General features: G+C 62.7%; 4 protein-coding genes across 13 annotated transcripts; 3 read left to right on the top strand and 1 right to left on the bottom strand.

Annotated features, from left to right (window-relative positions):
* Window positions 1–16,369: 16,369 nt before the first annotated feature.
* On the top strand, window positions 16,370–34,927 carry FSTL3 (follistatin like 3). Of its 3 annotated transcripts, none has more exons than XM_075902597.2 (6): window positions 16,370–16,702; window positions 24,465–24,650; window positions 27,639–27,827; window positions 30,251–30,466; window positions 32,244–32,471; window positions 32,761–34,927. In XM_075902597.2, the coding sequence occupies exons 1-6, from the start codon at window positions 16,621–16,623 to the stop codon at window positions 32,811–32,813; spliced, it is 954 nt and encodes a 317-aa protein (XP_075758712.1). In that variant the 5' UTR covers window positions 16,370–16,620; the 3' UTR covers window positions 32,814–34,927. The 3 variants fall into 3 exon arrangements, with proteins under 3 accessions (XP_075758712.1, XP_075758714.1, XP_075758713.1); XM_075902598.2 differs by lacking the exon at window positions 16,370–16,702 and adding an exon at window positions 24,257–24,391; XM_075902599.2 differs by lacking the exon at window positions 27,639–27,827 and having other exon boundaries at window positions 16,385–16,702.
* Window positions 34,928–43,741: 8,814 nt separating this feature from the next.
* PRSS57 (serine protease 57) lies at window positions 43,742–49,882 on the bottom strand. Its single transcript, XM_075902600.2, has 5 exons — window positions 49,664–49,882; window positions 48,908–49,061; window positions 48,554–48,698; window positions 47,564–47,824; window positions 43,742–47,131 (listed from the first exon to the last, which is right to left on the bottom strand). The coding sequence occupies exons 1-5, from the start codon at window positions 49,725–49,727 to the stop codon at window positions 46,979–46,981; spliced, it is 777 nt and encodes a 258-aa protein (XP_075758715.2). The 5' UTR covers window positions 49,728–49,882; the 3' UTR covers window positions 43,742–46,978.
* Window positions 49,883–53,902: 4,020 nt separating this feature from the next.
* Window positions 53,903–103,911, top strand: PALM (paralemmin). 4 transcript variants are annotated; one of them, XM_075902610.2, is made up of 9 exons: window positions 53,903–54,127; window positions 78,818–78,866; window positions 85,382–85,462; window positions 86,793–86,923; window positions 92,795–92,903; window positions 93,604–93,625; window positions 94,847–94,909; window positions 97,547–97,678; window positions 102,455–103,911. In XM_075902610.2, the coding sequence occupies exons 1-9, from the start codon at window positions 54,123–54,125 to the stop codon at window positions 103,051–103,053; spliced, it is 1,191 nt and encodes a 396-aa protein (XP_075758725.1). In that variant the 5' UTR covers window positions 53,903–54,122; the 3' UTR covers window positions 103,054–103,911. The 4 variants fall into 4 exon arrangements, with proteins under 4 accessions (XP_075758725.1, XP_075758723.2, XP_075758724.2 ...); XM_075902608.2 differs by lacking the exon at window positions 53,903–54,127 and adding an exon at window positions 72,635–73,437; XM_075902612.2 differs by lacking the exon at window positions 53,903–54,127 and adding an exon at window positions 75,827–76,333.
* Window positions 103,912–111,389: 7,478 nt separating this feature from the next.
* On the top strand, window positions 111,390–132,841 carry MISP (mitotic spindle positioning). 5 transcript variants are annotated; one of them, XM_075902602.2, is made up of 7 exons: window positions 118,710–119,257; window positions 120,816–120,961; window positions 124,238–126,272; window positions 127,945–128,159; window positions 129,173–129,211; window positions 129,576–129,696; window positions 132,170–132,841. In XM_075902602.2, the coding sequence occupies exons 3-7, from the start codon at window positions 124,370–124,372 to the stop codon at window positions 132,244–132,246; spliced, it is 2,355 nt and encodes a 784-aa protein (XP_075758717.2). In that variant the 5' UTR covers window positions 118,710–119,257; window positions 120,816–120,961; window positions 124,238–124,369; the 3' UTR covers window positions 132,247–132,841. The 5 variants fall into 5 exon arrangements, with proteins under 5 accessions (XP_014428480.3, XP_006121976.3, XP_075758721.2 ...); XM_014572994.4 differs by lacking the exons at window positions 118,710–119,257; window positions 120,816–120,961 and adding an exon at window positions 111,390–115,540; XM_075902606.2 differs by lacking the exons at window positions 118,710–119,257; window positions 120,816–120,961 and adding an exon at window positions 118,010–118,569.
* The last annotated feature ends 2,999 nt before the right edge of the window (window positions 132,842–135,840 follow it).

Genomic DNA, 135,840 nt, shown 5'->3' with positions numbered 1-135,840 from the left:
AGTGGTGCCCCAGATTTTCAGGTGCCCTACGCTGCTGCGTACTCTGCATGTGGGAAAGGATGGCCCTGGGTCCATGGCCTGATGCACAAGAGCAAATGTGTCCTGCGGTGCTGCTGCTTCTCATCTTACGTGAGAGGGGATGAGCGGACAGGGACAGAGACCGGTCGAGGCAATCCGAGAGACCCAGAGCAGAAAATACACTTCTGTGGGCAGATTAACAATGGGGGTAGCTGCACACCAAGCAGCAGGCATCGCAATGCCTTTGGGCAGATGGGGAGAGCTGGGTAGTTAGCAGAGGCCGAGCCCGGCGTTTCTGGGCTGGGATAGGAGAGTGGATTGGCAGCCCCTTTGCTGCCCCGAATGACAGATGGGGTGAGGGACATTCCAAAGCAGCTGTGCTTCAGAAGGCCTCCTGGCAGGGCTGCCAAATGTTTTCAACAAACATACCAGACACACTGGCCATGACATCACAATCCACATCTCATCTGATTTGGAAAACAAGGGACAGTTCTATTGTCTCCGTTCTATTGTCTCCGTGTGTTTCCCGAACAGAAAGCTCCAACTCTGGCCTGTCCGGTTCCAAACCGGACACCTGGCGCCCTACTCCTGGACACCAAGGAGGGGCCTGTCCCAGTGGACGCCACAGACACACAGCGTCCTCCAAGGGAGGGGCCAGCCCCCCAAGAGGGGGAGAATCTCTCCAGAACTGGGATTCACCCCAGATGAGGACGCTTCCCTGCTCGGTGCCCAGAGTCTGATCTGGCACGGGATGCCACGCAGGGCTCGGCCGACCCATCGATACGCCCCAGCTGCTGTTCTGGCCACCCCGCCTGTGTGCTCCAAGCACTGGGGTTCCAGGTGATGCATTTGCATATGTGCGGGTGTTAAGGCCACTCACTGCCCACGGGCTGGTCCCTTCTGCACTTCCAGTCCAGGACCAGCTGAAGCCCTTCCCAGCTCTTCCCTCCTGTGGGGCCTACGTCACACGGGCGGTCTCCTCTAGGGATGTAAACAGGTCACCAGGGCCTGGGAGCCGCCCTGGGCCCACCACGCTGCAGGCCGGAGCAGGTGGAACCAGCAGCTGGCAGCCTCATGGGGCTGGCAGCCAGGAGCCGGCAGCCCCACAGGGCTAGTGGAGCCACAGGCTCAGGAGCAGCAGCTCTGCAGGGCTATCAGTCCTGTGGGGCCAGGGGCCAGGAGCCAGCAGCCCGATGGGGCTGGTGGTGCCAGAAGCTCTATGGGGCTGGCAGGGAGGGTGGAGCTGGGAGCCCCTCAGGCTGGGAGCTGTTTCAGCCGCTCTGGAGCCGCCCCCCTGCCTGCAGGATCCTGCTGAATCAGTTAACCGGTTAATTGCTGAAGGGGATTTCACATCATAGACTCATAGACTTTAAGGTCAGAAGGGACCATTATGATAATCTAGTCTGACCCCCTGCACAGTGCAGGCCACAGAATCTCACCCACCCCTCCCAGAATAATCCTCACACCTATGTCTCAGATATTGAAGCCTTCAAATACTTTGAAGACCCCAAGATGCAGAGAATCCTCCGGCTGTGATCTGTACCCCATGCTACAGAGGAAGGCGAAAAACCTCCAGGGCCTCTGCCAATCTACCCTGGAGGAAAATTCCTTCCCGACCCCAAATATGGCGATCAGCTGAACCCTGAGCATGTGGGCAAGACTCATCAGCCAGACATCCAAAAAGTTCTCTAGTAATTCCTATCATCCCTCCATTGACCTATTTCCCACTGATAATGAAAGGTCAATTAGTTACCAAGATCATGTTATCTCATCAAACCATCCCCTTCATAAACCCATCTAGTTTAATCTTGACGCCAGATAGATCTTTTGCCCCCACTACTTCCCTTGGAAGGCCGTTCCAGAACCTCACTCCTCTGATGGTTAGAAACCTTCGTCTAATCTCAAGTCTAAACTTCCTACTAGCCAGCTTATATCCATTTGTTCTTGTGTCCACATTGGTATCAAGCTTAAATAATTCCTCTCCCTCCCTGGTATTTATCCCTCTAATATATTTAAAGAGAGCAATCATGTCCCCCCTCAGCCTTCTTTTGGTTAAGGTAAACAAGCCAAGCTCCTTGAGTCTCCTTTCATAAGACAGGTTTTCCATTCCTCGGATCATCCTAGTGGCCCTTCTTTGTACCTGTTCCAGTCTGAATTCTCCTTCTTAAACATGGGAGACCAGAACTGCACACAGTATTCCAAATGGGGTCTCACCAATGCCTTGTATAATGGCACTAACACCTCCTTATCCCTACTGGAAATACCTCGCCTAATGCATCCCAAGATCGTATTAGCCTTTTTCACGGCCATGTCACAATGGCGGCTCATAGTCATTCTATAATCAACCAGGACTCCGAGGTCCTTCTCCTCCTCCATTACTTCCAACTGATGTGTCCCCAGCTTATAACTAAAATGCTTGTTATTAATCCCTAAATGCATAACCTTACACTTCTCACCATTAAATTTCATCCTATTGCTATCACTCCAATTTACAAGATCATCCAGATCTTCCTGTATGATCTCCCGATCCTTTTCTGAATTGGCAATAGCTCCCAACTTTGTGTCATCTGCAAATTTTATTAGGACACTTCCACTTTTGGTGCCAAGATCAGCAACAAAAAGATTAAATAAAATTGGCCCCAAAACTGATCCCTGAGGAACTCCGCTAGTAACCTTCCTCCAACCTGACAGTTCACCTTTCAGTATGACCCGCTGTAGTCTCCCCTTTAACCAGTTGCTTATCCACTTCTCAACTTTCATATTAATCCCTATCTTTTCCAATTTAACCAATAATTTCCCATGTGGTACTATATCAAATGCCTTACTAAAGTCGAGGTAGATTAGATCCACTGCATTTCCTTTATCTAAAAACTCTGTTACTGTCTCAAAAAAGGAGATCAGGTTGGTTTGGCACGATCTACCTTTTGTAAAACCATGTTGTAATTTGTCCCAGTTGCCATTAGCCTCAATGTCTCTAACTACTTTCTCCTTCAAAATCTTTTCCAGGATCTTACATACTACAGATGTGAAACTAACAGGCCTACAGTTACCCGGGTCGCTTTTTTTCCCTTTCTTAAAAATAGGAACTATATTAGCAATTCTCCAGTCAAATGGTACAACCCCTGAGTTTAGAGATTTATTAAAAATTTTTGTTAATGGACTTGCAATTTCATGTGCCAGTTCCTTTAATATTCTTGGATGAAGATTATCTGGGCCCCCCCGATTTACTCCCATTAAGCTGTTCAAGTTTGGCTTTTACCTCGGATATGGTAATATCTACCTCCATATCGTTTGTCCCATTTATTAAGTTACCATTATCCCTAAGCTCTTCATTAGCCTCATTAAAGACTGAAGCAAAGTATTTGTTCAAATATTGGGCCATTCCTAGATTATCCTTAACCTCCACTCCATCCTTAGTAATTAGTGTTCCTACTTCTTTTTTTTGTTTGTTTTTTTCCTATTTATATGGCTATAAAACCTTTTACTATTGGTTTTAATTCCCTGGGTGAAGACTCCCCGTGACTAGGCAGGACCAGCGGGAGCTGGCAGAAAGGTTTGCTGCAAACCTCTGGGCATTTAAATGGGCCTGCCGGGCAGAGTCCACGCCCCGCGCTAGCACACAGGGGGGGCTTGCAGAAACCTCGGTGTGAAGCACAGAGGGTGAGTGTTGTCGGGAAAGAGTCGTTGGGTGCAGAGTGACTCCTGTGGGCAATGCTAAGTGTTCTCCTCGGGGGGCGGGTCCAATCACACCAGGCTCGGTTCTGAAGATTTGCAAGTGGGATTTACCAGTCGGCCCGTTTGCTAGCAATGCCCTTGAACAGCACGTCTGAGAAACCGGCAGCGGGTCTGCAGGAGCGTGGCCAGGAGGCAGATGTGTTGGATCTGTTTTCCTGGGTGAATTAGCTGTTCAGCACTAAGTTACCCCAACACATCACCTGCCGTTCCCCAGATACCCTTCTACCACTTTCTGGGATGCAGCCGTGGGCGCTCAGGGAAGAGGGAGAACTCTGGGTCAGGGCCGCGGAAGATAGCACAAACACCGAAATGTCGGCAAGGAGGAGCCGGGCCTGAAAAGACACCTCGGAGAGACACTCAGCCAGTGGCAAAGGCTGGCAGGGTTGGAGACCTCCTTTGTGATTCTGTCCCTGGAACATGCAGGGAAAGGGGGAGTGTAATCTAGGACCAGTGCAAAGCAGTAGCCTCTATGACGGGCTGTATCACAGAGATCCCTTGAGACTGTCACCTGATGGGCAGGTCATACCACTGACCCGCTTATCTGCCCTCTGGGGCGCCCTAACCCTGTGTCCTGCTGGACCAGAAGCTCTGGTCTCCCTCAGCCAAACCACCGAGTTGGGGTAACAGCCCCCCAGCAGAGTAACACAGACACTGATAATGGCTCAGTTACAGGAACTTGACAGCACCCAGGACCAAATCTTACCCCCATAAATCCGCTTTACTCTGTATACAAGTTTTAAACAGAGAAAGTGCCTGCGTTCACTCCCTTTATCAATGAGAGACAGAGAAATGCACAGCTGTTGGCCTTCCCTCCCCTTACACCAGGTTTGATAATAAAGGGGATTGAAGTGGTTGCAAGTGATGGCAGACAGATCAAAGTAAGCTACTAAGCTAAAATAAACAAAACACGCCAGCTGAGTCTAATACACTAAGGCAATGTCTACACTTGCGGGTTCTTGTGCTAGAACATCTTGCACAAGGGTTCTTGTGCAAAAAGTCTTGCGCTAGAACATGTCCACACTGCCATGTGTGAGATGTGCTTTTGCGCAAGAGCATCCATGGCAGTGTGGACACTGTCTAGCGCAATAAAGCTCTGATGGCTGTTTTAGCCATAGGGCTTTCTTGCGCAAGAGCCCCCTGCCACATGTCCACACTGCCCTCTTGCACAAGAACTCTTGCGCAAGAGAGCTTACACCTGGTAGAAAAGAGCGTAGCTCTTGCGCATGAAGCCTTCTCTTACCATGCTTTACTGTAAATCTTCTTGTGCAAGAGCAGGTGGGCAGTGTGGACGCTCTGCGGAAGAACTGCCGTTCTTGCACAATAACCCACCAGTGTAGACATAGCCTAAGAGAAATTATTTCTTACCCTGCTTCTTTTTTCAGGGAAACTGTTTCAGGCCAAAGTTGACCTTTTTCCTGACTTGGGCCCTTTGCTCCCTGCCTCCAACTCTTGTTTCCTGGTCTCTTTATGTGCCTCTTGTGATGGGGAGCAGCCGGTGAAACCAGCTACAGACCACCATTGTTTGCTTCTCATTCTTTATATAGAATTTCCTCAGGGTGGGAATCCTTTGTTCCATTCTCCCCTTCCCTCCCCCCGGTAGAAGAGTCCAAAATTCAAGGTGGATTCCAGCACTAGATGGTCTAGTCACATGTCTTTGTAGCACCAACAGTAATCCAGGCTTACAGGGAAAACAACACTATTCACAGATCACTGCCTTGAGCACCAGGCCATTAAGTTCCTTAAATACCACTAATGATTTTTACTGGAAGAGACAGATTAATAAGCAGATTTATACTTCATATTTCTAATCTCACATACAAGAAAGATACGTGCTCACATTCTGGGGGATCCGAGCTCTTGAACGATACGTTACTTGCCCATTTTTGCATAAGGCATATTCAAGTCATGCTCATTCATAATCAAACACTCATGCTCATAAAACATATGGGGGCACCATGTCACAGACCCTTCTCTGTCCAGCTCCTTGCAGGGAGCAGCCCAGCCCCAAGCAAACGAGGTCTCTGTTCCGTCTGGCTCATGCACACGAGAAGCGGCGTTCCCAGGAAGGCCAGAGGAATTGAATGAGGGTATCACTTGTTCCAGTCACATGACACGGCCACTTGCATTCCATCCCAGGGCTTGTGGGCGTTGGCCATGAGCTCACAGCCCGAGACGTTACTTCATTCAGAGAATGCCATGCAGTGTGGCTACTGGCGAGCGGGGAGAGGAGTCTCAGACGGTGGGACTCTGCGTGGACTCCAGCAGGCACGTGTGACCTGTGTCATGGCCCACACGAGCTCCCATTCTGCACTGTCCGACCAGGCGCATCTTGTAGCACTAGCCCCGCCTGTCGGCACAGTGTGTGCCAGCCGTGTGGGGTCCAGTTTACATCACGCCAAGGTGCTTAGTGAGGAGAGGAGCCCCTGCCCCCCGGGCCTTCTCTACAGGGACGTGCCCTGCAGGATGTAACAAAGCTCTGGGTAAATCCATCTGCCTCCTGGATTTGCTGACACGAGCTCTGCAGTGTTTATGTAAGTCCCAGACTCCCAGATGTTGTTCCACATAGACGTCACCGTGCACGGATGTGTTCCCGAGGCATCTCTCCATCACCCTTCCTCCCCCGGCCCGTACCCAGCCCGCATCACGCTGCTGCAGCGAGGGGCCCCCAGGTCCTGGATGTTTCTTGCACAAAGAAGCCGAGAGGTCATAACATCCACAAGCTACAGCCGAGCTAATGCCTCCCATCTCCCCAAACCATACCTGTCCCGCTTCTGAGGTGAAACCCGATTCCAAACTGTCCCACATTTCAGACCCAAGCTCTGTGGGGCAGACCCAGAACCGGTTAGCTCCAGCATGGCAGCCCCAATTCTCTCCTGCTAAGCACAGAACCAGCCTCAGCTTCTGCCTTAGAAAGAACCAAGAAAAACGCAAAGCAGCCAGGCGGAGCTCCGTGTTGTTTTTCTGGGCAGCTGAGAATAAATAGCTGGGCTTCTGGCTTTCCCCTACCCCAATGATATATAATTGCATCTGGTAATTAATAAACTGGAGCCCATTCAAAGCAAAGCCACAAAGTTTGTTATAAACACTGCGGGGACTTGTCTGCCAGCGCCGAGCCAGTCACTCGCGTCACGCTGCACTGGAATCGGCCTCCCTTTGAATTCATGTCCAGGAAGATCATGAGAATGACGTTTCCATCCCCAGCTCCGTCCAACGCGCCTGTCCCCCTGGCTCACCGGTTCAAATCCAGCCCCAGCTGGAAGAACCAAATGGTACCGGTGGGCTGGTGGAAAGGAGCTTGATGGGCCTCAATCCACTTTCCACCAAATCCTGCATGCCCAGCTGCCTAAATCCGCCCACCTGGGTGTGATTCTGGGCAAGTCACAGAGGCCTAAAACTCACCTCTGCCGTGCCACATTGCTCCGGGCTGGGAAACGTGTCACGTCCTGTGTGATGTAGCTAGGCAGTCCTCCCTCCTAGCCAGGGTTCTTTGGTCATCGGGCAACCACCTCTCCAAGGCTGGAGGACCTAGGCTGGTGGAAAAGCCCCTTCCATTGCCGTCACAAGTGTCCACGGGACCACGGCACAGCCACAGCTGTTGCTCAGCCATGTGGTGTGCACATGTTCTGTGACTGAGGAGTGTGAACTGCACGTTGGCGATAAACGTCCCCCCGCTCCCCAGGAAGGGTGTGAGGATAAACCCACTTAAGACTGGGAGGAGCGGTGATGGAGGCTGGATACGTTGTTGGGACAGATGGCGTGCATGCAGTCCCCAGCCCTGCCACTGACCTGCTTGGGTAACCTTGAGCAAGTCTCTTTTCCACTCTCTGTCTGTCCACTTTAGATTCTCAACCCTTTGGGGCAGGGACTGGCTTTTGGTTTGTGTTTATATAGTGCCCGGCTCAGCAGGCCTTCTGTCCAGGTGCAGGGCTCCTAAGCTCTCCTGGCGTGCGGATAATAATCATTCATTCCTCTCTGTGCCTCGTTGGAGAGGTGGATTTAGAGGAGCAGCCCGTGGTGGGAGAACCCATCTGCCTTTTGGGGGTTCATGAAATCTCTGTAACTTTTTAACAAAAAGTCTGGCGTTTCATTAAACTTTTTTGAGTTTCACGAAAGTGTTTTCTCTTTTCCCTCCCCCTCCGCTTTTTGGCCCTTAATTTAAACCTTTGTTTTGCAAGGAAAATGTGATGTGAACAACATGTTTTGCTTTTACACTAACTGGAAGCCTGTACTATGCAAACAATCAAGATTCTTCTGTGTCAGTCACTCTGGCCTCGCTGCAGAGGCGGGCGGGACGGAGCCAAGAATGGAAGCGCAGGACTCACGTTTCACCAGAACCTTCACGCCACCGAGAACCAAAAACTCTGATTTTGAACAGGCCTCAAGCTGGGCGAAGCTGGATTCCTCCCCGCTGGCTTGCAGCTCGCCGAGCCCATGTGCTGTTGGCATTGCGGTTAGCTGAGCAATGCTTCTCCTTCCACAACCGAGCTATGTCAGCGAGGGTCGCACCAGCCCTGCCAGGAGGGTGTAGATCCAACTTCTGACTAAGGGCCCGATCCTGGGAGAAGCTGTGCACCTTCAGCCGGCACTGATTACCCTCCACAGCCATAGAGGCCTGAGGGCGCAGAGTGTTCTCCGGACTTTACGGCCTCAGATGCGGGTTTGCAGCTTCCTTTGTTTCCCTGTGACTCAGTGGGGATGGGGACTTCGGCGGGAGACGCTGACGTCTAAACACGTCGTTCTTACTCAGTGTCTCTGCGCCCCATGTGTCGGGCGGCGAGTAACAGCTGCTTGCCTGGCTTCAGAAGTCTGCTTTCGCTTCCCTGGGCACTGACCGCGGGACAGGCTGGCTTCCATTCGGCTCCCCCGTCTCCCTGCCAGCTGAGATCCGGTGACAGGACCTCTGTCCTGGGGGATGACGTGCAAGGGTCAGGACAAAGGCAGCTGGCTCTTCAGTCCCTCCACGCGGAGCTTGCAAAGCCGGGCCCAGAATCACTTACTGAGCAACTGGGACCCACTGGGGTGAGCTAGATGCCAAGTGTTGGGTGCCAGAGCCAGCAGACAGTAGGCTGGGTTGGGACACGGGGGGGGGGGGGGGGGGGCACCAGGAGGCACTAGTGCTCCGTCATTGCATGGGGGGGGGCAGGGGAGCATGTTTTCGCTCCTACTCCTGGCAGAAATAGCACAGCCGTTGGGCCTTGGGGGACCTGCCAGATGACAGCGCCAGCTTTGGGGAACCTCTGCTCCTCACACCTCTCTGCCCCCGGCTCTCTGGAAGGTGCCACTGGGCCCCTCGCTCACTTGGGAGCAGATTCCCTGTGGGGACGGTAGCAGGAGGGGCAAGGCAGTGCCCCCCAGGCTCCTCCCTGCCACCTCTCTCCCCACACGCAGAGCCCACTTCCCTGACTCCACGCTCGCTGCCATGAACTCTTGTCGCCGTTCCAGCTTGCTCGCCCTCCGGCCCCGCTCACGCCCATCACTCGTGCAAGGAGCACCAGGGTTTGTGAAATGACGCAGCCCATGACACTCTTCTACGTCAGTTCCGCAGGCCTGCGCTGCAGTGGAGACAGAGCTATGAGTCAGCGCACAAGCAGGCTGGGTGGGTTCCCAGGGCTAAGGGCCCTTGTCCTTGCCAACGTCACTGAGCCTGGTTGTGCAAAAGGCTGCAGCTCTGGTCACGGCAGTGGACTTGCACCTGGCTTGAATTTGCTCCCGAGGAGCCGAAACAAAGCCCTGGCACAGGCGGATCATTGTGGGGGCTGGGGGGAGGGGTTGTTGGCAGGGAGATATTTCCGTGACGTTTTGGACACAGATCTCTGGGCACCATGTCACGTGGGGGAGGTGACTGCTGCGCCGGTGTTTGGCCAGTGCCTTGGCGCACCTATTTTTGGGGCAACTGCTCCTGAATTCGAAGTCTCGGACCAAACCGAGCTCCGTGTTCTATCTCGCACCCGTTCCAGTGGGAGGTGATGATCAGATTCCTTTCACTTGCCTGTCCTGGGAGGGAGCAATCGTGGACGCTTCTGGACGTGCTCCCGCAGGACTCTTCCTGTGACCCCTGAGCTAGGCTGCCTGGCTTCAGATAGCCCCAGGCAAGTGACTTGGGCAGGGCGTCTGGGGCATTAGAAGCACCACCCCATTGGGGACGACCGAAGCCTCGCTCTCCGTTCTCCCCCCCTTGTGTAGCCTGGCCCTTCTGCTCCAGCCCCCGGCCTAGTGATCGTGCGGAACTCGATCATTTCATAAGGATCCAATCAAGGCAGCTATAAATCTCTGAGTGTCCGCTGCCTGGAGGGGTCGAATACAGAGCCAAGTGAGCGACATGCTAGAGGCATCTGGTCCTTTCCTCAGATGGGAAACAGCTTCTTCAGTAACTAACTGCTTCTCTTTGGGAGTCACTGGACTCTTCTGACTTCGGTCCCGCTCTCCATCCCCAGGGCGCTGGCTGCGTTTTCCTCTTTTCTGCTTCCCAGTGCTCTGCCCCACGGCTCCTGCCCTGTTTTAATGCTTTTCCTTTTGGGCAGTCGGGGCCATAAACGTTATGTAAAGGAGCGCACGTACATTGACTTCATTCCCTCTGCTTCTGCCAGGGCTCAGTGTGCTCCTCCTCCACGTTCCATAGCCCAGAGGGCCTCATTAGAGGTCAAAAGCCAAATCTGCAGCCACCGAACAGTTAATGGGACCCTGAGCACTAAACAGCCGGGTGCCTAGAGAGCCAAGCCTGCCAGACAAACTCAATAGCTTTTCTGAGCGCGTTCCAGACGGAGCCCACGGAACGGGATGCAGGCAGCAGAGATCAGAACTGTCATTACGCATTTGACACAGCGCCTTGTGAAATCTTCCCCAAATAATGAATCGGAATGGATGCCACATGCGCTGACATCTGAGATCACACAAATGGCCAAGCGTCAAGTCGGGATGCAGTTGCTGCAAGTTCGGGCTTTAGGCTGTGGATCATGTAACCCCCTTATTGGTAATAATCTGGAAGATGGGGTACATGGGGAATTAAATAAAAAGTTGATGCTACAGTGGGACATGGTGGAGCCATCAGCTTTCCTGGAGAGGGAAACGGCAGTCAGGCAAAGCACTTAAACGTCTAAATAGGGGAACTAGGTATTTTTAAAGCGTGAATATCTTGCATTCCCTACAGATGCTTTCTTTGAAGAAGCCAGTGTGAGTATTGATCAAGACCAAATCAGATTTGGAGGATTTGGTCTTTGAAAGAAAACTTCTCTCCCCACTTTGCAGAAATGGAAATGTGGCAGGAAGAGATTTCTTGGGTCGGAGAATACAGCTCAGTAATTCTTGGCATTTATTCAGGGCTTTTCATCTTCAAAGATTTTTGTGAATATTAACGAATTAATCCTCAGCAACTTCCCCGCAAGGTACCGTAGGATGGAGCAAGCAACATTATCTCGGTGTGACAGACGGAGAAACTGAGGCAAGATGGAGCTGCGAAGGACTTTGCCCCAGGGGAACAGAGACAGCTGGTGTCAGAACTGGGATTAAAGCACTGTGGAGTGGGCTCAGGCCCAGTGTCTGCACCTTTCTCTCCCCAGCTCTGTTGATAAGACCATGGTCTACAAGCCACAGTCTTACCAAACTACAAGCAGCATTAACACGGGGAGAGGCGGCAATGGGGCAAGCACACTGAAATGGCATCACTCTGAATCAGAGGCCAAACCCTCAGCTGGTGAAATCAGCGCAGCTCCATTCGAGTTGCTGGACCTGCACTAGTTTACACTACAGGTCGGATCTCACTGATTGGGCACCTGCGGAACCCGACCAATCCTGAATGAGGGAATTTTCCACATCAGAGACGGTCCCCTGGCTTCCTCGCACACTACCTGCCCCTGTGGCTGGCTCTGCCCCAGCCCCTCTGCAACTGGGCTCCAGCCCCACTTGGGCTTGGGCCCCACTTCTGCCCCGCCTGGCCGGGGCTCCCCAGCCCTCGCTGCTGCCAGTCCAGGCTGGGGCTCCCAGCTGCTGGACTCCTGGACTCCCAGTGGGCTCGCACTCCCGCCCCGGCGCTCTCTGGGCCAGCAACAGCCGTGGTCCTTTCAGAGAGAGCTGGATTTCGGAGGTGCAGCCGGTAGCAGGGGACCTGGCCATTTGCCTCCCTGTTGCTCAGCACTTTTCACCAGTAGGTCTCGAAGCCCAGGCAGTATCATTATTCCCATTTTGCAGACGGGGAAATGAGTAGGCAGCGACTTGCCTTAAGAGCAGTGGCTTAAAAAAGGGATAAGAAATAAAACAGAGAATATCTTATTGCCTCTCTAACTCCAGGGCTGCTCAGTCTGGAGAATAACTGAACCTGCTATCAGAGTCTCCCTTTCCCTTTGATGAGAAACAGTCGGATTCCAGGCACTCCCATTGTCCCGGCACAACCAAACCCTGACCTTCCTTTCAGTTATGAGAAGAGGAAGCTGCCTACCAAATTTGGAAGTCCTAGCTCTTACCATTAGGAGGCGTTCTTGAACAGACTCACAGACGGCTGGACGGACAGACACACATGCACTATACATGTGTATACATATACAAGATGTGCCCATCTTGCTATTGTGCAACACAGTATTGACGAAATTCACCCTAAGAAAGCTCTGTCCAGAGCAAAGCTACCTCCGTGTTCTGAGAGCATCAGAACGGCCACCCTGGGCCAGAGCAAAAGTCCATTTAGCCCAGGTTCTGCCTCTGCAATCACCTCTCCGGGTGAGTAAACGTCTAAGCAAATAGACTGTTCTTCTATTACACCCTGAAGGTCAGTGAGCTGGGGCTCTGGGCAGTCCCACAGTAAATTCCCACACGGACACCTCCCAGCTGCTGCCTGGTCTCCCATGTGTGTTTGTAGGTTTTTCCATGGCACCCCAGCCGTACCCCCAGTTGTATCAGAGAAGCTCATGAGTGTTAGTGGATTACATCCAGGGTGGGGGGACCCATCAACGCCATTTTACTGGGGGGGTTGAGGCAGAGAGTGAGATTAAATGATTTGCCCAGGGCCCTGCAGTAAATCGGTGGCTGGGCCCTGATGGAAACCCCGTTCTCCATCCTGTGCTCCTGCCGTGGGATCTTTAAGAAGCACTTAACTCAATGCCACTCACAAATGCAACGTCTTGTCGCAAATGGGAGCCGTAATTCACGGAGCCGCGTTTAATTAGCCTGAACAAAGGAGGGAAGGAAGATTCTCTGCGAGGGTCATCGCTGGTTCAGGGATTATGGCATAAGATTAAAGACAGTTGCTTCTTTAATATACATATAATTTTCAAATGCCACGGCAGCGCAAAATACCGCGGGGAGCCGCCTGACCCGGACAATGCCAGACAGAGACCACGCGCCAGCCCGAGTCACTTGAAGACGGGAACATAAGCAGACAGGGCAGGTCAAGCGCACGGTCACGGTTCTTTGTGTTTGTAAAGAATCGCTTTGCCCTGCCCACCCAATGTGGCAAAGCCTGTTGGAAAGGCAGCAGACGGTGCCCCTCTCCGGCGGGGCTGACCCAGGACAGAGGCAAGTTTCATTGCTGAGCTGGTCAGGCCAGGCTGCCGTGTGTTTGCGACGTGTGTTCAAGGCCCCTGGGACCTTTTCCCCGCTTTCCCTCTGACAGGAGCAGCTGCTATGGGCTTCCTATACGCCAGCCGTTCCTTGTTGTTTGTTTTGATTGTAGGCTGACAGTCACAAGCGTCCGCCCTCCTGCATGACCTAAGCACGCCGTGCTTGACCTTTTCCTGCCTACCACAATGCCACAGGGCAGTGGTCTCAGACTCAGTTTACCTTCGGCCCAGTGCCAGTCCGCAAACCCGCCTAGTGGGCCAATAACGTCACTGAAGATGGTAAAACGTCTCAGCAGGGTAGCTGTGTCAGTCTGTGACTTTAAACACAACAAGTAGTCCTGTAGCACCTAAGGGTATGTCTAGACGACTACGTTTTTCTTTCAAAAGAAGATATGCAAATTCAGCTGTAATTTGCATATCTTCTTCCGATTGCTTTTTCAAAAGAGTTTTTTTCGAAAAAGCAAGCAGCTTAGACGTGGTTCTTTAAAAAAACAACAACCCTTTTTTCGAAAGAACCTTCTTCCTCAAAAATTTAGGTTTACAGGTTCTTTCGAAAAAAGGTTTGATCTGAGGAAGTGGGTCTGGCCCACGAAAGCTCATCACCTAATAAACCATCTTGTTAGTCTTTAAAGTGCTACATCGTTCTGTTTTTTGTTTCGAAAAAAGTTTTTTTTTAAGAACCGCATCTAAACTGCTTGCTTTTTTTTAAAAAAAACCTCTTTTGAAGATCGGAAGAAGATATGCAAATTCTGAGCAAAGCAACCTCCCCCGTAATGTCAAGCCCCGGGAGAATCCCCCTGGGTCACAGCAAGGGGAGGGTGCCGGGAAGCGGGGGAGCTGCCTGGCCCGGCTGCGTTGCTGCCTACTGGCGCACACCCAGTTAAGCCGGCCACAGGCCTTGTCGCTGCGGCCCTCTGCCCTTCCGGGGGCAGCTGCACAGCGAGGACACAGCAAATGTCCAAGCGCCGCACGGCGCCGGGCAGGCCGGAGCTCAGCTGCTGCCCCTGAGTGGCTGTTTGCAGCCAGAGTCTCTGCGCCGCAGCTGGAGCACTGGCCTTGGTAGCCCGGCTGCCCACAGGGCAGGGGAACGGAGACTCTGTCCTTCCTTGTCATTCTAGCTCTCTGAGAGCCTGGCTCCCTCCATGGGTCCCTGAGCCCTGGGCTGGCTCCGAACTCATCCCCCGCGGGACTCGGATTCGGGGCCGAGGGCGACAGCGTCCTCCGCTCGGAGATGATGCACCTGGGTCACTGGCCCGTCAGGCAGAACTTCAGCGAGAGGGCAGGTCCCCTGTGTCACCTGGAAGGGGCCTCCCTCCTGAAAGGCCTGGCTCCGTGGGAAGAGCAGTGACATCAGCAGGGGCCAGCGTCAAGGGGCTGACGTGCCCCTCAGAGGGACAAAAAAGGGAGGTGACGTGTGGGTTAGGAAACATCTCCAACAGCTGCAGGCAGGGGCAGAGACACAGTCTGCACCGGCTCCACCTAACCTTGGGGCGGCTGGGCCAGCCTGGCAGGGCGGGGGTGCCAGTCCTGTGGCTGCAGAATGAGAGTCACAGGGGAGCTGTTCCAGCCCCAGTTGCATTCGCTTCTCTCCACTTCTGCGCGCTGGGGTTGTGCAGACCTGGGCCGAGGGACCAGTGACCCCAGGGAGTGATGCTAACAGAGGAAAGGGGGCCAGGCAGAGCCACTGAGCAGCTCGCACGCCACGTCCCTGTGTTTTCTGTGGATTGTGGAAGCCACAGCCCTTCCTCCCCCCCCATCCATTGAAAACCTGGTGGTGTTTACTTTGCAGACTCTCCCAGGCCTCACAGACATGGCCCCAAGCACAAAAGATTAAGCACAGGACTCAGTGCCAGGATTTCTAACCCGTGCCTCAGTTTCCCCCGTACAAAATGTGGATCACGCTGTTCTACCCAGGAGGCTGAGAGCTTTAACTAATTAAAGGTTTGCAAAGTGCTGTGAAGATGAAAAAGGCTGCACTACAGCCAAGTGATGGTCATGTTATCGGAATCACTAGGCACTGGACTGCACAGCTCACCAGATAGTTAGATACAATTAGCCTGATGGCAAATCCCAGACCTCAAAACTTCAGTGAAGTTCAAACCCCAGGTCTGGATTATTCTGGTGCAGACAGACAGTTACACTAGCGCCAACTCTGCCACCTGGTCCCATCCTTCCATCACACAAATCACTTGCCCTCCTCTGCATTAGTTATTTGATTTACACACACACCCCTCCCTCCCTCTTAGGCTCCAGGAAAAATCCCTGCGGAATAACACCAGAGCTGGCCCTCCCAACAAACCAGTCCTTGCAGACCAACAACTTCAGCAACCAAAACATCCCGCGGTTTCATACTTATTCATAGTCATTCCCCCTACGTTTTTGAACCAACTGTAGTGAATAAATAGCTATAACGACGCCCCACCGCTAAGCAGCAAATACAAACCTAGGCCATTTGCCGCCCTGCCTGAAAGCAGGAGTGACAGGCTGGAGCAGGGAGGACCCATTCCGCATACCAGAGACGGTTTAGAGGGTCAGGCAGGGAGTGTTATTGTGGCGGAAAAGAGGGAGTGGAGATGAAAAGAAACCCAGGAGAAGTTTGCAGGGAGCCTCCCTGTAGAATTTTCCTTCCTCCTGTCTCCTTGTGTGTATGTTATTGAGGAGTGTGTTTGTGCGGGGGGGGGGGGGGGGGGGGAGGCTTGTACTCAATCAAGCGAACACACACATTCCTCCCAGACACACACACAGCCAGACACAAATACACAGACTCACATACACAGCCAGACACACACTCAGACACACAGCCTCACACAGACACACACACAGATTCGCTCACACACACAGCCAGACACACTCAGGCAGACACACACACTCACACAAACACACACAGAGATTCACTTACACAGCCAGACACACACCGAGACACACTCACACACTCAGCCACACACACACAGCCAGACACACACACAGATTCACTCACACACTCAGCCAGACACACACACAGATTCACTCACACACTCAGCCAGACACACACACACTCACACAGACACACACACAGCCAGCCAGACACACACACACTCACACACTCACACAGACACACACACAGCCAGCCAGACACACGCTCCCCCTCGCACACAGACAGACACAGACCGACTCACGGACACACCCCGCACCCCGCTTCCCGGCACTTCACTGGCTGCTGCTCGGGCACCGCCCAGCCCCGCCGCTGGTCCCGCCGCGCTCGCAGCCCCGCTCCAGAGCCCGCGGGTCAGACCGGGCCAGGCAGGCGGAGGGCTCGGCTCGGCTCGGCTCGGCGCGGCGCGGCATGGAGCCCTGGCGGGTGCTGCTGCTGGCGGTGGCTTGGGGGCACCTCGCTGGCGGGGACGGGGACGGGGTCGCTGCTCAGGGTGAGTGACTCTGCCGGGCTGCTCCAGGGGCAGCTCTGAAAAACACCGACCCCCGGGCAGCCCCCCCCCGGGGCAACTACCCCCGGGCAGCCCCTGCCCTCCCCCACGTGGGGCAACTACCCCCGGGCAGCCCCCCCCGGGGCAACTACCCCCGGGCAGCCCCTGCCCTCCCCCACGTGGGGCAACTACCCCCGGGCAGCCCCTGTCCCCCCCGGGGCAACTACCCCCGGGCAGCCCCTGCCCTCCCCCACGTGGGGCAACTACCCCCGGGCAGCCCCTGTCCCCCCCGGGGCAACTACCCCCGGGCAGCCCCTGCCCTCCCCCACGTGGGGCAACTACCCCCGGGCAGCCCCTGTCCCCCCCGGGGCAACTACCCCCGGGCAGCCCCTGTCCACCCCGGGGCAACTACCCCCGGGCAGCCCCTGCCCTCCCCCACGTGGGGCAACTACCCCCGGGCAGACCCTGCCCTCCCCCCACGTGGGGCAACCAATTGTCCCCCCGACCCAGGATGCCCCTTCACTCTCCCCCTGACAACTATCCCCCTCCCCGGGCAGCCCCTGCCTCCCCCCCCCGGGGCAACCAACAACCCCTTTCCCCCCCAGCACTTGCCTTCCCCTGGGGCAAGCTGCCCAGTCTGGGGAAGGGCAGGCAGCTGCAGAGTCCTGGGGGGCAGGCATTGGAGATGGGGGGGAAGGACCCTAATTTGCCAGTTCCCGGGCTCAGCGCCTCGCCCGGTGCACCTGCGTGTCTGCCCGTGGCGGTCCGAGGGGAGCCCTGTGAGCCACGAGCGTCCTGCGGCACCTCGGGGACCCCCCGCTCTGTCTCGGCTCCCGCGCTTTCGTGGGCACAAGCCACCGCCGAGGCGAGCGGGGGGCCCGTGGGCGGCCGGGCCCCATGGCCTCTGCAGAGCTCTGAGGCTGGGGGCTGAGCGCTCAGCCCCTTTGCACTTGGAGTCTGGGAACCTCTCGAAGGAACCAACGTGCTCAAGGCCTGTTGCCCTGGGCAGCTGGGGCGAGTCCTGAGTAGCCCGGACATCCGCCTTGGGGCAGGCCTGCCCATTTACCTGCCCCGTGGGTCTGACCTCCCCCCCGGCTGGGGGCTGCGGAAGAGCCTGCCCCCCCGTGTTATAACTGGGCAGGTGTCTTAGCCTCAGGGGGGTGCTCCCTCACGGGTGTGTGGCCGGGGCTGGGTCCGCTTTCCCCTAGGGGGTTCCAGGCTAGCTGGGCGAGAGACCCAGCCCCATACAGGAAAGGCTGAGAATCAGGTTTCTACCCACAAAAGCTTGTGCCCTAACGATGGGTCAGTCTCTAAGGTGCCCCGGTCGCCTCGGTTTTGCGGCTACAGGCCGACATGGCTCCCCTCAGACCTGTCTGGCGTGGGGGTGGCTCGCCCGGCTGCTACCAGAGCCCAGCTAAACGAACTGGCGCCGTGCCCCCGGTGCGCTGCTGGGCTTGCGTTTGGTCTCGGCCGGCTTGCTACGGGCCCTGCCCCGGGTGGTACCAGCCCCGCCCCCGAGCTGTGCCCCTTCCCCCATTTGGTCCGGTGGGGAGGCCTCCGGGTGAAGCCCCATTGATCCTGGCCCCATGAGGGCCGTGGTTTCACCTGGAAGGCCTGTGCTGCGGGGGAGAACGCCGGTAGCTACAGTGAAAGCAAAGCGGCCGCCAGCAAGTCCCCGTCTCTCTCCAGCTCTGTGGCGGGCCTGCCTCAGATCCGTGTCGGTACGAAGGTCGCCCATTGGTGTCTGTTGCTAAGAGGTGCTGGGTCCCCGGGGGCCTCGGGCACAGGAAACGCACACGCTCCCTAGAGGGCGCAGCGCTGAGTTCGAGTTGTTACAAGCCCCCCTGCCCGGCTCTAAATATCCCTAACCCATGGGCACTGAGAAACCAGAGCTGGGGGCCCACCTGAATTTAGCAGCCTGCCTGCCTACGGGACTGATTTTTCCATTGCCTTGTGGGGTCCGTTACCCCCGGCCACGGGAGGGCAAGGTGGCGTTTTACAACCGCTGCAAGTTGCTGCTAGAGATGGGAGGTCATGGAGAATGAGGCCCCTTGGCTTTGCAACGGGGCCACCCCCGAACCTCAAATCCATTTGACTCCGAACCAAGGGCGTCCCTGCGGCGGCAGCTGGAGCCTTGTTCTGCTAAGAACTTTGTTAAGGTAAAACAGCACGAGGTGTGGGTTTGCCTGCGGGACCGCAGGAAGGGCTGTCTGCCGTGCAGCTCGTCCGAGACGCCAGCCAGCCGACAACCCCCCTCGCACAAGAACATTTGGAAGCAGCCACGCTGCGCCTGCCACTGCGCCAGCCCGGGTGCAAAGCTTGACTCCTGCGGGGCAGTCGGCTTTTGCTTCTTCCTGGCGCGATCCACCGCGGTCCCTCCTCCACGAAGCGTTCTGAAGTAAGGTCCCCGTGGCATCCTCTGGGCGAGCTGCAAATATTCCTGGTGTTTATGCTGGCCCCAGCCTCGGGAGGCATCCGACAGGCCCCCAGGTTCATCTTCATCTGCCCTGTGGCACCTTAGCGACGAACCGATGTATTAGGGCATCCGCTTTTGTGGGTGCGCCTCTGCCGAAGTGGCTTTACCCAGGAAAGCTTGTGCCCCAAAAAATCTGTTCGTCTCTAAGGTGCCCCAGCCCCCCGGGACGTAGGGTTCCTGCTTTGCATTGACGTCTGGGTTTGTAATGTACCCAGGCGCCACTGGGCAGAGCTGGGAACTGAGCCTAGATCTCAGCCTGGTGCCTGTGCCGCAAGACAGATCTGTGACGTGGCCTTTGCTGCTCTGACCCTCACTGCACCTCTGAGCCTGGTGTGACACGAATAAAACGACTCCTGCTTGTGCGTTGTGCGGGGTCCCCGGCGGAGCTGGCAAAGGGAGCACGGGTCACTGGGACCCTGGCTGCAAAGGGAGCACGGGTCACTGGGACCCTGGCTGCAAAGGGAGCACGGGCCACTGGGACCCTGGCTGCAAAGGGAGCACGGGCCACTGGGACCCTGGCTGCAAAGGGAGCACGGGCCACTGGGACCCTGGCTGCAAAGGGAGCACGGGTCACTGGGACCCTGGCTGCAAAGGGAGCCCGGGTCACTGGGACCCTGGCTGCAAAGGGAGCACGGGTCACTGGGACCCTGGCTGCAAAGGGAGCACGGGTCACTCGGACCCTGGCTGGAGTCAACTCTCCGCCCAGACCCAGGGAAATCGTGGGGACCAGCTGCCCTAACAGTGTCAGCCCCCGGAACCCTGTTCTCCTAGAGAAACGATGATCAGCTGGTTCTGCCCCAGCCTGGGGTTTCAGAGACCTGGATTCAGTCCTTGCCCCTCCACCGTGGCCTTGGACCACTCACCAAGGCTGTGTGGCCAATATCCTCTGAGGTATTGGGTGACTCGTTCCCACTGAGTTCAGTGGAGTTAAGAGCCTTCGTACCTTGGAGGGGCTGAGCCGCTGAGCCCAACTTCCCCTTTCACAGCAATCTCCCCCCCGCACAGGGGTGTGGTGAGCATGTGCCCTCTAACTTTTCCCATCCCAGCGCAGAATAAATTTTGTTCTGGGCACTGAGGCGTGTGCAGATGTGCACCACCAATAGAAACACCTGCTGTGGGCGCTCTGCCAGTCAGCTGGACGGCGTTTGGCTCTTTCTGCGGTGACCACCCAAGCGGTCAGGTCGCGGGGAGCGCTGGTCGTGACCCTAACTGCATTGAAGCAGGGGAGCTGCCCAGCTGCTGCAGCCGTGGGGCTAGGGAAGCGCCGTTGATTTGGATTCAGTCCCTACTGAGCCACAGCTCAAAGGGTGAAATCCTGACCCACTAAAATCGGTGATGTTCGGCGCTCGCCCTAGCAGTCTCCAGGACCTTTGCCCCAGTAGCCTGGGGAATTCGCTCCTTCCCAGGGATTGCGAACCCAGGCTTGTGACCTCGTTAAAGAGCCCCAGAGAAGCAGGCAAAGGTTTGCCCCGAGGTCCAGGCCAGGTTGCATCCTGCACCTTGCAATTCTCCCCTGCAGCTTGTATGTGACAGGGCAAACCAGAATCCCCTTTCTCCCCTGGGTTGCTACTTGGCTTGTGTGGCCCTCCCTGCGGTAGCTACCGTGCTACTGCCGTAGAAGTGCTCCTGACGGCTCCGTTTGCAGGGTTTCGGGGGTCCATCGCGCTGACAGGCACTGAATATTGAGGGACCCTGAAGAGGGATGAGGCCCACTTGGAAATGCAAGAGGCTGGGTGTGTGTGTGTGTGTGTGTGTGTGTGAGAAAAGGTGATGGCCAGGTGAATGCTCATGGGGAAGCCTTAGACCAGTGTCTGTCTCAGTCTCCGACCCGTCCTGCTCTTCATCTGCAAGTTACGCCAACTAAGCCGTTTGGAACTCGTCCGAGATTCCCGAAAGCCTGGTTCGGTTGTGTCCTAATGCAGAGGTTTTGCCCTCCACAGTGTCAGCACCTATGATCAGGGGTTTCCAAACGAGGTGGGAACAGCCGGGCACGCTGCAAGTCGGGAAGCAGGCGGGTTGGCAGAGCCACGAGGGGGTAGAGAGCCATGAGGCAGGTCTTAGTACCCGCCACTCAGTGAACGATGCTTGGAGGAGGCAGCAGCTTCGGCAGCAAGCGATAAGGTCTCGTGTGGGGCCGAGGCGGGGGAGCAAATAGGCCCGAGAGGAGAAACGCCTCAAAGGCAGTTAGGTGCCTTAAGGCACCTTTGGAGATTTTGGCCTTGGCACCTGCCACTCCATTTATTTTGCTGGGAGCTCAGCGCGTCTTGGGATCAGGCCCGGAATTAGCGTCTGAACTTGGAGACGGGGAAACCTCGGGGATCCCCAGGTTTTCCGATTTTGGAGGGGGCATTTTAAAAGCTGAACCTGCATTTTGCTCCAGATCCCTTAGCCTGGGCTCCGCTCCACCCTGTTCCTTCACCGGGGTAGGAAAGTGACGTAGCGAGGCTGACCTAGCCCCTGGGGTAGACCGAGCTGTGCCGAGGGCTGGGACTCTCCACTTGATATAGCTGCTGCCTCTGGGGGAAGTGGAGTCCCGGCAGTCCATGAGTATGGACAAACCCGCGGATACTGGTTGGAACTGACGGCTGTGTGAAAATGGGGGACTCCAGAGCAGACGTCACTGAGCCTTGCCTCGCCCAATTCATATCCTTAACAGATGACGAACAGGTAATTCGGGGCCAAGTTCCAGGCTTGACCACCAGGTAATCACAACGTCCAGTTCTGAAGGAGGGAGTGTTGTCTAGTGGTTAGATCAAACATTGGGCCTCCGCCTTCTAGGCCTGCCTCTAGGAGAGTGTGGTCTGCAAGCGGAGGCAGTGGCCTGGGACTCCCATGTTCTGTTCTGCTGTAGCACGGAGTTGTTCCTGACGTAGGCAAGTTTTGTAGCGGGGCTTGTCTCACGGGACTCTTACACCAGTGTACGGGGTGAACAGGAGCCAGTCGTTGGTGCTTGCATGAGCACTAGGGTTTGTCCGCACGGGGAAGCTGTTGTGGATAAAGGTGGGTGCAAAGTGGAAGTGGAACAGCCGTGTCTGGATAACGCCGCATGGGGACACCTGCACAGCGCCATTGGCAAGTAGATAAAGCTAACCCAGAGCCAGGCACTCGGGCTGCACACGCGGAGTGACGCGGGAACAGCTGCGTGTAAAGTACCTGTTTCCTGTTTAGTTTATTGTGCTTGGGAAGGGGTTGAAGACACTCAAACTCCTTTCTTGCTGGAATAGGAGTTTCCACAGGGGGCATTCCACTCATCTGGGCAACCCATTTAAAAAAAAAAAATCACTCTGTGCCTCAGTTTCCCCACCAGGAACCTGATTCCCCCAGCAGGGGGCGCTGGGAGGATTAACTCTGATGCATGTGGTGCTATGTACAAAGGGCCATGGCAGTTCTCAGGGCTGAATCCTGCTCGGGTTTACAGGCTGCCTGGAACACGGGTGTGATTAAGAGCAGAATCCAAACTCCTGGCTTGTGTGCCAAGAAGCGCTGCTGGCCGGGGAGGGGGCAGCCCCTGTCTGCAGCTGGAGGGGGGCTCCACAGGGTCAGATGCTCCAGGGTCATCCGTGTGGGTTGACCCAAGCCTGCAGCATGGGGAGGGGGAGGGGGGGAACCAGGCAGAAGGATTTGAACTCAGTGGCTGGGTTTGTTCAGGATTGACCCTGCGTGAGGCCAGGGTGGGAGACGTGGGCTCCCTCTCCCCAGGGCGCAGCTCAGACCCCCCCCCCACCCGTCTAACTAGTGACTGGGGCGGGACTAGGAACATTGTTCCTGGGTGGCCTGCGCTGTCCATCCGAGGGCCCAGGTACGGAGCCTGCTAAAGGAGAACGGAGGGGCCAGGCTGCAGTGGGGAAACCCTCCCTCGGGCGGGCCGCCAGTCTGGCGCGTCTTGGGCTGGGACCAGCCTCTCCTCTCTGCGCCGGCTCCGCCCCTCGAGCTGTGCCCCTGCCTGGCAGGGGGTGAAAACTGGCCCCCACGTCTCACTCAGTCCAGATGGAGCGACTGGGAAAACAAAGCAAGCAGCCGGCTCACAAGGGCGGAAATGGCAGAGGACTCGCTCACAAAGAGGGAGAGAAGAGAAATGATTCGCTCGGGAGAGGGAGAAACAAACAGGCTTTTGACTCAGGGAGATCCGATGCCAACGGGCTGGCTGGTTCCCAGGGCACTGTCTGCAGCGCCCGGTGGTCAAGCCGCGGCCACATACTCCAGCGATTGGTCATAAGGCATTGACGTCCCACACGCCTGCTCCTCCGGGGCAGCCGGGAACGTTGCAGTGCTGCACGCGGACGTAGGGCAGCCTGCCCCACTGGGGTCACAGCACCCGGGCATCCCTGGCATGGCCCGCTGGTGGCCAGGGAGGCGCAAAGTCTTCCCAGCCTCTACTCGTCTGGCTGGGGTGCTCTGTGCCTTTTCGGAATGGCTGTAAAGGGTGAAAACCTAGGAAAGGGGGAAGTAAACTGGGGCAGGGCTGGGAATCCCCAGAGCCTGGACTCTTATCCCAGATTGAAACCCACAGATCCGGAGCTCGGACTGAGCTGGGACGGGATGGCTGTTCAGTGCCTGCAGGACGTCCCACAGCCTGGCTCCCTGGGAATGCGAACAGACGCCTGCTAAACTGAACTAAAGAAGCGCCCAGCCCTGGTGGCTGCTGAGCCGCTTGAGAACCTGCCTCGCCGGGGGCGGTGGCACGGGGGCAAACGAAACGCCTCCCAAGTTGCTGTGTTCGAAACGCCTCTTGGTTTTCAAGCCCGTCTGAACGGCTGGAGTGCCAGGAAGGCCGGTCTCGGGCCGGCTGTGGGACCGGCGGTTCTTGGAGTCTCCAGTTGAGACGCGCGGTGCCGTTCTCCTCACTGACTCTCCCCCGCGTCCATTTCCCAGAACCTGGTGGCGGAGGGTCAGTCGGGTCTGGCTCAGCGGGGGTGCAGAGACTGCCTCCTCACACCCAGACGTTTGCAGGCAGCTTGCCAGCTGCTGCCCCAGGCTTTGCAGGCCGTGCTGCTCCAGAGCGCCCTGTATTGGCGCACGCGATGGCAATGCCCACGCCCACCTTTTCCAGATCCAGCGTATGGCCCCGGGGCTGAGCACTGTGGCGCCTTGGCCGGCGGACGGGCGGGCTGCAGGCCTCCAGAAGCCCCGGCGGGCGGGGACGGACTCCCGCGCTCGGCGCTGTTGAAGTGGTGCCGAGGCTCCGGGCTGGCTCTCCCAGGGGCGAGCGTTACCCGGTACGTGCAGTGGCTCCAGTGGGGAGACACGGCCTCCCACGTGCGGGTCTCACGGGCTCCTCTCTCCGGACAGGTGGGATCTGCTGGCTGCAGCAGGGGAAGGAAGCCAAATGCACCATGATCCTCAAGACGGGCGTGACCTGGGAGGAGTGCTGCAGCAACAGCAACGTGGACGTCGCTTGGTCCAACTACACCCAGCCAGGCAACAAGATCAGCCTTCTGGGCTTCCTGGGACTGGTGACCTGCCATCCGTGCAAAGGTAGCCGTGCGCAGCCGTGCGCAGCCGTGCTGGTCTGGGAGGTGCCCGGGGCGGGGGGCATGAGGCCGTTGTGCTGTACGATAAATATGTCCTTGTGTGGGGGGCCGCTGGAGCCCTCAGCTGAGGTCAGGGTCCCGTTGTGCGGGGTGCGGTGCAGACGCAGGACGTCTACGCTGCCAAGAACATCCCGGTGCCGCCCGCCCAGCCTTGCAAGAGGAGCTGTGCAGCGGTTCCCACCGTGGCTCTGAGCCCCACCCCCTCTGGGTCCCGCACTCCACACCCCCTCTGGGTCCCGCACTCCAATTCCTGCTCTGACTGTGCAGGAACCTCCACGCTGCTGTCTGTAGCCCCTCAGCCTGAGCCCAAGTCAGCTGGGCTGTGAGATCAGCCTCGCCCCTGGCCACAGGCAGCGAAAAGCACCGAGCCTGGGACCGCGGAGCTCAGTGCTAGCAGCCAGCTGGCTCTCAGCTGAGGAGTAGGCTCCAGGTTCTCGCTGGTCGTGGTCTCAGTGCCACACGCTGGGTGCGTGAGCTGCACCTCGTGCTGCCTAGCCAGGTCGAGCTCCCCCAGGGGTAGACCGGCAAGGCCGAGAGGTGGATTAACAATGTGGATGGAAAATCCCTCCTGTCTTATCATATTATGGAGCTAGACCTACCTCATAGAGCTGGAGGGGACCTTGCGAGGTCATTGAGTCCAGTCCCCTGCGACCCCTGCTTTGCTCCAGATCCCTAAACAGCCCCCTTGAGGATTGAACTCACAACCCTGGGGTTAACAGGCCAGCGCTCAAACCACTGAGCTATCCTGCCCCTGTCTGCCAGGCAGTGTCTATGCCGGGGGTGGGGAACCTCAGGCCTTGGGGGGTTCGTTACAGCAGGGACAGGAGCTGCTGGGGTAATTCCCTGGCCTCTCACCCCAGAGCAACAGGAGCAGATGCCTTGGGTGGGTACCCGGGCGCCTGCAGGAAAATCAGTGTCACAAGGTGTGTTCCACCTAGCAGCAAGGTCCCCGCCGAGGGGCTGCGGTTGGCGTTGTGCCCGCAGAATTCGGGGGGGCACCGCGGGCTGGCACAGCCCCTGCCTCAGGCAGCAGAATGCCAGGCGTGCGCCGGGTTACGCGTGCAGGAGCCTCGTGCATCCCTGGTGCACTCTGCGGAGACGCCTCCTCCCACTGCTGCCCACCCTGTGCAGGGGGCAGCGCAGGACAATTCCCCCCCCCCCCCCCCCCGGGCGGTTGGAATGAACTCCCAGGCCCGGGAGCAGCGGAGCCCAAGTGCGCGACGCCAGCTCGTGGCTGCTCGTTTCCCGTGAACTAGCAGCTTCCCCCTGCTGGCGCCTCCCCTTCCAGCTTCCCTGAGGCTGGTTTGTTTATTTCCCGCTCTCCCCTCCGGCATCTCCCCAGGCCTCCCTGTCCCAGGCTCCTTGCAAAGCGGGCCGCGCTCCAGCTGTGTGCTCCAAGCCAGCCAGCCGCTTTGGGGCGAGCCGGAGGCCGGGTGAGGACGGGCCGGGGGACTTGCTGGCCGGAGGCGCGAGTGGGCGGGCTGGGAAGGTCGCGGGGTTCAGAGTCTTGTTTGACAAAGGTCGCCACGGGACAGCCCCGGCCCAGTGCCCCCCTCGTGCCTGGGCAGACCCGGCTGCCCCCGCCCTGCATTAGCCAGGAGGGGTCCCCAGAAGGGAACAGCGCGACCCGTGGTGAGAGGCTGGGGGGAGCAAACCCTCCCTCCTGGTCCTTGATTCCTTAGAGACCAGCCCCAGGTGGCAGGAGTCAACTTGGAAACTTCCCCCAATTCAGGATTCTTAGGATCAGGTTGGCATCTGATGTCTGGCGTTGCATGGCCCGTGTCACGTGCCCCCCCCCCCCGCCGCCCCCCCCGCCCCGTGGCCCGTGTCACATGCCCCCCCCGCCCCGTGGCCCGTGTCGCCCCCCCCGCCCCGTGGCCCGTGTCGCCCCCCCCGCCCCGTGGCCCGTGTCGCCCCCCCCGCCCCGTGGCCCGTGTCGCCCCCCCCGCCCCGTGGCCCGTGTCGCCCCCCCCCCGCCCCGTGGCCCGTGTCGCCCCCCCCCCCCGTGGCCCCCCCCCCCGTGGCCCGTGTCGGGCGACTCTTCCCCGTGTCGCGTGGAAGTGGAGTGATGTGCCCACAACCTGTTCCACTCCCCCAGCTGCAAGCCACGTGGCTCTGCTTCCTGCAGGGGAGTGTGCCGAGAGCCACGGCACTCTGCTTCCCCCCCTGCTGCTGGGCCCAGGCCACCCAGAAGCTCTGGCCCCTTGCCCCTCCCACCCATGGCATTTGGGGGGACACATGCCCCTTCTCCCCCCCCCCCCCCCCCCAGCTAAGCAGCTTGTTTAAGGTCACGTGGCGAAGTCTGAAATGAAGTACAGCTCTCCTGAGTCATGCGCCCCCCCCCCCCCCCTGGTCTGCCCGGCCACCCCGAGAGCTTCCCCCAGCAAGTCCCGCCCAGGCCCCGCACCAGAGGGAGGCTTGGGAAGGGCAGGAGGGAGGCCCTGGGCCTGTGCCTGCCAGGCCGGCTGGGGCAGGCTCAGAGGCAGCTGGGAGTGGGGCGGTGGCCGACCGGCTGCCCCCGGGCCCTGCTGTGCCTGCACCAGCCCTGCCCGCTGCAAGGGGCCCGCGTGTGCCCGGCTCGCCCCGTGGGCGCGTTCGGCCGAGGCTGGCGCCGGTCAGAGCTGCTGCCCCGCGGGGGCCAGCCCCACCCGCCCCAGGACCCAGGCCCTGCAGCTCGAGGGGCTCGCAAGCCCGGCCCAGCTCCGGGCAGTGGCCACAGCTTGGCTGGGGGCTCCGGGCCGAGCAGGAAAAGCAGCTCGGCCCCCCGCCAGGGCTTTTTCCCTCCACAAAATGGGGACAAGCTCCCCAGGGAATTCCCCCCTCCCCCCCTCCCCCGGTGATCTTCCTGGGTAACCGCCCCATACCTCCTGCCTCGCCCCCCTGTGAAATCCCCCCCCCCCCGCCCCGGGTAAATCTCCCTTCCCTTCCACAGGCTCTTCCTGCATCTGTGCCTCCTGTTCCAGCCCCCTCCCACGGGCAGGTTCCCGGCCCCACCCCCTCCAAGGGAAACCGAGGAAGCACCAAAGAGCCGCAAGTCAGATAATACCCCGGCGGGGGTCGAGCGCCCCGGACCAGAGCAGGGCAGCAAGACCCCCAGCCGGGCGATGCCGACAGGGCGGAGGTAGGGAGCGGTCCTGTGAAGCAGAGACGCTGGGCCAGAGTTGCTTGTGCAATGTGGTGCGAACGCTCCTACCGGGGCACCCCGATTCCCCCGGCCGCATCGCCCACTGCCGGAGCCGTGCTAACTAGCCCCTCGCGGGGGCCATGTGGCCCCCGTCAGCGCTGCGCACCCCCACATGCCTCCCGCGTGCGGGGAAACTCCGCCGCTCGCCACGTGCACGGGAGTTCAAGGGCCCCTTTGAGCCCGGGCAGACGGTTTTCGCTAGGAGGCGACCCGGGGTGACAATGCAGCCGTCTGTTCCTTCCTCCCCCGCCTGGAGGGAGAGAGGCGCCCCAGACAGACCCCCCTCGCTCGGCCCATTCTTGTTTTCAAGTCACGGAGGCCGGCCGCGAGACAGGGCTGGGCATTGTGTGGGGAAGGGAACTTGTTGATCACAGATGCCTGCATGGTCTGTGCTGCCTGGGGGTGCGGCGCACGACTGAGCAGGGCGCTCTGGTGCACGAGAGACCGAAATGGCTCTTGAAAACAGCTGGGCCAGCCTCTCGGCAGCTGGAAACCGGCACGGCTCCCTGGAGTAACTTGGCCGGGTGCCCCCAGCTGCTCCCTGTGGGTCTGGCTGGCACAGGCGCTAGGGTCATTCCCTGGTCCCAGCAGGGGCCCCCGGCATGCTCTGGAACCCAGCGATCGGTCCGGGGAGCTCGGCGGCCGGCGAGTAGCAGCCAGGCAAGAGGAGCGGTTGGGTTATGGCTCCACCTGCCCCCTTGCCCAGAGACGCCAACGGGTGTGTGGGTGACACCCCCACCTCCTCCGAGACTGCGCTGCAGTGAGCGCTCTCCAGGCCGAGGGCAGAGCGGGCCGGGGGGCTGACCCTCAGTGCCCCGGGTCTGTGGCCCAGCCGGGGGCTGTTTGGGGCTGCTGGCATGTCCAGGACACAGGACCTCCGCAAGAGGCGTCGCTGGTCGGACCCCACCCAGGACTGACACCGTGTGGTCTGAGCGCCCCCCCGGTGGTGTCACAGTGGCCCTGCTGCGTGCCATCCTCTCTCATAAGAGCGGCCAGACGGGGTCAGGCCGAAGGTCCGTCCAGCCTCGTGTCCTGTCGGCCCACAGCGCCCAGCGCCAGGTGCCCCAGAGGGAGTGAACAGAGCAGGGAACCGTCCAGTGAGCCCTCCCCTGTCGCCCATTCCCAGCCTCTGACAAACTGAGGCTAGGGACGCTCTCCCTGCCCATCCTGGCTAATAGCCATTGATGGGCCTAACCTCCATGAATCTAGCTAGCTCTTCTTTGAACCCGTTAAAGACCTGGTCTTCACCTCATCCTCCGGCGAGGAGTTCCACAGCTTCACTGTGCACTGAGTGAAGAAAAACTTCTTTTTGTTTGTTTTAAGCCTGCTGCCTGTTCATTTCATTTGATGATCCCTAGTTCTTCTATTGTGGGAACAAGTCAATAACTTTTCCTTATTCACTTTCTCCACACCACTCCTGATTGTATAGACCTCGATCCTCTCCCCCCTTAATCTCTTTTCTAAGTTGAAAAGTCCAATCTCTCTTCATATGGGACCCGTTCCAAACCCCTCAGCATTTTTGTTGCCCTTTTCTGAACCTTTTCCAATGCCAATATAACTGTTTTTGAGATGAGGTTACCACTTCTGTCCGCAGTATTCCAGATGTGGGCGTCCCATGGTTTTATACAGAAGCAATAAGACTATTCTCTATCCCCTTAATGATTCCCAACACTGTTTGCTTTCTTGCCTGCCGCTGCGCACTGCGTGGATGTTTTTGGAGAACTACCCACAACGACTCCTAGATCCCTCTCTTGAGCCGTTGTAACTAAATTAGTCCCCGTCGTATTGTTTGTGTAGTTGGGTTATTTTTCCAAGGTGCAGCATGTTACATTTATCCACATTCCATTTCATTTGCCATTTTGTTGCCCAGTCACTTAGCTGGGTGAGACCTTTCGAAGCTCGTCACAGTCTGCTTTGGTCTGAACTATCTGAGCAGTTTGGGATCATCTGCCGTTTTGCCTCCTCACTGTTTCCCCCTTATCCAGACCATTTCTAAATAAGTTGAATAGGACGGATCCCAGGACGGATCCTTGGGGAACCCCATTAGTTACCTCTCTCCACTCGGAAAACTGACCATTTCTTCCTCCCCTTTGTTCCCTGTCTTTTAACCAGTTGTCGGTCCACGAAAGGACCTTCCCGCTTATCCCATGGCAACCTATCAGGAGGTGCCGTGGGGGAGCCTGGATTCCGATCCCCTGGGCGATGGGGGGTTCCCTCAGCCTTGCTTTTCCCCGGGAGGATGGGGGGCCAGATTTGAACCAGGCTGGTTCTTGGTCTGCTCCTGGGCCGTGGCCTCGGCTCACGTTGCAGAGGGACGGTGCAAACCGAGGGGTAACTCCTCTCTCCTCTCCTCTCCCCAGAGACCTGTGAGGGGGTGCAGTGCGGGCCTGGCAAGGTCTGCAGGATGAAACATGGCCGCCCCCACTGCACCTGCGCCCCGGACTGCTCCAGCCTGCCCAAGAAGCTGCAGGTGTGCGGCTCAGACGGCTACACCTACCGCGACGAGTGCGAGCTGCTGACCGCCAAGTGCCGGGACCACCCCGACCTGGAAGTGATGTACCAAGGCAAATGCAAAAGTATGTTTCTCCCCCCCCCCCGCCCCCTCAGCCTGCACGCGATGGGAGAGTAGCAGCCGCCGGGGAAGCCCCCAAAGCGCCTGAGCGGGAGTTCCCAGGGGAACCGGAGCCAAGGGCGCGATGTTTGCCGATGGCCCTCGCTTCTCCGGCGTTTCGGGCACTGGAGCCCTGCTCGTCCTGCACCTTTTTTAAGGCCCCAGGATTTTTCAGCCCCAGTGCTCCCTGAAGTGCGCTGCGCCGTGTCGCGTGCATTGCGCATCTTGCACCGGAGCCAGGGATGGGCGAGGTTACCCACGTCCTCACCCGGTAACTAGTTAACTGGCGGGTCGGGGGGACCAACCAGCGGCCTGGGCCACAGGACCCCACCTGGCTGAGGCAGCCCCCACCGGGGAGGGCTGGGCCCCGTCACCGCCTGACCCCGCTGCGTAAGCCCCGTGCGAGCGCGTTTCCGCGCGGCAGGGAGCAATGGCGCAGGCTCGCCGGGGGGCGCGGCAGGGAGCAATGGCGCAGGCTCGCCGGGGGGCGCGGCAGGGAGCAATGGCGCAGGCTGGCCGGGGGGCGCGGCAGGGAGCAATGGCGCAGGCTGGCCGGGGGGCGCGGCAGGGAGCAATGGCGCAGGCTGGCCGGGGGGCGCGGCAGGGAGCAATGGCGCAGGCTCGCCGGGGGGCGCGGCAGGGAGCAATGGCGCAGGCTGGCCGGGGGGCGCGGCAGGGAGCAATGGCGCAGGCTGGCCGGGGGGCGCGGCAGGGAGCAATGGCGCAGGCTGGCCGGGGGGCGCGGCAGGGAGCAATGGCGCAGGCTCGCCGGGGGGCGCGGCAGGGAGCAATGGCGCAGGCTCGCCGGGGGGCGCGGCAGGGAGCAATGGCGCAGGCTCGCCGGGGGGCGCGGCAGGGCGGGAGGCAGGTGGCTGGCGGAGTGGATCTGGGCTGCTGCTCTGTGGGCTCTGGCAGGCTCCGCTCCGGCGGGGCTGCGCAGCGGGCTGAGCGCCCGGCGGTTGGCCAGTTTCCTTTGGCTCTGGCTGGGCCGCGCCTCGGTGGGGCACAGCTGCTGTTGGCGTCCCACTTCCATTGGGAGGGAATCGTGGTGCCCAGGGACGGGGGCGTGGCCGGGATCGAATCCCTGGGCGGCCGACGGGCTTGCCAGGCAAGATGGGGGGGGGGGTCTGCACCCCCCAAATGGGGCAAGGCCTTAGGCGGGGGCGGGGGCCCTCTTCCCCCAGCCCTTCAGCACCACCTGGAGATCGCTGCCCGGGGCTCCCATGGGGATTTAAAGGACCCCGGGCTCTGGCTGGGAGCTCCAGTCCCTTTCACATCACCTGGCCCTGGGGCAGCTGGACCCCCCTGCAGGTGTCTAGCCCGGGCTGCGTGGGCTGCACCGTGGGGAGGGGCCAGAGGGGTTGGCAGCGGCTGACGCTGGCAGGCGTGCGAGTGTCGCGCCGGCAGCAGCTGAGGCCGTGAGAGTCATTGCACTTGTGAGCGGAGTCGCGCCCGAGCTAGCGCCACGCCGGCGTCCCCCCCTCGGCCGCTGCAGGAAGCAAGCGAGAGCCGGGAGGGGAGTGTCTGGCTTGGTGCCGAATGAGTCGGGGATGCACGTTTTCCAAGGGGCTCCGCTTGCCTCGGTGCAGGACTGGGGCCTCCCCCCTCCCGTGGGGTTATTTCACGTGGTGAAACGGGGGAGCAGGATCCGGTCCGTGCTCCGTGACCCTTCGCGGGCTCCAGAACTCCCTGCGGGGGGCTCGCACCGCGCCCTGACGCTGCCTTGCCCCCGCTCTCCGCAGAGTCCTGCTCCAGCGTGGTGTGCCCCGGGACCCACACCTGCGTGGTGGACCAGACGGGCAGCGCCCACTGTGTGATGTGCAGGACGGCCCCCTGCCCGGACCCCTCCACCCTGGACCAGGTGCTCTGCGGCAACAACAACATCACCTACCTGTCTGCCTGCCAGCTCCGGCGGGCCACCTGCTTCCTGGGTCGCTCCATCGGGGTGCGGCACTACGGGAGCTGCCTGGGTACGTGGCACTGGGGAGGGGGGCGGTTAACCCGTTAACTAGCTGGCCTGGACGTCTCCCCCTTGGGTTAAGGTGGACGGGCAGGGCTGCTCCGGCTCGGCTGGACTAGCCCCTGCCTGCCATGGGCAGGGGTGTCTGAGAAGGGGGGGCGCTTTGGCCATGCTGCTGGTGGCCACGTCCTGGTGACTAGAGGCAGACTTTCCGTGGCCCAGGCCGGTACCCTGAGCCATCCGGGCGGGGGGGTTGGTATTTCCCGGCAGCTCATTCTCTTTGATGGCTCCGTTTCCAGCTGCGGCCAGGCCCCTCCCGGACGTGGGCGATGCCGAAGAAAACTACGTGTGAGGCGCTCCTCCTCGGCGGCGCGGCCGAGGCCAGGAGACGGGCATTACGTGCGCTGTACAAACCGTGTACCGGATATTTATTATGGAGACCCAAGAGCCTTATTTATAGCTGTCGACGTACCGCAGGGGCCCGGTTCCCGCTCCTCTGGCCCTGCCTCGGGGCACCGGGGGGGACGAGGGCGGCTTTACGCCACCTTGCTGCGCCTCATGGGGCAGGGCCCGGCGAGTCTCGGGGGGGCACCCCGCTTAAGGCCCCCCATGCTGCCAGAGGGCCTGGGTGTCCCTGGGCACGGGGCCCATGCTGCCCCCGAGGCAGCGCTCCCAAGGGGTCGTTTCCGTGTCTTAACTCTTGGTGCCCCCGGCTGCCCGCGCAGCCAGAGTCTTCCCGCGAGGGGTCTGGGCAGCTCCCAGTGCCGGGCCGCTGGCTTCAGAGCCGGTCGCCGCATCTTTGGTTTCCCTCTCGCCCAGCCCAGGCTGCCTCACGCGGCGCGGCGTCCGCAGGGACGTGGGGGCGGGTCTTCGGCAAGGGGTCCTGGACCTGCGACCGCTGGAGCGAAACACCTCCGTGCCGTGGCAGGCTCACGGGCCTGTGGACCCCCCTCCCGGCCAGGGCACCGGGCTCCAGGTGCGAGGTCTGGCTTTGGAGCCGCCTTCTCCCAGAGGAGCCGGGGGCCCCTTTCTCCTGGCCGTGCTCCTGTGCGGAGCCGCGGCGGCACTTTGCCGTCGGGCAGGGCCTGGGCTAAGAGCAGGACACCTCAGAACGGGCCCTGTGCCAGAGCGAGGGGCCTTTTTGCCCAACTAGCCCCACCCCCTTTTACCTGCAGCCAATGCCAGGCCTGGGGGGAGGATAAGAGGGGCGCCCGGCTCAGTTAGGGGCTGACCAGTGGCGAGGGAGGAGCTGGATCTGCTGCCTGTAGGAACAGGGCTGGCCACGGGAGCCTGCAAGCCTCCCACCCCTCCCCCGGCGCAAAGGGGGAGACCCTACGAGAAACCACGTTGAGGAGGGGGAAATTGGACTCTTGGGGCCACGCCCCAAACTTAGGAACCAGACTTAGAAAAGAGGCTGGAATTCCTGGGCCCAGGGCCCGAGCGGCAGGGGCCTACATCCCTTTGCCACCAGCTAACTCCAGGACCTAACCACTAGGCCACCCCACTGCCCGGGAAACCAGGCCCCAGGGAGATGAGTTAGAGACCAGCAGGCAGGTTGGGTCCCAGCTCTGACCCCTGATGTCCCCTCTGTCGGCTTTGCACCGTCCGTGTGAGTGAGAGGAGAACCCGGCCCAGTGCCTTTTGGGGGTGAAACATCGTCCCAGGGGGTTTCAGGTCAGCCCCTCCCTAGTTAAACCCCCGGGCGCCAGCTGGCCCCCACTGAAGGCTGCTGCTACAGAGCATGCTGCGGGTTTCCCTGCAAACTCTCTCCCCCGGCTGGGCACCGTCCCAGGCAGCTCCCCCAGGTCCCCCTCTGGGACCCAGAGCGGCAGCCGGGGAGAAGGGGGCGCAGTGAGGCTGCGCCTATGCTGCAGCGCTTTTCTGGGACACCTAAGGTCCAAGGAATACGTCCGCTGTTCAGGAACGCGGGTGCGCGCTCTCCCCGTCCCTGCGAGCCTCGTGCTGCGAGGCAGAAGGGCTGTGTCGGAAGAGCAGCTTGTCCTGGGATCTGGCCCCACGGAGACGCGCTGAGTTTCGGAAAAGAACAGCGGGCCCAGAGACACAAACTGCCGCCCGTGGGCTCTGCAGTCCAGGCGCAGCGGGAGGGGCCGGGGGTCGAGGCGCTGGCCTGAGGGCTGGGTGGTGCCTCCTCTCTTGGTCTGGTCTCGTGAGCGCCCCCGGTCCCCAAGTCCCGCCTCTCACCCCCCGCGTGTTAGCGGAGCCCAGCTGCTGTTACACTGGGGTGTCCGGGGAGTGGTGCCTGGCCCCTTCTCAGCCCCTCATGGGCACGTTCACGCTGCCCCCGCCGCTTCCTCCGACTGCCCCCCCCCCGGTATTTATTTTTCACACCCTCGGCGACATCGTGTGTGCTCCAGCCTGTGTAAATAGCGTAGCGTCTCCCGCACCGGGGACCCGGAAGCCCCTGCCTTTCTATTGTTCTATGTATTAAAGCCACCCTCTCTTCTACCTGTGCGGCTCTCGCAGTCCTTCCTGCGGCCGGGTCCGAGGTGCTGTCCCTGTGCTGGGTGGGGCACTCGCTGCTCTGCTGCGTTGGGGGCGAAGCCAGGCCCCTGTCCTTGTTTTCTTCCCGTAGGCTGCAAAGCGGAGGCCATGCCGGATTCAGAGGTTAAGGCCGTCAGGGGCCATGTGGCTGAACTGGCCCGACGTCTGCGGGACCCGGCATTCGTGGCTGAGCAAGAGCCTGTCTTAAGCAAAGAGCCGTTTCCCCGGATCGGAGGGTGGCAAAGGCGGAACCGTTCCGGGCACTTCTCTGTTCCAAGGGGCCTGAGTGACAGCTTGGAGGCGAGTCGCCCGCGGGCTCTGGGTAGCACTAGCGCTGTGGCCAGGCAGCACCTCTGAGCTGCAACGGGCCGTGGTGTTTTCATGGCCTCTGGTCTCTGGGCAGGGGTGGATTGAGACCTGCCAGACTCATTTCACACAGGCTGCCAAACAGCCAGCGAGCCCTAAGGCCTGCAGCGCCAGTAGCCTCGTTCCACAGGGGGGCAACTGAGGCACAGAGCAGTTAGATGACTAGATCAAGGGCACCCGGGGAGTCTGTAGCAGAGCATTCGCTCTGTCTCCTGAGTCCCAGGCTTGCCCCCTCACCACTGGGCTGCCCTTCCTGCCCATGAACAGGCTTTGATCAGACCCCGGCGTGGAAACGTTCCAGGCTCCACCCAGTCCGCTCGCTTCTTACAGTCGGTCGTTACTGGTGCTGGGCGCTACGGCGGGGTCAGGAGGAAAGTGCCTGGGAGATCCTGGCGGGGGAGAAACCTGCCCCTCCGGAGGGGCTTGTCGTGCATTGGCCCAGCAGGGGCAGCCCATCAGGCCTGCGTGACGGCAGCTATTGGCCCAGCCCGTTTTCAAGGCCGCTCGGACTTGTCGACTGGGCTCTGCCTGCCGTGAGGCTTTGGGCAAGTCACTTGCCCGCCCCCCACCAAGCTCTTGGAGCTCACCCGGTGCGACGGGCGTGGGAGCAAACGCCAGTGGCACCTTGGACTGTGCGCAGCTTCCCGCGGGGCAGCTCCCGGGCCCTGCGCAGTGTGACCCGCTCCAGCCATGCTGCTGCAGCCCAGCCGCGTTACCGCCCCGTAAAACCGGCTGAGACGCCTCCAGCTTGGGGCATCCTGGGGGAGGCCCAGCTGGGAAAGGCACGCTCCAGCCCCGCCCCTTTTGCCTCAGGCCCCGCCCCTTCAGCAGCCTTCCCCTGCCCCATGGAGCCGTGCCCCCGCCCAACTCCAGGCTGATCTTTCCTGGCCACCTGGAGGGCCCTGGCCCCGGCCCCGGCCTTCCCTGGTGGCCGGGCAGTGCAGGCAGTTTTGGGAAAGCAAAGCCTTCCCTTGCCTCCATCACCCACTGCCCATGGGGGCGTATCATGTTTGCCCCTCTGGGGACACATTAGATCCTGCCTCCGGTTTTCCCTGGCGCCCCTTGCTGAATTCGCTGACTGGGGCCAGGCCCTGGGCTCGCTTACAAGGGAGGATGCTTTGGAGAGAGAATAACTGAGCTGCAGGAAGCTCTTTCTCAGTTTCTGCTTTTTCACGAGAACCGTCTGCTCCCCGGGCTGGGACTGGCGCACAGATTAGTGCAAAACAACAGCAGCACACAACGCGGCCTGAACGAGCGGGACAGAAAAGCAAATTCCTAGAGGCTTTGCCCAGGCATCAGTCTGGCTGCTGCGGGCCGAGCCAGCGGGTGTGTTTCTGTGCATGCGTGTGAGCACAAGTGTGAAAGCAGGTCCCCGTGCAAGTGTGTCTGAGCATGCACAAGTCTCTGCGTGTGCATGTGTGTCCCTGAGTGTGCACGCAGTGTCCCTGTGCCATATGCAGGTATTGGAGTCTACATACGAGTCTCTACTAAGTGCAGGGGTGGGCACCTGTGTTTGCACGGGTCGCAGTGTACGTGTGCACAAACGTTCTTACACGCGCAGGTCTGCATTCTGTGAATGGCCCGAACGTTCCCTTTCCTTGAGTGGCCTGTTACGTGTGCAGGGCCGCGGGCTGTGCTGGGCTGGGTGCGTTCTAGACCAAGAGGCAGGCTCGCACGCTCCCCAGTGTCCAGACGTCCCTCTGCCAAGCTGGAAAAGGGCCCACGCAGGCCTGGCACCACCACGTGTCAGCGGGGCAGGCTGGCATCCACTCACAGCCCCTTGTCCTGGCACGGAGCTTCCCTCCTCAAGCGAGCACACGTCCCGGCCTGGCACCGCGTTTAGGGCCATGGTGAGAAGCCGCGACGCTGCCCCTGCTGCGGACGTGGCCTCGGCCAGGGCGCGAGGGCCCGGCGGGGGAGCAGGTGAGGAACGTGCCAGTTCCCGTGGTGTCGCGAGAACGAGCCAGGCCCCCGGGCAGCATCTGGTTCCACTTTGGTTTTCTCCGCGGAGCCAAGTTTGCTCCGTGTGCAGCAGCGCGAAGGGAAACGCCATCGAGGCTGCTCCCGAGATCAGCCTGGGCCACAAAGTTTGGGCCTTTCGCCACGCGGCTCCCGCGGTGAACGACTCGCCCGACGCCCCCACACGGCTTGTCAGGCACGTCACCATGGCCCCTGTGGGGGGGAGGGAGACGTGAGTCCACACAAAGAGTTTGCTGGGGGGGGGGGGGCTGCCCGACACTGGCCGGAAAGGGTCAAAGCAGACTTGGGGGAGCCTGTGCAGAGCCCTGGCCAATCAGGGAGAGGCTTTTAAGGAGCCAATCGGGGTGCAGTTTTCTGGGGCAGCCCAGTATAAAAGGACCTGCCCAGCAGCAGGGTGGCAGTCTGGCCCTGGCCAGGGAAGGGGCAGGACCTGGCTCCCATAGAAGCCCCTTTGGGCGAGCCGGGCTGGGCTAGCGAAGGAGGCTCCTGCCTGATCCCTGCCAGGCTGTGGCCTGGCCAGGAGGGTGCAGGGGTCCCAGGGGAAGTGGCCGAGGCAGGGAAGGGGAGGAGGGGGGGGGCTGGACCAGGCTGCCACCAGAGAGACCCTGGGCTAGGACCCAGAGCAGTGGGCAGGCCTGAGTCCCCCCCTTCCCCTTTGCACGGTGTCTGGCCACCACGGCGTGGCCCACGCAGACTGGTGGCCCGAGACAGAGGGGCTGGGCTTGGAGGCCACAGCAGAGCACGGGGCTGCCGATACGTCCCTAGCGGGGGAGAGACCGTGGGAGCGGGCGCTGCTGGAGGGCCGTGGCCCCAAGAGGACACCGTGGTCGGAGCGAGAGCGTGGACAGGGAGACGCCTGCTGCACGGAGGTGCCTGGCTGATGAGGACTAATCCCCTGGTGCTACCAGCAGGAGGCGCCGCAGCGTTGAGCCCTGCCCCGTGACAAGGGGTGAGAACTGACTCTAGTGCAGGGACCTAGGACAGGGTCTAGGCACAGGCCTGGCATGTGCCCTGCCCCCAGGGAAACTTTTGGGGAGACAGGACCAGTTTTGATGCATTTTCCATTACAAAAATATTGGAAATTGGGGCGGGGAAAAAAAATTGGAAATGGTCAGTGTCCCATGTACAGGAAACGCTGTTTTCAGTTCAGAACCATTTTGTTTAAGTTAATTTATAGTCAGTGGGTCATTTTAATAAAAAATATCAACCTTGAAACAAGCATTTTAAACATCTAAACGGAACCACTTCAATTGACACCCCCCCCATCCCACCGCCATGGGAATATTTTTTCGGAGTTTTGCTTTGCCAGGGTGTTTGAGGTTTCTACTTTTCAACCTGATTTGGGACAGGAAAGGTTTTTGGTGCGTGTGGGTGTTTTGTTTTGTTTGTTTTTTAAATCTTGAAACTTTTTGCCTGACAGGAAATAGATTTCCTGCCCAGTTCTCCTTAGCCTCAGGGGTCTCCAAACTAGAAGGTGACCAGAGTGTAACTGTTATTAATATTCCTGTAGAACAAATCATAAGAATGGCCACACTGGGCCAGACCAAAGGTCCCTCTAGCCCAGCGGCCTGACAGCAGCTACTGCCAGGTGCCCCAGAAGGAATGAACAGAACAGGGAACCGTCTAGTTATTCCCTCCTGTCGCCCATTCCCAGCCTAGACACACCATGCCTGCCCATCCGGGCTAATAGCCAGTGCTTGACCTGTCCTCCATGACTCTATCTAATTCTTTCTTGAGCCCTGTTAGCGTCCCAGCCTTCACAACATCCTCTGGCAAGGAGTTCCACAGGTTGACTGTGTCTTGTGTGAAGAAATCCTGCCTTTTGTTTTTGTTTTAAACCTGCTGCCTATTCATTTCATTTGGTGACCCCTAGTTCTTGAGTTGTGGGAAGGAGTAAATAACATCTTTAGTCACTTTCTCCACACCAGTCTTGATTTTATAGACCTCTGTCATATCCCCTGTAGCTGTCTCTCTTCCAGGGGCTATGTCTTGACTGCCGCTTTTTATCTGAAAAAGGCACGTAAATTGCACTCTGCAATTCACGTACCTTTTTCTGATCCTTTTGTCTAAGAGGCTTTTCTGAAATTTGGCCCGTCTACACTGGGCCAAATTTCAGAAAAACCTCCTCTTTCGGAAGAGCCCTTCTTTCCCGTGGCGTGAGGAAGACAGGGCTTCCGAAAGAGTGCATCTACTCGTCCACAAAAATGTGGGAAGAGCAGACATCTTCCCTGGATGCAGCGGAGTTTTTCCGGGAAACTTCTGGGCTAAGTCTATGCTCCTGGCTTCTTGCGCAAGTATAGCCGTTCTTGTGCAAGAATCCACGGAGCATCCACACTGCCCGCTGCTCTTGTACAAGGACATTTACAGTGCGGCGTGGGAAGAGAGGGCTCCTTGTGCAAGAATCCACAGAGCATCCACACTGCCCGCTGCTCTTGCACAAGGACATTTACAGTACGGTGTGGGAAGAGAGGGCTTCTTGTGCAAGAATCCACGGAGCATCCACACTGCCCGCCGCTCTTGTGCAAGGACATTTACAGTGCGGCGTGGGAAGAGAGGGCTCCTTGTGCAAGAATCCACAGAGCATCCACACTGCCCGCTGCTCTTGCACAAGGACATTTACAGTACGGTGTGGGAAGAGAGGGCTTCTTGTGCAAGAATCCACGGAGCATCCACACTGCCCGCCGCTCTTGTGCAAGGACATTTACAGTGCGACGTGGGAAGAGAGGGCTTCTTGTGCAAGAATCCACGGAGCATCCACACTGCCCGCCGCTCTTGTGCAAGGACATTTACAGTGCGGCGTGGGAAGAGAGGGCTTCTTGTGCAAGAATCCACAGAGCATCCACACTGCCCGCCGCTCTTGTGCAAGGACATTTACAGTACGGCGTGGGAAGAGAGGGCTTCTTGTGCAAGAATCCACGGAGCATCCACACTGCCCGCCGCTCTTGTGCAAGGACATTTACAGTGCGGCGTGGGAAGAGAGGGCTTCTTGTGCAAGAATCCACGGAGCATCCACGCTGCCCGCTGCTCTTGTGCAAGGACATTTACAGTGCGGCGTGGGAAGAGAGGGCTTCTTGTGCAAGAATCCACGGAGCATCCACACTGCCCGCTGCTCTTGTGCAAGGACATTCACAGTGCGGCGTGGGAAGAGAGGGCTTCTTGTGCAAGAATCCACAGAGCATCCACACTGCCCGCTGCTCTTGTGCAAGGACATTTACAGTGCGGCGTGGGAAGAGAGGGCTTCTTGTGCAAGAATCCACGGAGCATCCACACTGCCCGCTGCTCTTGCACAAGGACATTTACAGTGCGGCGTGGGAAGAGAGGGCTTCTTGTGCAAGAATCCACGGAGCATCCACACTGCCCGCTGCTCTTGTGCAAGGACATTCACAGTGCGGCGTGGGAAGAGAGGGCTTCTTGTGCAAGAATCCACAGAGCATCCACACTGCCCGCTGCTCTTGTGCAAGGACATTTACAGTGCGGCGTGGGAAGAGAGGGCTTCTTGTGCAAGAATCCACGGAGCATCCACACTGCCCGCTGCTCTTGCACAAGGACATTTACAGTGCGGTGTGGGAAGAGAGGGCTTCTTGTGCAAGAGCTACGCTCTTTTAACAGGTGTAAGCCCTCTCGTGCAGGGGCTCTTGCGCAAGAGGGCACTGTGGATGCTTGGCAGGGGTTTCTTGGGCAAGAAAGCCCTATGGCTAAAATGGCCAGCAGAGTGTCCACACTGCCATGGGAGCCCTTGCTCAAAAGCACATGGCCGTGTGGACGTTTTCTTGCGCAATAACCCGCCAGTGTAGACAGAGCCCTGGTACCCTGGACAAACACCGTAGTCTAGACATAGCCAAGCCGAACCATCTCAGTTTTATTGCTCTCTCCATGGCACCGTTCCAAACCCTCATCACTTTTGTTGCCCTTTGTGAATTTTGGCCGAAGCCAAGAGAGCTTGTTGGAGAGGAGGCGACCACCTTCGCACCCAGGATTCGAGCTGGGGGCGTCCCCTGGATTTATACAGAGGCAATAAGATTTCCTGCGTCTTATTCTCGATCCCTGTTTGAAGGATCCCTAGCACTCTGCTGGCCTTTTCAGCTGCTGCGCGTTGGGTGGATGTTTTCAGAGAACTCTCCACAGCGACTCCAAGATCTGAGTGGGAACAGCTGATCGCTCCCCATCCTTGTGTACGCAGAGTTGACTCTCTGGGAGCCGGAGGGAGCCGGGGGTTGGTGGCTTGTTTTGCCGTTGTTATTGTTGTTCTCTCTGATTAAATCCAAATGTTTCCAGCTCACCAGGGCTGTGCATCCGCCTGTGTCTGGCAGTATTGTGTGGGGCTGCGAGATTCGTTCCCTTGTACGCGAGCACCGGGGGCGTGTCACACACCAGCCCCGCTCCCTGCCCCAGAGCCCTGGCAAAGCGAGCGTGGCCAGGCCCGGCGTGGTCCAGGGACACATCCCCGCCGAGGCAGACATGCAGCGAGTGGAGCACACTCGCCCGTGTCCTGTGGGCGTCAGGCAGAGGGGATTCTGGAGGACCATGAAGCCGTGGGCCCGGCTACGTGGGCGTCCGACTCCCTGTGAGGTAGTGGGGGGGCTGTCTAGTCTAGTGGCCCTGGGCCCGTGCTGTGTGGGCTGTGGGTGACCCCTACTGGCCTCTGGCTGTAGCGCTGCCCAGTGGGGGTTGCCCCAGCACCAGCACGTAGGCAATGGCCAGCCAAGGTTTCTCACCTGGCCAGGGGAAGGGGGGTGGCTACCGGGGGATGGTTTTGGGAAGAGGTGGGCTTGGCTGGGGAACAGACTGAGCCGAGTGCCGGGGGGCCAGGGGCCTGTGTCCCCTGCCCCTAGGGGTCTGAGGCTGCCTGGCCCTGACTCCTATCTCCACAGCACGTCTGGGCTGTACCCTGGAGAAGCAATAAACCCCCGTCCTACGACTGGCGGAGTCTCGGCGAGCTGCAGGGCCGGGGTCCCCGACGGGCCGTCACACGCGCTTACCCCTGGGGGGCTGGGCCGTTAGCCGAACTCCTCTCAGGCAGACATGCCAGCGTCAGCCTGCACCCGGGCCTGTCCTGCTGGCCCCTGCCAGCTTGGCCCCAGGGCAGAGGGGCGGCTGCGGTGCAGGCCAAGCACGTGACGGGCCCAAGAACCCCCGGGCCAGACCCTCCCAGCCTCTTACCTCGCTGCCGCTCGCGGGGCGGGGCCGGACCGGCTGCCCCAGGCTCTCCGGTGCTGTCGCTCACCCCAGCTCATGGGCAGCTGCCTGCCAACCCCGGGGGGGCCTGGGCAGGATTTCATGGCAAATGAAACCACACGAGCCCCCGCAGGAAGGGAGGGGCCTGCTCCCGCCTTTGGCTATGGGGTGAGGCCTCCTCTGCACACCCCACGGGTGGGATGCACAAGCAAAGGGGTTGTGGGACTTGGCAGCTGGCCAAGAACCCGGGTTTGCCCCTGGGCTTTGGGGAGGCAGTGTTGTCTAGTGGCGAGGGCTCTGCCGCTGATCTGCAGCATGACCTGGGGAAGCAGTTTCCCCCTCTCCTAAAGGCGGACCGGGACGCGGAAAGCGCGCTGAGGCCTGGAGCGGAAAGAGCTCCGTGTGCAGGCCGTGGGAGATGTGCACAAGTGACTTAGGCGCCTCCGTGGTAGGATTCATGCTCCTCAGTCCCTTGGGCCTTGGAAAGCCTCCCTGTCCGCCCCGGGGAGGGTGGGGCGCCGCCGGCTGGCGCAGGGCAGGAGGTACGAGGGCTCCCCCGCCCACCTGCGTGGATGCGCTTGTCCCGCTGTGCCCGTCTCTGCTGGGGGCCGGGCTGCGGTGTCACAAGAGGGGCCTTTGTTCTTCCCCTTGAGGCCGGCTCCAGATGTCTGTTCCGTTTCTGGGCTGGCTCGCCCGCAGCAGAGACGTAGCGGGGCCCAGCGGGGGAGGAGAGGGCTTCCCAGCCCCACTCATCCTGGGTAAGTGCTACATGCAGCTCGGGCCAGAGCCCAGCCCTGGCTAGAGGACTTGTGGCTGAGACCTGCCAGACTCGTGCCACCTCGGAAGGCCCCAGGAGGCTGCCAGCGGGGGCTGCTCGGCCCCTCCCAGTCACCCAGGTTGCCCCGCTCACTCGCCGGGGGTTACGCAGTGGCACCGTCACACGGCGGGGCCCAGGGGTGCTGTGGCCGGCCCAAGGAGCCAATCGCCAGGCACAGGAGGGTTGCAGGCCCCCCCACGTCCCGGCAGGTGCCCCAGAACAGGGAATCAAGAGATCCCTCCCGTCACCCATTCCCAGCTTCCGGCAAACAGCAGCTAGGGACACCCTCCCTGCCCATCCTGGCCATCAGCCATTGCGAGACCTGTCCTCCATATGTGTATCCAGCTCTTTTTGGAGCCCTGTTACGGTCCTGGTCTTCCCAACACCCTCTGGCAAGGAGTTCCACAGGTTGGCTCTGCGGTACATGAAAAAACACTTCCTTTTGTTTGTTTCTTACAGTGACAGTTTAATGGCTGATTGGGTGCAATTGTGATGGTGTGTTAAGATGAGCAAATTGGGGTGGTCCCAGGGGGGGCCCGAAGGAGGGGGTTGCAATATTCGGCTCCGGATCTCAAAGCTGGAAGGAGGATGCTGGGGGTTGGCCCCACAGTTTGGGTCCCCAGTTGGATCCAGACCCAATCTAGGGGGCTCCGGAAAGGGGTTGGGGCTTGAACCCAATTCAGCTTTCCTGGCCTCGCTCCCCTCCCGGCTGCTCTAATTCCAGCCCTGGGGAAATCGGCAAGACCTGCCTGGGGGTTGGGGCAGGGATCTTAGGACACTGTGGGGGGGGTGCTGACCCAGTGGCTGGGGTTCAAGAATGAGCCTCCAGGGGTTTCTTCTGTGTGCACCTCAAGAAACTGCAGCCATGGCCCAGCCACATGCCCCCAGCAGCTCCCTTTCCCCCCCCCCCCCGGTCTATGCCTGTGACCACCCAGGCCCCTGAGGGGTGTTCGGCTCCGTTCCATTGGTGCCTGTTTGGGGGGCTGGGGACAGGACACGGGGAACCAGCGCCCAGGGGGCAGCGCCAAAGCCCCTCCCAGCACACGCCCCGCCCGCCCCCAAGGCAGCACCAGCCGGCCCCAGGGAATAGCAGAGGTGGGGCCGCTGGATCCGGACCAGCAGGGACCAAGGGCTTCTGGAGGAGCATTGGCTCTGAGCCTCATTTGGCCCACCCTGGTGTAATCAGGAGCAGCCCCGGTGCAAAGCCCTGGGCCACGTCTACACTGGCAGCTTCTTGTGCAAGAACTGTTTTGCGGAAGAGTTCTTGTGCGAAACGGCTTCACAAGAGCACGTCTACGCAGCCATGAGCTTTTGCACAAGAGCATCCATGGCCGTGTGGACATTCCCTTGCACAAGAAAGCTCCGATGGCCATTTTAACCAGAGGGGCCTCTTGTGCAAGAAATTCATGTTGCCTGTCTACACCGCCCTCTTGTGCAAGAGCTCTTGTGCAAGACGGCTTCTTCCTCGTGAGGAGAGGAATAACTTCTGGAAGAAGCCCTGGTTTACAACGCGACACTGTAAATTTACTTGCACAAGAACGCGCGTGCGCAGTGTAGACAGCCGCCAGTGTAGCTGTAGCCCTGGTGTCTGATGGTAACACCCAGAGTGGGGCTGCAGCATGGCTGGGGGCACCAGAACCGGGCCCGGGGCAAGAACACAACCTGGAGTCCTGGGTTCTGTGCCCAGCTCTGGCCCCAACTCACTGTGAGATCTGACATCTCAGCCCTTGGTTTCCCCATCTGTAAAATGGGGAGGCCAAACCTTTTGGGAGCCTTAATTGAGTGGTGCCCCCAGAAATGCCCATAAATGCTGCATATGCTGTGATCCCTCGTGCAGCAGGGCCCTGGGCCGTGCCAGCGAGCCCCCCGCCTGCCCCCCAGGAAGGCAGCAGCATCAGTCGCTGCACAAGGGCCGGTCCCTTCCCCGCTCTTACTTTCCAAACCCTTTGCAGCCCAGGGCCCATCCACTCGCACCCCCCCCCAAGAGGTAAGACCCAGCCCGTGGTTTGGCCGCCACTGGGGGGCAAGGTGGCAGCTGTTAGCCCAGCCTTGTGGGACCCCCCCCCCCCGAGGGAAGGAGAGAGCCAGAGGGGCAGGAAGGGGGGTGGGACGGACGCCAAGCGTTTGACACCAATTTATCCTGCCTGGGCCCAGTAGCCACGCGGGGGAGGATCCTCGGGGCCTAACTGGCTGTTGCTCTCCACTCTCTGGTGCGGCTAGTTCTGGAGGAGGCAGTGAGCTCTAGTGGTTGCAGCGGGAGGGGGAGTCAGGATGGCTGGTTCTATACCTGGCTGTGGAAGGGGGGCAGGGCTCCCGTTAACCCAGCAGCTGCTTCTGGCCAGGGGCTCCCCCGCCCCTTTCTCCGTGGCGCAGCCGCGCTCTGGGACTCTCCTTGGCTTGGGGCGGTAACATGGGCGCACCCCAGTGCTCCGGCTGTTCCCGGGGTGGGACCTGCCCCATGGCCCCGGCCCCGCCAGTGCAGAGGGCTCGTGCCCGGAGAAGTGCCCGGCCCTGCTGGAGACGCTCCACGAATGCCAGGCCTGCCCTCCGGCGCACCTGGCTGGGGCGAGGGGCAGACGTTCCGTTTGTCCCTGCAGGGCTGGCTCCCGTCTGCCTGCCCAGAGGTAGCGGCTCCCCCCCCGCTGCACCCGGTGGCAACCCCCCAGGCAGCAGCCAAAGCAGCTGGGGCCGAGCGCACGGAGGAGCAGCCCCAAGAGGGAGCGAGCGGTGAGGATCGCCCCAGCTTCTCCCAGCCGCCTTTCTGTCCCTGCGGGGCAGTGAGAACCGGGGCAAGCGAGGGGGAACCTGGGGGGCCAGGGCGGCTCTCAGGGTTCCTGGGGTCCCGGGGGCGGAGGTTGTAGGTGGAACACTCGCAGCCCCACAGGGTGAGGGGTTGGGTTCCAGGCCATGGGACTGAGCTGCAGGGACAGGGGCCCTGTGGCTGCCCTGGGGCCATTGGAGCAGCGCCGGGAAATGGAGACAGGTAACTCCGCCCACAGTGCGGGTCTGTGGCGCCTCCTGGTGGCTGGACTCGAGAGCCGTGGCAGGCGGCCCGTAGCCTGTGGGGGCTCTGTGTGATCGTGCCCCACGCGCGGGGGTGCCCGATTCTGCTGGTTTCCATCCATGGCGGGTTTTCCCCATGGCCTGCACGTGGGGGGGGGGGGGTGCCGATGGTGCAGGACACTGGCTGTGAGCCATGCACTCCCCCTGCGCCCGGTCCCAGGCAGGTACAATAGCGCTGCAGAGCTAAGTGCCGGCGGTGAACAGGCATCGCCTCTGCCTGTCTCTCGCCTACGCCGCTCCAAACGCCCCAAATATTAATCCACGGAAGCCCCCAGCAGCCCTGGGCGGTGGGGCCCCTTCTCCCCTGGTGACCATTGGGGAAACTGAGGCACAGCGGGAGGCCGGGCCTGGGCCCAGGGCCATGGAAATAGAACACAGACGTCCTGACTGCTCATTCCCACAGGGCCCCGTGCCCTGCCCCCAGAGCTGGGCCTAGAGCCCAGGAGCCCTGATGCACTTTCCCCCGCCCCACGCATGCACCCCGGAGCCCATGGCCTTTATAACGAAAGCCACATGGACTGCCCCATAGAAAAGCTCCACCCCCCGTCGTCCCAGCTGCCCCCTCTGCAGAGTTCCTGTCGCAGAAGGAGCCCCCCGCATTCTCCGCTCCGGCCCTAAAAGCGCTTCACCACGTCCTGGAGCCAGGAGACGTACTTGGAGATCCGAGTGTAGATGTCTGGGAACCGGCGATACCCGCACTTCTGCCCCGAGAAGGAGACGACGCCGTGCACCCGGCCCCCACAGACGAGGGGGCCCCCGGAGTCGCCCTGCAGGCAAGAGAAGCCGGCTGTTAGCCCAGTACGGGACTGGCCAGCCCTGGACTGCGGTGACTACAAAGGGGGTGCTGTGCGGAGGCTGCTAGGCCCAGAATCTGGGCTTCTCTGGCTCCCTGTTCCCCGGCCGCCTGGCCTGGCCTCGAGGGCCACAGCGCAGCTCACTGCTCTGCAGGAGAGAGCCATGGCCGAGGGGGGCGTGTGTGGAGGTCGCCGTGCCTGGCAGTGCCGGGTGGGAATGGCTTGCTGCGGGGTCCCACGGGCATGGCCCTGCTGCACCACCGGGATGGCTGGGCCTGGGGCAGGAGGAAACTCGGAGCCCTGGAGATGTGGCCGGAGCCGGGAGAACTGCAGCGTGGGAATCGGAGTGCTGCAGCTGGCACGGCACTGCTGCGGGGAAGCTCGCAGCCCCACGCTGGCCCTCACCGAGCAGACGCCCTGGAGGGTGCTGTTCAGGCTGGCGGCGCACAGCATGTCCTGGTTGACGTGGCCCACCCAGAGCGCGTTGCAGACCGTCCTGTCCACGATGGTGGTCCGGGTCTCCCGCAGCTCGGCGGGGATGGTGCCGAAGTTGGAGGTGTCGCCCCAGCCCAGCACCCTGCAGATCAACCCGGCGCGGAGGTCGAGGCCGGGCGGGGGCAGCCTGATGCGCTTCACGAAGCGGTTCAAGACGGCGGAGGCGTTCAGCTGGGGAGCCGAGCCCAGGGGACCCCGTCAGCCCGGCTCACGCAAAGGGGCGACCCGCCTCCACTGGAGCTGGCCAAGCCCCGGCTTGCAGCTCCTCCGGCCACGGGTTCAAATCCTGCGGGGGACGCACAGGCCCCAGGGCCCCCTCCCCCACCCCGCCCGGCTGCAAAGCGAGGCCGCCCCAGCAAAGACCCCCCAGACCGGGCCGGGCTCTCTCCGGGCGGCAGCGCCCCCTCGTGGCGGGCTGGGTTGCTCCTTGCACGGGACGGGACTTTTCCAGGGCGGCTCGAGTCCCGTGCGCCGCGGGGGGGCTGCTGCGGAGCTCCCCGGGGCTCCCCCCCCCCGCAAGCGAGTGCCGGGGGGGCCGAGCAGCCTCAGGCCCAGGCAAGCGCCCCAGTTTCGGGGACCCCCCGGCGTGGGGCGGCTCTGAGCCGGGCCCCTACGACTACCCCCCCCTGCGCTGCAGGCTGCAGCCTCCCCACCAAACGTGCCCCGCCCCGCCGGGACCGTCCGTGTGCTCCCCCCCCCCAGGGACTCCCCCCCTCGAGGGACATTCGAGCCTGTTTTCCCAGCGGGGGGGGGGGGGTCTGCTCTCCGCAATAGAGGGTTTGAGCCCCCCCCCCCCCGACAAGAAAATTCTCCCTCAACTCCGGGGGGTTGCGCTGGGGGCCGTGAGCGTCCCCCCCCCCTTCCCAGATCTAGGGAAACTGAGTCCCGCCAGCGACTCACTTCCAGCAGGCGGATGTCGTTGTGGACGGTCCGGGCGTTGAAGTGGGGGTGCATGATGGATTCCCGGACGCTGAAGATCTGCTGCGAGGCCTCCTGCTGCTTCAGGGAGTGAGCCCCCAGCACGACGCGCACGGAGGGGGAATGCCTGCGGGGTACAGCCCCAGGGGTCACCGGCCGCCGGGCTGCCTCTGTCGGGATTTGAACCCGCAGCCCAAGAAGCTAGAGAGTTCAGCCAGGTGCTTGGGCGGGGGCAGGGCTCCGGGGAGGCGGCTGGGCTGGGCGGTGGGGCAGGAACTCGCAGGGGGATTTCTCGCCGGGGTGGGTCCCGGGGGTCCCAGGGCGCCCGTGTCTTACCTGGGGATCACACAGTGAGCCGCCGTCATCACCCACTTGCGCCAGACCAGGGCGCCCCCGCAGACGTGCTGCCCGTCCAGCTGGATGGAGGCGATGTAGGGCCGGGAATGGGGCTTGGCCTCCTTCCCCCCGATAATCCAGCTCCCCGCGGCACCTGTCCCGAACCAAACACCTCTTGGGGGAGGGGAAGGGAACCCGCCTCCCCTGTGCCTGGGCTGGGCTGGGGGGGGCTGGCCGGGGTGCCCAACGGGACAGCCAGCAGCCTGGCCACCCCGGGGCTATGGCAAAGCGGGGGGAGGTGCCGCCCTGACACGATGCAACCCCCTGGGCCCCAGACCTGACTCTCGCGCCCGTGGTGGCAGCCCCAGGCACCCCTGGGCCACAGCCCCTCTCCCCCCCCACAGGCAGGCCTCAGAGCTCGGCCACGCCTGGCTCCCAGACCCCGCTGCAGGCCCGGGCTCAGGCATCTCTGCGGCTATTGGAAGCAGAGGCGTCCTGGCCCCAGTGATGTCAAGGGCAAGTGTCAGAAGGAGCATTTCTCTTTGCACCCCCTGTTACAGAGGGGAAACTGAGGCACAGAGCTAAAGCAACTTTCCTGGAGTCCCCCCCCCCATGCTTCCACTCTCTGTCCATTGCCCCCCCAGGAGCCATTTCTCAGCATCCCCTCCCCCGCCCTGGAACCCCTGTGCCCAGACGCCCTCGCCTAATGCTTCCTCCCCACTGAGCCCCTCGGCCCCAACCCCCATCTTCCCCCACCTGCCGGGATGAGCGCCAGGAGCAGGGCCGGGGGCCCCAGCAGCAGCAGGCCGGTGCTCCACATGCCGGCTCTCTGTGCCAGGGACAGGGGGGCGGGAGTTAAATAGTCCAGGCAGAAAGGAGGGTCCGGCAGCTCCGCTTCGTTAGGTGCCACGGGGCACTCGGCCGGCCCCCGCACCGTTTGTGGCTTGCGCAATCCCCTCTGCCGGCCCCCGGGAGAAACCACAGAGGCCCTGCAGTGGGGGGGAGGGGTAGACACCGAAAGGGGAAGGGGCTTGGAGCCGTTGCAGGGAGCGGGGTGTAACCAGGCAGTGCGGAGCTACAATGGGGTGTGCAGGTGGGTTAGAGAGGAGCCAGCTGGCCTGGGAAGGCCTGAAAGCCCCAGGCGCCTTGGCCCGGGGTCCTGCCGCACAGTGAGGGACGGTCCCCGCCCCCAAGCACTTACAGTCTGGACAGGCGTCGGGTTCATAGCCACGTGGGGACTCCAGCCCAGCGTGGGCCTTTCCCAGGGTCCCCAGGAAAGTCTAGGGCAGACCCTGAGCCCTAGACCCCCCCCCAGCACTGGCTGCTAGACAGAGAGGGACGCTTTGGTCTGGTTTTCTAAGGGACAGAAGCAGGCCAGGCTGAGTTTCAGGACAGCCCTGGTTATGTTTCAACTCAGCCTGGGCCGTTATGTGGGCTTGGGCGGAAAACAGCCTCACTGAGAGACCCTCTTCTGTTCCTCCCTCTGCTACTTATCTGCTGTATGAACTTTGCAAGCCACTTCCCTTCTCCATGCCTCAGTTTCCCCATCTGTAAAATTAAGATCACGGGGCCAGTGCCCCAAGGCATTTAGCTCCCAGGGGGTGGGCGGCCAAATACTTTTCTCAGAAGGTGTCCATGCATGGCTGAGACGCTGTAACCCAGGGCTACTCAGCACGTGGCCCAGGGCTGCATGCGGCCCGTGGCCCATTTGTTTGCGGCCTGCGGTGCAGTTTGGGTTTACGTGGGGCTCAACACGCGGCCCACAGATGGGAGCCAAAACAAACAAATAGTCAATATGATGGTCTTCTGGTGATATGTGGGTTTAGTGGTTCCATTCCTGGACTGTCATTGCTCATTCAAAGTGCTGTCATGGGTGGAAATGGGGTAAATGTTGCATTTGATTAACATCAGCAGAACTGACGTCAATGGGGCCTGCGTGTTGTGTCGTCTTGCCTTCATCTTTGTATTCATGCGCGTCAGTGTGACAGTAGCTATGTGCATAGATTTGCATGTCTATGCAGCCACACTTGGGCCCGTGGCATGTGCTGTGAGTATCATTGTGGCCCCCAGGCCTTCCAAAGTGGAGTAGCCCTGCTGTAACAGGTAGAACAGCCCCCGAAGACTTTCCATAGCGCTTATCACTGTAGTTTGCTTTAAAAATAACCCCCCACGAGGTAGGAGCTGGGGTAAAAATGGGGAATAAAACCTCAGGATCCCGCGAGCCGTGCCACGGAGCCTCGCAGGGATCTAGCCGGCTGGCGACTTCTGCAAGTGTCACCTGGAAGCCGGCCATCAGCCTGCCCTCCACCGCCCCAAAGCGTCTGTGTGCAGAGCCCGGTGGACGCAGGCGGGAACCCGGCCGGCCGGTCTTACAGTGACGCTCTCCTGGCTCCGAGAATGGACGAATGCAACGTGCTTGGCCATGGGAAAACCTGAGCGCGACATTTCCAGTCTCCCTGGGAGGTTCAGGCCACGAGTTTTACTGGCCTTCGAGAGAGGGGACCCCTGGAAAATGCACCTGCCGCTCTGCCAGCTTGGTTTGGCCCATTCCAGAGGTCAGGGCAGCTGTGAAATGGGATCCCGATTCCAACCCCCCCCTTGAGGTCAGAGTTTGGTTTGGCCCATTCCAGAGGTCAGGCTCCGAGCCCTGATTCTGAACGCCGCCTGCAGCGCCAGGTTCTGGGCTCAGCCTGCTCCAGGGGCAGGAGTCCTGAGGCTGGGGGAGGGGTTTGCAGTGCAGAGAGCTGCCGACGGGAGGCACGTTCATCCGGTGCCTTTGGTCTGTACACGTGGAGCAATTCCGGCACCTGCCCCAGACTTAGGGCTTGAAGCTTCCACCGCTCGGATTTCCCAACCCTCCTGGCCGTTTTAGATTCACCCACTTTGCTTCCTGAGGCCGTTTGTGAGAGGAAACCGTTGTGCTGGTGGGGGAGGGGGAAACCCAGACTTTCCTGGCACCCAGAATTCTCTCCCCTCCCGCGTCTTTCCCTGGCTTCAGGCAGCATCCAGCCAGCAAGGTCATAAAAGAGCCACATGCCCCGAGGAACATCCTGGGTCCGGAGCATCTTCCTGGCCCAGCTCCCCACTGGCCAGGGCATGGCATGCGAGCTCCCTCTCCATCCCTTACAACTTCGGTCTCTAGGGAGCCACCATCACCTGCCGTGGGGCTGGCTGGCCTATGGGGAGGAAACTGACGAGCCTTCCTGCAGCCGTGGGTGGCTAATGGGAAGGGAGAATTGTCAGAGTGATGGATAGTGTTTGCTGACCACGTGGGCAGCCACCCAGCAGAGATTCATGTGCTGCCCAGCTGATTGGCAGAGCGCCCTCAGGTGGCAGCCTGTGTTCCTACTGGTGGTACACACCCACACATTAATGGGTGCATACAACAACATTTATTCTGCACTGGGATGGAAAACATGAGAGGAAGCACCGGCGTGGACAGATTTGTAGGGCTGCGGGGGAGAGGGGGGCATTAGCGCTGCAAGCCAGGGTGGCTGTGATTTGTAGCTGGGCACGGGAGAAGGTGCAGTCTGTCTAAATGTGCTTGGTGGGGGAGACAGTGGCCATTCGCCTGTTGTAGGGGTGCTAGGGACCCCTCGGGGCCTCCCTCCTCCCCCCTGTGGCATCCGCGGGAGAAAAGCTGCCAGGAACACCAGCTGGTTGGAGCAGAGGCAGGCCCAGCAGGGACCATGAGCTGCACTTTTGATGGGGCTTTTTGTTCTCTCTGCTGACTACGACTCAAAAGGCCCAAGCTTGTCTTATTGTAGACACCCTTGGGTGAACCCACCAGCCCTTGTGGCCAGTTTGGGGCCCTGACTCTGTTTGCAGCCACACTTCCCGCTCTTGGAACAGAGCCACGAGAAGGCCCGTACAATGGTCTAATTTTTCCACCCAGGTGCAGAATCAATTTTGTTCTGTGCACTAAGGCATGCAGGGATGTGCACCACCAGTAGACGCACACACTGCTAGCTGTGTGCGCTCTGCTAATCTGCTGGACAACACCTGATTCTCACCTGGGTGGCTGCCCAAGCACTCAGCATACAGGGAACCCTGGGTCTGGGTGGATACAGCGTTACCTGAACCAGCAAAACTGGTCTTCCAGCAGCAGGGCCCGTATGCACTGTCCCTGTGACAGCTCCAGCCCTTCCCACTCCCTTTAACATCACCTGTCTGGTCAAAGGCCTTTCTCCCTAGCCCACCTTGATGAGCCCGGGGGGCCACGTTCAGCTACAAGGCCTGCTGCTGCCTGGCCGGGAAAGGCGCCTGGCCAGGGGCATGCAGAGCCCTGTGCTCGCTGCAGGACTAAGGCGGGACAGGCCTGCAGAGCCGGGTACAACCCGAGAGCGATGGAAGGGGGGCACAAACCCAGGGAGGGCACCAGAACCAACCCAGGCCGCACCCCCAGCCTTGCTGCTTCTGTGCGGTGCCGCTGTGGCACTGGGGAGCCCCCCGCCCGCCCCCGCCAGGCCCGCAGGGCTGAACCCTGGCAGAGGCTCAAGGAGCGGAGAAGCAGAGGGCCCAGTTGGGGCTGGACTCGGTGCCACCTGAGGTCTCTGCCAGCCTGGGACTCTGAACAGCAAAGGGCCCCCGAGGTTCATCCCCCTCCTGCAGTGAGGGCCCGCCACGGCCTTGCCAAGGGCCCGGATCCGCCCTGGGGAAGGGGCGGGGGGGCAGGGGCTGCAGAGCTGGGCGCTGTGGCCGGGCGGGACGCGCCGGACTAAAGAGGCTCCGCGCAAGGGCCAGGCCGCCCCCGGCTCTGGGGGATTCGCAAATCGGGCGCAGTAGCTCAGTGACTCGGTCCCAGCCCCGGCAGCAGCGGGATGCGGGCAGCCGGCTCTGGCGCCGCTCACCTGCCGGCAGGCCCCTGGGGCGCACAGAGCGGGCTCGGGGGCGCACCGAGCCGCCTGCTCCGGCCCGCGGCAGTGGCAAGCGCCGCCCAGCAGACGGTGCTGTTCGGATGCTGGAGACAGGGAAGGGGGGAGGGAAAATCCCTTCCCATCCCCAGCGCCGCCAGCCGCACTCCGGACAATAACGCAGCGGGGGATGCGGAGCAGCCGCCCGCCGCTCGCCCGCTCTCCCGCCACCCGCTGCCCCTGAGCGGACTCAGCGCGGGGCTTCCCGGGCCGGCGGTGCCTCTCCCTGCAGCGCGGCGCCGGGCTCCGCGGGGCTGCGAGCCAGAGGGCGAGGCGGGCGGAGGACTGCGGCGGCTGGGAAAATGGAGTAAGTGCGGCGTCCCCGCGCTCCGGGCATGTGTCCGCGCCGTGGGGGGCCGGGCGCGTCTCCCCTCGCCCGCCGGCCGGCCCCGTCCAGCCAAGCCAGGCTGGGCTCGGGCTCCGGGCTCGTCGGCGGCTGCTGCCCCGGCCTTGTCTCGGGAGCTGGCCTCTCTGGCTCCTTCCCCCTCCGCCCGGTCCCCCCGGTGACAGCTGGGGGCTCCCGCAGGCAGGGGCCGGGCGCGCCGAGTCCTGCCCTGTGCCCGGCCCCGGGCGTTTGGGGTTGGCGAGGAGGGGCGGGGGGGCTCTTTGACGTGCTGGGGGGGTGGCGCATGCGAGGGTGCGGACGCCCCCTCCTCGCTGGGCTGCTCGTGCAGTGACTCAGCCGAGCGCCGCGCCCGAGCCGGGCCTTAGCCCTGGTGGCCTCATTGGGGTGCCTGGCGGGGCCCCGCGGAGCCGGCTCAGGATCGGGGCCGCGCAGGGCCGGGGCGGGGCGGCCCGGGGGCCGCTGCTGAGAGTTGCCTGTTTAGCAAGACAACAGGTGGGGGGTCGGGCCCCGGAGGGACGCGGCTTGGCGCCGACCTGCCCGAGCCGGAGCCGGCCGGGGAATTGCGCTTCCCCCGGGACTCCGGCAGCACCCGGCTTGGTGCCCGCGGAGCCGCTGGGGGGAGGCGGCTCGGGGCGCTCCGGGGCTGCGGTGTCCGGTGGAACTAGCACCCGACCCTGCCCCGGCGGCGGCTCCGGTCCCAGCCCTCGGCAGGGCAGGCGCGGGGTTTTCCCGGGGCAGGGGAGGACCAGAGACCCGGCCGCCGTGAGCCAGCGCCCGGCTCGGGGCAACCCGCGGGGAGCCTGGGGCCAGGTGCGCGGCAAGTCCCCGCATCTGCTCGTGGTCCGGGCTGCTCCCGCCAGGCTGCAGTGTGTGTGGGGGGGGTCCCAGGCTTCCTCTGGCCGCCCCCCTCCCCCGGCTGCCTGGGCTCTTCCCTCGGAGCCGGCCAAGGTGGGGAAAGGCTGGATCCCGCGGTGCATCTCGGATTCTCGGGGGCGGGGGCTGCATGGGGCTCCCAGCAGGAGGCGCTGTACGGGAGAGGGGCTGGGGGGGGGGGGCTCAGCCTCTCCAGCCTCCGCGCCTGCGAGGTGCTGTGGGGATCCGAGCATGTTACTTAGCTGGAGGGGGGGGGGGGGGGGGGGTTACAACGTCTCCAGGCCCAGCCGGCTCAGCAGGGGCCTGCAGGCAGCGGATGCCTCCCAGCTACATGCAGGGGGGCAGGAGGGGCCATTGCAGAGAGGGGTCAGCGCATGGGGGGGTAGGGACAGCTCAGTCCCCTCTGGGAGCGGGGGCTGCAGCTGGGGTGGGGACGGGCAGCCTGTAAAGTCAGCTCCCCCAGCAAGTGATGGGCCAGGAGCTGTTCCCAGGGTGGATACCGGCTACCCGGGGTCTCTGTCATGCCCCCACCTGGCTTGTCTTTCAGCAAGAACTCACCTGTGGGCTGCACAGCTCCCCCTCCCCCCTGCAGACAGTGCCAGGCCTAGGAGGGAGCATTGGCTTCTGGGCCGACAGCTGGCTAGGAACCAGCAGGCTCTGGGAAGGGAGTAGGGTTAGAGTGTGTGTGTGAAATCATGACTCCTGGCTTTTCTCCACAGCTCTGTAGGGTCTAAGGGTAAGAATAGGGAACCAGGGCTTTGGAGGCCAAGTTTCTGCCTCAGTTTCCCCTGTGAAATGGGGCTAATGCCGTCCTGCTCTGTGGCACAGCAATACAGCAATGCTTGTTCTGGGCTCTGAGACCCTGTGGTGCCAGAGAAGGACAACAGGGATTAGGACAATTAGGGACATTCAATTATTATTCACGTCAACCAGGCTGACTTAGTTGGGTCTCAAGTCAAGTTGAGCAGCATGTGCTTGGGTGTGGGGAGGAGTCTTCTCCAGGCACTCTCTGCACACGTGGGTGTGGATAGGTGCCTACACTGAGAGGGCCCGGTCCTGGTCTCTCACTGCGATAACTGAATGGCTGATGGGGGGGGGTTGCTTCTGCTTTGTGTTGCTGAGAGCGAGAGGGGAGTCGGGCCTGCAGCAGGAAGGGAGAGATCGCACTGCTTTTCCTGAGGCAGGAAGGATGGTGGAGTCATTAGTTCCCTGGCTGAGCTCATTTCCCAGCTCTGGCACAGGCACCCTGAGTGACCATGGGCAAGTCCCTTAGCCATTCCGTGACTCAGTTTCCCTAGATGTATAATTGCGGCAATAGCTTCACTCAAGCTCCCAAGGGTGCTGTGAGCATAAACATGCCACAGACTGTGAGGGTCTCAGATACCCTGAGAACAGGGGTCATGCAAAGCGCGTTGACACGTCCCTGCTTCTGTCTCAGTGGGAAAGTTTCAAGGAGCTGCCTGGAGCCTGCTCCGTCCCTCCTGGGGGCAGGAAAGAGCTGGGAGGGCGGCGCCAGGTGTCAGTGGTCCCACTGCTCAGTTACCAGCAGAGCCAACGCCTGGGACCCAGAGTTCAGGCCTGAGTGGTGACCTCTCTTGGCCAGTAGCCAGAGGAGGCTCTTCCCTCTGAGGGGTGGGGCAAGGGGCAAAAGGCGGCTTTGGCCGGACACCCGAAGGGCCTTCTAAAACCCTCCCCAAACTTGAGCCCGAGTCCAGAAGCCCTCGCTGTGCCACACTGACTCGGACTCTGAAGGGCACTGGGGCCTGAGCAGGCAGGATGGGACCCCCAGCAAAGAACACACCCCGGTCAGTTTCATTTATTCCCCCCCCCCCAGTGCCAAGTCAGTTTCGCTCTCTGGCTGCCTCCCTCCGATCCAGCGCTACCAGCCCGGGGCTACAGCGCGCAGGCGGGTGTGTTTGGGGCGTTTGCTTTGCCACTTACGTCCTCTGGGTTTTTCGTTTTTTAATTCCATGGACATGATTTGTTTCTGATCCTCGGTTTGAGCCGGTGCAGCCCCTCTCCCCCTCGGGGCGCCCACTAGCAAGGGCATGGAGAAGCCTGTTTCTAAATATTGGGCCCTTTCCCGGGTGGCGCACTGAAAGGCAAAGCCCCGCAAAGCACGGCAGTTTGGGGAGAGACTTTGGGCAAAGCCGGCGTTTGGCTCGGAGCCGGGGGGGTTCAGCCCCTCTTCAGCTTGAGGCTCCTTTTGAGTTTGAAGAAAGCCCCAAACGCGAAGGACGATTCCCTTGATACTCACAGGCCCGGCCTCCCTCGCAGCGAGGCCCAAGACTGTCGGGTTTCGTGAACCGGGGAGCACTCGCTCTTGGGGCCCTGCAGCAAGGAAGCGCTTCAGCATTTCAGTCCAAATTCAGCCTAGAACTATTGGTCAGGAAGGGACTTTCCCACGTGGCACGTCAAGAGGTCCAGGGCCGTGTTCTGCGCGGAGGCAGGGCCGCGAGCACCACGCCGCCTCGAGAGGCACTCGTCCGCCCGGTTCCGAAAAGCCCCTAACGACAGGGATTCCGGTGGCTGCGTGTCCCAGGGCTTAGCGAGCCTCAGAGCTGTTCTTACTCTCTCTGCCAGATCTCCCTTGCTCCGGACTTTCCAGCACCTGCTCTCGGGCTTGTTCCTGAGTTCGGGGGGGGTCTGGATTTGGGACTCGAGTGCGCTGGGGAGGGCTTTGGAGTGAAGGTTTCATGTGGTTTTTGCAAAGCCGTTTGGGATTTGGGTCTCTGAGTTGTTGGGCGGGGGGTGGCTCCAATGTTCCACCCCCACTGCAAGGCCTTCTGGCCGCCTGGCACCGTTTGTGCTGGTGGGTAAATGGAGAGTTTAATTTTCCATCTCTATGGCTCTGTCTTGGCCCGCACCCACGGGGAGCTGCCTCGGCCTCTCTCACCTCGTCTGGACCGAGGGGCCTCACTAGCCTCACGCTCCCTGGGCCTCCCCACTGGGGACTTCACCTCCGGGAGTCGTCTCTGATCGGGGAGGGGGGGGGATTTTGACTTCGCAGGCTTTAAAGTGAGGCCTTGGGGTGGTGGGTTTGCAAAGGCGCCTGGTTCCCTTTGGCCAGATTCCCGCGTAGCAGTGGAGCAACGAACCTTCCCCAGGGCTCTGGCTCCCCGTGGTGAGCCGGCCCCCCCGAGCTGCCGCTCACAGGCCCATGCAGGAGTTGTGGGGGGACAGAGGGGACAACCGGGGGGGACGGCTTTCCCGCTTGGCACGCAAGGGGCGGATGGAGGGGACTGCGAGGGCTGGATGGGGATCCGGAGCAGGTCAGGGCCAGTGTTCAGAGCCCCCGAGGGAAGGGGCCCAGTGGCAGATCAGCGCCTGCCCCCCCGCATAGACCCAGCGGAGTAGTTACTTGTCGCCCGTCTCCAACCTGTTTTTATGTAACTGTCCCCTGGGGGGGGAGGTATTTATTTAATTAATGAGCCCAGCTTGTAAGAAACTGCATGAAACTGGCCCCGTCCCTCTGGCGTATTGTTAGACACCCCTCTGGACACGGTCGGCCCCAAACACTCGACCCACAGAGGGAGGGAGGAGACGGAGAGGCACAGGAGCCGCACAAGGGCTGGAAAATCAGCCCCATGGGTTAGGCCGATGGTGGCATCTCCGGCAGCAGGTGTTCCCTGATGTTCCAAGGGAAGCTGTAAAGCCGCCGCCCTGCACACGTGGGTTTGCGGCTCGTGGCAGTGCGTGGCTCTCAGAGGGTTCACAGAGACTGGGTGTGTCTCCGAAGCTGACCGAGCAGCCCAAAGCTCACACAGCTGGAAGGAGCGCAGGCTCCTGGCCCCCTTTATGCAGATGGAAAACTGAGGCACGGAGCGGCTAAGTGACTTGCCCGAGGTCCCATGAGCAGGGGTGTGAACTCAGCAGCCCCGTCTCTGAGGCGAGTGCCCTACGCTGGGCCCTGCCTTGCTCTCGAATGAGGGGGTGAGAGGGTTAAGAGCTGGCTGCGGGTTGCAAACACTGTGGGTGTTTCCAGGCAGGGCCCATCCTGAGCCGGGCTCCTCTCACCGGAGGGCCGTGGCCACGGGGCTCCTTGGAAAAGAGCCGTAATTTTCCCATCGAACTGGCTCCTGGAGCCTCTCGCATCAAATATTCAGGGAATCCATTTTCTCCTGGCACGTCCTGCCTGCACTGGAGCTGGTGGATCAATCCGACAGCGCTGCTCCGGCCTCGTGCCGCCAGGCCCTGGGCCGTCTCCTCTCCCCAAGGGCAGGGGCTGAGCCCCTCGGCCGGGAAGGGAAATCCACGAAGCCGCGACTAGGAGAGGAAACCTGCCTGGCAGTAGCATCCTTCAACCCCCAGCGTCAAGACACGGAGCTGCCGGCCGGGCAGGGGGCAGCCCCAGATGTGGCTTTGGCCCTTCGTGTCCCTGCAGGGGGCCTGGGCAGCGGGGGTGTCCCGTAAGGAGCCAGCTGGCGGGAGGCTGAGTTACCCCTGCTGGGATTTGAACCCGGATACTTGGGTGGTGAGCGGTCGGGGCCGTTTTCTGGGGGCTCCTCTTGCCTCCTTCCAGCAGAGCTCAGCTGCCCAGTGGGCCCGGCTTTGGGCTCTTCAGAAGACCCAAGGGAATTAGGCACCTCCCTTCCCCACCCGGGGTGAGCTGCACCGAGATGCGTGTTGTCCCTTGCAAATCGCATCCGGAGAGCTCGGCCCCTGGCTGGCCCCAGCGTTGGCGGCAGGGGAGGGGCGCGAGCAGCAGAAGCAGGGGAGGGAGGGAGGGAGGAGAGAGGCCAGAGGAATCGGCCGCTCCAGGCCGGGTCTCCGGGCCGGGTTCTGTCCAGACTCCAGCCAGAGGAGTCGTTCTGGCAGCTCCGGATTGTGGATGCATCCGCCGACTGCTGCCTGGTGTAGCCGCTTACACGCCCCTCCCCCCACTCTGCCCTATGGAAGCCCCTCGCCTCCTTCGTCGCGCTGGGCACAGCAGCTCCCGTGCCCCGGGTCCGGAGGGGGCGTGGAGCGGGGCCCACGGTCGTACAGAGAGCGGGTCGGTGTCTCTCAGCTCGTGGCCAGACCACTGGCCCATGCCCCCGGCCCACTGGATTAGCTGCCCGCCAGACGACCCGGCTCTTCTCCGAACACTCGTCCCCCAGCAGGTTTTACTCATTTTGCTGCCTGCTGTAGAATGACGCTGGGTTTGGGAGTGTGATGGGCCAGGAGTGACGTCAGCTATGGCAGGGTCCTGGGCACAGGCCACGTGACAGAGCCACGGGGACCGAGACTGGGTGTTGGACACAGTGTGATGCCAGGCGCAGGCCATGTCACAGGGCCACGGAGATGGGGGTGGGCGCTGGATACAGTGTGATGCTGGGCAAAGGCCATGTCACAGGGCCACGGGGCCACGGGGGCAGGTGTTGGATACGGGGTGATGGCCACGGGGGCAGAGGGTGTTGGATACTGGGTGATGCTGGGCACACGTGACAAGGCCACGGGGACGGGGGAAGTTTGGGGGTCTCTGCATGGGGCCTGCGGGCCGGGAGGGGGACTTTGGCTGCGCACAGTGGGCAGTGCTAAGCGTCCCAGCGCCTCGGACCTGCTGAGCCCCAGGTTAGAGCTGCCACGCCCGGCCCCCTGGCCCTGCCCCTGGCCCCCTGCTCCCAGCCCTGCCTCCGGCCCGGCTCCCGGCCCTGCCTCCGGCCTGGCTCCTGGCCCGGCTCCCTGCCCTGCCTCCGGCCCGGCTCCCGGCCCTGTCCCTGGCCCCCTGCTCCCAGCCCTGCCTCCAGCCCGGCTCCTGGCCCGGCTCCCTGCCCAGCTCCCTGCCCTGCCTCCGGCCCGGCTTCCAACCCGGCTCCCAGCCCTGTCCCTGGCCCCCTGCTCCCAGCCCTGCCTCCAGCCCGGCTCCCGGCCCGGCTCCCAGCCCTGCCTCCGGCCCGGCTCCCGGCCCTGTCCCTGGCCCCCTGCTCCCTGCCCTGCCTCCGGCCCGGCTCCTGGCCCGGCTCCCTGCCCAGCTCCCTGCCCTGCCTCCGGCCCGGCTTCCAACCCGGCTCCCAGCCCTGTCCCTGGCCCCCTGCTCCCTGCCCTGCCTCCGGCCCGGCTCCCAGCCCGGCTCCCTGCCCTGCCTCCGGCCCGGCTCCTGGCCCGGCTCCCTGCCCAGCTCCCTGCCCTGCCTCCGGCCCGGCTTCCAACCCGGCTCCTGGCCCTGTCCCTGGCCCCCTGCTCCCTGCCCTGCCTCCGGCCCGGCTCCCGGCCTGGCTCCCTGCCCTGCCTCCGGCCCAGCTCCCGGCCCTGCCCTTGGCTGGCCTTTCCGGGAGGTCCTGCCTGGGCGCCTCGCGTACAACTGAGACACGGTTCCCGGATGGCAGCCTGGCCCTGCCCCACCCCCTGTGGGCGCTGCTTTTCCAGCCTCCCTCCTCCTTCCGCTGAGGGGCCGTGGGGGGGGCTTCAAACCCCAGTGACTTCTGCATGCAGCCCGGAGCCCACGGTGCCCCCGAGAGGGGCGTGGTCGGGAACCCTTCTGCAGCCCACGAAAGGCGTGTCCACGGGCTGCCAGGGTGGGGACGGTGCTGAGGGTCCCCGGTCCCCGATGGATCCGCATCACCTGAGTCCCAGGCCCTGTCCGCTGGTCCCCCTGCGATCCATTCTTGGTAGGCGCCCCAGCATGCTCCTGTCCAGGCCCCCTCCCCATGTTTTGCCCCCGCCTGCGACCCCGAGGACCCGTCTGTTCCCTGGCCCCATCCCCATTCAGCCTGGAGTGGAGGAAAGGACGATGGGAACTGGGATCCCCGCTTGGCCCCTCTGCTCCCCGCCCCACCCGCCGCGCGGCTGCACCTCGCCATGCGCGGGCCCCTCTCCTCCTGGGCGCGCCGCCTGGCCTTGCCGATTGCCAGCTTGTTTGCTCTTCTCATCGATTACTATCAGTTACGCACCTCTCTTCCCGCCCCACCCCGGCTGCCGATCAAGGCGCGTGGCCTTGCCCAGTGCATCGAACAGGCTCGCTCTGCAGACAGACCCCGGGTTGGCTCCACCCTAGCAGCAGATGGGGGAGCTCTGGGCAGAGTCGGCTGGCCTGGGTCCAGCTCCTCAGCGGATGAATGTTGGGGTCGCCGTCTCGATTTCCAGTTTGCTGCACTGGTTCCCACTGGCCTGGGAGCTGCTTTCCTGCATGGGAACCCCCAGCTGATGCCAGGGCCCGTCTACACTAGGACTTGCAATGCTGCAACGGCCAGTGGAGCCGAGCTGGAGTGAGGCCTTTTGGCTACGTTCCCCTCTGGGGGAGCACAGCTGGCTACCTGCTTTCTCCAGTCTGCCCCGGGGGTCGGGGAGTGATGGGGGGCCAGGGTGGGAATGCCGGGAAAGGGGCCGGGTTGTTGGGAGCGGGAGAGGCACTGGAAAGAGCTCTCGGCTCTTTGCACGTTTGGATGAGATAATGGGAAAAACCAGAGGCAGGCAAATAAACACGATTGTTCCATGTCAGGGGGGAAGGAGACAAAAGGTCATCGATTTTCCTTTGGCGCGCGGAAAAAGGCCCGGTCAGCACAGGCGAGAACGCCCGGGCAGTCAGCTGAGTGTGTGTGTGTGTGTAACCAGAGGGGAAGTGCTTTACAAAGGGGCAGTCAGCTGAGTGAGCTGTGTGTGTGTGTGTGTGTGTGTGTGTGTGATCGGAGGGGAAGTGCTTTATAAAGGGCAGTGAGCTGTGTGTGTGTGTGTGTGTCTGTGTGTGTGTGTGTGTGTGTGTGATCGGAGGGGAAGTGCTTTATAAAGGGCAGTGAGCTGTGTGTGTGTGTGTGTGTGTGTGTGTGTGTGTGATCGGAAGGGAAGTGCTTTATAAAGGGCAGTGAGCTGTGTGTGTGTGTGTGTGTGTGTGTGTGTGATCGGAAGGGAAGTGCTTTATAAAGGGCAGTGAGCTCTGTGTGTGTGTGTGTGTGTGTGTGATCGGAGGGGAAGTGCTTTATAAAGGGCAGTGAGCTCTGTGTGTGTGTGTGTGTGTGTGTGATCGGAGGGGAAGTGCTTTATAAAGGGCAGTGAGCTGTGTGTGTGTGTGTGTGTGTGTGTGTGTGTGTGTAACCGGAGGGGAAGTGCTTTCTGAACAGCAATGGGAAGGTGTTTGTGGCAGTGGAGGGGTGTCCGGGTGCGGGGCGGAGGGTGCGTGGACGGGTGCAGAGGAGACGGGGTGCCATGGGGGGCGGGTTATGCCGTGGGGTGCGACTCTCGGAGCTGGCTGGGTCTTGGTGGACACGTTCCCTGGGCCAGGGGCGGGGTGGGGCTGGGCCTCCAGCACCTCTGGGTATATTTGTTTCCGTAGCAGACTCATCACTCAGCTGCAAATCCACCTGCCTCCCCTTCTGTGCATCAGCTGGGTCCCTGGATGCCTGGTTAAGCTCCGTTACCATGACGATGTTGCCACGGCACCCGCCTCCCAGTGGTGTAAGCTATAAATCACCAATAAGTGACTTCCTAATGGGGGGAGCCAGACCCACTGAACCCCCCCCCCCGGCTCCCGCAGGGCCTGGCAGCCAGGACCCGGGCTGGGCCGGGCCGAGGGGAGAGCCCAGTCCGGGCCCCGCGGGCGCTTAGCGATTTGCCCGTTCCGATTTGCCATCGGTAGACGCCGGGAATCGGGCGCTCCCTGCGGGGGGGGGGCTGCTCCCACACGCACCTGAGCCAGCTCCCGGTGGTGCCACCGTCGTTCTGCCCCCCCAGTTCCTCCCCCCCATTCGGATGCCTCTCTCCTTCCTCGGCTCTCCCACCCACACCCAGCTCCTCCGTCTTGCCCATCCCACTTCCTCCCCGCCCCTCGTCTTCCTTCTCCCTTTCTCCACCTCCCTCCCCCCAGCGTCAGCCCCGGGCGGGAACGTTGCCCCAGGGCGTGTCCCGGCGCTCAGCTGCTGACAGGCCCCCATTGCCCCCCCGTGAGCCTGCCGCCGGGTCAGCCGTGGGCTGCGGATGGGACGTGGCGGTCGTGCCCCACCCCCGCCCCCGTCTCAGCGCTTCCCGGCACCCTCCTCTGGGTTCATAAACCCTTAATTCACTTGGCCAGACGGCAGCTGGCGGGAGGGCAGGGCCCAGCCTCCCTGCTCTGCAAATTGCTGCTCCTGCGCCGGTCGCTGCCCCTGGCCATGGGCCGAGGGACGGGGCCTCCTTGCTGTGTGTCCTGCCCAGTGGCTCCCTGCCCCCTGCTGAGGGTGGATGGGCCCCCCGGCGTCTGGGTGCTCACCCCGGGAGCCAAGGCCGGGGAGGAGACGGGGCCGCCCGACCGGCGGGTGGCTGGCTGGGCAGGGCGTTGGCTGCCCCGCTCCGCCCGTGTGCCCGCTGCTGGCCTCCCCTGCCACCCGGCCGCGCCTGCCGCAGGCCGAGACCTTCCAGGGGCCAGAGGCCGGGCTGCGGATCTCAGTGAACACAGAGGTGCCGGCCCTGCCTCCATCTCTGCCAGCCGCGCCCGCCAGCGGAAGGGCAGGCGAGAGCTTGGCAGTTTCGGCCAGCGGGCGCGGGATTCTGTTTGGCTGGAAACACGAGGGTCCAAATTACAGACCCGGCAGGGGAGGGGCTGGGGGCTGAACGGAAACCTTCAGCGCTCAAAGCAGGAGCGGCTACCGCTCAAAGTGTCTGAACTCGGCGGGGCCCCGTCACACAGTCACCCCGGGCTGCATTGGCCCCGTCCCTGAGCAGTAGAAAAGCTCCCGGGGTCTTTCTACACTACCCCGCTAGTTCGAACTAGGATTCCTATTCCGAGGTGTACCGGTAGTTCGGAGTAGGAACCTAGTCCGAACTACCTAGTTCAAGCCCCGTGTAGCCGCGCTGCACGGGGTTCGAAGCAGCGGGGATTTAAAAATGGCGGCTCCCCGCTTATGCAAATGAAGCCCGGGAAATTCAAATCCCGGGCTTCATTAGCAAGTGCGGTATGCCTACATTACCCTCCTAGTTCGAACTAGCGGGGTAGTGTAGACATACCCCCAGATTCCCTCTCGCTTCATTGAACGAAAATCCTCACTGCAGTCACTGCCCTGCACGGGGGAGAGAACCCAGCTCTCACACTACAGGCTCCCACTGGGCTGAACTAAAGGGGAATCTCCTGGAGGGGTGAGCAGTACGGAGCCTATGACACACACAGCTAAGCCGTCCTGGTTACATCTCCTAGACTAGAGGAGAGTGGTGTGCACACATACCTGGGAGCTTGCTACAGTTTATCCCATTGCTGGGTTCTGATGATTCAATTGGGGGTAAAAAAGCTCAGATGGCCAATATGTGAATTCCTAATGGGACCCAGACCCACGGAGCCCCCCCACCTGCTCCAGTGGGGCCAGGTAGCCAGGACCAACGCCAGTCCAATTCCAGGCCTGTCCAAGAGGGACTTTAATCCAGTGTTTAAAGGGAGGGTTTGCAGGACGGGTGTTTTTTGGCTGCTTTCTGCAGAAAAAAAGATCCCCCCGAAAAGTTTGTTTTTAGTTTTTTTCCTGCTTGTCTTTGTGTTGGTTTATTTTGACGTTCTCTTGCCTGAGCTTGTCCTGCCATTGGGGAAGTGACTCTTTGGTCTGTCCAGCGCCTAGCACGGGCAGGACCTGAGCCAGGACGTGGGCTCTGTGGATAGGCACAGTAATCTGCAGTGCTGTCAGCGGCCTGGCGTGGTACAACAGCCAGCCCAGGGCTGCCTTTCCACGGGGTGGCCTTGCTTTCTGCTCGCCGCCAGCCCTGCTGCCGGCCGCGTGGGCTGCGATGGGACGAAGCGGAGGGCTGCGTGGGGGGGAAGGCTGTCGGGGCCCAGAACCGCCCGCCGCTGGAAAGCGCTTGGCAATCCCAGGTGGAAAGGGCCGTGGATGGGCATGACCGGGGAGCGGGGCTCAGCTGTGAGTCTGGGTTTCCCCTGCCGGTTGGTAGCATTGGTGTTTTCTTAAAGCCACAGCGCGTGGGAGTCTTGAGCTGATGCAAAAGGTCTTGGCTGCCCTTTCCAAGGAGAAGGGGGGCAGGTCTCTCTCCCGTGGAGGTGAAGCAAAACCTGCACGGCCCCTTCCCCTGCCCGGGCGGTCTAAGCCCTGGCTTTAGCGTGCCTGGTGCTGGTTCGCCGGCTGCCCGGGCGTGACCTTCCGCTGTCTCGGCCACGCTGCAGAGTGCCAGGGTGTAGAGTCAGGTCACAGTGGCTATGTCCAGGGTACAAGCCTCTTTCGAAAGAGAGCGTCCAGACTACAAGGAGATTTTTCGAAAAGCAGAGTTTGCATTGAATCGCGCCTTTCCAAAACCGCCATTATTCCCCGGCAGAGGAGGTTTACCGCGATCGAAAAAACTGCCGCGTTCTGTCGATTTACTTTCGAAAGAGCGCGGCTGCACTCTAGGCGCAGGGGATGTTTTTTCAAAACCCCCCTGTAGTCTAGACACACCTAGTGGGCTGGGTCTGTGTGTGGACAGGACGGGGGTTGGGTTCCAACCCCGGGCAGAGGCCAGATGGGGAGACAAACACACAGAACCCAGCTTGGGTTCTGGTTTTAAAAAGCTCATGGGACCTTTGGGGGGGTGGCGTGTGGCTTCTCCACGCTCAGGCTGGAGCGTTGTGATTTCTGTGCCTGGGACCGCAGGAAACTTTCTCCCCTCGGCTCTGGGAATCCCGGCCAGGAGCTGCAGCGCTGACCTTTCTCCTGCTTTGTGCCAGACCACGGCTCCTCTCCAGGGAAGCGTTTATAAGGTTGCATCAGGATTTATGTGTGTCCAGGCCCCGCCAACTCTGCTGCCAGGGCGTGGAAGACGGGGGAGGGGGATGCAATCGGAAGTCCCCAAGCGGGGTGGGGGTAGGGCTCAGCTGTTCTCCACCCTGTTGTTTATGCTCTGTGTCTTCTACTCCCTTCCACAGCCGGGTGGCTGGGTCAGCCGCTCCCCTCCATGAGCTCAGCTGGCCAGAGCGCAGCAAGAAACGCCGGGAAAGGGAAGGGGATGGCCAGGGGCTCGGAGTCGGGGCTGGGGATTTTGGTTGGTTTTTGAAAGTGCGGAATTGTCCTAGCAGCATTGGAAGGAACTCTGATTGCCAGGCATGTGGAGCAGGACACACACGCGTGTGCATGCATGCACACACATGTGCACACACGCACGTGCACGCACACGTGCACACACGCACATGTGCGCACGCACACACACATACATACACAGCCTTTCCCCAACACAGTCACTGACTGCATTCTGCCCCCCTCCCCCAATTACTCGATGCAGAAACGAAACCTTCTGTGATTTTATTTTTGCGTTGATTTCACACCCTGTGAGACTCCGGCGCGGGGCGCGAGAGGAGCAGGAAGCAGGCGGCTGTAGGCACCGAGATAAGTCACCGGGTGGGTTTTTACACCTCGTTCTTTGCCCCTGTGGGCGAGGCTGGTGCCTTCCCTTCAACGCTCCCCTAGGCAGATGCCTCGCCAGTATCCCCTCCAGCCCCCCACAGGCAGGTACATCCCTCCAGTCGGTATTTCTCCTTCTTCTCACTCACCCACACGCCCCTTCCTCCTACTGCACATTTGTCATTCTCTTCCGCCCACGGGCAGCGTGGTGTGTGCGTGTGTGCGTGCGGGTGTGTGTGTGTGTGTGTATTTGCAAAACAAACGCTCACTCTCACACATTCTTTAATGAGAACTAGGAGGTTACTTCTCCCCACCCGTCAGCTAAGACCCGCCCTAACCCGAGTTTTTTAGCTCGCAGGCTGACAGACCAGGAAGGAGGTGTGATGGGGAACCAGGGAGCCAGCTGGAGCCCCCCCCAGTTCTACACAGGCACCTGGCAGTTCCCCCCAGACGCTGGGGGACCAGAGGCCTGGGGCTGGATGCCGTGGTGATGGGCACGTGGCGACTATCAGAGAGTCACGTTGTCCATGAGCCCCTGGGCTCTCGGGAACAGGCTGGGAGGGGGGAAGCTCCTTGCATAGAGAGGAGGGGAAACTGAGGTCCCAGGATGGGATGAGCAGCCAGCTGCAGGCTGGGAAGGGGGGCCCCAGGGGCGCTTGCATGCTTCCTGGCCCATTTCCTGCTCCATCTGGACACAGCCGCTCTGGCCCCTCTGGGTCCTGCTCTCATCTCCCTGGGAGTTCAAGGGGGGATCTGCCCCCTTATGTTTCCTGGGGAGCCGCTACCTCCCCACTTCCGTCGTCTCTGGCAGGCGGGGGAGGTGCTCAGCGCAGGATAGGGCCCCCCCCCCGCAGGGGCCGAGAGCGTTCCGAGCCCTCCAGGTGGGGCCCTTGGCAGCTCCCCCCCCCCGCAGCTCTTCCCGGCCCCTGCGCCGTGTGGCGCCGGCTAATTGGGGGGCCTTTAAGGGCCGTCCAGGCCCCTCCATACCCACTGTGCCACAGAGGCCGGGATGTGCCCAGAAGGGATTTTGCAGCCCTAGCGCCAGGCCAGGCGGGGATTACATTCCCCCCCAAGGATCAGAGAAGGGGGGAGCAGGCGGGCTGGTTCTGTGGGGAGCCAGGGGCCGTGGGATTGCCGGAGACGCAGGCTGGCCAGTTCAACCGCCGGTACCCAACACGGGCAGAGAGGAGACTGTGCAGCTAACAGGACCCCAGCATGCGGAGGGCACCTGCTGCGTTATCAGGGATGCGAGCCCTTTCAGACGGCACCTGTAACCCGGGCCCCTCATACCAAGCCTGGTTATTATGGTAACGAATGGGGCTCAGCCGAGATCAGAGCCCTGCTGTGCCGGGGCCCGGCACACACACGGCAGCAGCCGTGAGCCGACGAGCCGGCCTCTGGCACGGACAAGACACACAGGCTGCACCTAGACAGCGGGGCTGTTTGGGGACCCCGGGCGGATCCCGGCAGCAATTCCGCGCCCGTTATTTCGAAATGTATTTCGCTTTCCCAGCGTCCCTGCAACCCTCGGCCCATGAGGGCGACGGACTTGTCGGAACGGCCCTTTATCGAGGAATGACACAATTCGCACAGCTCCTTTCGAGGTCAGCGTGCTGTGTAGATGCCCCCACGGTGGAGGGGGGAAGGGATTGAACACGCCAGCCAAGGAATACGGGGCAGCGATCCATCACCATATCGGGGTGGGGAACCTTTTCCGGGTCGGGGCCACTGACCTCCAGAAAAATCAGTCAGGGGCCGCACACAAGTGAGAAGCAAAAAAACCCCCCAGCAAGCCCTCACTGACAAGGCCCCCAGCCGAGGAGAAAGCCCCCCCCCCCGCATTCTCCTCAATCAGCAGAGCCTGGGGGGGCAGGCTAGTAGATTTTGTGTGCTTCAGCTCCCCCCCCCCCGTGGACTCTCCCATACTGGTGGGGTGCCCTGAGCCTCGGGCTCTGAGGTTCCATGTGCCAAAGCGCAGGCGTATGGCCCCGTATCAGACCAAAGCCGGGCGGGGACCAGGCTGCAGATGCGATGGACGAGAGCGTAGCTGGGAGGCGACTGCGTCGAGGCCTCGGGCGAGCCGGGTGTGACCGAGCGCTGGCTGGAAACGAGCGATTTGTCGTGAGAATTTTCGAAAGAAAAGAAGTTGTGAGCTTAGCCCCGATTGCTCGTTTCTTTGTTGTTTGTCCGTCCGCTAACAACGGCTCCGGTTTCCTGACAACTGGGACCCAAAGCCAAACTATGTCCCGTGCTCAGTGCTGGGAAAGCGCGACGCGGTTTAGTTAGGAACCAGGAGAACGTGGGTTGCAAAGAACACGCTCGTGGACGTTCCTCCACACGTCTCAAGGGACCGTTTCCAACCCTGGGACAGGGCGCTTGCCCTGCACTGGCCCTTTAAGGGCCGACCCAGCCCCCAGTGAGAGCTGAGAGCCAAGACCCAGCTGAGGCTGTTCTGGCTAAGGAGGGCCCGGTGGGGGCTGTATAAGGAAGGGCTCCCGGAAGCTCATTCTTGCTCTGGCTGGCGAGCAGGAGGCACCTGATGGCCAGGGAAGCAGGAGGCTTCCTGGAGGTAGAGCAGTGCTAAGGGAGGGCTGGGGAAGCTCTGGCCAAGCAAGACACCAGGCTGCCTAAAGCTACTGGGGCTTCAGGGGGCAGCCAGGGCGGGCTGCAGTTTGCCCTGAGGCAGGGGCTGGGTGAAGACTGGCAGTGGGTCACTGAGGCAAGGTGGGGGCAGGGGACCTGGGGGTTCCCTGGGTGCCCCTGGGGAGGAGAGGACCCCAGGGTGCAAAGCTGGGTAAACACCTGGGCTACGTCTACACTGGTGCATCCGCACGGCCACGTGCTCTTGCACAAGAAAGCTCCGATGGTCGTTTTAGCCACAGAGGCTTCTTGCACCAGACATTCCTGTTGCCTGTCTACACTGGCCTCTTCGGGAAGAGCTCTTGCACAAGAGGGCTTCTTCCTGAGCGAGGCATCAGAGTTCTCGCGCAAGAAGCCCTGATTTTCTACAGTGCGAGGTCGGTTTACTTGCGCAGGAACGTGCCAGTGTAGACACAGCCCTAGGGTTACCAGGTAGGTTTAGAAAAAATACCGGACACACTTGAGAGTGGGGGGGGACTGGCTGGGAGAGGGGCAGTGTGCCTGGCCAGAGGAGATGGGGGGGGGGGGGCAGTGTGGCTGGCTGGGGGAGGGGGGCTGGTGGAAGATGGGGGAGGGGGCTGGGAGGTGGGGCTGGTGGGTGGGAGGTCAGGGGCAGCATGGCTGGCCAGAGGAGATGCGGGGGTTCGGGGCAGCATGGCTGGCCCAGGGAGATGGGGGAGGGGGTAGCTTGGCTGGCCGGAGATGTGGAGGGGAGCGGGGGGGGGCCGTTCTGTTCAGCTGCTCTGCTCCCCGACGCTGTCACGATCAGACCAGGCCGGCTGAGTTTGCAGGACGCGTGAGTCAGAGGCGCGAAGGGAAGTCGCCGAAGCAGGGATGGTTGCGGGGAGGTGGGACTCTGAGGGTGGCTGTTGGCGAGTGACCCTGTGCCCTGAGACTGTCCCCCGGTTACTCCTGTGCTGAGCCCAGGGCCGGCTTGGCGGGCGCACCCTGCGGCTGAGCTTGCTGGCGCCCGTAGCGTGGCCCAAGCTGCCAATGATGAAATCGCGGGATCAGTAGCCCCTCTGGAAAGGGGGTGGCTGGCTTTGAGCTGAGCTCCGTGGGGGAGCCGGCCGGCTGCACAGTCCTACCCAGGAGAGGGAGTCGCACGAGGCAGGCGCGGGTCTTGGCTTCCCTTGGCTCATTGCCTCCCCACCTCACTCCCCCGGGTCTAGCCAGCCCCCAAGCCTGGGAAACACGGAGCCCTACGCTCCACTGCCAGGGGGGCTTTTACTACTTGGAGGGTCCCTCCAGTCGGGTGCTGCACAGGCACAGCGCGCGGGCCCTGCCCCAACGAGCACCCAGCACAGGAAGGATTATCACCCCCCCCCCGTCTTACAGAAGGGAAACTGAGGCACAGAGCACCGGAGGGACTTCTCCAGAGGTACAAAGGGGGCTAGAGCAGGGCTGGGGGATGAGCCCACGTCCCCGGGGTCCCGCCCCAGGGCTGTGACCTCTGCCCCGTCTTTCCCCTCGGAGTATCCACGAGTCGAGATTTGAGGGGGGGCAGGTGCCGCATGGGCAGTGGCGGCAGAGTCTCCCTGCCCCTCCTACTGGCAGGATCCCCTCGGCAGGGTGTGGCCGGGGCCCCAGGTCAGACGGGGGGTTGAGCAGGGAGATGTCTGAGCAGCTGGGAAATCCCCCCCCAATTCCTGGGGGCTGCAGGACTTAACTCTTCTGGGGTAGGCGGCCGGGGGCCAGATCCACCCCTCAAGGCTCCCCCAGCATCAGGGAGCTGGTGCTCCAGCCTTGCAACCCCCACATCCCTAGCCTGCTGCTGCACCCTCCCCCACCCAGCCCTCACCCCCACCCTGCCCCTGCATCCCACCAGGCCCACTCCCTGGCAGCCCCCACTCACTGAGCCCCTCACTTTGGCCCCATCCCAGACCCTGGGGGGCTGTAGCATCTACTAGCCTGGCCCCCCGCTCTGGCCGGTGAGGGATGGGGCGAGTGTCTTTCCCCTTCCGTGGCTGAGGGCTTTTTGTGGCTTCTCGCGTGTGCGGCCCCCGACTGATGTTCCTGGGGGCCAGCGGCCTCCGACCCAGGTTCCCCCCACAGGCTGGCGCGGTCCACAGCCGCCTGTTCTCTGGGGCCTTTCTCCTCTCCCCGAGCTCTAAGGGGAGCAGCTGGCCGGCTGGGGGCTGGGCTCGTGGTGACTGGGCCCAAAGCCAGCCTGTCTCGCCACCCCCCTGCCCCGGGGAGGGGTCGGCAGGCAGGCAGCAGCCCCCGAGTCACTGTGGAAGGGCTATGGGGTGTGGGCGTCACATGATCCCCAGCCGGGCGCTGGACCAGGGCAGAGCTCCTGGGACTCGCGTTAATGGATTTACCCTTCACCAGTGGCATAAATTAAACCAACCCAAGCTGCCCCCCCCCCCCACGTGATCTCGCTCCCTCTGCCTGTTCTGGAGCTAGCCGGGCCCGGGGGCATCCGCCAGCCCATCCGTATGCAAGGGCATGATTTCAGAGCGGCCCCGTGCTCTCGCCAGGGGCGGTGGCTGCACGAGACTTGGGGAGAACCATGGGCCCCTTTTCCTGCTGCTTCCTACATCGCCACAGGCACGGGGGCAAGGCTGAGGTTCCCCCCCAGCCACAAGTTCTGGCCCAGCAGGACCCTCCCGCCACGGCCTGGCGGGACCCTGCAGCTGCCACAGGGCAAGGAAGGCAGGAAGCAGCCACTCTCAGGAGACATGGGGGGGGGGGGGGGTATCAATTCTTGGCTCCGCCACTGACTCCCTGTTTCCCCCTGAGCAAGTCACTTTCACTCTGGTTTTCCCCAGCTGCCCAAGGGAGGAGAAAAGCCAGAAGGATTTGTCTGTTTCCAGTGTAAGGTTGGTGGGGAGCGCGCCTGCCGGCCCAGCCGGGGAGCACAAGGGTGTTACGGTCTGGGATGGGGGGGCGCCCCCTTACCCAAGCTGCCAGCCCCATGTGCTCTGTGTGGCACTGCCAGTCCCGGCCCCGCTGCAAGCTTAGCCCCACGGACGTGCTAAATGGCCCTGCCCGCTGGGGCTGTTCCCTGGTTCGAAGGCGCTTTGGGGAGCTCGGTGAGCAAGTCGGACTTCCCCGCCCGCTGCGCAGCGCTGCCCAGGGACCCGTCAGCCAGCGGGGCCGGGGCCTCCCCACCAGCTGCGGCCCGGCTGCGCTGCGTCCGGGCCTCCCCCGTCAGCGAGGGCCGGGTTCGCGCACCAGCGAAGGAAGCTGCAGCCGCCTCCGAGGGGCCGTGAGATGCAGGCGAACGGCGCGTTCGTGGCTGCAGCCAGAGCCCTGGGTTCCTGCCGGCGCCACTGTCCTCTCGGAGTCCCCCCAGTTCGGGGCTAGGGGGGTCCCGGCGCCCCCCAGCCCGACCCCTCCTGCCCCGGGCAGCCCCGGGCTGCGGGAGACCCTTGTGGCGGCCAGAGGCGGGACAGGCCGGCAGGAGCCAGCGGGGGGGTCCGTCTACACTGCAGCAGGGAGGCGGCTTCCAGCCTGGGGGCGGGGGCGGCGTCTGGTGCTCGCAGCGGTTGCTTTGAGGTGAGGCTGGTCCCTGAGCTGCAGCATCTGCCCGGCCCCGCTCCGTGGCCGGCAGCCTCCGACTCCCCTGGGCCGGGCCGGTCCCTCCCCTGCGCCGGGCCGCAAAGCAAAGGGCCGCTCCCCGCAGAGGCCAGGCCGCGCGCTTGGCTCGGGGTCCCGGCCTTCCCGGAGCCCGTAACAGTCCCTGGGCGGCCCCGCCGCGGGGTCGGGGTCGGGGGCACCCGGGCGGCTTTGTACAGACGCAGGCGGAGCTTTTAAAAAGAGCCCAAAGCCCAGTGAGCCGCTGCCCCCGGCCCCTGAGTAACACCCAGCGAAGCCCCACGCTGGCCGGAGCGCGATGAATTCGTGCGGGGGGCTCCCTCCCCTCCCCTCCCCCAGCCGCACAGCCCCGGGGGGCTCCCTCCCCTCCCCTCCCCTCCCCCAGCCGCACAGCCCCGGGGGGGCTCCCTCCCCTCCCTTCCCCCAGCCGCACAGCCCCGGGGGGGCTCCCTCCCCTCCCCTCCCCTCCCCCAGCCGCACAGCCCCGGGGGGGCTCCCTCCCCTCCCCTCCCCTCCCCCAGCCGCACAGCCCCGGGGGGCTCCCTCCCCTTCCCTCCCCTCCCCCAGCCGCACAGCCCCGGGGGGGCTCCCTCCCCTCCCTTCCCCCAGCCGCACAGCCCCGGGGGGCTCCCTCCCCTTCCCTCCCCTCCCCCAGCCGCACAGCCCCGGGGGGCTCCCTCCCCTCCCTCCCCTCCCCCAGCCGCACAGCCCCGGGGGGCTCCCTCCCCTCCCCTCCCCCAGCCGCACAGCCCCGGGGGGCTCCCTCCCCTCCCCTCCCCCAGCCGCACAGCCCCGGGGGGCTCCCTCCCCTCCCCCAGCCGCACAGCCCCGGGGGGCTCCCTCCCCTCCCCTCCCCCAGCCGCACAGCCCCGGGGGGGCTCCCTCCCCTCCCCCAGCCGCACAGCCCCGGGGGGCTCCCTCCCCTCCCCTCCCCTCCCCCAGCCGCACAGCCCCGGGGGGGCTCCCTCCCCTCCCCCAGCCGCACAGCCCAGCAAACTCAAAACGCGTTTTGACCTAAATCTGCATTTCCCCTCCCCCCGCATAAAGTTTTTACCAAAAAAGTCCCTCCCGGGAACAAGGATCCTGCGCGGGGGGGGGGGCCCAGGAACAAGGATCCTGCGCGGGGGGGGGGGGCCGGGAACAAGGATCCTGCGCGGGGGGGGGGGCCAGGAACAAGGATCCTGCGCGGGGGGGGGGGCCAGGAACAAGGATCCTGCGCGGGGGGGGGCCCAGGAACAAGGATCTGCGCGGGGGGGGGGGCCAGGAACAGGAGGGGGGGGGGGCCAGGAACAAGGATCCTGTGCGGGGGGGGGGCCAGGAACAAGGATCCTGCGCGGGGGGGGGGGGGGGCCAGGAACAAGGATCTGCGCGGGGGGGGGGGCCAGGAACAAGGATCCTGCGCGGGGGGGGGGGGGCCAGGAACAAGGATCCTGCGCGGGGGGAGGGGCCCAGGAACAAGGATCCTGCGCGGGGGGGGGGGCCCAGGAACAAGGATCCTGCGCGGGGGGGGGCCAGGAACAAGGATCCTGCGCGGGGGGGGCCCAGGAACAAGGATCCTGCGCGGGGGGGGGGCCCAGGAACAAGGGTCCTGCGCGGGGGGGCCAGGAACAAGGATCCTGCGCGGGGGGAGGGCCCAGGAACAAGGATCCTGCGCGGGGGGGGCCCAGGAACAAGGATCCTGCGCGGGGGGGGCCCGGGAACAAGGATCCTGCGCGGGGGGGGCCCGGGAACAAGGATCCTGCGCGGGGGGGGCCCGGGAACAAGGATCCTGCGCGGGGGGGGGCCCAGGAACAAGGATCCTGCGCGGGGGGGGCCCAGGAACAAGGATCCTGTGCGGGGGGGGGGCCCAGGAACAAGGATCCTGCGCGGGGGGGGGCCAGGAACAAGGATCCTGCGCGGGGGGGGCCCAGGAACAAGGATCCTGCGCGGGGGGGGCCCAGGAACAAGGGTCCTGCGCGGGGGGGCCAGGAACAAGGATCCTGCGCGGGGGAGGGCCCAGGAACAAGGATCCTGCGCGGGGGGGGCCCAGGAACAAGGATCCTGCGCGGGGGGGGGCCAGGAACAAGGATCCTGCGCGGGGGGGGGCCCAGGAACAAGGATCCTGCGCGGGGGGGGGGGCCAGGAACAAGGGTCTCTGCGCGGGGGGGGGGCCAGGAACAAGGATCCTGCGCGGGGGGGGGGGGGCCAGGAACAAGGATCCTGTGCGGGGGGGGGCAGTGTATTTTAGCTGCCAGCGACCCACTGATGGGAGAAGCTGCAGCAGAAAGGGCCGGGGGGTGGGGGCTGTTCTCCCCGGCTGCACTAGCCGGGGGCTATCAGTAGCCAGAGCACAGCGGTGGGGGGTTTGGGGTGCAATGTGCGGCTGGAGGGCTGGCCTGTGGATCCGGCTGCGTGTGGCTGGCGCACTGAGCATCGCGCTCACAGCGAGACGACTGGGAACGTGGGGCGGGATAGAGCAGCGCGTCCCGCCTTTGGAGCCCAGTTTCAGGGTCATTGCTAGAGGGGCGCCAGGCCGGGCCCCTGGCCTGTCGCAGGGCTGCCTGGATGGGCGACCTCGACCCAGCCGGATCCTGCTGCCTAGACCCACAGCAAGAGGGGGACCCTGCCCCCTGCCCCCATCCGTCGCGTGCAAGCCGGAGGGCTCCTCAGGGCTGGGATTTCCTGCGTCCCGCTCCGGTGGCCACAAGGCCGGCTCGTCTCGCAGCAGCGCTCAGATTTGGTTCTGCCCCCAGGCACGCAGCCCCCAAGTGAGAAATCGGCGCCTTCTCCCGCTCCCAGGCCACGTCCGCGCCACCACTCGGCTGCTGGGGTCAGCGTGTGGCACTCGGGGTGGGAATGAACCGGCCCCCTGAGCCACGTAAGTGACACGGGCCCACGCCTGGTGGGCGGCGCTGTCCCGCCGGCACGGCTCCCGCGGCCTGGAGGAGGGGGGTTGCTCCGGGCGCTCTCCTGCCGGCACAGCAGCTCCGCTAGGGCGCAGCTGGAAGCTCACTGGTGTGGTCGCAGCCCCACGGTCTGTGTGTGTGTGTGTGGCTGCGACCACACGGCTGGTCACACGGCCGGTCACACGGCTGGCCCGGCAGCAAAGAGACGCCCCCGCCACCGGAGCCAGCTGCCTGCCAGTTGGGCTGCAGGGAGTTGGGGCATGTGGCAGGTTTCTGGTTTCCTAACTGGATCTTCTCCCTCCCCGTTGGCTTCACCCCCCGCCCCCCGCAATCCCAGCTCCTCTGACGGCTCCGCGGGGAGGCTGGCTGCGGGGTCTGGAGCGGGCAGGGCGTTGGCTCCGCCACATGGCCCGGGTGTCTGCGTGGGGGACACGGAGCCGCAGCAATGGGGAACCCCCCATGGGCGCTGCGGGGCGGGGGGCAGGGCCCGTCCACAGCGCTCTGCTGCGCAGGCAGAGACGCGGGGGGGCCAGGGGCCGGGAGGGAGGGAAAAGTTCAGTCGCTGCCTGTGAGCTGAGTCCGCTCCGCTGTGTGGCACAATGGCTCCATTCATGGGCGTGCACGTGGGCACACGCAGCCACCCTCCCCCCCCACACACCGCACACGCACCCCCCCCCCCCACACACACACCACGCACATCCCCCCTCCCCCCCACACACACACACCCCCCTCCCCCCACACACACCACGCACACGCCCCCCCTCCCCCCACACACGCACACACGCACCCTCCCCCCCCACACACCCGCACACGCACATCCCCCCTCCCCCCACACACACACACACACCCCCCTCCCCCCACACACACCACGCACATCCCCCCCCTCCCCCCACACACACACACACGCACCCCCCCTCCCCCCACACACACCACGCACATCCCCCCCTCCCCCCCACACACACCGCACACGCATCCACCCTCCCCCCCCACACACCACGCACACGCACCCCCCCTCCCCCCACACACACCACGCACACGCACCTCCCCTCCCCCCACACACACACGCACACGCACATCCCCCCTCCCCCCACACACACCACGCACACGCACATCCCCCCTCCCCCCACACACACACGCACACGCACATCCCCCCTCCCCCCCACACACACGCACACGCACATCCACACGCACATCCCCCTCCCCCCACACACACACACACACACGCACATCCCCCTCCCCCCCACACACACGCACACGCACATACACACACACCACGCACATCCCCCCTCCCCCCACACACACCACGCACACACGCACGCACACACACATCAGCATACACACACGCAGACACACACACATCCGCCACACACGCAGACACACACATCCGCCCTCACACCCCACACACATGCACATCCACCCTCCCCCCACACACACACCACGCACACACACATCAGCATACACACACGCATGCACACACACATCCACCCTCACCCCACACACACATGCGCGCACACACACCACACATGTGCATGTGGGCATACACACACCATCATACACACACACACGCACTACACATCAGCGTTTCCTCCAAGCTACGCCCAGCCCAGCTTCCCGGGTAATTCCTCAGCCCTGCCCAGTCGGGCTCAGGTCTATGCGGGGAGCTGACGAGCCCCCTGTGAAGCGGAGCTGCCGCAGCCGAGAGCCGTCACGTCCAACGTGTGGCCTGGTCGAGTTTTTTTGCGGCCCACGACTACGTTGTTATAAACGATCCGAGCGCGGCCGCCTGGTTACAACGTTTATAACGGGGGCGGCCGAGCCGGCTGCATGTGGCTCTTTGATTAAGGAAATGCGGCTCCTGCTGCTTCTGAGCCGCGTGCCCGGACTGCTCACGGCCGCCCGCTCTGCGCACCCGTCCCGGCGCCTGGAGGGAGAAGCACGTGGTGGCGGCGGCAGCTCCAGGACCCAGGCGTTACGTTAGAGCGGGGGGAGTTGGGGTGACTGGCTCTGGGGGAGAGGAGAGGAGGGGGCAGGGGGTGCCTGGCTCTGGGGGAGGAGGGAGGGAAGGGGGCAGGGGGTGCCTGGCTCTGGGGGAGAGGAGGGGAGGGGGCAGGGGGTGCCTGGCTCTGGGGGAGGGCGACTGGGTTAGCGCTGGGGGGGCTGAAGCTCCTTAAAGCCTTCATGGATGCAAACAGCCATTTTACACGTCACGTCCTTGTATTCTAGTCAAACGAGACCGGAACGAGCCTCGCCAAACGTAATCAATAACGATGAATAATTGCGACTTTCCGCGAGCTTTCAGGGCCACCAAAGGCAACGTCCCTCTAGCGGTTTTCACTCGGGCGGCCCCCAGCGGGCTTTGAGCTCGACGTGCCCGGCGCCGAGGGGACCCGGCTGCACGCGCCGGACGCTCCCCGTCCCGCCCGCTGACGCCCCTCGCTCCTTTGCTCTCGTTGCAGGCTGGCGGAGGCAAGTGCCGGGCAGCAGGAGCGGCTGCAGGCCATCGCGGTAAGTGCTCCCTGCCCAGGGACTCAGCGGCACGGGGGGCTGTCTCTGGCCCCTGCGGGGCGCGTGGTGGCCGGGCTGGGGGGCAGGTGACCCCGGGGCCGGGAGGAGGGGGAGCCGACGCGCCCGTGGAATCCGCCCAGGGCACCGGGGGCTTCGTTCCCATCCAAGCACCGCGCCCAGGGGGCCAAATGCCCGTGGGGGGGGTAGGGTCGTGCCCACAGATTGTACAGCCCTATGGTCCCCTCCATTCCGCCGGGGGGCAGCGCCGGGAGGCTGAACGGGGGACTTCCCGGGGGAACGGCCACGTGCCCATCGCTCTCACGAGCGCCCCGCCGTGGGCCGACCCGGCGCGTGGGAAAGACGCCCAAGACCTGCTCCTGGAGGCTCTTGACTTCTGGGGCCCTTTGGATCCGGCCCCCGGGGCTGCGGTTCCTTGACCCCCGTGGCCTCTCCACTGATGGGCTGACCCCCTGCCCGCGGGCTGCGGGCCAACGGAGGGAGCCCTTCCCGGCTCCTCCCGTGGCCGAGGCCAAAGAGCTGGGTGCGCGCGGGCGCCAGCTGGGCAGTGTGTGAGGTGCCGTTCCCCTGCCTGGGGGGCAGGGACGGGAGGGGGCTTGAGCGGCAGCTGGGAGATGGGGGAGTCAGTTTCTAGGGGGGCTGCCACGAGTTTGCGGAAGCATCTGGGCAAGGCCAGGGCGGGGCATGACCCTCCGGAGACGGGCCGTGGGGGGGGGGGGGGCAGAAAGGGGCCGTGGGGGTGTGACGACGCAGTCGGGGTTCCCCCAAATCCTGCAGCCCCGTAGCAGCAAGACCAGACTCTGCCCGTCGTAGAATCGAGAGGGGTTTATCGTTCCTTCAGGGCACAGCCCAGCACAGACGGGATGTGGCTGCAGGGCCCAGGGCCAGGATGCTCAGACCCAGGGTTAGGGTCCATCTCCCCTAGGTCCCCAGCGCAGCCTCCTCTCTCCATGCTTCCCCCACAGCCCCTGCCCCCCTCCCCGGCCCTGCCCCCCAGCCAGGTGCTGGTCTCCGCCCTCCTCCCTTTGTGTGTCTCCCTGGGCGGCTGAGCCTGGGTGTCTGGGTTAATCCACATTTGGGAGAGTCAGTGAGGATCTCCCCTCCCAGCGCAGGGGGACCCCCGGTCCCAGAGCAGGCAGCCCCCCCACTGCCCAACCCCACAGCCCCCCACTACGCCACAGGGGGGGCCAGAAAGGGGCATTGTCCAGAGAGCAGGACGCACCATCGGCCAGGAGCTGAGATCTCCCTGCAGGACGCCGAGCGCCCTCCGCCCCCAAAGGCTCAGGCCCCAGACGGACGGTGGCTCGTCCCAGAGCTCCCCTGCTCCGGGCGGAAGAGGCTGTGACCGCTAGGCCACGCAGCCCCCAGCCCCCACCCTCGTGCGGCCCCCCGCGGCCCTGTCCCCGCTCGCTGCCACGCGACGGGCACGTTGCTCCTGGCCGGGGAGGAAAGTGAGCAGCTGCCGGGCTGGGCTGCCTCCGCCAAAGGCGTCAGGCCTGGAACCCCGACCAGCGGGAGAGTCTGGAGACACTCGGCCCCGCCCCGGGGCTCAGGGAATCCAGTTCTCCTCTTTGGGAAGAAGCAAGGCCCCGCTGGTGAGGCAGGGAGGGCTAGTGGGCAGAGGCACTGGACGAGCAGCCAGGAGATGGGGTTCCCCTTGGACACGTTCCCCCTCGCGGGAATGGCTGCTTTGTCTCTGTGACCCGGCGTTGATGGGGTCAGAGCCGCACTCTCCCAGGAAGAGCAGTTGTGGGGTTCAAGCCCCAGAACTGGGAGTTGAGGCAACCGGGTCCCTCTTCCAGCTGTGGAGACAGTAAGGTCTAGTGGTTAGAGTGGGGAATTGTGAGTCAGGACTCTTGGGCTCTGTGTTCGGCTCTGCTGCTCCCTTCCTCTGTAGCTTGGCCAAGTCCCCGTCCGCTCCGGGCCTCAGTTCCCCGCAGCTGTAAATGGGGGATAGGATTTCCCCGTCTCACTGTAGTGTAGGGGGCTCCCCTCCTTTCTGTTTGTCATGGGCTTGGAGATGCAGCGTGATCTAGTGAATGGGACACTGGATTGGGACTCAGAAGCCTTGGAGGCTTTGGCCACTGCCCTGCTGCATGATGCTGGGCGAGGCATGTCCCCTGCTCGTGCCTCAGTTTCCCCATCCACCCCTTGTCTGCCCTTGTTCCATGTGTAAGCTCTGTGGGGCTGGGACTGTCTCTCGTCATGTCTCTGTGCATGATCCCAGCGGGGCTCCTTGGCTTTATAGAAATAATTCGTAGTTATAATACTTGAGGTCCAAGTTCACACTGGCTCTGGGAAAACAAGAATTCTGGGCATGTGAGTGACTGTCGTTCCCTTCAAATTGGGGCCGGCATCAACCGCAAACAAGAGGCGTTATTGTCTGAGGAGCACAGGCTCTCGTTTAGTCGGGCACACGCGCCTCGGGCAGCGTAGTTACATTCACATTCTCCGGGGAGAACATGGGGGTAAGTGAAGGGCACAGACATTTCAGGAAAACACGAGACGTGAAGCAAATACCTTGCAGGTGTCCAGTGACCCCTGGAGCTGCAGCACTTTCACCTCCCCGGCTCGGTCCTTCCAGCTGGGACTCTCAGGCTGCGTCTACACTGCACGGTTATTCTGGAGTACGCTCCGGATTAGTCCTGGGGCACCTTCTGTATTGGAGCGTGAGCTTTCGTGGGCAAAGCCCCGCTTCACCAGATGCATCGCTTTTGCAGAGTCGGACTAACACGCAGGAGCGGCCCGAGGCAGCTGGTGCCCCAGGCGGAACGTGCGGTCGGCGCCTCCGCCTGCATGGCCGTCAATGGAGTGACATCGTCATCGGGCGCCCTAGGCGATGGCCGAGTCCGCCTATAGTCACAGGCCACGCCTGCTAACACGGCTACCCCTCTGACACTATTCTGGAATAGTTCTCCCGAAATGGCTTATTTCGAAATAGCACATCTGCACTGCAGGGAACCTCCAAATGAGTCCGGGACCGGCTCCCCTAATGCAGACGCGCTACCTCGATTTAGAGCCCCAGGAGGAATAACTTAGAATGGCCCTGGGGAGGGGCTAGCTCGAAATAGCAGCAGCGAAGCGTCTGCACCAGTGTTTCTTAAACTTTTTAAGACGGACGAACACCAAACAATAATTTTTTTTATGAGAAACACCAAGGATTTTTTGTTGGGGGGGGGGGAGGTTGGGGGGGAAGTTACTGAGCAAAAAAAAAAATTTTTTTTAAAAGGTCACCTGCCCCTTTAAGGGTGGCCATTTTGAACTCTGTTCTCCGCAACACAGCGGTGCGCCACGGAACACGGTTTAAGAAACACTGGTCTCCACACTCCTTATTTCGACACAGCGATTCGGAAGAGGCGCTACTCTTTGTAGAATGAGGTTTACAGAACCCGGAATAAGCCGTCCGTTATTTCGAAATGTCGGAGTTGCGGTGTAGACACTCGCATAGTTATTCCCGACTAACGGCCATTATTCCAAAATAACTTTGCTGTGCAGACGCGCCCCGAGTGGCTGTGCAACTAATGCTATTCCAGCACCGTGTAGAGACCCTCCTGAAGACCAAAGCCCCAGGGCGCTGGGTGCTGTACATGGTGTGAGCCAGCCCCTGTGCCAAAGGGCTCAGCATCTGGCCCAAGGACGAATTATTATCCCCATTTTACAGCTGTGGGCCCGAGGCACAAAGCACTGATGTGACTGTCCACAGGACACTAGAACCCAGCTCTCCTGCGTCCACCTCCAGCCCACCCCATTTCCCCTAGGGCCCAAGCTGAGACAGCCAAGGCCAGGCTGAGGGCCCATCCCTGCAGCCTCAGGGCTGCTCTATTTTACACCCGCTGCCAGCAGCTGGCCACTAGTCCTGGGTCAGCAGGGGGTGGAGACGCCCCAGCTGGGCCTGCTGCCACGGGAGGGAGACTGAACACACGGCTGGGGATCCCAGGAGGGGGAATTCCCATCGCAGCTGGAGGAGCCGGGCCGCCGCGTTCGTTCGTTTGTTCGGTCGGTCTCGTTTTTCCGCCCTTGGAAAGGCAAAACCGCACGGTGAGTGTTGTGCGCTGTTTGTTTAGCTGTGCTGTGTCTACGGAGCATTGTTTGCACTGTGGAGGGGTAGTTGTGTAGCGGCGCTTGTTGGCGGAGCTGTTGTGCATCGGTTGTGTGGTGCACGGTGAGTGGTGTGCGCTGTTTAGCTGTCCTGTGTCCACGGAGCATTGTTTGCACTGTGGGGGGGTAGTTGTGTAGCGGCGTTTGTTGGCGGAGCTGTTGTGCATCGGTTGTGTGGTGCACGGTGAGTGGTGTGCGCTGTTTGTTTAGCTGTGCTGTGTCCACGGAGCATTGTTGGCGCGGTGGGGGGGTAGTTGTGTAGCGGCGCTTGTTGGCGGAGCTGTTGTGCATCGGTTGTGTGGTGCACGGTGAGTGGTGTGCGCTGTTTGTTTAGCTGTGCTGTGTCCACGGAGCATTGTTGGCGCGGTGGGGGGGTAGTTGTGTAGCGGCGCTTGTTGGCGGAGCTGTTGTGCATCGGTTGTGTGGTGCACAGTGAGTGGTGTGCGCTGTTTGTTTAGCTGTGCTGTGTCTACGGAGCATTGTTTGCGCGGTGGGGGGGTAGTTGTGTAGCGGCGCTTGTTGGCGGAGCTGTTGTGCATCGGTTGTGTGGTGCACAGTGAGTGGTGTGCGCTGTTTGTTTAGCTGTGCTGCGTCCGCTGAGCATTGTTTGCATGGTGGGGGGGTAGTTGTGTAGTGGCGCTTGTTGGCGGAGCTGTTGTGCATCGGTTGTGTGGTGCACAGTGAGTGGTGTGCGCTGTTTGTTTAGCTGTGCTGTGTCCACGGAGCATTGTTTGCGCGGTGGGGGGTAGTTGTGTAGCGGCGCTTGTTGGCGGAGCTGTTGTGCATCGGTTGTGTGGTGCACAGTGAGTGGTGTGCGCTGTTTGTTTAGCTGTGCTGCGTCCGCTGAGCATTGTTTGCACGGTGGGGGGGTAGTTGTGTAGCGGCGCTTGTTGGCGGAGCTGTTGTGCATCGGTTGTGTGGTGCACGGTGAGTGGTGTGCGCTGTTTGTTTAGCTGTGCTGTGTCCACGGAGCATTGTTTGCGCGGTGGGGGGTAGTTGTGTAGCGGCGCTTGTTGGCGGAGCTGTTGTGCATCGGTTGTGTGGTGCACGGTGAGTGTTGTGCGCTGTTTGTTTAGCTGTGCTGTGTCCACGGAGCATTGTTTGCGCGGTGGGGGGTAGTTGTGTAGCGGCGCTTGTTGGCGGAGCTGTTGTGCATCGGTTGTGTGGTGCACGGTGAGTGTTGTGCGCTGTTTGTTTAGCTGTGCTGTGTCCACGGAGCATTGTTTGCGCGGTGGGGGGGTAGTTGTGTAGCGGCGCTTGTTGGCGGAGCTGTTGTGCATCGGTTGTGTGGTGCACGGTGAGTGTTGTGCGCTGTTTGTTTAGCTGTGCTGTGTCCACGGAGCATTGTTTGCGCGGTGGGGGGGTAGTTGTGTAGCGGCGCTTGTTGGCGGAGCTGTTGTGCATCGGTTGTGTGGTGCACAGTGAGTGGTGTGCGCTGTTTGTTTAGCTGTCCTGTGTCCACGGAGCATTGTTTGCGCGGTGGGGGGGTAGTTGTGTAGCGGCGCTTGTTGGCGGAGCTGTTGTGCATCGGTTGTGTGGTGCACAGTGAGTGGTGTGCGCTGTTTGTTTAGCTGTGCTGTGTCCACGGAGCATTGTTTGCGCGGTGGGGGGGTAGTTGTGTAGCGGCGCTTGTTGGCGGAGCTGTTGTGCATCGGTTGTGTGGTGCACGGTGAGTGGTGTGCGCTGTTTGTTTAGCTGTGCTGTGTCCACGGAGCATTGTTTGCGCGGTGGGGGGGTAGTTGTGTAGCGGCGCTTGTTGGCGGAGCTGTTGTGCATCGGTTGTGTGGTGCACGGTGAGTGTTGTGCGCTGTTTGTTTAGCTGTGCTGTGTCCATGGAGCATTGTTTACGCGGTGGGGGGGTAGTTGTGTAGCGGCGCTTGTTGGCAGTGCTGAGCGTGGGGAGCGCAGCTGTGGTGCCTGGGTTGTTTGTGTAGCTGTGCACTGTCCGGGCCTGGGCATGTGTGAAGCGCTGTGGGTGCAGCGTTTGCAGCTGGCTTGCAGGGTTTGTGTGTTTGTCGTGGATGGCGCAGCTGCGATTCCTGGGTCAGATGAAAATGAGGCAGAATTCTAGCGGGGGCGGAAAATGGGAGCCCGAAGGGGGAGAGCGAAGGAGAAGGCAGTGGAGGGGCAGCCCTGTTCAGTCTCCTGCAGCCCGAGCCGGGGAGGAATCTCAGCTGTTGAGCGGAGGAACCGGAGAGGGGATTTCCTGAGTCAGCGGGAAGGGCCAGGCCAGTTAAAATCGACTCTGTGGAAATGGCTGGGGACCTGGCTTTCAACGGGTGAGCCAGCCCCCGACGCCCATGGGACGCCCTGTTCCTGGACGCCGAGTCCTGGCACAGCCGCCATCCCAGACCTCGCTCCTAATAAACGAGTCGTTTTCTTCCCCCCTCGCCTGCCAGGAGAAGAGGAAACGTCAGACTGAGATCGAAAATAAAAGGCGGCAGCTCGAAGACGACAGGCGCCAGCTACAGCACCTAAAGGTAGGGCCATGGAGCGGGACCCGAGCACACCACAAAGCCTGCCACACCCACAGCTCAGGGGCCTTGGGGTGCAGGTGTTAGCCAGGGGCTTAGGAGTTGTGGGGTCATTTTCCAGCTCTGGCACAGATTCCTCACCTGGCCTTGGTCAAATCACTTAGCACCGGATTTGTCACAGTATTTCGGCGCCTGTCGCCCGTTAATTTCAGGAGATGGGCACCGAAATCTGTTTCAAAATCTGGCGCTCAGGGGCGCCTGTGACGTGGGTTGGCGCTGCCGGGCGGCGACTCAGGCACTCGGGAGCACAGGGGAGGGGTCTGCAGGTCGGCGTCTCGTGGCACGAGGGGTGAGCACGTGGTGCGGTCAGGCCCTGAGAAGCGGCGTTGCTGCAGTGTTCCGGGTCGGGGGGCACCGGGAAAAGCCCCAGGATGCCGACGTGCCGCTTTTAAGGGCTCCCTCGGAAGCGTTTGTGCAGCAGAATGTGCTGCGGGAGAGCAGGCGTCTCCGCTCGCCAGAGCCAGGCGGCTAATGCGAACCCTGGGGCCTGGCCTGAAGGACTCCCCTCCCCCAGCGTCACCTCCCGGGGCTTTGCAAAGGCCCGATCTGGACAGCGCGGCTGGGGCAGGGCCTGGCTCTGGCGTTTCCCCAGCTCAGAGAGCGTCCCTCTCGCCAGCGTCCGAGCCCCAGTGGCGGGGTCGGCAGGGGGTGGGCGCGGCTCTTGTGAGCCCCAGGCCATCCAAGGTTTGAAACTCACCAGCCTCGCAGGCCCTGGCAGGATGCCGAGAGCCGGGCTCCTTGGCGGGGCTCGAGCCTACGACCCCAAGCACCCCCGGCCCGACTGCTGCTGGAGCTAAGGGTGCCGCTCCGAACGGGGGTAGCCCCTCGAGTGGCCGGCTCGGTTTCCCTGGGTGGGAGGGAAGGCGCCAGTTGAGCCAGACCCTGAAGGAAGCAGCCGCTGGGCGTTCGGCGAGCTCGTTGTGTCTTCGTCTCGCCTGGAGGCCTCCTCGCAAGGCGCTTTCGCCGCACGGTTGGGCTGGATACGGGGGTGACAGGCCCGACGAGCTCATCGCGAGGGGCTCTCTGGCCTGAGGCTCTGGGCAGACCCGGGGGGCTGAGGCCCAGAGGCCATGGGGATGGGCCCCACCCCGTGGTGCAACGTGAGGTCCCTGCAAGGCCCTCGCCCATGTGCGTTCCTGGGCTCCTCCCGTTGCCGCGAGCAGTGGGAGGGGTCCCGGTAAGAGGGCAGCCCAATGCTCAGCCCCCTCCTGGCTTCGTGGGGGGTGCGAGGATGAGGTGGGGGGAAGTAACGGGTCTTTCTGTGTCCCCCCCCCAGTCCAAGGCTCTGCGGGAGAAGTGGCTGCTGGAGGGGGCCCCGTCGTCTGCCTCCGAGGAAGACGAGGCCATGAAGAAGCAGATGCAGGAAGACGAGGCGAAGAGCAAGGAGCTGGAAGAAAGCATCCAGAGGTGACCGGGGAGGAGCTTGGCTGGCGAGGGCCCCCGGAGGGGAGGGGAGGGGAGGGGGGGATGCGGGGCGGTGGGGGCAGAAGAGGGGCCGGGAAGGAAGTCGCAGGAGACCAGCAGCTACGCCGGGAGGCAAAGGGCGTTGCTGGTTGGCTTCACACGAGCGGCTCCGGTTCTGGCTGCTTAGTTCCCCGCGTCCTTCCCCCCAGCCTGGGCTCCACAAGCTCCTGCCCTGGCCCATCTCAGGATGCCCTGGGCATCTGGGGCCCCGTTCTCCAGGGACGAGGGGAGACTTAGCAGGGGACTCGCTGGCTCCCGCTGGGAGAAGCAACCCGGGATTCCCCAGCCTCCGACAGCCCAGAGCGCACAGGTCTGGGGCCTGTGCAAGGTGTGAGCAGGCGCCTGTCAGCCTGGGTGGCCAAGCCCTGGGCCTGACTCCAGGAGGCAGTATGGCCTAATGGTTAAGGTGTGGGTCATGCACCAGGACTCCTTGGAGCTATTTCTGGCCCTGCCACTGATTTTATCTGTGTGCCCTTGGGCAAGTCATCTAACCCCCTTTTTCTCCCTCCGTCGGAGAACTGGTCCCTCCCTCCCTCCCTGTGGGGCTTTGTGACCTCCGATAAGACCTGCTAAATAGAATATATCCGCCTAACCGGGCTAAATCCTGAGCGCGCGACTCCGCTCTCACTCAGGCCAAGTTCCCCTGGAAATCACTGGGCATATTGCCCGAGCGAGGACTGCAGGAGTCGCACTCCTGCTAGCAACATGCTCCCTCAGAATCCCTCAGACTCCTCTGGGCTATTTTGCCGCTCCGGTCCTGGAGCGTTTCCCTCGTTGCCGTAACTGCGGCTGGGTGTCGGGGGGGGGGGGGGAGGCTTCGGCAGGGCAGAGGGAGCTGGAGGATTAAGCCGGAAGCCGCTTGACTTCTTCAGGCGCATCCCGCCAGCAGGGGGTTGCCGGGAAATGCCCTGGACTGAAGCTGCCTGTTCCCTGCCTGGCCCCCCACAAGGCCTCTCGCCGCCGAGCAGCCCTGGGCCAAGTTCCCCGTCCGAGAGCGGCTGACAGTGGCGTTCCCGGAGCCGTGCAGCCCAGAAAACCTGGGCACGGGCCCTGCTCTGTTCCCAAGTGATCAGAGCCGAACACCTGCCCCCTCCTCCCCGGGGCGCTGCCTTTGCCTCCCCGCCACGGATGCCGAAGGGTCAGTCACCGTTGCTGCTTGCATGGCTGCACCGCCAGCCACGGACTAACCGTGAGCACAACGCCCCCCCGCCCCCAGCGCTTCACGGGGGCGTCCCGGAGAGCGGCGTGCAGCCCGGGCTGTGGATGGCCGCGCACGGCCATCGTGCCTCTTGCGAGAAGGGCCACAGCCGTCCCTTTGAGAGGAAGAGGCGCCTGGGGAGCGGGAGCGCAGACAGTCAGCCGGCGCCGCAAGGAACGCGAGAGCCATGCTGCTCCTTCCAGCCCCGAGAGCAGGAGAGACCCGGGCTCAAGGGCCGGCCCAGCGGGTTCAGATGAAATCTCAGGCCAAACTTCCTGGCTGTTCAGAGCAGGACAACGGCGCAGGCTGGCTTGGGAGGCAGGCAAGCGCCTCGTCTGGAGGTTTTCTGAAGGAGGCCGGAGAGCCACGGGCCCCGGGTGAAAGGAACGTAACGTTCCGGCTGTTGGGCCGGTTGCGTGTGGCTAGTTCACGATCCTGGCTACTGCGGCAGAACTGGTTGCACACCGGCTACACATTTTGTATCTAGAACCTTCCACATTTGCGGGTCTCGGCTTTATATCCAGGCGTCCGCGCAGGGCGCGAGGTTCAGATTCCCTCACCTGGCTCTTTCCAGACAGCGGCGACCTGGGATTTGCCCGCAAGCTCCGGGTGCATTGCTCTGGTGGAGGAGAGTCCGAAAGAGCAGCAGCTGCCGAGCGTTTCCCGGGGCCCTGAGCACCACAGCACAGACCTGGAGGGCTGGCTTTGCAGGCTGAGCTCTTAGGAGATGAGTTAGAAGAAAAAGCCAGAAACGTTTCCCCTCTCCCAGTAACCTCCTTCCTGTTCCTTCAGCTGCCAAAGAGCAGAAAGAAAAAGCCGGCAGCAGAGACGCCGGGAGAGGAGAGTCTCTCAGCAGCCAGAATGCAGGGCGTGCCTCCCTCTCCGTCCCGCTGGCCATTAATTACAGAGACGCGGCGCAGATGTAGGTCAGGCCCAAAGGGGCTATTGTGCCCCTCGAATGGCACAATGGGCTTTTCAGAGACCGAAGCGGGGAAGGGCACTTGACAAACGGGAGACAGGGCCCAGTGTCCACACAGAACCGGCGCGGCTCCGGGCCGGACGCTGACCTGTGCGCTCTGGGTGCAGAGCTGGAGGCATCCTGGTTCTGTCCCAACCAAGTGAGGTCAGACGGGGCCTCTCGACTTACGAACTTGCTGGGCTTCCCCCCCCCCCCGAAAGCTTCACAATTTCTCATTAAAAACCTGCCCCCTGCCCCAGCCCGTTCTAGTGACTAGCACAGAATATCTTACTGCCCCTGTATAAAACTAGGGTGCGCCCACATCTGGAATACTGGGTACAGATGTGGTCTCCTCACCTCAGAAAAGATATTGTGGCCTTGGAAAGGGTTCAGAAAAGGGCAACTAAAATGCTGAGGGGTTTGGAACGGGTCCCATATGAGGAGAAGTTAAAGCCACGGGGACTTTTCAGTTTAGAAAAGAGGAGACTGAGGGGGGATATGATAGAGGTCTATAAAATCATGAGTGGGGTGGAGAGGGCTGATAAAGAAAAGTTATTTATTAGTTCCCATAATAGTAGCAGGTTTAAAACTAATAAAAGAAAGTTCTTCTTCACACAGCGTGTAGTCAACCTGTGGAACTCCTCGCCAGAGGAGGCTGTGAAGGCTAGGACTATAATAGAGTTTAAAGAGAAGCTAGATAATTTCCTGGAGGTTAGGTCCATAAAAGGCTATTAGCCAAGGGATAAAATGGTGTCCTTGGCCTCTGTTTGCCAGAGGCTGGAGAGGGATGGCAGGAGACAAATCGTTTGATCATTGTCTTTGGTCCACCCTCTCCGGGGCACCTGGTGCTGGCCACTATCGGCAGACAGGACACTGGGCCAGATGGACCTTTGGTCTGACCCAATCCGGCCGTTCTTATGTTCTTACATGATGCAGGCAGGGGATGTTGAGACTAGAAGCCGGGATCTGGACCCTCAGTCCTACACACTAACCCGCAGCAAAGTCGCCTGGCACGGAAACCTCCCCGCCAGCCTTGTCCTTGCTCTGACAGGGACCCGGTGGGCATGTTGCCTCCTCCCCCTCCCGCAGGCTCCATAGCTTCCTCCCGGCAACACGGCTGGCCCCCAGGTGCAGCCCGGCCCAGGCCCAGGCTCCTATCCAAACCGGGATGGTATTTCTGTCCTTCTTTTTTATAAGCAGCAGGAGACGCTGTTGTCCCGGTGGCAGCGCAGGGCGAGTGGTAAGTACGCGGAGGTGCGAAGCCTTGAAACCGCCCGAGGGCCCCGATCCTGCCAAAGGCAGCCGGATCCGTCAGAAAGGGCCATGTCCCTGCCCTGCTCCGAAGAGCCAAACTGGGGCTCCAGAGACGGAACTCCCCCCCATCACTAGCCGCTTCCAAGAAATCTTGGCCAGAGTCCAGCCCCGGAGCCCTCGGCGCTGGCCGGGAGCGTGTGGGCAGGAAACCTGAAGCCTCGTGCGTGCTCGGTGCTTGGTTCAAGGCTTCGCACGGGCAGCTCTGGTCTGTGCGTGGCCGTCGTCCCCCCGGAGCTGCTGTCACAATTCAGCAGAAGGCGGGAGAAGCCCGGGGAGCTGGTGAATCCCTGACGGGAAACGCGCTCAGCCGGTGAGCCGCAGTCTCTTGCGCTTCCCAGCCGGCCGGCGGACATGTGGCTGCAGAAAGCGCCTCTGAAAATCCGGCCCCGAGAGCCTCAGTCCTGGCCCCACCGAGCAGCTTCCTGGTGTGACCCACTGGCCGGGTGTTACGGCCCCTCCCTGCGCCTGGTCCCTGGAGGCCGTGGGCCTGGGCTTTTCGCCGGAGCAGCCGAGATCCACGTTTAGCTCGGGAGACCCCCAGTGCAGACCCTGGCCGAGGTGGCGGCCGGAGCAGCATAAAACCAACCTGGGGGGGGGCGCATTCCAGCTGCTTGTCACCGAGGGGCCCTGGTTCAGCACATGCCTGGGTTCCCTCGGCGCCAAGAGGCCAGGGTGAGGGCCAGCCCCAGAGAAGCTCTCCAACGAGAACGTAGCTGGTGCTGCGGCCTGGCGCCCGCCCCCCTCAGTGACACCCCCCTGCGGGCAGCAGGGCAGACCAGTCGCATTCTCCCCAGAGACTCAAGCCAAAGCGGGGGGCTGGGCGAGGGGTGCTCCGTGCCTGGACGTGACAGGCAGAGCCTGGAGACTTGTGGCAGAAACTGGGCCCCACGCGGGGCGGGGGGATGCCCCCCAGACGGTTTGAAGGCTTGGCCGGGGGCTCGCCCTTGGGGATTCTGCTTTGCACAATGGCGCCAGGGAGAGCTGGGTCCCCGGGGGTGAATCTGGATTGGCCCCTGACTCCAATGGCGCTGGGCGGGTGACAGCAGCTGAGTGTTGGGCCCCTGAATCACCTGTCTCTGGACACTCCCGTCCCGTCATCCGGCCGGTTCCCTCGGCCCCAGCCCCTTGGCTCCCGAGGCCAGCTCTAGAGTGCAGGCTGCTGCCGGGTGACGGGGGGTTGTTGGATGTGCTGGGGGGGGTTGGCGGGTGCATCGGGAGGTTGCCGAGTCGGGGGCGTGTCGGGGGGTTGCCGGGCGTGTCGGGGGGTTGCCGGGCATGTGGGGGGTCATCAGGTGCGTCCAGGGGGATTGCCGGGGGGTCACCAGGTCGGGAGGGCGCGTCAGGGGGTTTCCGGGGGGTCGCCAGGCGTGTCGGGAGTTGCTGGGCATGTCGGGGGGGTTGCCAGGCGTGTCGGGAGTCGCCGGGTGCGTCGGGGGGTTTCCGGGGGGTCGCCAGGCGTGTCGGGAGTTGCTGGGCGTGTCGGGGAGGTTGCCGGGGGGTTGCTGGGGGGTCGCCGGGCGCGTCGGGAGGGATGCTGGGGGGTCGCTGGGCGTGTCGGGAGTCGCTGGGCGCGTCGGGAGGGTTGCTGGGGGGGTCGCCGGGCGTGTCGGGGGGTCGCCGGGCGTGTAGGGGGTGCCACATGCCGACCGGCTCCTGCGGCGCAGGGGTAGCCCGGCCCGGTCACTGCGAGGGTGAAGCCAGGCCCTGGGGCGAAGCCGAGGAAATTCGCAAGACCCACGCGCGGGTGGGCGGTTTGGACGCGGCTTGAGCCGGTGGCAGGAGGAGGCAGGTTCGGGCTCGGCCGGGCTCCGGTGGCAGGATGGGCCCCTCTGCTCTGCCTCTTTCCCCCGCGCGCTTCCTGGGCTCCAGCTGCCTCGCACCCGAGCGCGGCCCCGTGGAAAGCCGAGCGGGCCCCTGCTCTGGGTTTGGAATCAGGCCTCGGTGCCGCAGGGGCAGGACGGGGCTCGCGGCAGCGCAAGGAGCTGAGGTCAGGATCGACGTGTACGTTGGGAGCGCAGAGAAGGCAGGGGGGTCTAGTGGGTGGAGCAGAGGAGGCTGAGGGAACACCTGGCTTCTATCGCCAGTGCCAGGAGAGGGGAGCGGGGTCTAGTGGGTGGAGCAGAAGGGGCTGGGAGGCCGGAGTGAGGGTTCGGGAGCTTTCATTGCGGACACTGAACTGGGTAACACTTTCCACCTGGTGGTCTGGTTCTGTCCCTCCATCCCCCTTTGCTCCCTGGGGTCTGCTCTCGTGCCGGCTGGTGGGGTGGCTCGGGGGGGCTGTGGCAGGAAAGCCAGCCCCCCCCCCCACACACACACAGCTCAGCCGCCTGGCTCTGTTTTCCAGGTTGGAGAAGGAGCTGGAGAGCCTGGAGAACGGAGACCTGGCGCCTTCCACCAAGGAGACCCTGGGGGAGATGGCGGAGGAGGAGCAGAAAGCAGCAAACGCACAAAAGGTCTGGGGGGGGGGGGGGAGCGGAGCCCTGCTGGCCTCAGGGCCCCCTTGGAAGAGGCCAATTCCATGAACCCCGTGGCGGTGGGGAGCCCGGGATAGCCACGTCTCTGCGTGCAGGGGAGGCCCCTGTCTAGTCCCTTCAGACCGCTGTGACGGGGCAGCTGCCTCGGTTTACCTCTCGGCAGCCCTGGCCCAAGCCAGGGGCTACGCTGGTAACTCCACCGAGCGGCAGCCCTCTGGGAACGGGCTCAGCCCCTCTGGCTTCTGGGGGGTGATGGGACCAGAGTGAGCCAGGGCCGGACGTGTCTGCCTGGCCCAGGGTTCCCCGGAGCTGGCTGCCGTCCGGGCTCTTCCAGGCACGTGCCCAGGTGCAACGTGGGGCACGAAAGCGAGGCAGAGACTCGGGCAGAGGGGGTGAAATGCCACACGGCCGTCCCCGGGGGGCTGCACAGGCGACCCGCAGCACCCCCGCCTTCCTGGGGGCAACGCTCTGCACCGGGCCCCACATCCGCCCCCAGGAATCCCCAACCCTCAGGCCAGCTGCTGGGGCAGAGCGGAGCAAGGGCCAGGTGGTCAGCGGCCCTGGCAGGATGAGAGCGGCACTCGGTGCCCTCCCGCGCCCACCGGGTTTCTGGGCTTGTGTTTGTCCCGGGCTGGCCAGGGCTGCTTGTAACCCCCCTTCCCCCTGTTCTGTTTTGCAGACTCCTCTGGGCACGGCGAAAGGTGGGTCCTCGCCTGTCTCCGCCACGGGACTGAATCTTCCTTCCCTCTGGGGCACGGCCCCCCATGCGCCTCCCGATGCCTGCTCCTAGAGCCGTGGGCTCCTGGGCAGCTGTCGGGCAGGGGTAGCGCTGGCCGCTGCTGAGCCCCGGTTTCCTCGCTCCGTGAGCGGCTCCTTCCGGCAGTCAGCTCCCCTTGCCCCGGCGCCCCAGCCACGCCCAGGAAAAGGGTGTGGAAGCCCATTTCCGGGGGCAGCAGCCTCCCTGCCCCCCCCCCCCCCAGAGCTCAGGCAAAGGGAGGAGCTGGGTGGTCATGCCTGCTGCATGCCTGGGATACGCCACTGCCTCTGTTGCGCTGAGCAACCAGGGATCACCCCGACATGTCCCCGGGGTGGGGCAGGGCAGAGGGGCATGGCAGGGTAGGGGGCGTGGCAGGTGGCTGGGCAGTGGGGCAGGCTAGAGGGGCGTGGCAGGGTAGGGGGCGTGGCAGGTGGCTGGGCAGTGGGGCAGGGTAGGGGGCGTGGCAGGGTAGGGGGCGTGGCAGGTGGCTGGGCAGTGGGGCAGGGTAGAGGGGCGTGGCAGGGTAGGAGGCGTGGCAGGTGGCTGGGCAGTGGGGCAGGGTAGAGGGGCGTGGCAGGGTAGGGGGCGTGGCAGGTGGCTGGGCAGTGGGGCAGGCTAGAGGGGCGTGGCAGGGTAGGGGGCGTGGCAGGTGGCTGGGCAGTGGGGCAGGGTAGGGGGCGTGGCAGGGTAGGGGGCGTGGCAGGTGGCTGGGCAGTGGGGCAGGGTAGAGGGGCGTGGCAGGGTAGGAGGCGTGGCAGGTGGCTGGGCAGTGGGGCAGGGTAGAGGGGCGTGGCAGGGTAGGGGGCGTGGCAGGTGGCTGGGCAGTGGGGCAGGCTAGAGGGGCGTGGCAGGGTAGGAGGCGTGGCAGGTGGCTGGGCAGTGGGGCAGGGTAGAGGGGCGTGGCAGGGTAGGGGGCGTGGCAGGGTAGGGGGCGTGGCAGGTGGCTGGGCAGTGGGGCAGGGCAGAGGGGCATGGCAGGGTAGGAGGCGTGGCAGGTGGCAGAGCATGGTGGGAGCAGGGCAGAGGGGCGTGGCTTGTGGCAGGGCAGGGGGCGTGGCGGGGGTAAGGTAAGGTGGGAGCAGGGCGTGTCCTCTGCCACGGTAGGTCACCCGGCTAGACAGGTGTCCGGCCTGGGAAGTCACGTTGTTTCCTCTTCTTTCCCAAGCGGAGCGGCCCATCTCCAACAGCCCCATGAAGTCAGTGGAGGGCAGCAGCCTGATGAAGGCAGGTACGTACGTCGCCTCCCGTCCTGCGCCCCCTGGTCCGGAGCACTGGCCGCCGTGGGGCCTCCCCAGGGTCGTGTTGTCCGCCGGGGCAGGGCTGGCCGGCGCACGGGTGAAATACGAGCGTAGCGCGGGGGAGGAACGTTCAGGGTGGGCTGAGCTCGTGAGCGTCCGCCCCCCGAGGTGGAGTTGCTGGCCCATCGCTGTGGGTCACGTGCGCGGCACAGGGAGCCGTTCCCCGGAGACGAGAGAGAGCCTGGAGGGGAGGCTGCAATTCACTTGTGCCAGGCAGTCACCACGTGGGTCGTCTCGAGCTGGGTGCCGAGCCGTGTCCCCGGTGAGCTGGGCGCTTGTGCGGCCGCTCGGGAATGAGTCACATGCCTCCCAGCTGATTGACAGCGCGCCCGCAGTCGGCAGCGCGTTTCTCCGGGTGGTGCACACGCCTCAGTGCACACAACACAATGATTCCGCACATGGCTGGAAAAGCTGAGGGAGCATTGGTACCTGGCGCATTCAAAGCCCCGTCACACACTTCTAAGGGGAGACCCAGGGCTGCCCACGTGTGCGAGCGCACAGCCCCGTGCCTTAGGGACATGCTGGAAGAGGGTCCCTCTTAGCCCGTGTCCTGGCTCTGTGCCTGGTGCCAGACGTGGGTTCCCAGCGAGAGTCACCGTCCAGCACGCCCCACCCCCCCAAAGCTGGTCGGCACCTAGAATCCGATCTGATGGTCGTTCGGGGCGGGGGAGAGGGACAGAATCCATAGACCTAGGCCAAGTTGGAGGAGGGGCAAGCCACAGTCTGGCAAACTGCCCCGTTGCCCCTAGCACCCAACGGCCTTGCAGGACCCGTCGTGCAAGGCTTCACCGGCCCAGCCTCTGCGTGGCTTCCCCTCCCTCCGGCTCACAGCCAGTGTTCCCTCTAAGCTGCGTGCTAGGGCGGCCGCCCAGGAAAGACTCAGGTGCTGCCCAGCTGATTAGCAGAGCACCCACAGCTGGCAGCATATGTGTCTGTTGCTGGTGCACATAATGCATGCCTCGGTGCACAGAACAAAATTTATTCTGCACCGGGATTGGAAAAAATGAGAACTCCTACCTCTTCCAAGTCCCGCCCACAGCTCCTTCCACGCAGGGCTGGTGCAGGCCCTCAGAGTACGTCTCTCCCATCTGGCCGTGCCCCCAGGGCCACGGAGGGCGGGACTCGGAGCGGCCGTGAGCCTATCTCCGAGAGGTAGGTGGGCAGCGCCCAGGACAGGCTGTGCTGAGCCGCTGGGCGGTCGCTGCCCGTTTCGGTGCCTGACACAGACCAGCTGAGCTGCCTCCCATGGGGGGGCACCAACCGCGTGTCCCCACCGAGCCAGCCCCCGCCCGGCTTTGCCGCAGCTGCGCGGCGAGAACACAGGAGGGTCGGCCCACGCCAAGACCGATCCACGTGCCTGCCCCCCCGAAGGGGCGTTGCCCATTAACTCCACGCCTGCTCCCCTCCCCCTCCGGCGTGGTCCCTGCCGTCCACTGGTTGCCAAGCCCCGAGGGGAATGTTATTTACGCCCCCTTAGCCCAACCCTTCCTCGCGCCTGTCGAGAGGCGCCGCCGGCCTTCGCTTTGGGTTGTTTTCCTTATTTGCCTCCTGCGCTTTGTGGCTTCTTGGCTCCTTGGCCACGTGGGATCGCAGCATGGCTCGGCTAACCCCGGTGCCGCCGGGTTGCTTAGATCGCTGCCAGCTCGCCTCGCAGCCGCCCGCCGCCCAATCCCGCTCCACTGGGAGCGCCGGCCGCTCTGCTGGAGTGCGGGCCTGGGCAGCTGCCGGGCACCCGGGCTTGGCCATGCTGTGTGGCCGCGACAGGGCAGGGCAGCTCCATCCCCCTTGCAAAGGATTCGCTGCAGCCAGGTGGGTGTGGATCACGCCGGGGCGGCCTTCTCGCCCGGAGTTGCCAAGATGAGACGATGCAGGCGGCCCAGTCCGGGCGGAGCAGGCAGGAGCTGGGACCCAGGCTGCTCAGAGACGGATCCCGCCAGAGGAGATCGGACGAGCCAAACCGAGCAGGCGCTGCAGACGCCCCGGAGCCCACGTCGCCTGGCGCCCGCTGAGACCCCGTCCCTGGGCCGGACGCGCCGCCCTGCCTCGTGGCGGGAGCCCTGCACCAAGCCGTGCGACGCACACCGGCCGCCGGGCGGGGAATTCCAGCTGACGGAGCTTGGCACCCGCTTTGCACAGGGACCATCCCCCAGCTCGCGACAGCGGGAGGCTGGGCTCAGCCCGTCCTGGCGTGTCTTAGAGTCCCAGCTGCTCCCGGACTGATGGACACGACCCCTCGAGCCGAGCGCAGGCTCCTTCCAGCCACCGTGGCTGAGGGCTGGGCTCTTTGCCCATCGTGCAAGGCCGGAGGGAGGCCCGGCCGAGAGGGGTCCGCTCGCCCCATCTCCCGGCGGCCCGAGAGGTAAGGGAGCCGACGGCCGCGCCGGGCTGCTGGAAGGTAACGTACACGCTGCCTGCCGCACACTCTGCCTTGCTGGGACGCACACTGCCCCCCCCGCCAGCTGCGCCATCTCACCCCCCCACGCTACTGCCTGCTGCTGAGCGCTGGGAGCCTCCGAGGGGCGGGAGCCGGGACTGGTTTAACCCTCGCTGTCCTGTTTGTGTCCCAGCCATGTACTCAGTGGAGATCACGGTGGAGAAGGACAAAGTCACGGGCGAGACCAAAGTCCTGTCCAGCACCACCCTGCTCCCCAAGCATCCTTGCCTGCAGGGGGTCAAGGTGTACGAGGATGAGATGAAAGGTAGGGGCCCCGAGGGAGTGCTGCCCTGCCCCCGCCCCCCGGCGGCAAGGAGGGAGCTGCAGGGGCCGGGGCTGTATGGGGGCCATGACCCACGCTCCAGCTCTCCTGGCGACTGGCAGGTGGGCCCGTACCCCGGCTGCGGCGGATCCTTGGCGTCAGTGACGGGGGTTAGCAGAGAGCACCCCCCCCCGACTTGCTGCCCAGCCCCAGGGCCGCGCTGCAGCCCCCGAAGCAGCAGACTCCACGTGCGAGTGTCGGGCAAGGAGCGGCCAGCCTGGATTTGCAGAGGTCACCTCGGGCCAAAGCAGGGGGGCGCCGCGGCGCGAGAGCCGGTGTCCGAAGAGCAGTGGCCAGTGGCTGGGCGCTGGGCGATGTTCTCGTCAATGGCTGGGCGGGGCCGGCGGGTGCAGCGTGCAGAGGGGTCGAGCCGGGCAGGGGCAGGCGCTGGGGGATGGGTGCAGCGTGCAGAGGGGTCGAGCCGGGCGGGGGGCAGGCGCTGGGGGATGGGTGCAGCGTGCAGAGGGGTCGAGCCGGGCGGGGGGCAGGCGCTGGGTGGTGGGTGCAGCGTGCAGAGGGGTCGAGCCGGGCGGGGGGCAGGCGCTGGGGGATGGGTGCAGCGTGCAGAGGGGTCGAGCCGGGCGGGGGGCAGGCGCTGGGTGGTGGGTGCAGCGTGCAGAGGGGTCGAGCCGGGCGGGGGCGTGCGCTGGGGGATGGGTGCAGCATGCAGAGGGGTCGAGCCGGGCGGGGGGCAGGCGCTGGGGGATGGGTGCAGCGTGCAGAGGGGTCGAGCCGGGCGGGGGGCAGGCGCTGGGGGATGGGTGCAGCGTGCAGAGGGGTCGAGCCGGGCAGGGGGCAGGCGCTGGGTGGTGGGTGCAGTGTGCAGAGGGGTCGAGCCGGGCGGGAGGCAGGCGCTGGGGGATGGGTGCAGCGTGCAGAGGGGTCGAGCCGGGCGGGGGCAGGCGCTGGGTGGTGGGTGCAGCGTGCAGAGGGGTCGAGCCAGGCGGGGGCAGGCGCTGGGGGATGGGTGCAGCGTGCAGAGGGGTCGAGCCGGGCAGGGGGCAGGCGCTGGGTGGTGGGTGCAGTGTGCAGAGGGGTCGAGCCGGGCGGGGGGCAGGCGCTGGGTGGTGGGTGCAGTGTGCAGAGGGGTCGAGCCGGGCGGGGGCAGGCGCTGGGGGATGGGTGCAGCGTGCAGAGGGGTCGAGCCGGGCGGGGGGCAGGCGCTGGGTGGTGGGTGCAGCGTGCAGAGGGGTCGAGCCGGGCGGGGGGCAGGCGCTGGGTGGTGGGTGCAGCGTGCAGAGGGGTCGAGCCGGGCGGGGGCAGGCGCTGGGGGATGGGTGCAGCGTGCAGAGGGGTCGAGCCGGGCGGGGGGCAGGCGCTGGGTGGTGGGTGCAGCGTGCAGAGGGGTCGAGCCGGGCGGGGGGCAGGCGCTGGGTGGTGGGTGCAGCGTGCAGAGGGGTCGAGCCGGGCGGGGGGAGGCGCTGGGTGGTGGGTGCAGCGTGCAGAGGGGTGGAGCCGGGCGGGGGGCAGGCGCTGGGGGATGGGTGCAGCGTGCAGAGGGGTCGAGCCGGGCGGGGGGCAGGCGCTGGGTGGTGGGTGCAGCGTGCAGAGGGGTCGAGCCGGGCGGGGGGAGGCGCTGGGTGGTGGGTGCAGCGTGCAGAGGGGTCGAGCCGGGCGGGGGGCAGGCGCTGGGGGATGGGTGCAGCGTGCAGAGGGGTCGAGCCGGGCGGGGGCAGGCGCTGGGGGATGGGTGCAGCGTGCAGAGGGGTCGAGCCGGGCGGGGGCAGGCGCTGGGGGATGGGTGCAGCGTGCAGAGGGGTCGAGCCGGGCGGGGGGCAGGCGCTGGGTGGTGGGTGCAGCGTGCAGAGGGGTCGAGCCGGGCGGGGGCAGGCGCTGGGTGGTGGGTGCAGCGTGCAGAGGGGTCGAGCCGGGCGGGGGGAGGCGCTGGGTGGTGGGTGCAGCGTGCAGAGGGGTCGAGCCGGGCGGGGGCAGGTGCTGGGGGATGGGTGCAGCGTGCAGAGGGGTCGAGCCGGGCGGGGGGAGGCGCTGGGTGGTGGGTGCAGCGTGCAGAGGGGTCGAGCCGGGCGGGGGGCAGGCGCTGGGGGATGGGTGCAGCGTGCAGAGGGGTCGAGCCGGGCGGGGGCAGGCGCTGGGTGGTGGGTGCAGCGTGCAGAGGGGTCGAGCCGGGCGGGGGGAGGCGCTGGGCGATGGGTGCAGCGTGCAGAGGGGTCGAGCCGGGCGGGGGCAGGCGCTGGGCGATGGGTGCAGCGTGCAGAGGGGTCGAGCCGGGCGGGGGGAGGCGCTGGGTGGTGGGTGCAGCGTGCAGAGGGGTCGAGCCGGGCGGGGGCAGGCGCTGGGCGATGGGTGCAGCGTGCAGAGGGGTCGAGCCGGGCGGGGGCGAGCGCTGTCGATACGAGCTGAGCGTGACCCTGGCAGGCAGGAGAATCGCTCTGACGCGAAGCGCCAGGGGCCTTGCTGCGGGTGGAAAACTCAAACGCCAGCCCCCAGGACTCGCTGGACGGGGCCTGCGGGGCGGAGCGGCCCAGTGAACGGGCCAAGGATGCGATGCAGCCGAGAACAAGGCGAATGTCCTTGGGGGTGTCGTAGCACATGGGGGGGATTGTCCGGGTCTGCCCGGAACTGGGATTCTGTATCCAACTCCGGGCACTGGGCAGCTTGGAGGGAGCCCAGCGGAGAGCAAGGAATGCGGAAGGGGTCAGAAATCCCGCCCTGTGGGGCAAGTTTAGTCTGGAGAGAGGATCCGAGAGCAGGCGTCAGCTGTGCGAAGGGCTGGTAGAGGGGGTGGGAATCACCGTCCGTCTCCGCTGGCGACAGGCCACGGAGGGGCCCAGACCTGCCCCTGCGCCTCCGTCTGCCTCCGAACACCCACCGCCCTGCTGAGGCTTAAGCTGGAGATTGGGCCAGACGATTTCCCAGGGAGGGCGGGGAAGTGCTGGGATGGATCCCTTGGGCGGGGGTGGAGTCTCTGTCCCTACTGGTGTGTACGTCCCGGCTGGACCACGCCCTGGCTGGCTGATGGAGCTGGGGTTGGTCCTGCCTTGGGCAGGGGGCTGGACACGATGCCTCCCGAGGTGCCTCCCGAGGTCCCTCCGGCCCTGCACTGGGGGATGTGACCCCAGGAAGTGGAGGAAAGTTCCGCCGGCTGCCTGGCCTAGGGGGTGGTGGAAGGAGCGTGGGGTGGGGCTTGGGTGCTGAACTCTGGGGCCAGCTGAGTCCCTGGCTCTGCTGTTCCATTTGTGGCCTTGGCAAAGTGATTTCCCAGCCCTGTGCCTCAGTTTCCCTACGATGGGGGGGGTGCACTAAGACCTGGGTTCCTAAGGGGCTTTGGGATCTGTCCCCTCGCTCTCGCTAGGGGCCTGGCTGAGGGCAGCCCTGGTCTGGCCTTCGTGCTGGGCCAGCACATCCCCCGGGAGCTGCTCTCGGGGCCTTGGAGCCGTCGCTGTGGGAGGGGCGCGGCCGGGGCAGGCTGGTGCAAACCATCGACCTCCTCCTCCGGGATTTCTGCAGCCTCCCTCTCGCCCCCGAGCTGGGACGAGCACCCCGAGGGGCAGGAGCGGTGGGCTCTGCTCGGCGTGCGGCGGGGGCCACAGGAGTTCGCACTCTGCCGGCCAGGCCCAGCCGTGGCCTTGTCTGGGCCCGGGGCCGGGCGGCAGTGGGGCTGAGCCGTGCGCAGGCACCTGGAAAAGTCGCTTCTCCCCCGGGAGCCTGTAGCTCAGGCTGCACAAGACGAGCAAACGCCGCCCGTTGTCACCCCCGGCAGGGCTCTGACCCAGACGTGCTGCCCCCTTCCCTGGCCCGTTGGCTCCCGCGCTGCGCCCCGCCTTGGGCTCAGAGGTGTGCTGTGGACGGGGGCTCCGCGGGGTGCAGGCGCTGAGCCGGGGGCTCCGCGGGGACGCAGGGGGCTCTGGGTGTCTGGGCGCGGGGCTCTGTGTTGCTGCCCGGCGGCTGTTCAGGACAGCAGCCAGCTAGCAGCCCGGGCTGCTGGAAAAGATGCAGGGAGCTACCCAGACAGCCGACGTGCGCTCCCCACCCCGGGGAAGTCCAGCCAGAAAGCCTTGGCATGGCGCACTGGGGCCCTCTAGCGGCTGCCTGGCTAGTCCGGGGGTGCGGGCTCCTGTCTGAGATGGGGTGTGTCTGGGGCCGGGACGCTTCCCGCTCCGTGTTTCTCAGCCTGTTTTTATAAAATGCCCCTTGAAAAGAAGGCCTGCCTGCCCGCCCCGCCGTGCGCAGACACACTCACTTCTACCATTGCAGCATAGTTGCTTGACCGACTGCATCGTAGCCGGGCCGGCCACTTGGCTGCGAAAAGCACAAAACCGAGAACGCGCTGCAGAACTTAACCCACAAATTGAGTTTTCCCCGAATTCCAGCTGTTGACGGAGCCCCCAGACTTGGCGAGAGCCCCGGAGGGGACTCGGACGCCGCTCTCGCTGCCCCGCTCTAGGGCTGGCTCCGTGTCCTCTGCGCTCCCTCGTGTGATCTGCCCCAGCCCTGCGCTAGAGGCACGTGGGTGGGGTCGCCCTCGGGAGAGCGCTGCTCGGGGAGGGGCAGCCGCCGTGTCTGCTGGGGGCGAGGGGCCTGCCTGCTTCTTGGAAAGGCTCCAGCGCTGCCAGAGCCCTGGGCAGGGATCCGATCCCAGCGATCAAGGAGCTTCGCTCGCACGTTCCTGCCCTCAGACCTGAGCCTGGCCCGGAGCCGTCGGGCTCATGCTGCCGTTGCCTCCCCTGGGCCCTCACTGTCTTCTCTGTCTCTCCCCAGTGGTGCACGCGGTCCACATGGAGGACGGAGCCATCGAGAACGGGGTCCACGCTCTCAGCTCCTCGGAGGTGGACGAGCTGATCCACAAGGCCGACGAGAAGACCCTAAGCGAGATCGCCGAGTGGGACTCCAAGAGCGAGGAGGCCAAGAAGGGGGGGCCTGAGGGCAGCCTGCCCAGCCAGAAGAGCACCCCCCGGAAGGAGATCACCGGGGTGCAAGCCAAGCCCATGGACAGCCCCAAAATACTGGCCTCCGGCGAAGGCCCCGAGCCCAGCCAGGAGCAGCCGGTCACCATGATCTTCATGGGCTACCAGCACGTGGAGGACGAGAACGAGACCAAAAAGGTGCTGGGCCTGGGGGGCACCATCACGGCCGAGCTGGTGGTGATCGAAGATGCCGAGAGCAAGCCGGCAGCCGACTGCCCGGGCAAGGAGCACGCCCCGCCCAACGGCAGCACCGTGGAGCCAGCGGGCGCCCTGCCGCTGAAGGAAGACAGCCAGGCCGGGGAGAAGCCGGGGGCCAACGACACAGAGCCCAAGGGAGCCGACCAGGACCTGGACATGAAGAAACAGCGCTGCAAATGCTGCACGGTGATGTGAAGCCACCGCCGGCTCCTCCCTGCCCCGTTGTACAGCCAAGAGACTGTCCCTCCCGTCCCCGTCCCCGTCCCTTAGTCACCCAGGCCCTGCGCACTCCGAGTGACACCGCCCTGTACGTACTGACCACACGGCTCCTTTTCTTACCCCACGGGGGGGCCAACACGGCGCCGGTGAAGCGGATAAGAGGCGGCGGCACCGCCCGGCCGTGGCATCGCTCGCACGACAGCCGCGCCCACGCAGCACGCAACCGGCGCCGGATGTCCGATTTATTCCACACGCTTCTGTCCCCCCCGGCGTCTCCCCCGCGACTCCACGGCAGGGCCGGCGTTCGTGGAACTCGCCCGTCTCTAGGAAGCTGGGTTGCCTTTGCCCCTCGCTAAGTAGCGCCCGCCGCCGCTCGCCGAAGGACGCCAGAGCTGAGCTTGCTGATGGGGAGGCCTGGGAGAGGGCTATAGGACTAGGACGTCTCTGAGACGGCCTTGGAGAACTGGCTGTTGTAAGGACTGTTTCTCGCCTGCCCCACGGGAGGGGACGGAGAGAGGCCCCCGTGGCCTGGCACTTCCTCCACTGCCCGGTGACACCGGCCGCCTGCTCCTGTGGGACAGAAGTTCCCACATCGGCCAGAGTCCAGCTGCCCAAGCCACCCGCTTGACGAGCGCCCGTCCCCGGGTTCGTCCACGCCGACGTAGCGCCCGAGCTCCCCAGACCACGGCTCCGCAGGACGTCGGAAGCGGAGGTTTTGGCCGGCACGTGAGCTCGGGTCCGAACCTCTCGCTGGCCTGCCCTGGCTGCTCCCGGGCCACGCGCAGCTCCAGAAAAATGTAGCAGCTTATAAAAAATAAACCTGTCCCTGCTGGATTTCCAGGCAGCAGAACCGATCATTCCGGAGCCCGTCCTCAGTCCAGCGCTCGAGCCTTACGGTACTCGTGGGCCCCGCTGGCTCATGCCGGTCCGGGCCCGTCAGCTCCCGTCCCTGAGCTCTGACGTCCCCCGCTGGGTTCTGCAGACGGGCGGCTCCTTTCCTTCCTCTGCTGGAACGACGAGGCCACGAGGGGCCGGAGCAGCGCGACCGCGTCTCCCCGTGCGACAGCTTCCCCTGCGGGCACCGCGCCGTTGAGCCGCCGAGCCGCGAGGCTCCCCGCCCTGGAGGAGGCTGGCCCAGGTCCTGGGCAGCGGGAGAAAGGGCCCTTCCCAGCAAGTTCTGGGGATTCTGAACGTGCCCAGGGCCACTAAACCCATTTAACCGCCCGCCGGGCCCCAGCAGCCGCCTGGCATCAGCGCTGCCGCCTTCCTAGTCCTGGGCCCCCCCCGCACGAGGTGCTTGTCTGAGCCCCCGAGTCCCTCAGCGTGTCCTCCCGCGGGCGTACCCTGTCCGGTGTCCTCGTGCCGGGCAATATGTGTCCTCCCGCGGGCGTACCCTGTCCGGTGCCCTCGTGCCGGGCAATACGTGTCCTCCCGCGGGCGTACCCTGTCCGGTGCCCTCGTGCCGGGCAATACGTGTCCTCCCGCGGGCGTACCCTGTCTGGTGCCCTCGTGCCGGGGGGTACGTGTCCTCCCGCGGGCGTTACGTGTCCGGTGCCCTCGTGCCGGGCAATACGTGTCCCCCCCCGGGCGTACCCTGTCCGGTGCCCTCGTGCCGGGCAATACGTGTCCTCCCGCGGGCGTACCCTGTCTGGTGCCCTCGTGCCGGGGGGTACGTGTCCTCCCGCGGGCGTTACGTGTCCGGTGCCCTCGTGCCGGGCAATACGTGTCCCCCCCCGGGCGTACCCTGTCCGGTGCCCTCGTACCGGGGGGTACGTGTCCTCCCGCGGGCGTACCCTGTCCGGTGTCCTCGTGCCGGGCAGTACGTGTCCTCCCATGGGCGTACCCTGTCCGGTGCCCTCGTGCCGGGCAATACGTGTCCACCCCCGGGCGTACCCTGTCCGGTGCCCTCGTGCCGGGGGGTACGTGTCCTCCCGCGGGCGTACCCTGTCCGGTGCCCTCGTGCCGGGGGGTACGTGTCCTCCCGTGGGCGTACCCTGTCCGGTGCCCTCGTGCCGGGGGGTACGTGTCCTCCCGCGGGCGTACCCTGTCCGGTGCCCTCGTGCCGGGGGGTACGTGTCCTCCCACGGGCGTACCCTGTCTGGTGTCCTCGTGCCGGGGGGTACGTGTCCTCCCGCGGGCGTACCCTGTCCGGTGCCCTCGTGCCGGGGGGTACGTGTCCTCCCGCGGGCGTACCCTGTCCGGTGCCCTCGTGCCGGGGGGTACGTGTCCTCCCGCGGGCGTACCCTGTCCGGTGTCCTCGTGCCGGGGGGTACGTGTCCTCCCGCGGGCGTACCCTGTCCGGTGCCCTCGTGCCGGGGGGTACGTGTCCTCCCACGGGCGTACCCTGTCCGGTGCCCTCGTGCCGGGGGGTACGTGTCCTCCCGCGGGCGTACCCTGTCCGGTGCCCTCGTGCCGGGGGGTACGTGTCCTCCCACGGGCGTGCCCTGTCCGGTGTCCTCGTGCCGGGGGGTACGTGTCCTCCCACGGGCGTGCCCTGCCGGGTGCCCTCGTGCCGGGGGGTACGTGTCCTCCCACGGGCGTGCCCTGTCCGGTGCCCTCGTGCCGGGGGGTACGTGTCCTCCCGCGGGCGTACCCTGTCCGGTGCCCTCGTGCCGGGGGGTACGTGTCCTCCCGCGGGCGTACCCTGTCCGGTGCCCTCGTGCCGGGGGGTACGTGTCCTCCCGCGGGCGTACCCTGTCCGGTGCCCTCGTGCCGGGGGGTACGTGTCCTCCCACGGGCGTACCCTGTCCGGTGTCCTCGTGCCGGGGGGTACGTGTCCTCCCGCGGGCGTACCCTGTCCGGTGCCCTCGTGCCGGGGGGTACGTGTCCTCCCACGGGCGTGCCCTGCCGGGTGCCCTCGTGCTGGGGGGTACGTGTCCTCCCGCGGGCGTACCCTGTCCGGTGCCCTCGTGCCGGGGGGTACGTGTCCTCCCGCGGGCGTACCCTGTCCGGTGCCCTCGTGCCGGGGGGTACGTGTCCTCCCACGGGCGTGCCCTGCCGGGTGCCCTCGTGCCGGGGGGTACGTGTCCTCCCACGGGCGTGCCCTGCCGGGTGCCCTCGTGCCGGGGGGTACGTGTCCTCCCACGGGCGTGCCCTGCCGGGTGCCCTCGTGCTGGGGGGTACGTGTCCTCCCACGGGCGTGCCCTGCCGGGTGCCCTCGTGCTGGGGGGTACGTGTCCTCCCACGGGCGTACCCTGTCCGGTGCCCTCGTGCCGGGGGGTACGTGTCCTCCCACGGGCGTGCCCTGCCGGGTGCCCTCGTGCTGGGGGGTACGTGTCCTCCCGCGGGCGTGCCCTGCCGGGTGCCCTCGTGCCGGGGGGTACGTGTCCTCCCGCGGGCGTACCCTGTCCGGTGCCCTCGTGCCGGGGGGTACGTGTCCTCCCGCGGGCGTACCCTGTCCGGTGCCCTCGTGCCGGGGGGTACGTGTCCTCCCACGGGCGTGCCCTGCCGGGTGCCCTCGTGCCGGGGGGTACGTGTCCTCCCGCGGGCGTACCCTGTCCGGTGCCCTCGTGCCGGGGGGTACGTGTCCTCCCACGGGCGTGCCCTGCCGGGTGCCCTCGTGCCGGGGGGTACGTGTCCTCCCGCGGGCGTACCCTGTCCGGTGCCCTCGTGCCGGGGGGTACGTGTCCTCCCGCGGGCGTACCCTGTCCGGTGCCCTCGTGCCGGGGGGTACGTGTCCTCCCGCGGGCGTACCCTGTCCGGTGCCCTCGTGCCGGGGGGTACGTGTCCTCCCGCGGGCGTACCCTGTCCGGTGCCCTCGTGCCGGGGGGTACGTGTCCTCCCGCGGGCGTACCCTGTCCGGTGCCCTCGTACCGGGGGGTACGTGTCCTCCCGCGGGCGTACCCTGTCCGGTGCCCTCGTGCCGGGGGGTACGTGTCCTCCCGCGGGCGTACCCTGTCCGGTGCCCTCGTGCCGGGGGGTACGTGTCCTCCCGCGGGCGTACCCTGTCCGGTGCCCTCGTGCCGGGGGGTACGTGTCCTCCCGCGGGCGTACCCTGTCCGGTGCCCTCGTGCCGGGGGGTACGTGTCCTCCCACGGGCGTACCCTGTCCGGTGCCCTCGTGCCGGGGGGTACGTGTCCTCCCACGGGCGTACCCTGTCCGGTGCCCTCGTGCCGGGGGGTACGTGTCCTCCCACGGGCGTACCCTGTCCGGTGCCCTCGTGCCGGGGGGTACGTGTCCTCCCACGGGCGTGCCCTGTCCGGTGCCCTCGTGCCGGGGGGTACGTGTCCTCCCGCGGGCGTACCCTGTCCGGTGTCCTCGTGCCGGGCAGTACGTGTCCTCCCGCGGGCGTACCCTGTCCGGTGCCCTCGTGCCGGGGGGTACGTGTCCTCCCACGGGCGTGCCCTGCCGGGTGCCCTCGTGCTGGGGGGCCCTGATTTGCCTTTGGCGTCTCCTCGTGGCATTGCTGGGTCCCCTTGGCCCCTTCTCCCTCTGCAGGCCGGCTGACACTGATGGGGTTCCCCAGCTTACCTGGAAGCAGAATCCCACCCCCAAGTAAAGAGATGGGGCCGGATTCTACTCTCAGCTGATGCTGTGGGGCTGCCCCACAATTCGGGGTCTCCTCTGGGGTCACCCCCTCCCCCGAGTGTCTTTATTCCTCCACCTGGCTGTGCCTGAGGCGGGTGCCTGGTTTTAAAGCAGCCAAGCGAGGGCTGAGGCTCGATTCGACTCGGAGCCGGAACTCCCCGGGGCGGCACTTTGGTTACGTTGCTGCTCCTGGTTTGAGTCTGGAGCTGGCCGCAGCCGCCTCCAGGGAGCTTCTGGTTCTTCTGCGGGCGGACGCCTGCTCTTGGGAGCACCGGGAGGGAGCCCTTCAGGACAGGCTCCCCCGATCCCTGACTGCAGAGAGGCAACGGCAACTGCGAATCTCCCCCCGGCTCTGCGCGGAGCCTGACCCGCTTCTGCACCACAAGGGCCAGATTCGCCAAGCTGATGCAGGTCCCGGATTGTTGGCTCGCTGCCGGGGCCCTCGTGCGAGGGGGCGGCTCGCTGCCGGGGCCCTCGTGCGAGGGGGCGGCGCTTCCCCACACGGCGGGTCCCGGAGGGGCGGCAGCGGGCACGTGGGAGAAACCCCCTCTAGCAGAACCACTCCCACACGGGGCCACGGCCCTGTGGTGCCTCTGGAGCGCGTGCAAGAGGCGAGTCTGCCTGGATCGTGCGTGGGGCTAGACAGGCAAAGCGCCTGCCCACGGCCGGGTGTGTCCTTTGCTGGGGCTGCTGCAGGGTGCGCTCGAGGGCCACGGCAGCACGAGCGTTTGTGCTGCCTTGGCACCGAGCCCCGGGAGCCAGAAAGGGCTCGCGCGGCGTGTGGGGCGGGGCGGCAGAGCCGGGGCCGTGACGAGCTGGGGCGTTTGCCTGCAGCCAAGCGTTTCTCGATGGGACCTTGGCCCCTTTCCCCGCTCGCGGATGATTATTGCAGACTGGCTCATTCCTGGCAGGGGTTCGGCGAAGGCTCAGCCGGCGTGACGCTGGCAAGCCCCCGGCTCCGGGTACCTGGCCTTTCTCGGGGCAGCAGAGGGTCTGGGCCATTGGCGGGGCCTCGTCCCGCCGGCTGGAGGCTGAAGGAAGGGGTTTGAGCACGTGGCCGTGGTAATGCTTCTAGCACGTTCGCACGAGCGCGAGCGAGACGTGAGCATTCCCAGAAGGTTCGTACAGACACAAGAAAACAAAAGCTTTGGGGCGTGTGCCTGGAAATCAGGCCAAGCTCCCGGGAGGTCACGTTGGGGCCCAATCCCCCGAGGGGGAGGCTCAGCTGGAGTCCCGGGGCCGGGTCTTGTTTCCATTGACTCCAGTGGATTTGTGCTGCTGGCGTCTGACCCTGGAAGTGCATGAAGGGTTTTGGCTGGCCCCTGGCTCTAGACACTCACCTGTGGCGAAGGGGAAGCCCAAGGCGTTACCCCAGCCCCATGCTAGAAACATGGGGAGATGGGCCTGGCAGCAGGGTTCCCTGTGAGCTGGGCGCTTGTGCGGCTGCTTAGGAGCGATTCCGGCGCTGCCCAGCTGATTAGCAACATGCCCACAGCCAGGTTTGTGTTTCTCCTGGTGGTGCACGGGCCTCGGTGCACGGAACAATGTTTATTCCACACTTTGTGGGAAAACGAGAGGGGACACGGCCATGCAGCCTTGGGTTTCACCCGGTTCTCTCGCGTATTCCTTAGAGGCTGAGCTCACCCAAGTGTGGCCCTGTGCCAAGGCACGTCCATTTGGCAGGGGCACGCCAGCCCGCATTTTCTGTCCCGTCACAGTTACGCCTGCGCAGAATTGGCAGTGCGGGGCCTGTCGGCTTCAGGGGCTTCGGCAGGGCTGGGGCAACCAGCTGCCTCTCTGCAGACGGGTGAATTTCTCCCTCATGTGATGTCTCCAGGATTAACCAAAGATCAGGCCCCTGAATGCACCCCCCAGCTGGCACAGCCTCTGCCTCCCTGCTCTGCAGCTTGCACCCTTCACGGGCTCAGTGTCACCCCTGGCTGCTCCCCGCCACACCCCTGTGTGCTTTCCACGCCCTGCCAGTACTGTCAGTGGGTCGCATCCCGATGCTCGTCCTTGTTCGGTCGGTGGTACCCGGTACCCGGGCTTCCTCCCAGCTCCCCTGACTCTGCGAGGGGCCCCAGCAGGCAGCGGTGAAGTTGGCCCCCAAATAGAAACCAAGAGGGTAAAAAGTATGTACATGTACACGTGCACACATGCGTACAAATGTGCGCACACACAGGTGCTCACAGGTGCACACGTATAAACACGTGCGTGCGCATATGTGCATGCATGCACACACATACAAATGTGTGCACACGTACAAATGCACACACACGTAGGTGCTCACACAGACACACATGCACACGTGTGTGCACACGCGTGCACACACACACACGCACACACACACTGATATCTTGAAGCCTCCCGCAACAAGGAAAACATTTTACAGTCAAATGGTTTCGGCCGTGTCCAGGCCGCGACCTCGTGTGCGTCGCTCGGAGCGTGCTCTTTGCCAGGTGCATGTTTGCGCCTGGTTCCGTTCCCAGTCTCCTGGAGTTTCCGCCCCAGCAGTGGCGGGAGGGCTGGTCAGCCCCTGCGTTCCCCCGGCCGGTTCGTTTCAGGCTCTGACAATCATTTCTCGGGGGCAGAGGGGCCCGACGTTTCGGGTGTAGACCGGCTTCCCGTGGCCCCTGAGAGAGCCACCTGGCTCCCCACCCGCGGGTTTGGTGCAATCCAGGAGGGACATGGGCCTGGCTTTGCCTGGACCTGGGTCCACCGGCCCTCCCCGATGTCACGTACCCGAGGGCCTGAGCCCTTTGCTGAATAACGGGGCGGGCCCTGGGCTTTACCTGGAGCCTTGTCTAGGAAGCGGGGCGTGGCGGGAGAGCTGGCGTGGGAGGCCCAGCGAGGCTCGGGGGGGGGCTCGTGGGCCGGGGGGGGGCTCGTGGGCCAGGGGTAACCCAGCGTGACTCTTCCCACAGCCCCTCCCTTGGGCCTGTCCCAGCCCGCGGTGGGGCCAGGCTGCGGGGAATCGGCCGCCTGCCGTGCTGGGTCCTGACTCCTAAGGCTCCGCGGATCCCCCGTTAGTCCAGCCCTGGGAGCCCTGCTGTTGTGGGGCCAGCCCGCCCCCCCGCACACGGCTCCTCTGGGCCGTCCAGATCCGGGGCAGCCCCCCCTGCGGCTTCCGCCCACTTCCCGTAGCTCGGGCCCCGAGCCAGGTGCCCACCCAACCATGTAAGGGCCCGAGTCTGCTCTGACGAGCTTTTCGCTGCTGCTAATGGACTCAGGGTCGGGCCCTTGATTGCGGGGGGTGGCTTTGGGGGCGGGCGAGACAGAAAGCAGGGACCCCCGGACTCCAGGACTGGTGCGGGGCTGCCTGCTCCTGCAGCCTCCTCCCCCCCGCCCAGACCCTTCCCAGTCAGTGTGTGAACATGGCAGCCCCTCTGTGAGCCCCCCCCCCCCGCGTGACTCGGCTGACGTGCATTCCCCGTGCTCCTGTGCTTTTTTAACTGTGACGAGCTGTTTGAGGTTCCAGTCCCCATGTTTGTAATACACCCGACGACGCCAATAAACCGTGTGACTATCAGCCGGAGCCTCTGGCCTCTGCTTCCGGGGCTCCCAGACGCCTGCCCGGGGAGAAGGGGGGTCCCCGCTCTGGCTCCGCATCTGCCCCGCGCAGCCTCTGCGTTCTCCGGCGCCCTGGCCCGTGCATGCCAGCGTCTGCCCCATGTGGCTCGGGCTGCAGCGGCGGCGGAGAGGTGCCCAGAGGCCCCGGGGATGGGGGTATCCTATAGCCAGAGGGGAGGTTCCGAATGAGGCAGGATGGACCAAGGGGGGGGGGGTGGGGATGGCTAGCGGGGGGTGTCTGGCAATAGGTCAGATAGGAGTGAATCTAGGGACAGGTGCATTTCACACCAGGCCCCCTTCTTGGGGTCCAATTGGAAGGCAGGCCGCTCCACACAGCGCCCCCAACTTGGGCAGGAAGAGGATAATGACTTACTACTGCTACCAGCCGAGGAGGGACTCTTGCAGCGCAGCTGGAAGGGGGCGTGGGCTGACCCGGCGGGACACAGATCGGACCTTTCCTGAGCTATCGCCCCCTCCTCAGCTCATGGAGACGGGACTGGCCCTTAGCTCCCCTCCTCGCCTGCAGGGGTCTGCAGCCTCGGCCTTTCCTGGCAGCTTCGTGTTTCCCCAACGCCACGAGCAAGGGCGAGCTGTAGGCAGCCAAGGGGAGGCTTCTACAGGCCTGACTCTCCCCGTGAGCAGGGGCCGTGCTGACCCGCCAGGAGGCATTGCTGGAGACCTCAGCTGCTGCCCGTGAGTGATGCCTGGGCCCCTTTAGTGTGGGCAGCAGCCCTGCCGAGCGGTGCCGGCAGTTCCAGCTGCTTGTGCGCCGCCGTCTCTGGTCACAAACGAGGGAAGGGCCGTCTACGCCCGTGGGAAATGGGGAGCTGGGAGTGAGGGGACTTGGCATGCTCCGTGGGCAGCTTTCCTGGCAGGGTGGGGCCTACTGGCATGGCCTCGGGGCGGGGGATTGTCTGGGCTGAGCTGCAGGCATTCCCCACCCCTCGCTCGCTCCTCCCTCACCTGCCCTGGGCTGTTCCACAGCTGCCGCGCTCCACCCCAGAGGGGGCTGCATGCAAGTGGCAGGCGACGTTACCGCTTCATGAGGCTGGCAGCGATAGGGACTGTGAAGCTGCCCTGGCATAGTCGATAGTGACCCCGACTTGAGCTCCATGGCAGGCGGGTGCAAGAGAGCCGCTGAGCCGGCTCCCAGGACACTGCAAGGTGCTATCATGGCACCTTGTGAAGGCACCAGGCCTCCACCAGTTTCAGCTCCAGGAGGATCCCTAATTGCTGCTAGCAATATAGGGTGCATGACACACACGGAGCACTAAGTGGCCCTGATTCTGTCCAGTAGAGGGCAGTGGTGCCACCGACACTCTGACCCCGTCACGGCCCACATTATCCTCACTTCCCTTCAGTGTGCTCTGGGTGGGGGGCTCCTCCCTGTGTGGGGGGGGCTCGGGGTGACAGCAGATGCCCTGGTCTCTGGCTCTTGCTGGCCTAGTGCAGAACTTTCCTGCCTCCCTGTTGATCCCGACGGCTTGTTTGTTGCAGCTGCGGCCGGGGGAGGGGTATTGAGGGCTGTTGTCTGTGCTAACCCCCTTCCTTTGATCAGCGGCAGTCCCGTGGGCGCCCTCTGCCCCGTCAGCACCCCCGCCCCATTGTCTGCCTCCCTGCCGCCCGGGCGGGTGCCACTGTCAGCGCTGGGCCTCTGCCCAGCCATCAGCCTTTGTTGTCTGCAAATCCCACAAGGCCCACAGATGCCCCCGAGCCTCTGCCCTGCGGAGCCCTCCCACCGCAGCTCCACGGCCACAGGGTTGAGCCCGGATCCCCTGCCCGCCCCAGCGATGCTTCCCTGCAGCAGGTAAGTGACTGGCGGGGCGGCAGGGCAAGGCAGGGGAGCCGTCCGGCCGCTGCTCTGAAGTGGTTTCGTATCCTGGGTGCGGCCGTCCTGCTGGGCTGGGGTGCAGGGGCAGGGCAGAGACGGTGGGTAACTCTTCCGCTTGGCTTCTGCCGCCTCCCGGCCCCAGGGCCATGGCCCTGCCTCCTGCCAGAGCCCTCTGCCCCGCGCGGAGGGAGCCTCCGTCCTTGGCTAGTTCTGCCGGGCTCCCGCAGGGTCCCCTGGGAGCGCCGAGAGCAGCTGCCCGGGGCCTGATCCTGCAGGGGGCTGGGCAGCGGCGCGGCTCTCAGCACCGCTCAGGATCGAGCCGCGCTCAAGGGACGTGCGACCAGGTGAGCGACCCTCCTCTGGGCACAGGCAGGAGACCCCTCGGCGCCCCTGCGGGAAGGGAGCTCCCTGGGCCTCGCTGGGGGAAGGGGCCTTGCAGGGCGCCCCGAGTCAGCTGCAGTCCCCCCCCAAAGGAGGGAGGAGCCTGAAGCCCAACCCAGGCCTGCCCCAAACTCTGGGGGTGACTTTCCAGGGCACAACCCCAAAGCCAAGTGTTTGCCAGTGGGCCCTGGGCTGCAGAACGGGCTCAAGCCAAACCCAATTGTGAGAAGATCGGGGGGTCCACACACCAGCGCTGGCCCTGCCCAGGAGGAGCCCGAGGGGGCCTCTGGCCAGCCGGAAAGCCACCGGGCGGGTGGCACAGGGAGCCGAGGGCTAGGCGATCACAGAGCAAGTCCCATGACGCTGTTGGGGCCCCAGCAGCCCAGTGGGCGGGGCACAGCGCAGCCAATCACCGGCACTTCCGCTGGGTGACCTTGGCTATGTCGCTGCCCCGCTCTGCCTCGGTTTCCCGTTACAGGACGGGTGAATGCAGCTGCCCCTCTTTGCAGAGCTCGCTGGGGGCAGGGGACTGTGCCAGAGGGCACTGACGCACACGTAACTCGCTGGGCACGGGCCCGCAATGTGACCCCGCTGCAGGCTGCACTAAAACCTGACGGAGGGGAAAGGCAGCAGGGCCCAGGCTGTGATACTCCAGGGTGTTCCTGAGCCTGGGTTCGTGGTCAGGACAGGAGCAGCCCTTAGAACCCGTCCTGCCCCTGGGGGCTGGTTGCTGCCGCACCAGGACGCCCGTGTGAAAGGCCAGGCCGAGCGACCCGATGGATTCTGGGTCTGGCCTTTGCCGCGCTCAGTTCCTCTCTGGTCCCTTCACTCCCTTGGCCCCCGCTGCCGCCGCGCTTCCGTCGGGCTGATCTCCCGGGATTTCCGGCTCTGCTAGCTCCCCGGATCCGGCCCCATTTCCAGCCAGGGGCCGCTCCGGGCCCAGGGCCCAACGCTGGGGCTGTTTCTAGGAGCCAAGCCCCATTCTGAGCCTTGTCAGGGTGACAAATCCCCAAGGTCCCGCCACATGGAGCCGGTTGGGCATTGCTACCCCGTCGGCAGGCAGCGGCTACGGAGCCTCTGCCAGCCCCGCCCCGGCGCTTCTGGTGCAATGAAAAGCGGCTGCCCGATCCCCTCTCCCCCGGCCCCTCGGGCTGCAGCCGTTGGCACGGCACAGAGATGGTTTCCCGCAGCCCCAGCTCCTGGAGTCCTGGGATGGTGGGAGATTCATTCGTAGAACAAATGTCCATTCCCACCCCGCCTGGCTGCAGAACCGAGCCTGCCCTGGGGCGCCGGGGAGCCCAGCAGGCAAAGCAAAGGAGCCCCACCCGGATTACCACGTCAAACGCGTCTGATTTCTAAGCCCCTCGTGTGAGTTCGGTGGCAGGCCGGTCTCTTGGCTTTGAACGCCAGAGACTCTGGTCCCATCCATCCTGGGGCCGGCTACAGCCCCTGTCCCCCAAACCGCTCACCGGGCCTGGCTCTAGGGATAGGGGTGGGGCTGCTGCCTTGGGAGAGGCCAGGCTGGGGCCCACGTTTCCCAGGGAGGGCATGTGAGAGCCACACGCCGCCCACAGCAGGCAACGGGCCGGGGACACAGGACCAGAACAGCAGTGGCTCAGAGGGCTGCCTGGGAGCCCAGGTGCAGGAGGGAAGAGAGCAGCCACGAGGAGGTTAATCTGGTTTCGCTCCCCGCCGCCCTATGCCCCACACCTGCGGGGGCCCCGGCGGGGCTGCCTTCCCCATTCCTGCTCAGTGCCGTGTGGCTCTTGCTCAAGAGGGTGCAGCCAGCTCTCTGCGGCGCCCAGGGAGGGCGTGGAAGGCGGAGCGCTCGCCAGCTGGGACTGGCTCCGGAATGACTGGGCGCTCCCCCGCTGGGGGTAAATAGCCTAACTCCCCTTTCTCTTTCTGCTCCGATCAGTCCCACGCGCTGACCTGCAGAGACCGGGAACCGCAACCCAGACAGCCTGAGAGACCCGGGTCTGCCCTGGAGCGCGTCTCTGTCGCCCAGGACCCGGCGTTGGGTACGGGGGGGCGAGGAACGGGGGCAGCCTGCCGGGCCTGGCTGTGATTCTAGGGTGCCGGACCAGCGGAGAGATGTTTAAATACACCCCCCCATGGCAGGTCCTCTGTGCCGCCCTGGAGCCCAGGGTGCAGGTAAGCACAATGGCGAGACGCTTTTAGGCTAATTCTTTTGTGTCTGGAGGAGGCTGTGAGACCTAGTGATTAGAGCAGGGGGGGCAGATGGATCTGCAGGCAGATGGATCCTGCTCCAGTAGCATTTCCATCTCTGGCGCCGTGTGCTGGGACAGGGTTAGGCTGGGGGTACGGAGTCCTGGGCTCCATTTGTGCCTGAGGGGAAGGAGGGGAAAGGATTCCTGTGCTGTCTGCTCCCTGCTCTGGGAAGGGGGGTGGCCCTAGGGGGTTCCAGCCCTTGGAGCCAGGACTCCAGGGGCCATTCTGTTCCCTAGCAGGGGACAGGGAGCCAGGATCTCAGTGCCTGCCTCTGGGCCACGGCTGCTGGTGTTACCGCCAAGTGGCTTGGCTGCCAGCAGGCTGGCTGCTTCCCCGGAAGCTCTCGGTGCAAGGGCAGAGCCTGTGGTGGGAGCCAGGAGCCGGAGCCAGAGCCCTGCTCTCAACCTGTTCTGGCTGCAGCTCCGCGTCCCGGCCCGTCGGTCACCACTCGGGGGGGAAGCGAGGCCCAGCTGACTGGCTTGGGCACAGCCGCGGGCGGGGTGTGTCTGCCTAGGGCAGCCAGGTGTCCGGTTTGGAACGGACAGTCCAGCGTTGGAGCTTTCTGTTTGGGAAACAAATGGAGACAATAGAACTGTCGGGTGTTTTCGAAAAGAGATGAGCTGTGGATTGTGATGTCGTGTCCGGTGTGTTTGCTGAAACCATCTGGCAGCCCTATGTCTGCCCCGCACGGCCCTGCTGCAGGCCTGTTCTACCCAGACGCTGTGGGGAGGCTCAGCAGGACGGCAGGGGCGGCCTCCCTGCGCCAGCCACACACCAGGTCCCTGCTGCTCGCCCTCGCAGGAACACTCGGCCTCATGGGCAGGGAGGGGCTCCACCGCCTGCACTCCCCGGACATGCCCCACAGCTGCCCGCAGGGTCCTGTGTCCCAGGGCAGCACAACGGGCTACCCCCGCGAGCGGAATCCCGGCGCCCCGGCGGAACTCGGCACGGGCCCCTCGGGCAGGTGCGGGCTCTTTCCTACCCACGTCAGCAGGCCGTGGACTTTGCTTCAGGTCCCTGGTGAACGGGCCCCTGGTGCTCCCGGCCTGAGTCTCCAGCGAAAAACGAAACTAGCAGCCCGGCCTGAGCTGGGTGCAGACGCGAGAGTGGAACTGAAAGTGGCTATGCCAGCTGCTCAGGCACAGGGCACAGCACCTGGGCTTTTCAGCTGCAGCCAAGTGAACAAGCCCCGATCTGGGGTTTCCATGTTTGTTTCTCCCAGACAAAAATGCTTCTGTGATGTCAACTGCAAAGGAGAGGCTGGGTTTGGCCGCGGGCAGGATCCTCGCCTGGGAGCCGTGCCGAAATTGTACGCTGTCTCTCTGTCTGTCACCGAGCTCCGGCCGTGCCGGGTGCCCTGGGGGTGCCGTGGGCAATGGGGGAGGGAGGTAGTGGCTGGTGGGGCCATCGCCGTGCGGTGCGCACTCTCCTTCGCATGCGCTCACAGAGCTGTCGCCCTGTCACACTGGAGAAACCTCGATCCTCCGCCAAGTCTCCCAGGCCTTGCTGGGGGAGAGACTAGGGCCCGGCAGCCGGTGAGTGCGCCGGCTCTGAACGCTGCAGTGCCCCGGGGAGCCGGCTTTCCCCGCTCGCACTCAGCTTCCAAATGGGACGGGAAATCGACACAGGGCCAGGGAGCTTTGGGTGCTCGCTCCGCGCTGGGCGCAGCGGGGACCTGCCGTGACGAGGGCTCAGAGGGTATGTCTACACTACCCCGCTAGTTCGAACTAGGAGGGTAATGTAGGCATACCGCACTTGCAAATGAAGCCCAGGGTTCGAACCAGCGGGGTTTTAAAAATGGCGGCTCCCCGCTTATGCAAATGAAGCCCGGGAAATTCAAATCCCGGGCTTCATTTGCAAGTGCGGTATGTCTACATTACCCTCCTAGTGTAGACATACCCAGACTGAGTTAGAATAATGATGATAAACCAATGGAAGAGGCCACGGATCAGCTGCTAAGAAACACAGAGCCCCCCGGACGCTGCCCCTGGCTGCAGGCAGAGCTGGGCCTGGCTCCCTCCGGGTGAGTCCCAGCGGGTGGGGCAGGAACGCCGCTGGGTGCTGCGAAGTGCAGGCCCTGGTGAGGTGTGTGTCGGGGGCGGGGGGGACTCAGGTTCAGCGGTTCCTCCCCAGCAGCCAGCTCCAGTGAATTCTTGGAATTGCTCCACTGACTTGGAGCCAGGAGCTTATCAGGGCCATGCAGCCCATGGGCTCCTGGCTGCTCCGGCGGCGTCACCCCTCCCTGCCCTCGCTGCACAGTTCAAAAACACACTCGCTTGCAAGCAGCAGCCCGGCCAGCCGCCCGCGACGAGGCCCCCTGGGGAGCTGGGGCCCGGGCCGGAGGGTCGTCTGACCGTACGTGCAAGGTGCTCTGGGTGGGCTGGGCTGGAGGGCGGGGAGGTCTCCTTAGACCTTTCAGCTCCAGGCAGTTTCTGCTGCTGCCAGCGCCACAGCTGAGCTCGCTCCTGGCGCGTTTAGCGGGGCCCCTGTGCCGGGTGCCCAGGCTGTCCGCCAGGGCCGTGTGTGTGGCGTGCCCCAGGAGGTGTGAACGGGTCAGTGTGGGGGGGGGTGCTGAGCGTATGGGCTGGGCTGCGGGGGCTACGTCTAGACTGCAGGCTTCTTTCGGAAGACGCTTTTCCGGATGAGGTCTCCGACAGAGAGCGTCCACGCTGCGACGCGCAGCGAAAGTCACCCGCTTGTTGGAGAGAGCGCCCACACTGAACGGACGCGATCTCGCACGTCCGCTGCGATTGCTGTGGGCGGAGCGGCCACCAGGGCACCTGCGCGGTTTCCTCTTCTTCCGAAAGAGCCCCCCCTCCCCGGCCACACGCGCCTGCTTGCGAGAGCTCTTTCGGGAAAGGCTTCTTCCTCGTGGAAAGAGGTCTGCCCACGTCGGAAAAGCCCCTCGGTTCCCTCGCTGGGCTTCGAAAGAACGCGACTGCAGCGTGGACGTAAGCGAAGTGTCTTCGGTAAAACTCCGTAGTGTAGACTTAGCCTGGGTCACAGCGGGGGGGGGGGAGTATTGGCTCTAGACAAAGGCCTCAGGGGCTGCTGGGTCACAGCGGGGACGGGGGGACCTAGGCGATGGCCCAGGGGCTGCTGGGTAACGGGGGGGGGGATCTAGGCGAAGGCCCAGGGGTGCTGGGTCACAGCGGCGGAGGCAATATTTGCTCCGGGCAATGGCCCTGGGGACTTTGGTGCCTGGGCAGCATGCGCAGAGCAGACCCTGCGCAGTCCCTGGCTCCGCCGCCTCGCCGGGTCCTCCCGCTCGGCCCTCTCGGCGTGGGGGGGCGACGGGCTGCGTCCGACCAGGACCCGGAGGGCAGGGCCAGAGTCTGGGCAGGGCTGCGTTTCGCCCCTGGGCCTCCTTGGCTTCTCTCGCCGGCGTGGGAAGCAGCCCTTCGGGTCTGGCTCTTACTGCCCGTGCGGCTGGGGGTCGCTGGGGGCTCGGTGTGCGGGGCCGGCGCAGCCGGAGCGAGGGGACTGAGCGCGCAGGGGGCGGCCCTGGCGAGCACACGGGCTGTCTCAGAAACCGGCCCTGTGGCAGGGAGGCCGTTCCGTGTGAGTGGACGTGATCGCTGAAGCTCAGACGTGCGCCTGGCCGCCCCAGGGCTCCCCCGCCCTCTGGAGCCGGAAGGGGTGAGTCAGGCCATGTCGGGTCCGTCGGGGCGGGGACTGGCAGCCCACACCCCTGCCCTGCATGGCACAGCGTGACGGCCAGGGCAGGGGCAGGGGCAGAGGCAGGAGTGTCCCCGGACAGCAGGGTACCAGCCAGGCCAGGATTCCCTCCCTCTTGGCTGGACCAAATTCTCCCAGGGGTCGGGCTGTGGGGTCCCGTCCCCTCCCACCTCCCTTCCAAGCCCCCACTGCTCTGCCACCTCAGCTGCAGCTCGCCCCGGTGAAGAGCAGTGACCCCCCCCAGCAGAGGCTGTCCCCATCCCTGGCCACATGCACTCGTGCTCCCCAAGGAGACCCCCTCAGCTGTGTCTGGCGCTCCAGGGATTCCAGGCTTAGCACCACCCGAGTCCCCTTTGCCACCTGCCCCCAGCCCTGCCTCGCAAAGGAAGAGCCGAGACGGGAACCCAGGCGCCCTAGTGTCGGCAAGCACAAACCCACAGCCCCCTGCCCCGGCCCCCGCCCCGCATCTGCTCCCTCACTGCGCACTGAGAAATCTGGCCTGGGCTGACCAGCAGAGCCCTGTCGCGTCCAGGGGGCGGGCATAATCCGTACATGGGTGAATGTACTGGACCCCGGACGGCCAGCCAAGAGCAACAGGCCCCAGGCTGCCTGGGAGTGGGACAGTGGGTTTAGGAACCTGGCCATTCGTTCAGGAGCTGCAGAGGGTGCTGGTCAATAGCACAGTTGTGACCCTGTCGTCTGCCAAAGGGCAGAGTCTGCATATGTGGATCCTTGGTCGTGTGATGTGTGTGGGGGGTGAATCCGGGAGGGGTGGGGTCATACAGGGACGCAGTTCCTGCCTGCCCGCCCTCTGCACAAAAGCCAGATGCAGGGAGATAAGGGTGCAAAACTCTGTGCTTTGCCAAGGTGGGCGCGTCTCTTTATGCCCATTTTACAGATGGGCAGACTGAGGCTCTGAGCTGGGCCATGATTTTGTGCGAGGCCGGCCAGCAGGACAGTGGCAGACCTGGGCAGCGCATAGTTCCTGCCGGCCTATCCCATGGCTCACCCACCTGGCCACGTTGCCCTGGGATCAAGATTTCCAAATGTGACTCGGTGCCCACCTTCCATCACCTTACAGGGTCTGGCTGGTTATCGAGTGTCTAATGCAGAGCACCCCAAAACTGGAGTCCCTGCAAATCACTGGGCTCCTTTCCCCGCTGACCCTGCACTGCAACAGGGCCGGGGGGCGTCACAGACCTGGAGGGACGGCTTCAGAGGCGCACTCTGGAGCCTGCCTGGCGATGCAGCTCCTCCCACTCCCTTCCCGCGGAGGCGCTGGGCTTGTGAACACGTTTCCGCGGGGGCCCAGCGCCAGGTGCCTGCTCTAGCTGGCTGCTTGCTCCGTGGCTCGCTGACGTGGCCAGTGCTCACCGCTGGCTGGCACCCGCCAGCATTCCACGGCGGGGCCGCTCCCCACAGGGACTCCTGACCCCGGAAGGGAGATAAGCCGCAGCAGCTGATAAGTTTCCAATCTCGGTGTAGTCAGGGGCTATAAAGGACGGGTAATTACCTGCAGGTCGGACATGAGAGGGTCACGCACAACCTCAGCGGAGCGCAAGCCCGTGGGAACTGCGGCACGACTGGATCCCAGGGGCCCGTGCACGCGGGGCCCGATCCATCCCAGGCGCCAGTGGCCTCCCCCCGGTGACTCTCGCCAAGCAGGTCAGTGGCTGCGCAGTGAAGGCCTGCAGGCAGCATTCGCACCGGCTGCGCAGAAGTGGCTTCCGTGCGCCAGAGGAATCGCACCTGCTTCCGCCAGGTGTGACTTGGCCCTTGCAGCTGGGCCGGGGTGCCTGGAAGCGACCGATACAGCTGCAGGCACTCTCCGGGGAGCAGGTGTGTGCCAGCCACGCGGCAGGACGGGCTGCAGATGGCAGCGCCCGAGGGGGGGCCCAGGAGCCAGGACTCCTGGGTTCTCCTACCAGGAAGGCAGTGGGGGGTTGTGATTAGGAGAGGGACTCGGACCTCCTAGCCTCGGTTCCGGGAGGAGCGTGGGGTGTAGCAGTTAGAGGAAGAGACAAGGCAGCTGGGGTCCATTCCACACTCTAGGCTCTTGGGCTAATCTGTCAGACAATTTCCCCACTATAAAAGGGGGTGTCAATATGTACCCAGCCTCCCCAGGCTGAGATAAGAGTATTTGCTGGGAGGAACAGCTGTCACTCATGTGAACACAATCATGAGGACTGATGTGTTTAAACCCCGGGCCCCATCCAGCCTTAGCAAGTGACACTGGGTTCCTGACCACAATGGCGTGGCGGCCAGGAGAGATGTGACCGCCTTAGAGCAGCCCTTTGCCTGGCATTGTGCCATCTCCTGCCCAGGCTGCTCTTGCTTGTTTGGGGCACACAGGGATGGGGGCTGGTGCCGCCCAGCAGGGAGCAGGCAGGCCTGGGACGGGCCGCAGGGACGGGGGCTGGTGCCGCCCAGCAGGGAGCAGGCAGGCCTGGGACGGGCCGCAGGGACGGGGGCTGGTGCCGCCCAGCAGGGAGCAGGCAGGCCTGGGACGGGCCGCAGGGACGGGGGCTGGTGCCGCCCAGCAGGGAGCAGGCAGGCCTGGGACGGGCCGCAGGGACGGGGGCTGGTGCCGCCCAGCAGGGAGCAGGCAGGCCTGGGACGGGCCGCAGGGACGGGGGCTGCTGCTGGAGATTCTTGTCTTTTCCACCCAGCTCCCGCATTGCTCAGCCTGCTCAGTTTATCCAAGAGACTGTTGAGAAATGGGCTGATGGCGGCCCAAAGCCCTGCGCGGGGGAGGTTTGACTGCAGCGAGCTCTTCAATGGAGCCGCACACGCTCCCGTGGCTGGAACCTGAAGCAGAGCCAATCCAGGCGCGGCAGAGGGTGCAGCTGTCTCACGGGGGGGCATTAACCACTGACACCGCTGACCGAGGGGTGGGGTCCTTTACACCAAGGCGGGGGGCCGTCTTATAGGATGCGCTCTGACCTCAAACAGGCTGCACCCAGGAGTTGCTGGGTGAGTGTGTCTGGCTTGGGTGGCACGGCGGGTCAGACCAGACGCTCAAGGGGGTCTCTGAACCGACCGTCGCGGCGCAACAGACGCGCTCCTGCCGCCGTCTCTAGTAACGTCTGTGGGCTTTGCCGCAGGCTCTTCCTTGTGACAGGAAATCGAGCCTCTAACAGCCGCTGCCTGTAGCGCCCGGACGGCGCTGCCCGTTCGCGCCAAGGGAGAACTCTGCTTTCCGGGCGGAGCGGTCTGACCCTGCCTCGGGTGCATGGCCACGATTGTTTCATCGACACATCAGGCTCCCGGCCACGCCCCCAACCAGCACACACATTGAATGCGCTGCATTCGATATCTGGGGAGCACCCACCCCTGAGAAGTCTGGACTCCCCCATTGACCCAAAATGGCTCCTGCGACAACTGGTCTCCAGTCATCTGAGGACTAGCACAGACCTCGGCAGGTGTCATCGTGAACAGCTGCACGGGAAGGCACAAAAGCCAAGGTCAAGGGCTGGAATTTATTTCTGTTTTGCACGATACTTGGGTTAAAGTACGATGCATTTTATGAGTCATGTAGGGTCCACACCCGTACAATCATCTCAACTATCTATCCGGATTGCTGGGGCTGATCTTTTCCTGGCTCGAGAGGGGAAAATCTGTGAGGGCGACACAATGTGAGCGCTAAATCCCATTCGTTTTCCGTCCACAGATTCATGCCCCTTTGCTGTCTGAGCTTGGTTATCTTTCCCTGCCTGGGTCTTCTCTAGATATGACCCCCTTCCCCTTCATTTCTGAACATCCGGGGGCCATAACCATCCATGGGCTAACATAATCTTTGTGCTAAGCATCACAGCCAAAAGGAACTTTACAGAAGCAAAACTCAAATCCTCCTGCTTCAGCAACACAGGTCTGTAGCACTGAGCTAAAGGAGAATCCCTAGTGCCAGCAATATAGGGCCTATGATGCACAGCTGAGCAGCCCTGATTCTCTCCAGTGGAAGGTAGTGATGCTACATACACACTAGCCACTTTCTCAATATGTTTTTGTCATATGATTCCCCAAAATGTGTATCCAGGCGTGCTGCCACCCACAGATTTGTATTATAGCAGCTGCCACCAGGGGGCGCTGTTCCACGGTCTGAGTGTACGAGCAAGTTTGGAGGCTTAAGAAGACAGCAATGGTGTTAATTTTGGCTGCTGCCAGGTTTTTGTGTCGGGACAGCTTCAGGAGAGAGGGGGCTGTGAGAGCAGCAGGGGAATTTGCTGCCAGTCCTGGGCTCTGATTTGAGTCAATCTTTGATTTGGAGCTCCTTCTGGCAGGGCCGCATGATGACTTTCGTGGGCCCTAGGCACTTTTGCCTTCGTGGGCCCCTCCCACCATATCAATATTAAAAATTATTTTTGATATAACTTTAAATACTTCAACATTTTATTTTATTTTTCTGTTTTAGCAAAATTTAATAGATTTTCGTGAGCCCTAAAAGTTTCATTTTTTTCTGATGTGAGAAAAAAATTAAAACATTTTCTTCAACCCTAAAAGTTCATTTTTTTCTTCTGATTTTAAAAGAAATTAAAACATTTTCGTGGGACCCTAAGAATATCGTGGGCCCTAGGCACTGTGCCTACTGTGCCTACTGGGTAAGCCGGCCCTGCCTCCTGGGATGTAGGCATTCGTGTTGGGCTGAGATTCCAGGTTTGCCCTGCACGCACTTTCCCCACCTCTGTCCTGGAGCAGGTGTATATGTGTGAATAAAACAAGATACACTCAGGATCTGTCCATAGCCTGCACAGCTGCCTTTTTCCTCCACCGGGAAGCTGACCTGCAGGGCCCTGGACATCAGCTACTGCTTGGCAGAGGGGTAGCTCTGGGGTCAAACTGGATTACTGGTGTCAGGAGAATGAGCAGCATTTTCATGCTCATTTGTGACTCCTGCTTTTTGTGCTTCTCTCTAACATGTAACTACCCCTCCCCTCTCCGCAGGGACAGGAAAGTGTCCTTCATGCAGACAGCCTTCTGGCCTTTGAGGAACCCAAGATCAACCCCACAGCTGAAGAGCAGCTCAGAGTCCAGGAAAACATTCCTGAGGAGTTGAAGGAGGAATCGCCCCCAGAGATGGACAGAGTCACCAGACACCTGATCTTCCATATCCCTCACACGAGCCCCAAACACAGCCCCCACCATGACAGCTGGTCTGCAGAGCTGAGCAGCCAGGATGCTCCCTCCAGCCATGGCAACCAGAAAGATACAAATGGCCACGACTGGAGACCCAGCTCTCCACCAGAAGCCAGATCTGAATTAGCAAGCCCCCTGGAGGCTGGAAGGGATCTTTGGACTCCCCCTCCAGACAGAGAGTCCAAGCTGGGGCTCGTGAAGTCCGGGATGTTGTACAACATCAGGACTTATAAAGAGGAGAGGAAGCCCAGCAAGCTGTACTCGGATGACGAGGAAGAGCCGAGTTCCCCGCACAGCCGTGTGGCCATCTCCCCCGAGAAAGCCAGAGAACTGGAAGAGGAAAGGAAAGCCGTCATCCAAAGCCAGGTGGTAAGAAGATGTTCCACCGGGGCTGAGAAGCAGAGCTCCGTAGACGAGCCGGATTCTCTAAGCACGGGCTCAGCTGGTAGACACAAGGCGACTCCAGGAGGAGGCTACGTCACCAGCTTTGCCCTTTGCTTCAATAGCCCTTCCCCGGCACACGCGAGGACGACGCCCGTCGACCCCGAGAACGTAGACAGGGAGCAGATCAACTTTGCTGCTGCCCGGCAACAGTTCCTCCTGCTGGAAAAGACGAACCCGACCTCGCTCTTCAGCCCAAGGCAGCGAGTCATGTCTCCAAAGCCAGAATCGACTCAGCACATCTCCGAGGGGGCGGGGAAGGTGTTTATGCATTATGAGGATGTCCCTAGCCAGAGAGAAATCAACGGGTACGATGTGGAGTATAAGACACCCAGGATGGAGGAGCTGCATGCTCCCAAAAAGGCTGGGATGGAAAGGGAAGAGCCCGATGGGAGAACGGCCAGCTTGACCAAAACGTCTTCCAGAGATGACCTGGACTCCGGCTTGGGCGAAATGTCCAACGAGTTCAGCGCGGGCTACGTTAGCGACGGGAGCATGTCCAATGAGGTCTTCCTCGATGCCAGCAGCCAGGATCCTGGCAAGGAGACGCCCATTGAACGGGAAATCCGCTTGGCGATGGAGAGGGAGGAAAGCCTACGGAAAGAGAGAGGGATCCAGAGACTGACGAGCAGCAATGAGCTGGTGGAAATCCAGACCAAGCCCCTCCTCTCCACCTCTCTCTCTTCATCTTCCTCCAGGAAAGTGAAAGACAAAGGCCGTGTTTCCTTCTACGTCCAGAGGGAGATCGAGCAGGAAATCAAGCGGGAGGAAGATCTGAAGAAGGAAGGGAGGCTCCTGGGGACGTATGACAAGGGGATGCAGCAGGAACTGGGGGAGCGCAAGAAAGTCTTCGAGCAGGAAGATGCCGCCGCAGCCCCGCAAAAACCCACGTTTGCAAAGAAATCAGAGGCGCTAACAGGGACCTCGAACAGCAAATTTGCCATGGCTGGCAGCTTCGGCCCCAGGGACAGTCAGAGAAGCACAGCAGATGAATGGCCGTCTGCCAGCTGCAGCAAACTGGTGGAGGTGGATTCCTCCAGGGCCAGGCAAGCCAGCTCCCCAGAGAGGGCAGATTCCACTGCGTGTCCGGAGGAGAGGGTTGGGCTGCCCGAGGAATACTTCACCACTCGGTTCTGGAAACCCAAGGTCTCCTTTGTGAGCGAAGAGGGGGTGCCGGGCCCGCTCGGAAAGGAAAAGGTGCTGGAGCCAGCGGGCCCCCAGGCGGACCAGTACACGCTGAAGAAGTGCAAGCCCCAGACCTCCTGGCTGATCGAGGAGGAGATCCGGAGCGACATGCAGAGAGAACAGGAGCTGCAGGAGCAGCGGAGGGGCAGGCTGCTGACCGATGACAGCTCTGCCCTGGAGAAAGGCTTCTGGTCTCAGCGCTCGTCTCAGAGCTCAGGTGAGGAGAGCAGCAGAGCGATGGGGCATCACCCCCAGCACAGAGTCAGCTGGAGTCCTGTGTAGCACTGACGTCCTTGTGCTCAGGACCCCTTTGATCTGCCCTGGCTGCTGAAAGGGGCCTTAGGGTGGGTGGAAACCAGGGATGTAAAATCCCAGTTAATCAGGTAAGTGGTTAACCCTAGGCCTAAGCTGGGTTCCACCAGGGGAACGCTCCAGCCCAGCTGGTTTCTAACTCCCAGGCCCTCTATCTGCAGGGCTGCCACTCCCAGCTCCCCCGCACACGGGTGGCCAACACCCAGCCCCTGCTAGGCGGGGCAGGCCACCGGCTCTGGGCTGCTCCTGGGTACTGGCTAACCGATACCTGGGAAGGGCGATGCTTACCAGGTAGCCGATTACCCGTTTTACATCCCTAGAGGATTTTTGCCCTCTGGACGCACTAAAGTGGCCTCCCTGGCTGGCCCAGCTCCCAGTGTACTGGGTGGGTTGGAACAATGGCCACCCACCCCTGAGCGGAATGAATTTTGTTATGCGCACCAGTGCGGAGGTGAAGTGGGACCCATCAAGGGGGCCAGGGGTTCTGGGTGTGGAAGGGGGCTCAGGGCTGGGGCAGAGTTTGGGGGGCAAGGCTGGGGATAAGGAGGGGGCTCAGGGCTGGGGGTTGGGATGCAGGAAAGGGTACAGGCTCTGGGCTGTGGGGTGGGGCCGGGGATGAGGGCTTTGAGGTACACGTGAGTTCAGGGCTGGGTGGTTCATGGTGGGGCAGGAGGGTTGACTTCAGGCTGGGGACAATGAGGAGGGCGCCTTCCCCTGGCCACAGCAGCTCCATGCTGAGACCAGCTTGGGGAGAGATTTCTCTTCCCTGCTGCAGCCCTGAGCCGCTGCCCGGGGCTGACTGGGAAGCCGCCCAGCCACAGCCCCACGCAGAACTCAGCCCGTAACACACGGCATGGGAGGAATTCTGTGCTGCCAAGGGCCCTGAGGGCTCATGGGAAATGAGAACAGCCCCAAGGCTGCTCTCACTTGCCCCAGGAATTGGGCTGGGCCCTGCAGCCCCAGAACCGCGGGAGCAGCCTGCCCTGCCCTGAGCCCAGAGCAGAGTAACTGAATCTAAAGGTCATGGCGCGAGCCCCATCTCGAGCAAACAGGCCACTCCCCAAGGAGCTCCAGGTCTGACTCAGGCAGGTGCCATGCCCGTTTGCTCATTCCTCTCTCCTGTCAGCCTGCCTCGCGGGGGATCCGCTCAGCTGCAGCCGACCAACCAGGGCCAAGGTTAGAAATGCCAGGTCCCCTCCACCCCCGGCTCTGGGGCAAACATCCCCGCTCAAAGCGGCTCCACCCTGCAAGCACTTCCCGCAGGAAGCCTGTGTCCTGTGCGCAAACAGAGCCTGGCGTGTCCACGGCACTTAACCCTCCTTAGGCAGGGCACAGAGCAGCGCGTCCAGAGCCCGCTGGCATCCAGGCAAGTCTTTCCGCCGGGCTCCGTGGCTGGGCTCCCGTCAGGCTGCCTGGGAAGAGACGACAGATCCAGGGCTGGAGGTGCTCAGATTCCGGTTGGAACTCTGGGCTCAGCCCAAAAGAAACCCCGAGACCTTTTGGCTCCGGTGGGCCGCTGCCCTCTGGAAATGCACCCTGGAATCTGCTCCCTCTACACCTCTGCCTTTCTCTTTAAGTCGCCTCAGGCATTGCCGACAGCTACGAGGTGACTCAATCGCCCGTCTTCGTTCCTGCCTCGCACCAGGCAGGGGTGGCGAGGGCAGCGTCTCCACCTAGCGTGCCCAGTCCCTACTGGGGCTACACAGGCAGACTGGCCTCTGAATCTGCCCACGACGGTCCCACGCGGGTCCGGAGGGATGAGAAGCCCAGGAAGCTGAAGGACGACAAGAGGGTGAGCGCTCCAGCCTGGCAGCCTGGGGCTGGAACGGAGTTGGTGCCGGGCGGGGGCGGGGGACCCATGGCCATGCAGCTGCTCAGGTTTCACAGGCACAGAGAGTTGTCAGCGCTGCGCACGGTGCTGATGTGGAAGCAGAGGCTGAGCCCTGTTTCACGTGGAAGCCCTGGATCGCTGGGGAAGGCACCAGGCCAGGCCTTTGGAGACCAGGGGTCTATTCCTGGCTCTGCTGCAGATTCACTGCATGTGACTCAGCTCAGCTACCCACCTGAGAAACCTGCCTGCGTCCCAGGCCTGCGGGGAGGATTCTCATCAACGGGTGCCTGGATCCTGCGGGGCTGCGGCTGGCTGGAGAGCGCAGCACCTGCACCGACTGAGCTCGGATCTGTGCCCGTCAAAGGTGTGCCCAGCCCACGGGCCTGCCCCGGCTCACTTGGATTTCGCTAGCTCCGTCACAACAGCAGCGACGCTGCAGCGGCCCAGGTGAACCGCTAGCATAGGTACCCAGCCCGCCCGGCCGCAGCTCCCCCGCTGGTGTCCTTGGAGCCAGGGAGAGCAGAGCTGTGCCGGGCAGGTCCCACACAAGCTGCCGTCACCCCTCTGCCAACAGGGTGGACACACTGCGGCCTTGCCAGAGTGGGCAGCGTGAGATCCCTCCGCACCCAGCCGGCACGTGCCCTGTTCCTCCCCACCCACTGAGATGGACCGACCGCTGTGCACGGGTCTGTGCTCCACAGCCACGCAGGGCCTCGCACACGCAGGGCCTCGCACACACAGAGCCTTGCACACACAGAGCCTAACTCATGCAGGGCCTCGCACACGCAGGGCCTCGCACACGCAGGGCCTTACTCACACAGAGCCTCGCACACACAGGCCAAAACTCCCTGAACCTTTCCCTCACTCACATTTTATGCCGGCCTAGCGCAGTCAGGGGGGTTGCATTCTCTTTATCCCGCTCCCCGTTTCTCTGCCGGGTTCCTCCCGTCTGACCCTTTCTTTCCCTCCTGCAGTACGCCAGCATTGAAGCAATCGATGACGTCAACGCGGAGGTAAAGTAGATCTGACCCTTAAGCGCTGCCTGTCCACTTGCCCTGCTGCTCTGACCAGCCTCCCATGCCCACAGTGTCCAGGCCACGCCTGCCTTTCTCTGGCACCTCTTCCTGGGGCCCCAAGAGCAGCAGTCAAGTGGACAGGCAAAGGGCTGTGGCTGTGGCATGCAAAGGGCAGGGTGCCGGGCAGGGAACGGGTTAACAGCCTGTCCTTGCTGGGTGTAGCTGCTGTGTCTGGCTTGCAGGGAGGAAGTGATTCCATTAGGAGAGGGAAATGAGAGTCTCTCCCTGCCAAGTCAGACCAGCCTAGGAGCCAGCCCCAGCTGGGACTAGTAGTGAACTGATTAGAAATGGCCTGACCCAGACAGCCTCCAGCACCGGGGAACATCAGATCAGAATCCAGCCCCCGGCCGAGACTCCTTTGCTGAGCCTGGGTCTCTGGACAGCTTCGGGAAGCCCTTATCCATACTGGAATCCAACTCGAGGTTTGTTTTGTGAGCTCTGGCTGGAGTGGGGAGGGGGAAATTCATTTACTGCCCTCCCCCCGCCCCTTGTACACCCTTTGGATTGGCAGTGCCGACTAACCTCTCTCGGCACACACCACAGATGCACCATGTTCAATTCCTAACGTTTCACACCCTCTGATGGTTAAGAACGGTTAGTGAATTATACCGGAAACAGACAGAGCCTTGATTCTCTGCTGCTCTGCACCTTGTGCTGGGGTTCCCTCTGTGCGGGGAGCAAAAGGTAATTGGGCCCGAATGACAACAGATTACACCCGCCTGGCACTGGTGTCACAGATGGCAGCGGTGCAGCGAGCCAGGCCTGTGGTGTTCAGTGCCTTTCCACGCAGCGGCTTAGGCCTGGTGTCCACAGAAAGGCTGCAGAGAGCTGGTCTCTGCTGGGGATAGAAAATTCTTCTCCAAACTGCATGTATTAATAAAGAGCATCTTCCGCGCCAGGCAGCTTACGGGGGCTGGCTAAACCCAGAACTTAAGCGAGGAGGATGTAGCCAAGCATGGGAGGGAGGAGCAGGTTGCCAGAGGCACCTCATGAAAGCTCTCAACTGCTCCTGGAACAGAAGAGGAAGGACTGGCAGCCTGGTGATTAGGGGCTAGCCTGTGACTTGGGAGTCACAGAGTTTAAGACCAGAGGGGATCACTAGATCACCTCGTCTGAACGCCTGTACATCACAGGTCACTATCATCACCCAGCACTCTCACACTGACCCAACAATTGGGATGAGACCTAAGTAGTACAGCTCTCAGGAGACTATGCTGTTCTGTGCCATAGGCAGAGAAGGAGGATCTGACGTGCTCCAGTGCCTGAGGTCCCCATGGTGGCAGGGGAATAATTCAGTGAGACTCACGTGCCATTTCCTGCTCTGCCACAGACTTCCTGTCGGCCCATGGGCACCTCACTTAATTCCACAGCTGTAAGTCAGGGGTAAAGCACTCCGCTGCCTAAAAGGCAGGGCTAGGTTGGTAAATACACTACAGCATGAAAAGCTTAGACACTGCATGGAAGTATAACAGATAGATCCTGCTTCCTCATTCTTCACACAGAGGACAGGATGTAGCTGGAAAGGTATCAGTAGCCTAGCCATGTTCAGTGCTTATTTAAGGCACTTTCCCTGCAACATCTGCCTCTGATCCATGGAACTTCTGGTGTCCTGAGGTCAATAGCCACGGTCACAATGATTCTGACTTCACTTGCTTGCTGTCTGTCTGTCCTCCCAGTGAGGCTATGCCTAGACGGCAGCGCTCTTCCGGGATACCACAGTGCTGCGTCCAAGCAATGCGTTCGCTTTACTGGAAAATTTTTCAAAAAAGCGGATGCGCTCTTTTGCCACCCCTGTGAACCTCATTTTACGAGGAAGAAGGGATGTGTCGAAAGAGGCCTTTTTTCTGAAATTTGGCTCCGTGTAGATGCATCAAATTTCAGAAAAGCCTCTTTCAACAGTAAAGAGGAAAAAGATATGCAATTAGTGTACCGCAAATCACATTTCTTTTTCCAATTTATCTTTGCAGTGTAGACCTAGCCTAACAGTTAATAATAGCAGGGTGGAGAACTATTACAAATAGGCCTTATGGATGCAGAAATGTGTAACAAGCTGGACAATCTCACAGATGCGCCTAGTTCAACAGCAACACTCCCAGGGTACGTCTACACTAGCTCCCTAGTTCGAACTAGGGAGGCTAATGAGGGCGACCGAAATTGCTAATGAAGCACGGGATTTAAATATCCCATGCTTGATTAGCATATTCCCGGCCGGTCGCCATTTTGGAAACTGACTAGCCCGAAGTAACTGCCTGCGTCTACACACAGCAGAGAAGTGTGATTCCAAGATAAACCCCTTAGTTCGAATTAACAGTTAAACCTCATGGAATTAACAATTAAACCCCTTAATTCAAACTCAGGGGTTTATCTTGGAATTGCGCTTCTCTGCTGCGTGTAGACGCAGGCAGTTCCTTCAGGCTAGTCAGTTTCCAAAATGGCGACCGGCAGGGAATATGCTAATCAAGCGTGGGATATTTAAATCCCGCGCTTCATTAGCAATTTCGTTCGCCCTCATTAGCCTCCCTATTTCGAACTAGGGGGCTAGTGTAGACATACCCCCACTGTTTTGATGTCAGTGGAAGCAGGCCAGGCTATCTTATCACAGCCTTCCCCCATAAGGGCCTGGTGTCAGGATCAGCCCTAGATTTTGAAAAGCGGGCCCCAATTTTGGGTGCCGAACTTGTCACCTCACCAGCCATATTTTCCAGAGGTGTGTCAAACTGGGCATGCAAAACTTCAGATCATTCAGATCAGTGACTGCTGCTGAAAATGTCAGGCCTAAGATTTGGGGATCAGAGAGGTGGTGGGAGGTAGGGAAGGCCAACGAACAAAACAGTCATAAAATAAAGAAGAAGTGCTGAGGAAGTGAGACTATCATTCTGTGTTTAATGGGTTTAGATTTTAGAAAGCACCCGAGTGACCCGCCACAAGAGTGCTATGGCCGAACGCTGGGAGTCGGGACGGTTCTTCAATAACGACGATGCCTGAGGAACTCTAGCAGCCGAGGAACAACCAGTGGCCTTCCAGGCATTGCTTTGTATCTACATTTACTCTGCTTTGGATTCAATCTTCGCCGAGTTCAACTCAGCCAGTCGTTTCGCCGCTTGATGATTGTAAGACTCATGGACTTTTGAAAATTGCAGGTGTTTAAATCTTAAAAAAGCAGCTGTTTAAAAAGCATAGCTCGTGCACCTACCTCCATTTCCATGAACCAAAGGAATATTGTTAAGGTGGAAAAATGGATCATTTTATTTAGGTCCCCTCTGCTTGTAGATGGCTAGATGAAATGAAATTAAATGAAATGCGGATGATAATCTAACTCCAAGCTGTGTCCTTGTAGCTGGCAAAAGGAGTGATTTCAAGATGTCTTAGGGACTTATCTCCGATGCCATTAGAACCTATCTAGAAAGAGAGATGTCTTTGGATCGTCACAAGCATTGAAATGGAAATTAGAGGATCTAGACGTCAGCCAGTATGATCTGCGGAGATGCAGTGGAATATAATATATAGATATTTTTAAAGCTGTTGTTTATTTTGCTAATAATTTATTAAAGAGTCATATCCCCCTCATTCTTTCCAGCCTGTCTTGTCTGCAGAGACGTTCTGGGGTTGCTGTGCTGGGGATTTGAAAGTGTGCACGTGTTTAGGGAGAATGGGGGAGAGGAGGGAACAATATGGGAAAGAGCCTTAAGACAGAAATCAGTTTGCTTCTTGTGCCCTTGAACTGCAGAAGCAAACGTTCCGGAGGAAGGGGCAGCAGGAATTCGCAGGAGGTCTCATTCTGCCTGGCGAAGCTGAGGTGCTGTCCCACTCAGAGGAATGGGAAAACACAAGCAAATCTCAGGAGGCTTTGCGTGTTAATGCAACAGCTTCCAGGATCCCATCCGGTGGCCAGGCCGTGCGAGCGGCGTGCCACCAGGGGGCTCCAGAGCAGCAGCAAAAGCAGGATTTGCAGGAAGGATTGGAAGGGCAAGAGCCCAAAGAGTGCAGGGGGCAAATGACAGGCCTGTGAGCCACTGGAGCAAGTGCTACACGAGGCCCAGAGAACGAGACGGGGGCTGTGGAGCTGCCACCTAACATCTCTTTGGGGAAGGGAGAATTCAAAGAACGCGCACTGAAGCACCGGCGTGTCACCCTGGAGATCTATGTCCCAATTCTGACTAGAGGTGACATTTTCCAAAGCACCTGTGTGATTGAGGAGCCCAAATCCCATTGGCTTTCAATAAGATTTAGGCTCTTAGCGCTCAGATCCTCAAAAGTATTTGGGGCATCCGCTCCCACGGACGCCAGTGGGCCTAATACCCTCTCAGAGCCAATGTCCTTTCTGAACATTGACTTAGCCTCGTGTTACGGTACATCACAAGCGCAATGAGCGTGCCGTTCTCATTCAATCAGTGTGGCGTCATTCCCTCCAATCCATCATGCACCACGATGCTGTCTCTAGTTAGGCACTGGACGGGAGCCAATGGTAGAAAAGAACAGGGCAGGCAGCAGACCATCTGCTTGCACCAAGCCTTGTCTGAGCCAGCGCCGTCAACCTCGGCTCCCCCAGCTCTAATTTCAGGCAGAAATGTGACAGGGAAGAACCGACTCATGCGGCTGGTGACATTGCGTAACAGCAAACGTTTCCTTCTCACACTTCCTCTTCTGCTGCTCAGGTCTTAAAAGTGGCACCAGGGAGGCACCCTATGGTCAGCGGGGAGAGGCAAGGGGCTGCAATACCTTCCCTGGGTCCCAGTGTTCAACCTTTCCCTAGTCTGACCCTTCCTGCTGGCTCCCACAGCAGGCTGTTGCAGATTAGTGACTTTCCCTCCCTTGCCCCTCCCCCGGTGAATTTAACTTAAACGTGAAAAAGCTTCAGAGGGGAGCCGAGTTGGTCTGTAACCGGAAAAACTTAAAAATCAACAAATAGTCTGGTAGCATCTTAAAGACGAACAAAACCTGTTGATGGGATCCTGAGCTTTCGTTCATGAGCCTGCTTCTTCAGGCGAAGTCCAGATCCAAGCACAGACTAACTCTGCTATCCCCCTGAAGCTTCTCCGCTCACGGTCTCTTTTTTCTTCCTCCCCTCCATTTTTTCCCTTCTCCCTCCTCCCCCTCTTCCCTTATTTATTGGATCTGGACTTCCAACACTGCAGTCATCTGAAGAAGTGGGTTGTGTCCAGTGTGATGGCGTGTCGGGGAGCCCCAGACCCTGCACCCTCATCCGCAGCCTGCTGTGACTCTCAGCCGGCCAGTAGAGTAGAAGGGTTTTCTTGCTTCTCAGAGACACAGCGCAGCATCGGAGAGATGTTAGCACGAGAGCCAGGGCAGAGCCTTGGTCCTCTCGGGGGAAGGAGCTTCACCCCCTTCCTTGGTGCGAAACATCGGCGACGTCTAAACTACACCCGTCTGTCGGCAGAGACGTATCGAATTAGACGTATCGAAAGTGCAAATGAAGTGGGGATTTAAATATCCCGCGCTTCGTTTGTATAATGGCGGCCGCTGCTTTTTTTCGAAACAGGGCTTTTCGGAAAAAAAAAGGCAGTTTAGACGGGGCATTTTCAACAGAAATGCCCCATTTCGAAAGATCCTGTACTTCTCAAAAAATGAGTACAGGATCTTTTGAAACAGGGCATTTCTGTCGAAAATGCCCCGTCTAAACTGCCGAGGTTTTTTCGAAAAGCCACATTTTGAAAGAAAGTGGCGTCCGCCATTAGGCAAATGAAGCACGGGAAATTCAAATCCCCACTTCATTTGCAATATTGACATGCCTAATTTACATCCCTTTACCGAAAAAGGGCTGTAGTCTACGCACACCCGATCCTCCCTCTCACCCAATGAAGCAAAATGCAGGACAATGTAGCACTTTAAAGACTAACAAGATGGTTTATTAGATGATGAGCTTTCGTGGGCCAGACCCACTTCCTCAGATCAAATAGTAATCATCTCACCCAATGGACACTAACCCAACTCCCGGGCCCTACCCCCCCCCCAGCCTGGGGACAGTCCTTGCCTATCTTCTTTTGTCTCTCTTTCTGGGAACAAGGTTCTTATCTGCTCAGGCGGGGACTCTGAGTCATTGGGAATCACACATCACACCATACAGCCCACAGGAACACTGAGTTACAAAGTAGACAGCACCCACTATGTCACACCCATGAAAGCTCATGATCCCATGGACAGGTTTTGTTAGTCTTTAAGGTGCTACCTACCAGACTATTGGTTGTTTTTTAAAAGTGAAAAGCCTTCCTGCTTGCCAGACCCATTAGCAGAACATTGAACCTGTGAAAGAGCCACTAAGTGGTAATGAAACCATTTCACAGGTATGTGCCAAGTCTATTTATGGACAAAAGGAGTTGTGCGCTATGTGTCTACAGGACTTACATATATTAAATGTTTGCTTTCAATATTTCATTTGTTTGTTGCTGAAGAGTATAAAATCACTTCTCTAAAAAATCCGTGCCTGGCTATTGAGCTGCACAGTCTGAGTATTCAGCTTTACCTATGTACATAAGAATGTATGTTGATGAAATACTAAAAATGCCCTCCACTCTTTTTCAAAGACTCAGAGCTAATGCGGTAGTGTG

Source organism: Pelodiscus sinensis, chromosome 32, assembly GCF_052426305.1.
Source record: "Pelodiscus sinensis isolate ZL-2025 chromosome 32, ASM5242630v1, whole genome shotgun sequence".
NCBI lineage: Eukaryota > Metazoa > Chordata > Testudines > Trionychidae > Pelodiscus > Pelodiscus sinensis.
Note: the sequence above shows the minus strand (reverse complement) of the source record. Positions and strands in the feature narration are given on the sequence as shown.

Bases quoted from the DNA above. Each gene is read 5' to 3' on its own strand.
- FSTL3 (XM_075902597.2), top strand. From the start codon at position 16,621: ATGGAGCCCTGGCGGGTGCTGCTGCTGGCGGTGGCTTGGGGGCACCTC. The intron at 16,703-24,464 runs GTGAGTGACTCT...CTCTCCGGACAG, and splicing joins GGACGGGGTCGCTGCTCAGG to GTGGGATCTGCTGGCTGCAG. The intron at 32,472-32,760 runs GTACGTGGCACT...CTCCGTTTCCAG, and splicing joins GCACTACGGGAGCTGCCTGG to CTGCGGCCAGGCCCCTCCCG.
- PRSS57 (XM_075902600.2), bottom strand. From the start codon at position 49,727: ATGTGGAGCACCGGCCTGCTGCTGCTGGGGCCCCCGGCCCTGCTCCTG. The intron at 49,062-49,663 runs GTGGGGGAAGAT...GGTTCGGGACAG, and splicing joins CCTGGCGCTCATCCCGGCAG to GTGCCGCGGGGAGCTGGATT. The intron at 47,132-47,563 runs GTGAGGGCCAGC...TCTTGCCTGCAG, and splicing joins CCCTCCAGGGCGTCTGCTCG to GGCGACTCCGGGGGCCCCCT.
- PALM (XM_075902608.2), top strand. From the start codon at position 72,818: ATGGGGGGGCGCCCCCTTACCCAAGCTGCCAGCCCCATGTGCTCTGTG. The intron at 92,904-93,603 runs GTCTGGGGGGGG...TCTGTTTTGCAG, and splicing joins AAGCAGCAAACGCACAAAAG to ACTCCTCTGGGCACGGCGAA. The intron at 93,626-94,846 runs GTGGGTCCTCGC...TTCTTTCCCAAG, and splicing joins TCCTCTGGGCACGGCGAAAG to CGGAGCGGCCCATCTCCAAC.
- MISP (XM_014572994.4), top strand. From the start codon at position 115,481: ATGTTTAAATACACCCCCCCATGGCAGGTCCTCTGTGCCGCCCTGGAG. The intron at 128,160-129,172 runs GTGAGCGCTCCA...TCCCTCCTGCAG, and splicing joins AGCTGAAGGACGACAAGAGG to TACGCCAGCATTGAAGCAAT. The intron at 129,697-132,169 runs GTTTGTTTTGTG...TAATGGGTTTAG, and splicing joins ATACTGGAATCCAACTCGAG to ATTTTAGAAAGCACCCGAGT.